The sequence below is a fragment of the Anopheles merus genome, chromosome 3R (assembly GCF_017562075.2).
Source record: "Anopheles merus strain MAF chromosome 3R, AmerM5.1, whole genome shotgun sequence".
In the NCBI taxonomy this organism is placed as follows: domain Eukaryota; kingdom Metazoa; phylum Arthropoda; class Insecta; order Diptera; family Culicidae; genus Anopheles; species Anopheles merus.
This window is the reverse complement of record NC_054084.1, coordinates 20077865-20222043: the sequence shown is the minus strand read 5'-3', so window position 1 is coordinate 20222043 and position 144179 is coordinate 20077865. Positions and strand designations below refer to the sequence as shown.

Genomic DNA, 144179 nt, shown 5'->3' with positions numbered 1-144179 from the left:
AAAACCGTTTCCGTTACGTTCCGTACCCCGCCATGCGCCTCAACTGTGCGCACTTTACGTTTTCACAATCTCCACACTGCCACCGCGCCGTGGATCGTAAGCCGCCTGCACCAGCTGTTCCGCTGCATCCTGCACAATGCCGGTCGCCGCCGCAAACCCAGCGTCCGGCGTTTTCTCCTTCACCCGGTGCCCCTTCGCTACCAGCCCATCCAGCACGGTCTGGGGAAAGCCAGCCTCATAGTCGACCCACATCGGGGCCAGCTGATGGTGCAGCCGCTTCTCGTTCATGATCGTGGCGAGATCATCACCAAACACCAGATGCCGATAGATCATGACGGCCGTTGCGCTGGTAATGCGCGAACCACCCGCACCACCCAGCACCATCCGGACCGCACCGTTCCGATCGGTCACGATCGAGGGTGTCATCGAGGAGAGTGGGATTTTGCGCGGCGCAATAAAGTTGGCGGGCGATGCCGGCAGCCCGTACGTGTTGACCGTGCCCGGTGTGGAAAAGTCGTCCATTTCATCGTTCAGTATGATGCCGGTCGACTGGGAGCGTATTTTAGCACCAAGTCTGGAAGGAAACGATGATGATGATGATGACTTCCTTTTTGTAAGATAATGGCTTTCGCCCCCATTTACACTTACAGATAGTTAATGGTGCTTGTGGCCGACACGGCATCACCGTTCGGCGCCAGCACACAGATGTGGGCCGTTCCCTTGTCCTCCACGTCGGCAAACTCTGCCCCATAGTACGCAAAGTCGTCGTGCGTACGCTCGTCATTGATCAGCTGCTCGCGCACGTACGCCGCAAACTGCGGATCGGTCAGGTTGCGTATGACCGCCACCGCTTCCGGCGTGAAGGCCGGATCGCCGATGCGCGTACGCAGCCCGTACGCAAACTTCATGCTCTCGACGATGCGATGCCAGCTGAGCGGATCGGTCGCGCTCATGTTCGCGTACCCGTCCAGCACGCGCAGCATAAAGTTCTGCACCGTGCCGCTGCCCGGCACGACGATCGAGTGGACGCGTTCGCCGGCAGCCAGCGTTACCGTGTCCGGTGCCTCCCAGCGTGGTCTGCAAAAAGGGGTGATGATTATTTAATAATATTTTCTTGTTTTTTTTTTCCAGCTCTCACCTGTAGCTTAAAAAGTCCTCCTTCTCTATAATACTGCCGAACGATTTCAGATCCTTCAGGACCATGCGCAGCAGCGTCCCGTTTGCGCTGTACAAACTGTCCACTCCTTCCGCCGCTACGATGCGCAACGTTTGTGCCAGCTGCAGCCGCCTGATCGTGTCCCCTTCCTGCCACGTGCGGTTCGTTGCCGGATTGATAAACACTTCCCGCATCGAGGGCTCTGCGTACAGTTGTCGCTCAACGCGCGCCAGTATTCGGCTCAGATAGGGCGTCACCAGGTGGCCCCGTTCGCACAGCTCGATCGTTGGCTGTACCAGTGCTGCCCACTCCAGCCGACCGTACCGTTGATGTAGCTCCCAGTATCCCTTCAACTCGCCCGGCACGGCCACGGTAAGGCCACGCGTATCCTGTCCGCGTTCCTTCGCTACGCGCAGCATACTGCGCTCCGCAGCGGCCGGTGCCGATTCGCGTGCATTTAGCGTTTCCACCGTACCGTTCTGGCGGTCGTAGATGGTAAGCAGGAAGCCGCCGCCCAGGCCCATACTTTGCGGGCAGGTCACGCCTTCGCAGAACAGCGTTGCGATGGCGGCGTCGGCGGCGGTACCATTCTGGCGCAGGATTTGTGCCCCGATCGCGGCACACTCGGCACCGTTCGCAACGACCGCCCCGGACCGGTGATGATGGGCGATTGGGGCATCACCCGGTGGAGGGGGGAGTGTTATGTTGCCCTGGGTGGCTAGCACAAACACGACGATCAGAATTGTGAGTATGATCGCTGCGATCAGCAGCGAGAGAATGGTTCTGCGCTTCATGATGATGGATACGGGCGGTTGTGTCTTCTAGCAAAACGCGTTGCTTAATTTGTTTTTTAAGCAAAAAAATGTATTTAATAAGACATTGATATGTTTTTTCTTGTTTATGGGGGTTAAAAAACCGAAAACACTGTTAGAACATGCTGGTGGAAAGTGTGTTAATCTACTACTCTTCTACCGAACCGATGCACAGTCGAAGCAACACTAAGCTAAATGTTACATGCATTCCTGTATAGACCCCATACATTCCATCATTTTTGGAGGCTTGCGAACGTGTGTTAGTTAAGCTGTTTTGCCGGTCAATTTCGTGCCGCTGATAACAGGATCGATGGTGCGTAACCCGCCAGATGCCCTCTGCTCATGCTTTGACGCCACTTTGGGCATCGTCCATTAATAACGTAACGCTAAAACTGCTTTTTTTATTTCGGGCCTGGCCTGTGCTATTGCCACAAAATGTAGCGCTGGAAGAAACCTCCTTCAATAAATCTTCTGCTCTTTAGTGGTGGGAGCTCGGAATCGGACTTATCCGATTCCGATTCTGTGTTCGGAATCAACTTCGAAGCCAATTCCGATGCTGGAATCGATTTTGGAGTTGACTATCTATTCTTATAAAGATGCCAAAACCTACTCCGATTTCGAAGACGAATCTGATTTCGAATCCAATTCCGATTCTGGAGCCGATTTTGATTCCGGAACTGATTCCGATTCCGTAACCGATTTCGATTCCTGAACCAATTTTGATTCCAGAACTGATTCTGGAATCTGGAACCGATTCCTGTTTCGGAACAGATTTCATTCGCAAAGCCGATTCCGGAAACGATTATGATTCTGAAACCATTTCTGTAGCCGATTCCAATTAAGGAGCCGATTTCGGAACCCATTCCGGAGCCGATTCCGCAATCGATTCCGGAAACTCATTCCGGACATACTTCCGGAATCAATTCCAGAAAACTTCGAAGCTAGTGCGGAAGCGATTCCGACGGAAATTTCCCATCACTACGCGGAAATTATTTTATTTAACGAAATCGAGATTTTAATTATTTCAAATATTTTTAGGCCGTCCACAAGGACAGAGGAGGCGTGGTATGCCCAAACTGAGGTGGCAAGATGGCGTGGAGGCGTCCGCCATTAAGGCCGGGATAACGGATTGGCAGAAGAAGGTGCGAGACCGTGATGGGGGTTCGGACACTTCTGAGGCAGACCAAGACCGCAAAGCGGTTATAGCACAGACAAACCGACGTGACACTGGCGTTACAAAAGTGCCCCACACGAAAATACTGTCATTTACCAGTGAGGCGAACACTTTTGTCAAAGTAAGCTCTGTTCACTGCTGCTTCGATGTAAACAACTTTTCTAAATACAGTTATTATCCGATATACGCTATCGTACGGGACCGAGCGCAATAGCGTATCTCGAGTTTTCGCGTATAGCGGATTCCTATGGAAAAATAGTTTACACTACCGGTTCGAGGATTGAAATATATCGCTACAGAGTTTTGCATTAAAGATTTTTGTTATAAAACAGGTATATTTTGCACAAATTTAATGCAAAATGCATTAAGAACATTAAGGAAATTCAAAAAGAACATAAAATATTTCAAATAATTAAAATATTTGCAAAAAACACATGGAGTTGTCAAATTTAGAGGAATCGCGTAATGCGAATTCGCGTATATCGAGTATCGCGTACTGCAGATAATTGCTGTACAAATTACGAAGGAAGTGTGAGGCAAGATTTTGTGAGAATTATTGGAAAAAACATCCAGGAAAATCATTTTATAAGTTTCTAAATCAATGCAAAAGATGTGAGAAGTACATAAAACAATACGCATTGGAATTTGCGTAGAAAAACATAAAGGGGATTTAGCAGTTTCTTCTCTGTGTCAGTGTAGTAAGCGATTATAGAGATGGCGCTAGTGTTTAACGTATTTTCATTTGAAATAAGGAGACAACTTTTGAAGCTCATTTTGTTCGAAGTGTCACGTCGGTTTGTCGGTGGTTATAGTGCCGGATAAGTAAGTAAGTAATACCTGTAATAATATTCCCAGTCTTATGGAAAAGCATTGTGTTTCGCCAACCGTCTATTTTAAGTGCATAATTGGGTTTCTCCACAGTTTGTTATTGCTTTTTTAATCAAGCGTTTACTGTTTTCCGTCTAAAGGAAGATTGAGATTGTAGATCGTTTAGACCCCCCGTCGAGGAATTGTTTAAGCAATTTAACTATTAAGTATTAAGCATTAAGACCCTTTTGAGTTATTAAACAAGCAAAGCCTTTCAAACATGTTTTTTGTAGCTCTTTACATATACATTGAAAGGGCTGTTTGGCAATGTTTATCCAATTTAGTGCAAAATAAGACTCAAAATCGTTTGAAATCGTCCGGGTTCGAGAGGCATTGGATAGTAATTATATGTTAAAAATCAAGATTATAAGCGTTACGTAATTGATGGATGATACCGCGCTTGGATGCTTTGGGTTAGTAGTACACGAAGATTAGTCATGGTGTTACGTGCGGAAAGGAAGCGGTGCGATTTGCTGTTAGGATAGGATGCTGTCCCCATCATTGCTGTTGTTGTTGTGCATCACACGCACGCACACGTGGTGTTTGCTCTTAAAATCTCATTTTATTATACAAAATCTGGTAACTAGGTAACGATTGTACTGACGTATACTGGTGTCGACATACATGAATTGTAATATCACTAGCAACAATACTAACAGAAAAAGGCAAGCTATCGCTACAGGAACCCCACACGCAGCTCCAGCCTCCCTCTCTTCCCTCTATCTATCTTTCTAATGGTATGTATCTGGCATGGATACATACACACGCAGCACAAATTAACAACTAGTGCTAGTGCAATCCTGCAAAATCTCGATACTGCCCGATCGTCGCGGATCGTACGTCGCTTCGATGAGGGTGGACATGGGTGTGCCGCGTGCGTGGCGTACGATTGCGGTCAGCGCCGCAAACCCACCGTCCGACGCAGCCTGCACGCAAACGTGCCCGCGCGCTTCCAGCCCGGCGATCACGACCGGATCGAATCCCTTCTCGTACTCGATCGACATCGGCGCGAGCTGATGGTGCATCCGGGGCGCCCTAATGATAGTGCCGAGCGTTTCGCCAAACAGCAGGTGCCGCACGATCAGCTGCATCGTGGCGGTGGTAATGCGCGAGCCGCCCGCACTGCCCGCCACGATGCGCACGTCCCCCGTGTCGTCGGTAATGATTGTCGGTGTCATCGAGGAGAGCGGCCGTTTGCCGGGCACGATAAAGTTGGCCGGCGATGCAGGCAGCCCGTACGAGTTGATCAGCCCGGGCGTGGAGAAATCGTCCATCTCGTCGTTCAGCACGATGCCGGTCGAGGGGGAGCGTATCATTGCGCCCAAGCTGTCGATAGGCGATAAAGAGCAACGGAGGGGGGAGAGAGGGTTTGAGGAACGGTGCCGGAACACAGCACACAACAGACGCAGCACAAAACACAGAAACGCGCACACTTACATATTGTTGATGGTGCTGGTGACCGCGACGGCATCACCGTTCGGCGCAAGGACGGACACGTGGGCCGTGCCCTGGTCGCGCTCGTTGGAAAACTCCGCCCCGTAGTGTGCGTACTCGGCGTGCGTCCGATCGTCCTGGATCGTTTCCGAGATGTAGCGGGCGTACGTTTTGCTCGCCAGCTTGTCCAGATGGTCCTCGATGCCGGGCACGAAGGCCGGGTCGCCGAGGCGCGTGCGCATGCCGTAGCCGTGCTTGAAGCTTTCCACGATCCGGTGCCAGGACAGTGGGTCGTCCGGTCGCAGCTCGTCGTAGTTGTCCAGGATGTTAAGCATGTAGTTCAGTACGGGACCGCTGCCGGGCAGCGGGAACGAGTACACGTGACTAGACTTTCTAATACTGGTTCGTGCCGGAGCAACCCACCGTGGTCTGCGAATGGCAAATTGGGCCGAAAACGTTAGACGATCATACCTGACCCTGGACGCAACCGACACAGCCTGGAAGGATAACCTACTCGTAGTTGTAAAAGTCGTCCTCGGTGATGATGCTGCCGAACAGTTTGAGATCGCGCATCAGCTTCGGCAGCAGCGTCCCGTTGCGGCTGTACAGTGCGCCTGCGCCTTCGCGCGCAATCACCTCGAGCGTGTCGGCCAGCGTTGGGCGCTTCAGTCGATCGCCCTCCTGCCAAGTTTGATCGGTGGCCGGGTTGATGAACACATCGCGCAGCGTTGGTATGTTGCGGATGCGCTGCTCGCGGCCTTTTAGGATGCGCTCCAGGTAGCCCGTTACCAGGTGGCCTTCGCGGCACAGTCGTACCGTCGGTTCGACCAGCTCCTTCCACTCCAGCCGTCCGTAGCGCTGGTGCAGCTCCCAGTAACCCTTCACCTCACCGGGCACAGCGACCGCCAGTCCGCCCTGTACCGACGATTGGTTCAGGTACATGTCCTTGGTGGCGGCGGCCGGTGCCACTTCGCGTGCGTCCAGCGCCAGGGCCGTGTTGGTGTCGCGCATGTAGATCGTGGCCAGGAAGCCACCGCCGAGACCCATGCTCTGGGGGCAGGTTACACCTTCGCAGAACAGCGTTGCAATGGCGGCATCCACTGCCGAACCGTTGCGCCGCAGGATGTCTGCACCGATGCCGGCACACTCGATGCCGTTGGAGGTGACGGCGGCTCCGGTAAGACGGGCATGCTGATTGTCTGAACTGTCACGCGAGCGAAGCCCGACGGTAAGGCCGACGGCAAGGGCGACGATCACTATCGCTGCTAGGACGGATAGCAGCAGAAGCTTTTTCTTATTGACATTCAATCTGCAACGTGACCGGAGTGCAGAGTTGTAAGAGCGGTCGGAGAGGGTATGGGGTAGATCACGGCAGCAAAGTGGAACAAACACATGGTTTTGTGAAATATGATTTGAAGACAGCACACAATGAGAGGATCAAATTCGGTCTTGAATTTCAAGATTAAGGATACCAGTTACAATGATCTCTTCACACAGTTCTTCTTGATGGGCACCACAGTTGGAAACAGTTTAGGAATGCTTCCGCTGTTTTGATCGCATCTAAGGATGTTCGTTTTAAGACAGTGTGGCTTAAAGATTGTAGGGCTTGCGCGATACAATTTATTTTGTTTAACGTGACAATTGCGACGAGTGAATTACACGTGAACTGTATTGGTCGGCGGTCGAAAGATAAGAGAGCGACAATCGGCGCATCCGATCGCTCGCAAGCTCGAGGACCACGATCGGCGCATCCGATCGCTCCTATTCGTGTCCTATCCTTCGTGTCCTATCCTTCGTATCCTATACTTCGTGTCCTATACTTCGTATTACATCGCTACCTACCTACACTAACTTAATCTTACCACAGTGTGACGCTCGAAAGTGGTGAATTCGGAAAAGCAGCCAGGAGCGCAACACCACCAGTGGTGCCGAACACCACACGATCCCCCTCCAGTGACGTAGTCACGCTTTTATATCTGCCGTCAAACGCTTATTGCGGACTCGGCGGTCTTATTCTTAGCGAAAATGAACATGTTTTTTCGTTACGGGGGACTTTTCCAGCGGCTTGGTTGCCTTAGTATGAGCTTCACACTCAAAAGCGGGTTTGAGTCGATCAATAGAAATTGATTCATTCCTATCCTTCATTTGAATGACAAAAAATTTTCTGAATCTTCGAACAACGGTATATGGACCGTCATAGGGAGCTTGAAGTCCTGTTTTGACCTTATCAACCCTGACAAATACTTGTCTACAATTTTCTAGGGCTTTAGGTATGTAGTTGTTCGTATTATTGTTATCTTTAGGGCTCGATGGCTCTACGGATTTGAATGCTTTCTTTAAATCAACGATTAAGTCAGATGTATCATCATCGATTTCGTCTCTAGATGGTACAAAAACTTCTGCAGGTAATCGGAGACTTTGACCGTAGACCATTTCTGCTGGGCAACCTCTGATTTCATCTTTATAAGAAAGACGAATGCCGAGAAGTATTAATGGTAACCGAACTGTCCATCGTGGTGAGTTCCCACTAGCTTTTAAGGCTTCCTTTAGCCGACGGTGGAAACGTTCCACCATACCGTTGGCTTGTGGATGATAGGCAGTGGTTGCAATATGGTGTGTGCCCAATAGTTTGGTCAACTCCTCGAATAATCTTGAAGTGAATTGTCTTCCTCTATCTGTCGTAATTCTTAACGGACAACCAAACCTAGACACATACTGTTCCACGAAAGTTTTGGCAACAGTAGCCGCAGAGATGTTAGTTAGAGGATAACACTCTGGCCATCTGGTGAAACGATCTACTACTGTTAATAAATATATTTTGTCCTCAGATGGAGGTAAGGGTCCAACAATGTCCATATGAATATGGTCAAACCTTCCCTTTGGAAGTGAAAAAGATTCCAAAGGTGATTTTGTGTGCCTAACTACTTTAGCTCTTTGGCAAGCAGAACATGCGCGAGTCCAATTAGCTACATCTTTATTTATGGCTGGCCAAAAATATCGATCAGTCATCATTTTCCTAGATGCTTTTATGCCAGGATGGGAGGCATTGTGCACACCATCGTATGTTTCCTTACGTAAGGATTTCGGGACGTACAGTCTATTTTTCCCCGTAGAGACCTCAAAATACAATTCTGTGTTGTTTCGCAAAAGCTTATCAAGTTTATAAGCAGAGTTTTTATTTTTTTTATTCTCCAATAATGTTTTCAATTGTTCATCAGTACGTGGACATTCAGAGAAAATTTTGTAATCCAAGTTACTAATTGAATCCGTTTCTGCCACACGCGAGAGAGTATCTGCAACTATGTTGCTGTCTCCTTTGATGTATCGAATGTCGCTTGAGAACTGAGAAATGAAATCTAAATGACGATTTTGTCGAGGTGATTTCTCGGTTTTTGACGTCAGCGCTGTGGTGAGCGGTTTATGGTCAGTATATATAATAAATGACCTGCCTTCTAAAAAATGTCTAAAATGCTTGATGCTCAGCACGATTGCCAATAATTCTCTATCGAACGTAGAGTATCTTTGTTCGGTTGGGGTGATTACTCTAGAGAAGAATGCTAGTGGTTGGCAACTTCCTTCAAAATGCTGTTCCAGCACCGCTCCCACGGCGAAATTAGATGCGTCCGTGGTTAAAGAATAAACTGCATCGGACCTTGGGTGTGACAGTATCGTAGCTTTTGCTAGGTCTGACTTGACCTGAAGGGCCGCTTTGTCGCACTCCTCCGACCAGTCGAATGTCTTTAATTTCTGCTTGGTGTGCTGTGCTATCAACTTGTACAAGGGTCTCAACGTATTTGAAACGCTCGGTAAGAAACGGTGATAATAGTTGACCATTCCCACAAATCGCTGTAGTTGTTTAACCGATTTTGGCGTTGGGAATGTTTTTATCGCTTCTACCTTATCCGCGCATGGGATAATTCCATTAGCTGAAATTGTGTGGCTTAAGAAATTAATGGTAGATACACCTAGCACACACTTGGACGGTTTAATTTTTAAATCGTATTCTGCCAGCCGATTGAACACTATGCGCAAGTGCTCAAGGTGCGTTTCCTTCGTCGAACTGGCAATTAGAATATCGTCAATGTAGACGAATACGAAACTGAGGTCATTGAATAAACTGTTCATGAACCTCTGAAATGTTTGACCGGCATTTTTTAAACCAAAAGGCATTCGTAAAAATTCGAACATGCCGAAAGGGGTAGTAATGGCCGTCTTATGTATGTCCTCTTCTGCTACTGGGATCATATGATATGCTCGTACTATGTCAAGCTTTGAAAAAAAATTGCAACCCTGCAGTTGCATGGTAAAGTCCTGGATGTGAGGGATCGGATACCGATCTGGTGTCGTAATGGCATTAAGCCTTCGATAATCCCCACATGGTCTCCAGTCATTGTCACCCTTCGGCACCATATGCAAGGGTGATGACCCTGGTGATGATGATGGGCGACAAATTCCTAAGTCTACCATTTGCTGAAATTCCACATGCGCGATTTTTCGCTTTTGCGGGTCAAGGCGACGTGGCTTCGCAAAAGGCAAAGGGCCTTTGGTTTCAATATAATGAAACACATTATGACATACTGGCTTTCTGTAGTCCGGTGGTTCTACCAAAGATGGAAACTGGTGTAGAACTCGTCCGAAGTCTCCTGCTTCAAGTACAAAATGTTTAGGGGAAGGAGTATCCACAAGTGCCAATGATCCTATGATCGCTAAATTAGTGGTCGAATCAATTAGCTTACGCCCTTTGATATCCACTAGTATTCCGGTTTTGTATAAAAAATCCGCTCCTATTATAGGACGATTTACGGATGCTATGATAAAAATATGGGTAAAAACTCTTTTGAAACCTAAACTTACTTGAATCAGCTTTGTGCCATACGTCACTATGGTACTTCCGTTGGCTGCTTGCAAAACTAAGTCTGTAGGTTTATGAGCTTTACCAGCTAAATGAAATGGAATGACGGATACATCAGCCCCTGTGTCCACTAAAAAGGTAAATGATGTCATCATATCATTTACGAACAAACGAGGAGAAGTACTATATGCTCTAGGGAGATCCGCCAACTCCCGTGAGCTTCTTAGTTTTTTTCTTCCTCTGAGTGTTTGACTCGTGTTGTGGAAAAATTACAGGGCTTAACACACTTGGTTGCTCCGTTACCGTATCTGTAATGATACCAACAAAATGGTTTCCTATCACGAGATGGACTTTGGAAATTTCTTCGTTCTCTAGAGAAGCTGCGTCTATGATCACGATGTTGTCGTTGGGAAAGATTTGACATCTTCTTGATCATGTCGCGTAGTTCGCTTATTTCACGCCGGATTTCATCAGACGCTGAATCGCATGTAACTCTAGCACGAGTATTCACTTCGGATAGTCCACTAGATTGTGTGCATTCCCATAACCTGTCTGCTATCCGCAATTGCTCAGCGTGATCTTTTGTATCAACTGCAACTAAGGCTACCTCAATCGATTTAGGCAGTCTTGACTTCCACAATTTCCTCACAAGAGTTACGGAAAGATCGGTAGAATCCCCAGCTATCTGTAGCATGTATCGATAGAAATCTGATGGAGTTCTATCTCCTATCTCAACATGATATAACAATTTTGACAATCGTGTTTCCTCACTACTTGTCAACCGTTTTAAAATTTCTCCCTTTAAGTGAGAGTATGGTTTTACCGGGTCAGGACTTTTCACAATGTCCAGCACCTTAGCTAATACTTCCTTGGACATTGCAGCGATCAAATATGTGTATTGCGTGCGCTCCCGTGAAATTTTTGAAAGCTCAAATTCCGCTTCTGCTTGAGCGAACCAAACCTCTGGAACGTCCTCCCAAAAAGTTGGTAACTTCGTAGATATACGCTCTACCCCCAGGGGAGGATCGCCCGGTGCCGACACCTTTGTCGTTCCTGCCGAACTTGAACTCTCCTCACCCTTTCCTTCGGCACCAGCTTTCAAAGACATCACTCTGTGGTTTACAAAACCAATACAAAGAAATCTAACCTGTTTTCTAATTCACTACACGCACTTAAATTTTTAAACGTACCAAGGATAAAAATGACCTATAATACTGATCGCAAAATTCAGTTCAATAAATACAAGGTTTTTATAAAATGCAAGGAAAAATTCAAAACGCGTAGTATTTCAGTATAATTTATAACGAAGAAAATGTGAAAAAAAATACTGCGCTAAATTGTATACGATAAAAATGTACTAATGAAATTGCACGTAAGAAATTGCACGTATTTTCTCGTAAAACTCGTAAAACAACGTTGCACTTAATGAAATATTTACTTATAAACGCACCGAAAAAGAAAAAAAAAAACACGCGTCGTATAAAACGCATAAAAATACACTGAGTTTCTGGCACAAGTATCACCGAATGAAAAATAATAATAATAATAATAATAATAAGGAACGGGCTCACCGGTTGTCGATCGATGAAAACTGGATACAAGGCCGCTTTCAACACCGCGTGGCTCCGAAAACGCGATGGCGCTACTACTTCCAAAACGCGATGGCGCTACTGCTTCCAAAATGCGATGGCGCTACTGCTTCCAACACCGCGTGGCTCCAAAAACGCGATGGCGTTACTGCTTCCAAAACCGCGTGGCTCCAAAAACGCGATGGCGTTACTACTTCCAAAACCGCGTGGCTCCAAATACACGATGGCACTACTGATTCCACGGTGGTGTTTCTGGTCACAAACAGCGACAGTGATGCTCCTTACGGGAAATCGGGTGGCTTCCTCTCTACCCCTTGGTCGTGTGGTTTCCGTGCTTACACGGACACGTTGTCGAACTTGTAGCTCTTGCAGATGAAAAACACGATGACAATGGGCTCTCCGTGATCACAGTATCAAACGTGATATATGTGATCGTTCTGCTTATCTCGTGACCACAACGCACGGTGGTGGCACTTTGTATCTACTGATGTCAAATGCTGTACGGCTCCGGGAACTATGATGCTGGCCGAAAACCCCAGGGTACTCCTTCAACACAGCGATGACGTGGGCCCGAGAAAAAAATACTCTTACGGGACGTCGTTGGCTCCGAAAACGGAGGGCTTCAGCAGGGCACTCACGGTGAATAGTAGTCGATCGACCGAACAATCGTGGTTGTGTAATATTATCCTACTGGATACGGCGAAACCACAAATCGCGTCGGTGATAGATTTCTCCTTCACTCCAAAATGCGCTTCAAGCACACGGGATAGCGATGTACCGGGACAATGGATTACGTCGGCGGCAAATACTTAACCGATGACGGCGACGGAGAATGTTCTCCTGGGCGATTGATCACGACAGCAATTTTTCACGTTCCGCGATTTTGATCACGTCGGGGTCACCAATGTAGGGCTTGCGCGATACAATTTATTTTGTTTAACGTGACAATTGCGACGAGTGAATTACACGTGAACTGTATTGGTCGGCGGTCGAAAGATAAGAGAGCGACAATCGGCGCATCCGATCGCTCGCAAGCTCGAGGACCACGATCGGCGCATCCGATCGCTCCTATTCGTGTCCTATCCTTCGTGTCCTATCCTTCGTATCCTATACTTCGTGTCCTATACTTCGTATTACATCGCTACCTACCTACACTAACTTAATCTTACCACAGTGTGACGCTCGAAAGTGGTGAATTCGGAAAAGCAGCCAGGAGCGCAACACCACCAGTGGTGCCGAACACCACAAGATGAGTTCAATGTTTTGACAACGATCGGCGATTTACAATTGCTAATCGTCGTATTAAAGTACAGCAACTATATGACTAGACCAGACAATAAGTCACAAATTTCGTAAAAACGTTGCTTGATCTTTGGTGCAATTGACCACGAAAACTTTTGTTTCGTAAATGAATATCCCGCTTCATTCACTTGAGCCCAACTGTCTTTTCTCTCCATTGGACTACTGAGTAACTCGAGAAGAGCTGTGAGCTGACTACGGACTACGCAAACATAAATGATCTTTTTTCCTTCTGTGCGGTTGTTATTGCAGAATTCCTCATTATTCTGACCAGTGCGATCTAGTGCTTTAGTTTATGCTCTATGTTTATTTTTACTATAATGGCAACCCATATCAACAAGCAAGGCGTTCCCACGAGTTGTAGCCTCGGGTATTCAGCTGTAGCTCCACGTGCGGTGTCACATATCATCCCAGGATAACCCGACACAAACGCAGCTCCCATACGAAGCAGCCTCGGAATCGGGTATCCAGCGATCCCCGTGCAGTTTAGCAGATGATCGCACCACATTGAAAACAATTCGAAGGAAGGTTTATCTTACATGGACTGCATAAGAAGCAACTCGATGTTTGTTTTAATTTGTATTACCAGCATCAGAAACATAATAAAATATGCTAAGAAAGGGAGTAAGTCGGGTCCACATGAGCTATTAACCTAAGTTTAGCTAAGCGAACATTGTTATTGCTTTAAGGGTAACTAGAATGATCGAAAGATGAACTTGTTTGGTTTCCATTTTATAATTTCACACACAAAAAAACAACCCAGATTATTAACCCAAACGATCTGATATTCTTCGTGAATATACCAAAGAGGAGAATGAGATATCCAAATCTATCTTGGCAAAAATTATCAACATTCGCTAATTATAACCTGTGTAACCTAAGAACGCAGAGTTCGTCGCCTGAAGTCTAAAGTCTAGAATGGACCGTACCTCCGTAGCAAGGATTGATTATCCGGCTGCGTGGTAATGCATTAAGTCTCGAAAGCCTGTATAGGCCGGCATGTCCGCGTAGGACGTTACGCCAAATAGAAGAATATTCTTGCCAAATAATAGAATACAAGGATAATAAAAAAGCTTGCACGAGCCACTGCGTAGAATGCAGTGCGCAGTACCATAAAAGCTCTCCATCCCTAACTAGATGCTGTTGTGATGGCACCTGCATGTTGTGAGTTTGCCAGATAAATGAGCCCAACGAGAAGATCTAGAGCAGCTAACGTCGTATTTAGCTTGGAAGAGGTATTTTATTGAAGACTGTACTGGAAGAGAAGATCGTGTGCCAAGAGTTGAAATACTAATTACAAAGATCACTCTCGTCCTCACTTTTATCTTCTGGTTCTTAGCTCTTAACAACAACCATCATAAGTGTAAGTCTTTGCCATAAAGCTCACAGCAAGATGGGGGACACCCCAATCTTAAAACAATAATTCCCAATCTTAAATGCTCCTCATGGGAACCATTCAGGTATGTAGCTTGTAACCGGCGCGGAAGTGCCGTGACGTCCGAATTCACTCCGATCTTCGATGCTCTGATAAGCACCTTCAGAAAATGGGTAGACCAACCCACCGGAGCTCACACCCTGTGACGATGACCACCGCCAAGAACCGCCTCGACGGAATCTCTTACGTTTATCAACCGGCGGAACAATAAAAGTGATCGTAACTGATAACTCGGTATGGAGCTACGGCAAACGATAGCATGCTTTGGCACAGAAGACATTTACGACCTTAGCTCAGGCATGGCGCAGCAGTTATCTACGGCCACAGTTTTGGAATGATTCTACGCTTTATCTAACCTAGAACAACAACTAATTGCCCATCTAAAGAAATTGCCCGCTGGGGGGTGAACTTACGGACACACATGCACACACACACACTGGAGGAAATACTTCAAACTTAACAACCGCCAGCAAAAGTGCCAGCACGCGTCGGAATAAGCTCAACAGCTTTACAGGAGAGCGCCAACAAGCCAACCACACACGGTAGCTAACGGGTTCACCTGAACGAGAGTGTTTAGAGTGGACAGTGCACAACATTGCAACCGACCACGTGCAATCCCGCTCTCTTCTCCAAAAGCCGTGGACACAGACGTGAGGCACTTGTATAACAATAAAACTGTATACCCCTCACTGTTGCTAATTGTTGTTGTATGTGGGGGGAGACCCAGAACCGTAACAACGGCATGACGATGGGTGAGGATAATTAGTACCTCTGCTTTACCAACTGTCCCCATTTCCCGGCGGCGTCTACCTTCGTGACGGGTGCTTTTACCACTCAAAAGGGCACAATTTGCCACCCAATTTGTCTGTTTATGTTTGCCCGGCCGCCCGGTTCAAGGTGATCGGGCACCGAATTGGAGCATAGGCATCATCGATCGGGAGCGGCAATTAAGTGTGCAAGCGATCGTTCCACACCACCCTATTAACATGGAAAAGGGGCAAAGAAGAAAAGCGAATAGCTTGAAGGGTTCCCGTTACCTCGACACACCTTGCAGGATGTTGTCACACGACCTTGTGCGCAAGAAAATTGGGGAACATTTAAGCGGTTTTTTTTGGGGGGCGATGTACAACCCGCCTCACAAACGACATTCATCACGAACATGAACGCTTGTAAACGAGATCGCAGATAGCGTGTAGTGGGAAGTGAGAATTGTGCCGCCATTGAAGGTGATTGATAAAGTAATGGGTTGTTAAACAGTAGTCCATACAGACAGATTGACACAAGGACACACTTTCCCGGTGGTGGGGGAAAAAGTTTGATTTCCGATTGAACCACCGCAATTGGGTAGGGGGGAAAGACGAAATTCGCAAAACACTATTTATTGCCCATCCGCGGGGAAGCCTGTCCCCAACAAATGTAGGCCAATTGTACATCACAATTGGGCGATGATTGATTGAACTAGTCCTAGTTTCTTAAGTGATCTTCGGGAAGTGTACCAGGGTTTTGTTCTATTTTATTCTTCAATTAATAAAACGCCAGGCAAAAAGAGAGCGAGAGAGAGAGAGAGAGCGTGGATGCAATGGGAAAGGCACCCCACCACAAGGGTGTCAAATTTATTGGCATGATCGACGATTTTGGCACATTCCTATTACCATTCAAACTGTTCCGAACATCCGCAATCCGAAAGGCACATACACACACACACATTGGATGTTAAATGGATTGTTGGCTATTTTTGGTCGACGCTTTGTGTCAGTCACAGCCTTACTGTATGACGATCGCTCGTTTGCCATCGATCCAGCATGCAAGGGAGCGCGAGCAAATGGAAAGGTACTACTATCAAACCTTTTGTGCAGTGCGCTGGCAGGTTCCCTCTGTGGTTGTTTTTCAATTATCTCCTATTTTGTCAATTCATCGTCAAGTCAAATAGAGAAAAGGATCTCCCCGCCTGTAGCTCCCTTTGCCGAGCCGTCCGGAGGCCAGCAAACGAACCAACTAGCGGACCGCCGTATCAATCAGTCATGGGCATCATGCTGAGTGTCACATAGTGAGGCAACAAAATGCGAATGAAAAGAAGTTTCTTAACCGAGTAGATTGCATAAGCGGACGGTGGCACTTGGTAAAGATCACTGTTCCTCCTCCAGTGGCACTGAATTGGGTTTGTGCTTTCTCCCCCTGCAAGATCGCGCGTGCTCTGTATCTGATTTGGCTTCACATTGGAATCGGGGTTATGCGAGATATTGTCCATGGTGGTGGTGGGCACGTATCAAATGCTGCCCTGCTCTCCCATGCCTAGAGCTCATCCACCGTACGTCCAAGGCCAAATGGTACAGCTGCATCAAATAATAAGGGTGGTCTCCCATCATCCCCCCCCCCCCCGACAAGCCCTACATGCACGATACGAACAATAATGTGTGTTTGTGTGTGTGTGTGGAGGGCTTTTTTTTGCAACAATTCTATTATTCTCATTCAGAAACAACCCTGATACAGAGGACGGACGGGTTGTTGCTGCTGATCGTCGTCTCGCCATTGGCGTCGCGGCCATCATTAACTCTATCTCTTTAATGTATTCATCCATAGATTCCATAGATATACGATCATGTTTGGAAAAAAAAATCAGCCCTCAAAAAAAAAAACCCGTTTAGCACATTTTGTAAAACGAGTTCCACAATGAACGCTCTGCTTTGCGCCTGGAAAATCCCCTTCGCCAAACCCAAACCGGAAATAGACTGGACCGTGCATTTGAGTGAAGGCCCGAAAAACTAGCTCGTCTAAAAATAAAAAAAAACCCATTTGTCACAGGCATAACCACGTGTGATATGCTGGACCCGGGCGAACAGGCGAAACTGTCCAGTCATTGATCCCCAATTTACCGTGTACGCTAGCAATCGGGATTAAAAATCCGTCATCATAATTGGTCCTTTCTAGATAACGCCAAACAATTGAGTGCGCGTACGAGGCTTTATCTATCGTAGTGGAATGCTTCAGCACGCCGCCTTCATTTACCGGATGAGCACATTTTTTGCTACGCGCAGTTCTTGAATGTGGCTATCGCGGGCAGCGTTGTAAAATCGCCCCACAAAACCCCGTTTCACTCCCGTACACTACACCCCCCCCCCCCCCCACTTGTTTCAAGATAATGTCAAATACTTGTTCGATACATGACAGAATGTTTGCACGCGGCCTGTCCATTCTTGTTCCACAGCTTGTGCTAGGCGCTCTGTTTGCAGTCGAGTACCGGGTTGACGCGAGGTGGAGAAGTAGTACCGCTTACCGGACGGCTTTTCCGATCGGTACACGCACGCATCGAGGGGTATCCCCCCGCATGTACAAAGGGTGTCCATTGATCACCATAAGCATACAACCCTTAATTCACATCTTCGGAGACGCATCGCATGGTTAGAATGATCCCCATTATCTGATCGGTTTCTGTGTCGATCGCGATCAGAGTTTCGACTTATTTGCTAGTGTGTATAACCTATGGTAGGAATCCCGCAATAAGCAACGTGCACGTAAATAGAAGGGTGTTTGTAGGGGTGCGCTCGAGATAACTGTTGTGCCAGAGAAATGGGAAAGACTCAAGACCCCAAGAAATGATCCACTGTATGATGTAAGGGAAATAATAGATGCAGAACAATACAACACACAGACAGACACACACAGAGAGAATTGCATAGCTAGATTAATGCGATCGGTTCAAATCGATCTTCGGCAGGCAGTGAGTGATACAACCGCAAGCTTTGCGCAGGTGCTTGACGTGGCTCACAGCGAGGTGCGTTGTTAATGTTTTTTTTGCGTTTGTAGTTGTCAACTTACATCATTTTCTAACCCTCCGGGTTTGAAGTTAAAAAAACACACACACACGGGCGGGATCGTTGATACCGAATGTCTAAAGTAACGCAATTTTTAAATAACCACTACACTTTCCGCAAACGCTAATTGAATTATAATCACAACTCCTGTATGTATCACCCCAGTTTCGTTGTTTGATCACACACGCACACAAATTTCACTATTAGTTAATAGTAAGTATCGCAAACGTTACAGTCGGTTCTTTAGCAGAGATCTCACTGGGGGGGAAGGTTTACGCGCAGCAACACGTAAGAAAATCGATCACTCCGTAATAAAACCACATCTCTAGGGCACCACTGCCGAACCGCGACTGAGGCGACTGATAGCAGAGGCCAAGCGATATGAACCGCCTAATATACTCCGCGTACCGACTACGAGAGGTGAGGGGGGGGGGGAATGTACCGGCGTCCACAACGACTGCACGCGGTCTGCCCGCAGCACAATAGACCCTTTCCACTGCGTCGTCGTGGGACGCTGGCCCTATGGCATATAATGCCCGCGCTCTGCCCTGCTGGCAAATAATCACTCAATATCTCTCCATGTTCCAGCAGTGCATTGGATCGCTGCCGCCCGGTAGAAACGATTTTTGAGTGGCACTCACTAACACAAAGCTTGGTTAGTTCAGGTTGCAAGATTCGTTTTAAGGCAGATAGTAACAAAATAGCAAACAGTAGTGTTTCGCGTGTGATTGGAGTATTAATGCTTGTGATGTTGATGTAATGCGAAATAACGTTAGAAGGTGTTTAGAAAGTGTGCTGAAATTATCAAAAGTACTGCAGCCGTTCATTGGTTTTGATAAAATTGCTGAAAAAAGATGGAAATACATCATGCCAGTAGTGTTGTACTCCGTGCTCTCAACACGAATGATCGTTCCCTTTATTGATCTCTTCACGCTCGTCTTATATTCTGCTTACCGTAGACCTGTTATCTGCAATAGTTTACGCTCCGCTGGTGGTTGATCTACGCTCTCTAACCTTACCGTGCAACCAGACATTGCGAATCAATTTCACGTAGTGAAGCGATTGTTTTTGTACGGACGTCTCATCGAATATCATCGTATGCCATAGATTTAGACTACACGCCTCACAGTGCGACGCTATTTGGATGGTATATCTACTTGCACGGCTAGGACTTATTTTCGATACTACATTTTCTTCTAATAAAAGATCAGGTATCATTTATTACCCGCTTAAAGTTGGTTTAAATCCCCTCATTCCGTTATATCTTTGTTTGATGACCAATAGAGACAGAAATTTGGCCGGTCTGGTGGTACAGTCGTCAACTCGTACGACTTAACAACATGCCCGTCATGGGTTCAAGTCCCGAATAGACCGTGCCCCCATACGTAGGACTGACTATCCTGCTATGGTAATAAAAAGTCACTGAAAGCCAAGCTCACTTCACTAGTGGGTACAGGCAGGCCTTGACCGACAGCGGTTGTTGTGCCAAAGAAGAAGAAGAAGAAGAAGAAGAAGAAGAGACAGAAATTTATATTTTAACTACAGGCGGTCCCCGAGATACACGGAACCTCTTATACGCGGATTCGGAGATACGCGGTTTCCTAAATTTGACAGTTATTTGGGACAATTGTACTAATTTGACACATAAATTGGCAAATCAAAATAATTTCTGTTTAGAATTTCTCGAATGTGAATAACCATTTCAAAAGGTTTGAAACTGTTGTATTCAGTCAGTATCGTACCAAATAATTAATAAAGTAGCTAAACCCCCTACTTGCAAAATTATACGAAAATTAGTGACATTTTGACTGGAAATCACGAGATTCGACTTACGCGGAAATTCGAGATACGCGGTTTTTGGCGCCCGTTTTCGGTTCCCAGTAACCGTGTATCTCGGGGACCGCCTGTATAAGACATGCTCATGGGCAAAAGTAGCTCATTCTATGCGACAGCATGAGTTCCGTCACTCAGAAGCACCACTGAGTTTTGCCAACAGGGTAGCCACCAAGTGGATGCTGCCGGAGGATCGTTGAAGATGCTCGTAAACATTGGCAAGCGTGTGTACTAGCGTTCTGCACTAGCGTGTGCCCAAATACTAGGTTAAACCGTGCGATCTCTCGCGACACAATCAAAGATAATTGTTTCGGAGACAGCATATTAATTATCTCATTGACGCGTAAGCGAACGCGCGAACGCTTGATCGATTGGCAGAATTTGATAAGGTTTACGAGGCGTTTATTTATTTCGCGATTGCACATTGATTGGTGCAAAAAGTTTTGGGAATAAATTTGTTTTGATGCAGGTTTTTGGTACGTATGGGGCCGGCATGATGTATTGTAATAAGGTTTGCGCCTGATGATGACAATTGATGGCAAATATCCCCACCCACAGTATGTTAGGTTCAATGGATTACGTAAGCAGATACTCCCAGATACAAGATATTTTAAATTATAATTCTATATCGAAAGGAAGTCGCTCTTCCTACTTCCGAGATGGAACATGATGTGTCCGGAATCACGTGATCTAAATGTGTTAGCCTAAATTTCTTTCGCACAATACACTTCAACAGATCGACAATCTAACAATTAATTATGCGAGTTAATTATGCTGAGTTATAAGTATTAAGATGTAAAAGAACGACATGAATTATTAATTTTAGTCACAATGATGTTATCATTACCATACATTTTCTATGCACGAAAGACACGAATGAAATGCAATATAAGATCAATCGATCGGCACTCACCAGGTAAGATTTTTCCACGTTGAACGACCGATATTCACGAAACTACCATATTCACATTTAGTATGAAATTTTTTATTTTTTATGTAACTTGCAAATGCTTCTTCGTGCTTGATCACAAAATAACTCACAAAACTCTCTGTTTTTATAGGCGTCGGCTTTTCACCTTTGCCTTGTTTACCTTTCCGTCGCAACCGCCAGCGAAGATCATCAATACACGATCAGCTGTAAATTAGCCTGTCAATCGGAATATTTGGCCCATTGCACACTGGGCTGAGTGAAATTGCAATCAGAAGCACGAATATTTAAATTGAGGCATTTTTTATTGGTTCCCGGAAAGTTTTGTTTTAAATTAACGGTATTATGCTGTACATTTGAATGTGTCTTCAACTAAAAATCCGGATTAATTTAAAAATAAAAACAGGAATTTCCAGGAGCTAATACAAAGTATTAAATTTACAAGTTAAAATTGATAAAATATTAAAATGAATAAAATTTCTGTGCCAATATTTTATTGTAGTTTATATGAAGAGGCAAAGGTATCAATAATCAAGTAATAATTAAATAAAAACATTCAAAATAATGTTCAACGTACCAACGTGCCAACGCATCAAAATTGACACGTGTGTACAATATGGCGGTTCGCAAAGCGCCATGATCTCACCTTCTTTTCTACACACCGTACCGTGGTTTACACGCGACGATTGGAGTTCAGTTTCCCAAATGCAGCCACCAAGAACGAACGTACTGAAATTTTGTGTTGTGCTCATAAAAAGGTGAAAAATGGATTAATCGCCAGCTGCAAAGCAAGCGCACTACGGTGCCCAAAGTACACCCAACAAAATGCTATTTAACACGTTGTAAGTAATCGATAAATCGCTCCATATACCCACGGAACAGTGAAAAGCAATAGGGTGATTAGGGTGGCGAACGGGTGTGAAAGGAAGGGGAATAGGGGCATAGGGGTGCGAAATATTTGCTACGCAACATACACATGCCCATTGGCCCCGGGGGCCATACGCGTCATGGAGGAAAGGGGTTGGCTGGAACTGTGCGTACCGGTGGAGGTGGAGGGGTGTGTGTAAACTGCAATCAAAAATGCAGCAATTTTACCCGCTTAGCGTTATCGCACCGTCACCAAACGGGTGTCAAACGGAAGGAAAGCAAAGCGCCCATCGAACGATGCCGGAAATTTGGGAAAAGCGAGGGAAATTTATTTCGGTCGAGAATGATGTAATGCCCTATGCGTGTGCTTGCAATTCATGTTGGACGCTTTCACCCCCCTCCTGTGGTGATGTTAGTGGCCCGTTGGATCCAACACACCAGGTGTGTGGCGTAAAAATCAGGGCCTACTCGGCCTATCGGGGAAAAGAAAAACTGGTTTGTGGTGGACACTTTAACGGGTTAAATATATTGATGGGTGGGGGTGTGTTGCACTTGCTAGTTCAACGCTGTGCAGTTTTTCTTTTTCTGCAGCGTTGAGCATTATGCTGACCTACTTTTACCACGGCTTGTTTGGAGCATGGTTTGGAGTTATTTTTTGTAGAGAGTAAAAACATATGCTCCCTTTAAGCAATACGGCAAAGCCGTCCCTACTGAATAAAAAAAACATATGCTCCATGTGTTGGAGTAGCGAATTTCACAACGTTTTGACCATTGCTCGATCGGCCCGGCATCCGTGTATTGAAGCGGGTGACGTGATGCTGCTATTAGCGTCACATATTAATGCTATTGCGAATGACGAAGCAATTTTGCCGTGATGCTCTTATACCCTCATACACACACACCCCTACAGACACATACAAATATGTTGCACAAACACGCACAGCACATTTCCTGATCTCTAGCGGCGAGAGCATGAGTCATCGTCATCGCATTAGAAAAGACCCGCGCGCTACGTTGCCAGGTAACCCACCAGGTTGGGTGAAATCAATTTTCTTAACGTCGAACCCTTGTACGTGGTCGGTGCGGAATGCGAAATCTTATCGAAAACGAAACGCTGTTTATTTACTGTCGAGTGCGATGATACCGCGATAAGAGATATGCCAGATGCAATAGTATTTGTTTTGTTACTTTACGCTGCCCCTCGATCGTATAGTTTGATTGTGAGGTAATTGGTTACGGGGGATTTTTGCGCTTCTGTCGTTGAACATGGGCTGAGCAAGTGTTGCACCTCGAAATGAAACCCTTCGATGTCTACGCTAGCACAAACGCTGATATTCTCTGCTTTTCTCCAACTTCCAGCGCCGTCATGGCATCCCAAACCAGCAAAATGATGTCCCCAGCGACGGAGGCCACCGATTTCGAACAAGAACAATTTTTACCATCATCCACCATCATTGCCCAGGAGCAATTTAGCGGAACATTAACATCATCATCAACAAGACCAACATCCAACTTCCGCACCAATGCAGTCCGCCTCTATAATGGATATGCTGACGACGCCGACCGCCTTTCCCTTGAAGATCGATTGGGAGGGCAAGATGGAGCCGGCGTCTCCATCCGACTTCTCCTTTGCTAAGGAGGAGTCCATTTTCGACGATACCTACGATTACTGCAAAGGTTTGTGTTTTCATGCACTGGCAAATTAGAAGCTTCAAGCAAACCAAACAAAACTCACTACAATTTGTTTTTTATTTTTTCTCTCTCTAATTTGTTTCGTTTTAGAAGACCTGTTCAATAATGCTCTCATCGATTTAGAAACTGAATTTAAGCCGGAACCATCGATACTAGTGGATGGTAGTTTTCTGGAGATTCCTCTTGAAAAACTGCCTGAAGGTAGGGCAGGTTTTTTTGTTCCTTTCTGGGGATAATGGGTACAAAATTGTACCATTGTACACTGTATAGCAGCGAAGGTTTATCAACAATCGCTCCGCGTTGTTATGTTTACACATTATGGTCACGTTTTGGACTACGTTTGTTTTAAAAAAAAAAGATGTTTTCTTTTGTATAACGAGATAACCTTGTACTGAGGGAGCTAAAGAATCAAAGTTCAACTACTTTTTGTTTTCGTTGCCAAGAATGGCCATTCCGTTTTTCTTACCTTAGACTTGCGGCAATACGGAGGTTTTCTACGACCCAAAAGGGATAGCTTATCCTCTTGAAGAGACAAGAAATGCTTGTCTTCCGTAACAAAAGAAGCGATAAGAAAAGCATCGCGAAACTTTTGAAATTTTATGACAAACTAGAAACACAGAAAGAAATGGTTATTTTCCTATTAAGTCAGTAAAGTCAGTAATTATTTACAGCAAATACGATTATCAATCGTTATGCCTGTTACCTACTGTTATGAAGGCCAGTTATTAAACGAAAAATAATCCTTAACTTGGTTCTTTTAACCTTAAACAATGTCCATTCTGGACGATCTATGGCTTGTACGTAACTATTATAGGGGGCCTTCACGATTCTAGTCAGTTTTTTGTATGGAGTTTGACAGTTGAAGGCTGAAATCATGTAAACACTCCATACAAAACCACACAAAAAACTAGCCTGCAATTTTCAGTGTAGATTATTCTAGCCACAAAGCTAGAATTAGATTCTAGTACCTGCTCGAAAACACGGTATTGTTTACATTTATCCCAAGGTGGATTAAAGAGATCAGGTGGTGGAATCTAGAATCAAAGTGTATGTAGTCCAGGTGGTCTCATAGCATTTTTTATAACCAATTGTGAACATCACTTTTTGACAGAACGAGTGAAAACGTTTGCTCCAAAGAGCTTTCTGGAGGCTTGACGAATACTCAAAACACTCTTACAATCTTCATTCAGAAGCAGAAGCGATAAAAATCAGCCTTCTAAATTAAATTCATACACCTTGGGATAAGCCCACCTGTATATTATACTCACTTAGACAGCTGCTCGAAAACTGCTATACAATGCAAACAGATGACAGGCTGAAATTTCAACCTACGAACTTCAAACGGAAAGAGTCCCATAATCAGTTATAGATCTAAAATAATGCCTTTTATAGATTAAATACTCAACTTTGGACTGGACTCTCTACATGACATATACATTTTGTGCAATAAGTTCTTCTGAAACAAGAAATTTACGTTGCTCTCCAAACTCCCTGGTTATCTGAGCATTCGCGATGTATTTATTTATATTTCATGTAAACCTTATCAATTACAAATACAATGAATATTGCTGTATCGATTTTCAAACAATTAAATCCACATTAATGCTGATCAGCTATGATCGTTTAAATCAGTGGTTTTCAACCTTTTTGCCGCTTTTCCCCCCAAGTAGGGTGCATGTAGGATTTCATTCCCCGCTCACAAGATCATAAGCATGAGGAGAGCGTGGTAACTCAAGATATTAGGCGAAAATTTGATTAAAAATTCCCTACTTTGAGGGGAATTCCCCATCGGTTGAAAACCGCTGCTTTAAATAATCGACTATCAGCTAAGGCTGAAAGGTTTATGCTATCGTTTTGTATAATCAATATCTGATATCTGATGCTATTGCCGTCGAAAATGAAATAACCATGTAAGCACAATAATGCGGATTTTTGATTATATTTCTTCCGTAATGCTAATTGTGTTTATCGCTGCAACATAATCGTAATGCATTTGATTTACCATTTGCTATCTCACACGTTGGTTGTGTGATGGGCGTTATGAGCTGACTGACTTGATAAGATGAAGAGAAAATCACGATTATTTCATTTTAATCTTCGATTTCCATGAGGGGCTCAGTAGTGAACTGCAACATATAAAATTGACTTTCGAATTAATTTATGTTTGGTTTTAAATTCGCATAGATGTGTGAAATGTTGATCGACATTAGTAGTTCCGATCTAGAAGTCAAGATAAGATACTAATGTACTCAATTTTTAATTTATTTTAATGACATAACAAAAACATGGATTAACCTGATAACCTTAACCATTAGACCTAATAACGGTTTGGAAGAAAAAAAAACGTTACGATTAACTCCAATTGAAACATTTTTTTAAATTTGGTTTAGGAAAATCGTGTAATTAGTAAACTATATGCCCTCTATTCCTTCAAAGACTCGAGAGGTTTGAAGTAAAAAAAAGACAGACACGCACACAAAAAATGGAACAAACTCTTCCATGAAGCAAAAACCTGCTCCATCACGCACCATTATTAAAAGGCTGTGGTTTTGTGGTGGGGATCAGTGTGCCACCCCGAGAGAGGATGATTCGTTTCGCTCGCTTTGTGTTAGTTGGTATTTTTTTGAGTTATGCTTTTTTTTCCTTTCGTTTTGGGTCGTTTTTGTTTTGCTTTTAGTTTTTGACCCAAGCGGACCCCAAATGCAGCCCCAATGTGCTTTGGAGCTATCAACTTTGGCAATGTTACTGCGAGCGTTCGATGGCTGTATTGGTTGGGTGTTTGTGTGTGTGCGTGTGGGCTCGAATCAGCTAGAGTGCGGCTACTGGTTAGCAATATCACGTGACTGCTGCATGATCCACCTAGAAAGGAAGTTGGTTGTGTTCGATTCGATCGGGCCGGGGGATTTTAAGTTTATTATTTATGCTTTCGTTATTCCTTTGTTGAGCTGAAGGCGTTATCATTGGAGCGTTAAAATAATGTAACAAGTTTATTAACTTCACTAGTAAATAATGAAGGTACAGCAGGAGCAGTAATGCTTTTGAAAAATCCATTAGCTGCGAGCAAATTTGAAACTGTATAATTTTGAAAATGGAATGATACGTATTGCTGGATCGATTGGGAATTACCGCATTGTATTGATAGTCTCGATTACTTTAGCGGTTTCGTTATGATAGCTACAATATGTAAATTTATTAGCACTTGATCAATCATGATTGCAGGCATGTATTGCTAGTTTACTGCAACCGGTTCTTTCAGTGATCGGTTGCGAATTAAACAAAATGATCGTTTATCTAACAACCAGTGCAACCTACGACTGGTTTGAACTGGTTCGTTGCGTTCTAAATAGTTTCTACGATTCGCTCCAATGGCTTGTTGAATTGCTTTTGTTTAAAAAAAGCCCTTGATGATCCATTGAGACACCCGGAAAGCATAACCTAGTCCAAAGAATTAAATATTGTGCTGACAAGGTATGTTTTAATCAGAAGACTTTAACCGCACTACTTACAGACACATGTAACCGTATCTAACCTTGACGGGTTAGCTTCCTGTATTCGACGTATACTGCGCCTGTGTCCTGTCCGGCTGTGTCTGAAACGCGTTCTGCCCTAGCCCGAGGCACGTTTGGGTGGATGCTGATAGCGCGAGCGACCCTTACACACCCTTACCCATTGACACTAAGCCGAGCTCGCTCAAAATGCCTTTTCTAAGGGAGCGACAGCAAAGGGGTAGTGGATTGTTGTTTTGAAAGAAAGCAATACCCTCTCCAAAACCCGTTCCTCGGAACAAACAAAAAAAAGGGCTTCTTCTGTTCTGTCACGTTCGATGCCCGGTTGGCGATGAGGTACGGAAAACCCTCGCTTCACGGCCATACAACCGACCGGCAATTTCCGATCGTCTGGAAATCCCTTTGATTGATTTGAAACGGTCAACAGGAACCTACAGGTTGACGGGTTGGCTGGTGTGAGCAATACCCCGTGGCCGTCAATCTGGACAGTCGATAGTGCGATAAACAATCCAATCTCTTTTTGTGTGTTTGATTTTCTTGCCTGTATGTGTAGTACGCTGTCCTGCTACTAGTGATTTGTCTCAATATCACAGTCACAGGCAATAATATGTCGCATGTTGTCGCAATTTGCATACAACCCTGGTAGGAGCTCCGCCAGCCCGCCAGCCCGCCAGCCAGCCTGCCACCCTTTTACGGTAGTCGCTGCTGATGTACGTTTTACAACGCGCGGTAAATGATAAATAATTTAAACGATTTAATTGAAGCATGTGATTGGGGATTTGCGTCGTTGTCACTGTCAGTTGGTGTGTGTGTGCGTGTATGCAAGGGAATGTCTGTAGAGCAAGAATGCCTGGGAGGGGACAAACTGGACACACCACACCGATGGACAACCAGAGCAGACGACGCTGCGTGTTTGTTGATGCAAACAATTTGTTTTGGTGTCATGTTTTTAAGCGTGTGAAATTACTTTTTGCTATAAATGGTCACTCGGTTCAAACAATCTGCTGCTCTTTCCTTCCGGGAGCGTCCTCACCGAGAGCTTTGTGCGCTCTTTCTTGCCTCGGGTGTGATAAGATAGAGGGAAGGTTAGGGTTTAATGTCTGTGTGTTGTGCCCACACCCGAGATGACCTGGTGGAGGATGTTTTCTCGCATAGACGCGCGGAAAGTAGACTGCAACACACAGACCGTGATCTCACCAACGCATAATGCAGTCGGAGACAGGGATGATGCACTGAAAAACGAAGTGTTATCGGCATTGGTGGCGATTCGTTGTGGCAGTCAGTGCTAATCTCAGAAAATGGAAGTGATGTGGAGGCTGCATTGAGTGGTACGATGTGTACTACAAGAAGTACTTTATTGGGTTTTCCAGGGATCGTCATAGTTGTGGGACACTTCCTCGATTCTATCCTTTTGGGAATTAACTTTATTTGAAGGGAATTGGGCTATATGGCACCCTTTTTGGACAGGCTGCCTTGCAAATTCCTATTTGTCCAACAAGGATGCTATGGGGTCCAATTCACATGACATAGATTCCTTTGCCCGGTAGAAAGAGTCAATTAAGTGTTCCACAACTATTAGAATCGCTCGAATCCAAGCTTGTATAAACCAATATGATATTGGGGAACATAATTGTTCACTCGTTTAAGCCGATCTCCAAAATCATCTGCTTGAAGTCGGGTCATTCCACACAAACACTCGTTGCATAAGATTCAAATGAAAATGTCAAAGATTTCCTCCCTAGTTAGGAATCTCAAGCCCCCTCATCATCCACCCTCCCGATGTCTTACGCGGTTTGTCTCCCACCATCGGAAACCCATTAATTCGCGGTAGCCTCGAATATTTTTACCGATTCCACACGAAAATCCATGGCAAACAGGTGTGTTGTGTTGTCGCCCGCTTTTATTCGGATGACTTTCACTGGATCTTGCGTGCAGTATGTGTGCGCCCTGGTTAAGTTATTCCGGCCGCTTGTTGTTGTCCTCAGCCGTACGATATGGCGCGTTGTGATAGGCTTTATTGTCTCTCTCTCTCCCTTTTTCTTTCTGATCCGTTGGACCCGCTGGACCCGCGGACCGCTTATCGCAGGTCAGCAAAGACGACAAGGGGTTGGCTGGGGCGGCGCTTACCTCTTAAAATTGGATGGCCATCGTCACCGTCATTAGCCTTCAGCCGGGCGTGAAGAGGAGGGCAGCAGGAAAGTGGCTACTCCTCCCCGGTAAAGAAGGGTGGTTCGGAGTCTTGAACAACACCCGGGAAGTGGTGAAACAGGTTCAACTGCTGCTGCTGCTGCTGTCGTCGTATGTCGTCGATGGCGTTTGCAGACAGGTACACCGTTTCGGAAGACCCTTCACTGGCCACAAGTGGGGTTTGGTGTTTTTGGGGTGTAATAACGTGTCATCTACCCAAACGAAGATGCGTAAGATGCTTGTGCACGGAAACAAAGGCACGAAGGAGGATTGCACGGAATGTTGAAAACAGGCCCGTCGCTGGATGTCTGGTGCAGGTTGAGACGAACGCTACAAGGTGGTGCAATTCCATCCCCCCTCTAGTACACGCTTTCAGAGCCCATAGCTCGTCCATTAATATTACGAATCGCGAGATTGTCGACACACAATGGGCGAGCAACTTGTGCCTCTCATTATATTTTGACCCGTCTTGGCGCTCGGCAGTGGCATTGGTGTGCGTCAAAACATGCGTGCTTGGCTGGGTGCTGCTGGGTGTATTGGTGTGGGATTAGCGGGGGTTGTGTGGTCGTCTTGGTCGTCGATTCCCTCACCCCCTCAAAACACGGGGGTTGCGCGATGATAGTATTCGGGGTGTTGATCACTCTCACTGACCACGATGTGTACGGTTCGCCCGCTCTCCGTTTAGGCTCTCCTGGCCTGGATTGATTGCGCGGGGGTAATACACTAGCACACTTAACGCCCTTATGTGTGTGTGTGTGTGTGTGGTGGAGCCATTTTGACGGTGGTGTTGATACGCACACACCGCGATGCGGAATGCGTTTGTGTTTGTTTCACGGTTTTCAGCAAAATGCGCCATCACTCACCCTTCCCTGCTTCGGGGGATGAGAAATCGAATCGAAATCACCTTTAGAACCACCACCAATACCAATAGCTGGTGCTGCTGCTGCTGCTGCTGCTGAGGGTGTCCGGCGGCGGCGCCATCACAAAACAGGCTCAATCAGTTACACTCAGTCGATCGTTTGAGTCGCGTGTCCGCGTGGTTGCGCTAGCGCTTGCGTAAAGCTTTGCTTGCGTTGCTTATTCTTCTGATTGGTGCCGTTTGGTTTGGTGCGGAAGCTGCTGTGCTTTGTTTTTACTTCGACAGGCGATTATTTAAACAAATACGACAAGTGTTCTAATTGAATTACACAGCTTACGCGCACACGACATTTTTTAGAAAGGAAAAGTGCGCGTGAAACTTACCACACCAGAGTGTGTGCGTGTCCCGTGTCCGTGTGGCTTCGGTGAGCGGAGGTGTATGAAGCAAAAGAAGGTCGTCCGCTGTCGTCTGGTGTTTGCCGGTGGAGCGATACCAGGACCCGGAAGTTTAATGTAATAAGTGTGTTTGTGTGTGTGTGCCGTGTGCGGGATCCTAACCCCTTTTTCGCGCCCTGTAGCAACGGGGCTGGCAAGATTGGGCATACAGTGCTACCGCTACCACCCGTGAGCATGAGCGTCGTGGCCGTCGTTGCGGTGGCCTATCGATACACTTGGAATCGCGAGATCGTGTTCAACTCCCAGAAGCTGGTGAAGAGACGACCGGTGGCGTTGGTGCGTACCGTGCTTGCTGCTGCCGTCTGAGTCCTTCCGAGCCGAGAGAGAGAGAGAGAGAGAGGAAGAGAAGAAGAGGGCAACAAACATAGCACAGTCCAGGGACCTTTAGCACGAGTCGAAACCCCATTACGCTTGTACAACGGCCAATGCTTTTTTGAGTAGGAAAACGCCACGTAAAACGTGCAAAATAAAACGAACACTTTTGTGAATTGAGAAGGAGACGTATGTAGGGACAATCATTAAAGAAAGCTCTCTCTTTTTTGCAGTTTTAGTACGGTTTTAAAGTTATTAAACCATTCTCCGTAGGCAAAGAGGCATTACGAAAAACAACAACAACAACAACAAACCCCTCCCAAAAGGAAGAGAGCTAAGGATACACGAAAATAGACAAAACTGCAAACCGAGGGATCTTGCCAATACTCAAAACCACTAATACCCACACCCTCCCTGTGCGTGTGTGTGTGTGTGTTTAATATTGAAATATTTTATTTCTCATTTGGTGTACGCATACAATATCTGTGATTGAAAATTGCTGTGTGTTTTTTATAAATACTTTTATACAATAATTTGTTTGCTTGTTTTGTTGTTAACGATCATTAGTCGATTTGCTTAAATTTTAGTACGATTTTGTAGTGCGGTAAAGTCTCTCTCAGCGCCGGCGTACACAAACACACAGGCACACACCGGTTGACTCACATTCTCGGGGGCTTGTGGGTGAGTGAGTGTGTGTGTGAGTTTTTGGTGTGGCCGCCACGGTTTTGCCGTTTTCGTTATCCTTTCTTTATAAGCTTTTGTTGGTACCTTTTTGGGGCAGCATTAATATTTCCAATTTGCCACTCGATTCTTGCCCGGAGGAGAAAGAAATAGCATTAGCATTGTCGAAAAACCAATTGTGAAATTCTTTTGTGCCCATATTTTCGAATCCCTGGTGGATATTGCTTATAAGCAGCAGCGTTTAGTCATAGGAAGCATATATACATTTTTAAACTTTAGTGTGATTGCACTGTGCGAGATTAATTTTTAGATAGTAGAAGTAGTCATTAGTAGCACTTGAACCGCGTAAATTAGATTGTCTGTCATTGTTCTAACTCGGACGACGGTACGAGCGAAGCGAGAGAGAGAGAGAGAGCAGCAGCACAGGAAGCAATAAAGCAGTAAACACGTACGATTCGAGCGGTCTCAAGGAGCCTCTCGAGCAGAAGGGTCTTTAGATATAGACATCGGAAGACGTTCAATTCACTTCGTAACAGGTGAAAGGAAGTAACATTAGCCATCAGAGTAGGGGGTAGACAACAGAGAACGGCTTGGGTGGGAATTGGCGGCAGCAGCAAAGCTTCGACAAATCAACCCACACGGTTTACACAAACCCCTTCGAGCGGGGTGATCCCTACGAGATGATGAATGTCTACGGTTAGTATAGAACGCATTCAACAAGTTCATTTGCATTTGCCCCCCTCCCATCTGTATGGGTTCAAAGGGCTCCCCCGGTAAACGATATGTAAACACCCGTGTGTTTACCCGTGGCATAAAATGAAGATGGCTCTCCTCTTGGATCGTGCGGCAACGAAACGAAGATTGAACCTGAAGCCATTGCTCCAGTTTGACTCCAGTCCGGTGCGACGAGATGCGTCGCCCTTTCTTCTTCTGCAAATGCAAAACAGCTCCACTATCTTCGGTCGGTTATCAGCAAACCGCGGCAGTTTCTTGTGACTTTTGCCTTTTCGCGCATAGCAGAAGAGGCCACAGATGAGATGAAGCGGCGGATGCGTTAAGGCGCGATCGGTTTTTATTTTTTCGAAGGTTCGTCGTCACACTCGTCGGCGGCGCGTGCGAGTCTGATAAGTGTGTGTGTGTGTGTGTTGAGCGAACCGGGCGGTACACTTCGGGATGCTGTTAGGACACACACACACTGGTTGGGAGCGTTATGGTCGCAAGAATGAAAACAACACGGCTTTTGTTTCTTTGGGCAGATGGGCCGTAAGGCTGCGAAAAGGCTGATAAGTTGGCTCGCAATCACACACTTCGAAAGAGGTCCGATGCATTTTGTGGGGCTTTGTGGTGGGGGTTTTGAAGAATGATCCGGTATGATGATGCACATCTTACTAAACAATACGTCTATCAGGATCAGATTGCACAATGGTGTGGTGTGTGGTTTTGTGGCCTTATTTTAAGTGATTGACATTAGCATTGAGCGCATGAATCTAGAGAGATGGTGCCGCTACAGAACTGCGCAAATCGTTGAGAGAGGAGGGCCCATCTTTGATCTTCGGTGTACGGTGCGCGCGGTAGTTGGTAGATTAGATTCCGTCCAAAATTAGGTTACCGATAGAGGGCGCACCTCAAAGTGTGTGTGTTTGGACATTGATCCAGCACGCCGTCGGTGAGTCCCCCCCTCCCCACCGCCGTGGATGAGTGTGCGGACTGTGACTTATCGTTTTATTTGCTGGTAGTATAGCATTGTGATAACTGTGCCGGGTTGTCTCCAGTGCATATTGGAGGAGTTGGAATGCGTTTTGAACATGATGAAGAATTAGTTCCTTTAGATGATTGATCTTGATCTTAAACCAATTTTTAATTATTGTTAATTACATTGATTCTTGGTACCTTGTCCTTTAGATGTTTGATAGTTCAACAATTTATGACGTTTTTTTTTGTTTTCTTGGACATTTTGGAATTTATTCAATGTTAATTCTTTAAAATTATGCATCAATTAGGGAAATTTTTATTATGACTGCAAATTCTTGTTTGATTATTTCTTTGTCATTATACGTTATCGATTTATTTTATTTTATTTTAACACAATCTTGGATTGGGTTTTTACATACACGAGGTTTTAAAATGTGCATTAAACCCGGAAGTTATTATTGTTAGTCCGCGCGTTTCCCATACTTATAGGCCTAGGTAGATCACAGTTCTAGGTCTCACAGATGAGATGGGAATTCAAGAAACACACCTAAACAATATCTGTACAGCTCTGTGCGTCAGACTGTTTACTTAACTGCCTATGGAATGGCGCCTGTGTTGCGTAAACTCTATGCGTCAGTGTAAATAATGCATTCAACCTGCGTTAACAGGTTCCTCTCTGCCCATATACACACATCTGTTAAACACCTTTAACTCATCGCTGAACAGTTGCTCATGAATGGAGTGTAACGTTTTCCTTACGTTACACTCTAAAGCACGCATAAAGAACGCTGTTTTACTGTTTTACCTGCCCATTGTAATGGGCTTTAATTTTCTCATGCAAAATTATCATGATCATTGAACGATCGATTAGCGGGAGCACACTCACTCTTTCCCCATTATCGCGGTTAGGGAGTACCAGTACCTTTGATCGCTTTTTCAATTGAGAATCGTTTTACAACAAGTACCTACACACACCCCGGAAGGCGGAGGGAGAGAGCGGCTGGCTTTAGAGTGGTTATTCCCCACCGGTGTGGAAGAAAAAGGAAGCTCCTCCTCTCCCCCTCGTTTAGCGTAACATTATTAACCATGCAAATGTGGTGTGGTTAAGTTGCGTGTGTGGGCGTCCATTTAAAACTGCGCGGCTTAGTACACAGACGGGCAGCGGGCCGATATAAGCGGCAAAGCTGGTGGTCTATTTATTAATCAAACGCCCGTCACAGGTTTCAATTTTCTGTCGGTCGATATTCGGTCACATTGTGGCGGGAGTTGGGGACATTTTTTTAGCTCACGGACTGCACACACACTCGTCAACAGTGACGACAATTGTTCTAACTGCGCGACTTCAGAGAGCTTGCACAAACTGCTTTTAACCAGTTTTACCATTCCCTCCCAAGGGGGTGGTGGTCCCAGGTCCTGTGTGTGCGTGTGTGTGGCACCATCTGCGTAAGAAAGCGAATGTTGGATTGTGTGGGATCTGAACCCATAAAAGCGGAATTCATGAATATACACGACACCACCAGGCAAGGCACCACCACCACCAACCTGTGTGTCGAAGAGGAAGGAAGGTCTGGATGGATGGAATGGAAGGCTCAAATGGGGAAACCGGTGTTCCCGTGCGACAATGAGGAATTGTTTGCCAAGGAAGGAACAGGTTTCGCATCGTGTTAGTAGTGGGATGGATGCACCTTCCCCTCGGAAGGGTTGTGGTTGTGGATCGCCCCGAGGGAGGCCAAACTTTGCCAGCCTTAGAGCGCTTTCCATTCTCCACGGTCAATGAATATTTATATTTTTGTATCGGGTTATATCTGCGCCAAGCAAGCAGGTACGCCAAGCAGCAGTCGTTGGGTGTATTCGTTGTGCTACTGCACAACACACTCCGGCTTTTGTAATGGAGAGTGTCTAGCCCGGGCGCGCAAAGGGAGTTGTGTGCACGATGGTGTGTGATAAATGTTATGGGTTTGTTTTTCTTGCATCTGTTCACTTTGCAATGTTATGTTTGCGTGGAAAGATTCGATTCTATTAATTCTAACAAATTAGCAATGCCAGGAAGTTGACCCCTGCCACCCCGCCAATGAAGTAACCTTGAAACTTGAAATACCTTCGCAAAATAACAACAAAAAACGCACAAGCCAATGACCCTTTCTGATCACGCAGTGCTGCTTTTGAAGCTTAAAGCAAAGCTAAGCCCGCCAAATTTAAAGCTGAAGAAGGCGGAGTGGAGGAGCTCTGCTGGTGGTGGTGTAGAAGTTATCAATGAATTGACCCGCTGGCCTTGCCTTTCTATTCCTTCGGTGTTTTGGTTCGGCTGCGTGCGAATTGAGGACTTCTGGTGTGTGTGTGTGTTTGTGCCAAAAGTAGGTCAGCTCGAGCGTGTATGTGCGCGTAATGTTTTAATGAGTTCAAGAGAAAGAACAAGTGCGAAGGAGCTAGAGAATGCAAATGATGGCCATAGAGTAGTTTGGAGTGAGTGAGCCAGATATTGTAATGATCGCTATGATGAAATTGTGATTTAGAGTGACACAACAAATCATAGAGAGTCCTTGCCTTGCGAGACAAGTGCATGCTCATTAAAGAAAGATCACATAATCGGTAGGGATATATTGCATTTAAATCCCTCCTCTCTGTGTACCCCAATATCTCCCTGACCCACCATCGAGAGGAGAGTGGTAGTATCGCACGATGTTGTTTTGCAAAACGTGACACTGATATCAAACGGTCTCGCACAATGCCGCCAATCGACCGGTGGCGTGGCGTGATCCGAACCGACCAACACCAATGTTTTGTCACATTGATCTAATATAGGTTTGATTGATCGATCGAAGGCGAGAAACGGAGAGAAGAAGACTGCAACGCATCGTGTTTTGCACGGCTACTGTGCGTTGTTATTGTTGCATTATTGGTTTGTTTGTTTGAGCAAGCAAAATTGAATAAAAAAACCACACAATTCACGTGTGTTGTTCGTGGTAGACAAATGAGACCGTGAAAATAGAAGTAGAACGAACGATTGGTTCTTTGTTGGCTTGCTTATGGCCCCAAAAGAAGACCTTGCACCGTACGGAGCGCAGTGATCCGGAAATTCGTACCACGAGCTTCCTTGAACTCGGTCAATGCCTTGCTCCTCATGTGTGTATAGCACGATCATCGCGGAAAGATCATATGCATTAGAGTTAAAGTTCTGGAATTTCTGTCTGGCTTAGCTAGCTCTCACAATAAAGCTCTGCTTTTGGCCTGGTATTAGATAACGACGGGGCTAACGTGGTAGCAGTAGCAGCATCAGCAAGCAAACGTTGTTGTCTGTGAAAGCCTACCATGAACCCTGAACACCAACACCAGAGAAAAGGGGATGGGGGTTGGATGCGAAAGAGTGCACAATCGGCGAGTCGGGGAGACCATTGTCCCCGAAATAGATGCCCCCTGCCTGATAGAAGTCCGCGCGTGTCCTTCAGTTTCGTCGTTAGAAGCGACGAACCCTCCCGCGCGATCGTATCAAAGCTCCATCAAGGAAGAAAGTGTTTCTTTTGCTCTCTACTTGTATTTGTATTTGTTTTTCTCTTTTTTTTGTATTTGTGATGTGTGGTATGTGTCCACTGGGTTTCATTGGCGAATTTCCTATTTATTGTCTTACCCCTGGAGTTCCTCGGAGGAGCTGGTTCAAGATCGTGCACCGTAGGCATCATCATCCCAGGCTCATCTGGTGGGGGGTGCCACCTATCCCGCGACTACTACCACTGCCCTTGCCTTATCACCTATTGGGTTGGGGTGGGAAGGTTCATGGTACCGATAAGAGCGCAACCCGCCGCCGCCGATGATGATGATGTTGATGGCAACTTGCGCTGACGGTGGCGACCAATCGCGGAGGAGAGGACTCGGGCGTCCGTTTCGTGGGGCCCAGGAGTCAGTTTAGTTTGCAGCCGACCGTTAGTGTGTGCGCTGGGTTGTTGTAGTGTGCGGCAACGGAAAGAGACTTCGAATGGGCGCAAGAAGGCTTACCTAAAGGTCCAAATTTAGTAGCTTCATTCGGTTGAGCTTTAAATAGAGATTTGAAATAAGAGATCAAGTTGGTGGTGGTGGTGATCAGCATTGCATCCACTACTGCTGGGAAGGATATACGGACGGAGAAAGGAAGTAGACACTGTACTGCTCTGTCCCTCTCAAAAAGCGCAAGGAGAATCCCCCACGGTCCACAGAGACAACCTCCTCCGCCGCCTGTGTCAATGAAGATAAACGCTTACGCACCGCTGCTGCACGGTTGTTTGCCGGGTGTTGGAACGCCGTTGTCATCGTTTGCTGTTTCTGCGTCGGTTGCCGCCTGTGGTGGTGGTGCCGCACCGTTCCCTTCGTCGCGCCCAATCTGCGAGGGTTCGGTACACTGCTGCTGCTGCACCGTGTCCCGGGATTGTCGCTGCTGCTGCTGCTGCTACTGTGCCGGTGGGGCGACCGGAGGCCTGCTGCACCGGATCCCGCGAGCCGAATCGCGCGAGCAACGCAAAAGCCTGACGCTGCACATCACGAGCGGAAATGTTTAACTATCACTTTCCCCGCGCAGGTAGGCAGCGCGATAAGAAAGGAGTGGGGGAAAAACTACCCTTTATTTTCGGACGATGTGTATTTCGAACTTCTGAATATTATAAGAGAGGGGGATTTGTTGTTGCTTCTCGCAGTTTGATGCAGAGAAAGTTGGGCGGGCGCTTCTCTACGTAAAGCAGGTCCGTTTTCGAACGTTTGAGTCATAAAATGTAATCTACAACGTGTCCTCCTCCCCGGGGTAACAGTAGGGCACAGAAAAACGCCAACACTCACCGACATGTCAGCAATATCAGCCTTATCTTACCTTATGTTGCTATGCGCAACATATTTGCAGCATAAAAGCGCTGTTTGTTGCTAAGGAAAGAAAGGTGCAGCACACCCTACCGTACGTACAGTACAGGTCTGTTCCATCATATCGCAAAAAAATCAAACTCGGTCTGTGTGCGTGGAGGGGTAAAAAGAGTATCTTATCGGAGCGTTATCGTTTGTGCTCAGAGCGCGGTTGGAAATTGGCCTTAGCGCGATGAAGCGAGGTGTGGCGTGACATCATAGTTTGAGAGTGTAAAATGCTCAGCATTATGCTATGTTCTCTTGCCTTGTAAACGGTGGATAGTGTTGTGAATCATACCGTCTGCAGCATATGGTGTGGTACACCCTTAAGCACTTTGTTCGACGTTCGTCCCTTAACATTACAGACGGTTGCGTTCAAATCCTCATTCATGGTTTTCGCCAGTCTTAAATATTCCCCCAAATAATTCAACATGTTGACTCTATAGCTTCAATCTCGCACAATCGCAAGCCTAGTTAATCATCGTCTAGTGATAAAAAAAGATGCCCAAAAGGTGAGCGGAGGGAGCAACGGTTGTAAATTAGACGGCTGCCGAGGCACAAAAACAACGGTCAAAGGTGGGGGACCGACGATGCGACGATAGAAACAATAGCCGGTTTTGTAAACGATCCACTTTTCGGGACGGTCCGGTTTGAGCCGGATCTCGTGCAACGGTTATCTCTCTTGGCTGGAGTCGATTTGTTCTTACGGTCAACCATATCTGCAAGGTCCGTCCCCGCCGTGTTGTGATGCCTTTTATTTATAATGCATTGAATTTTGCTGTCGTTGAATGGAGACTTTTATCACCATCCAATGGAATCGTGATCGCGGTCCAGCTGTTGCTGTCCCGCGGGGAAGAAATTCGAGTCTAGAACGCTCTTTTGACGATTAATGCACTTGAAAGATAATATTAATAAATTCTTCTTTTTTTGGTCATTTCTCTCGCCAGATCTATGTTACGATGACAAGGTGAAGATATCGTCCAGCGAGTCCGAGCTGCTTGCCGCCAGCTATGGCGCGGTGCCGACCGTTGTGGAGGATGAATTCTACCCGTTCACGCTGCAGCCGGAGGCGAAGGGCAGCAATGGGGCCGGACCGGAGCTGATGATGGAGTTTGACTGTCCCGGGGCCGGCAGCTTGGAGCTGATGAGCCAGCTGACACCGCCGCAAACGCCGCCCCAAACGACGGCCTTCGGTGGTGTTGTCGGTACCGTCTTACCCATGCAGGCCCAGCTACAGTCCGTCCCGTTGCCGCAACAGCAGCTAGCGCAGCAGTTCCAACCCCTGTACGCTCCACTGTCGAATCCGGAACTGTTGTTGCCGCAGCAGCAGCAGCAGCAGCAGCAGGTTCCGTTCGTCCAGGGCACTAACGTGCTCTCGACCGGCTACTACATCGTGGACGAGTATGCCACCATGACGCAGATCGGTGCTGGTGGCATGCAGCAGCCGCCGCAGCAGCAGCAGCAAACCGTCACGATGGAACCGTTGCAGCAAGTACCGGCCGACATCGGGTCCGCTCCGTTCCACTTTAGCGAAACCTACACGCCCCAGCAGCTGAGCGAGATGGCCAACATCGTGCGCAGTCTGCAGATGGACGATGATTCGTTCCAGGGCGGCGATGACGATGACGATTCGTGTGCCGGATTTTCCGAGGCCGGATCGGTCGAGAACGGTGGCGATTCGCTGTCGTCATCTTCGTCGGCTTCCTCGCTGGTCGCCCACTCGCCCGTGTACAGCGATTCGGCCGAATCGTCCGGATACTACGGCAGCCGGCACGATGAGGCTGCCGCCGCCGACGACGACGACGATGACTGGAGCCCGTCGAAGACGAAGAAGCTGTGCGTCCGGAACGGCGGTGCCGTCACGAAAAAGCGTACCGGCGGCAGCACCACCCGCACGTACGGTGGCCGCGCGCCGGAGGAGAAAAAGTCCCGCAAGAAGGAGCAAAACAAGAACGCGGCCACGCGCTACCGGCAGAAGAAGAAGGCCGAAATCGAGGAGATTCTTATTGAGGAGAGCAAGCTGCGCGAAAGGAATGACGAGCTGAAGCGCAAGTCGCAGGATCTGGGGCGCGAGATCAGCTGCATCAAGAAGCTGATGCGCGAGTTTTGCCGTAGCAAGGGTTTGATCTAACAGAAGCAAATGCTAAAAAAGCGATTCAAAACATTTTCCGTTTGTAAAACAGTAAAGTAAAAAAAAGCATTAAAAGATAGTTATTGTTTGTATCTCTCATACCCCAGTAATAGTTTACACGTAAAAGTAGTTTGCCAGCAAAATTAAGCAATATCAAAATCAGGAGCTCAATCAATAATCGCTACTGAGTTGCAGCTAACGGCAAACTTGGAGAGAGCAGCGCTTCAAAGCGCCACCAGAACAACCATTAAAATACTTACTTCGCGTACCTTCTTCGTGTAGAGAGACAGTCCTAGCGATCGTCGTAATTTTAAACATGCATCCATGCATCCATGCTATATGTCCAAGCCGAAGCTACCCTTTCTTGGGTGTGGTATGAGGAGGACCACAAGGACACCTTTACAACGCACCTAAGCAGGGGCAGAAAAGGAGGGATCATTGTGGATGCATTTTAGACTTTAGAACAACAACAAAACTTCATATCTTCATTCCTTTCGCGTCAGCTTAGAGTAAGCAGCGCAAACGAATGCGCCGGTCTGATCCCGAGCTCGACACTCAGTTTTAGAGGAACACGGTCGTGAGAAGTCGAAGAATCTTAGTAGAGGGAGAGAGAGAGAGAGCGAGTAGAGGGGTTTGTAGTCCCATAGAGGAGGTGGCGTTGGTAGTTGGGGGTGAAAGGCAATCGTTATACCCAAGTGTGCCGGACACTTTGTCCCGCTAATGCCGCCACCGGGGTTCGTCGTCTAGTTCTATCGATCTTACCCATCATCGACCATTTGCAGTTAATCGTAGAAGAATGTCGGTGGAAATTGCGGTTTTCACGTTGAGATCGGATTACGCATACGTCGCTAGTTGACGCCATTTATTGTACGGCCGTTTCTTTGTTTTGTATTTTTGTGAACTCCGCTCCCCGCCGGTGTGGGTGGACAGGCGTTTTCTGTGTATGGCGTGCAGTGTGATGCTGTGCCGAAGCTCTGCAGAACCGTTTGTCTACCACCACTCCTGCGGGGGAAGGTTTTCTTTCATTTCGTGGCGCAAGGGGATCGTATTGAATTCGGGGTGGAAAATATATGTACAACGTTTTGTTTTTTTTTTTGTCAAAGACAGAGAGGAACGGAGAGACAGGATCGAAATTTCACTCAAACTGTGTTATAGATTAGGGTCAGGGAACGCAATTAAATTAAAAAAAGAAACACACACTCTCTTAATACATTTTAAATGCACTGTATTTCATGTTCAAATACGTTCATTCTAAACAACCATAAGGCACAAATCGGGCAGCGAACGAATTCAATACGATAGTGATGGCGTAATACACATAAATACATCCAGAAAGGAATATGAAGATTTTGATCACAGAAAATAAACCCCCACGTTTGTTTATTCAAATATATATATTTTTTATCGGTAAACCCTATACCGAACGGGGAAAGAAAACTGGTTGCGTTATTATTTGTCTATGTGTTTGAAAGATATTTGTAAGAAAGAAAAAAAAACCGGCTCGGAAATCCAACGTCTAGTCTACGATCATCTCGTCTGTATGGAACATGGGGGGTGATTTTTTTCTTCACGTTTCAAATGACTTGATCGATGAGATCATCGATCGTGATTGTATGTGCACTAGGGAGTGGCAGGCTAGGATTGTAGAATGCAACTATCATGATAGGTTGCTGCAAAAAGGCCTTAACAATGCAATAATTGAATTAATACTCTACCTAAAACATTCACAAACCTTTTTTTTATAACTAATAATAATAAATTGATTGCTTTTCGAGGCTATGCCAGTTTTAGAATATCGTTTTGAACTAGGTCTTTCAGAATCGATTATTTGTACCATCACCTTTGTGTAGTAGGCGTAGGATCTACTATGCCTGTGTAGCCGGCCAGAGGGAGATTGTCGCATTAGAGTAGGCTCTGCCACACAAGAATGGCCAATATAGTATAGTTAACAACCAACTAAGCAGGACGGCTTTTAATCTCGCTCCTCTGGGTAGGCCTTTTGAAAACGCTTTGGAAGGAATTGTTTCGTTGATTTGCAAGGTAAGATAAATTTCCCTGTACCTACAACTCGTTAGCCCGCCTTGTAATACTCCAGCACCGGCAGGCTCGTGCCCAGCATTATCGACCGACCGTCCTTCTGGAAGATGTCCTTGTTCCGCTCCAACCAGAGGCTCTTGGTAACGTCAACCGCTTGCAAGCACTTGGCGGTGTTTAAAAACTCATCCATTTCTTGCACATTCAGTGAAAAGCAGCAGCTCAAATCGAGCTGTTCCAGCTCGCGGGCCGTGGTCCAATCGTTGAAAAACTTGCCCAACAAATTCGGATTGCCCGGTATGGCAAGCGTACGAAGATGCAGCGGGCGGGACCGTAGAAACTCACCCAAACTTTCGTCGGTCAAATCACACCGACCCAGATCCAGGTGGTGCAGCGTGGCGAGTAGGACGGCCAGCGGACGGAGATGCTGCTCGGTAAGGATCGTATAGTTGATGGTAAGGGACCGTAGGTTGCTGCAGTGCGCCGCAAGATTGTCCACTATGTGCTGCTTGAGCGTTTCGTCCATAATGTAGCCGCCGGAAAAGCGGAACGCTTCCATCGTCGGTCCAAGGCTGGTGAATACGTTGCGCAGATACTCGGGATAGTTGTCCCGCCCGGCCACGCTTCGATAGTCCAGCTCGAAGTTGCGTATTTTACGCAAATGGCGCTGGCTGATGTACAGGAAGCGTTTGCAGACGGACGACAGCACCAGCAGCTCGTTGAAGCAGAAGTAGGAAAAGATTTCCATCAGCGAATCTTCGTCCAGCTCGAGCAGATCCATCTTGGCATCGCTGGGCGGGACGGAAATACACACGCACACACACACGCTCACGGGGAACGGAAACGAATGGCCCAAGGTCACGGTACGGTTTGCGGAATAACGAATGTGTTTATGTTTACGTTGACAATCATATGATCTGCTGGCTACTTCAGGCTACCCCATCGCGCTGCGGTGACGTTACGCACGTAACGCCTGTGGGTTCGCAAGACCCAAGCAGCATTTCGAACGGCACAAATGTCACACTTGTCGTTACTAGGCGAACCAAGCTCTTAAAAATTTTGGGTTTTCGGTATCCATTTTGAGCATATATCGTTTACGAAAAAAAAAACAACTCGAAAAAATTTACAATGTTCCGGTCATTCACGGGGCATAAAGGTGAACATGCTAAAAGGCGGGTGAATACTTATCAGCTATTTCGTTCATCGAACAAAAATCGTAACTCATCAGTGAATAGTTTTTTTTTATATGAAGACTTTGTGGAACGAAAAGTGGTGTAGTGATGTCCCAAGTGACGCAAATGCCTTCAACAGCTCCTACACGAGGTCTAAACGACTCAAGCTTTCAGTCTGATTGCAATATCCCAAGCGCAACAAATCCACTAAACGACTCCTAAACGTGGTCTAATCGACTCAAGCGTTTAGCAAACGGTAAGCGACCGGTGCATTTCAAAAATAACAAGAGGGTGCCGCAATTTGTTGTGAAATTTGGTATCAAGTGGAGCTTCCATAGTTTCGAAAGCATTCGAGTTCCTGCTTTACTGTGAATGATGATCGCATTATAGCAATACATCGCTAGAACTAAAACGGTGATACAATTGACTTTGAGCGAAAGTCTCACTAAGATCGAGCGACGTACAACTTGCCGATTTTTTACTGTATATTAGGATTGGAAGAAGGCGGCCGAGCGATTAGCCATCTGACCATGGTAGCAAGACGTTCTCAACAATGAGTAGACCGGCAAATAAGATCATAGCTATCTTGGTAAACAAAATTGACCTACGGGCTAACTGTATACCTGAAGCATATCGAAGCAACCGGCAGGCAACTGAGAATTTCGGCAGAATTTAAATAGATTTTCATTCTAAACTTACACCAATATTGGGCGGGAAGTCAACATCTTAACAACACAAGTAAGCAAAACGCTCATTGGAACCTTGGAAAACTATATAACTCTAATTAATTGTCAATCTAATTTCCTTTTTCTGATTGGTATAATGACCTGTGTGATCGTATCTGTCTACACAGGCTTTCGAGACTTATAAAGTAACAGGTAGTGGAATAGCCATATGAGGTTTGAACCCACGAAGGCCATGTTGTTAAGTCGTGCAGCTTGACGACTGTCTTCTTTTTCTCCTTCTTCTTTGGCACTACAACCGTTGTTGGTCAAGACCTGCCTATACCACTAGTGGAGCTTGGCTTTCAGTGACTTATTGATTACCCTTAGCAGAATAGTCCCGTCCTACGTACGGGAGCACGGTCTATTAGGGGCTTGAGCCGGACGGCTGTACCACGTCCCAAAATGATTATTGTGTTGATACAGGAAAGAGAAAAAAAGAAGAGGAAAATATTTTCATATATTTTTTCATCTTCTGAAGTTTTTTTTCTTTATTTTGAAATAGCGCCTCCAAATAAATTACTCGCTATGAATCAGATACGAGCAATCGAGGTGATATTCGGGTTGGCATTCAAATTAGCCGCAATTTGAGCCTTAAATGGTGTGCCGGGATTCTTGCCTTCTCGTTACTAGTAAGAGTTAACTGATAATCGATTATACGGTCGACCCGATGCTAATGCTACGGTTAGAGAAACGAATGCAACCATCAACCCTCACCGGACTACTATACCCACTGTATTAAATCCACTGGTCCCCCAAATCGATGGACCTTCCGCGATTGCGTTAAACCCGCCACTAAAACCGTCCTTCAAAATGTTCCATACGTTTCTATTAGCACAGCAGATTTAACATGTATTTCCCAAATATGTGGGGTACGTAAGCTGGTACTTTTGCTTGCATAGATGGTTTTACAACGACAGACAGCCACACTGCCAGAGATTTGTGTAGAAATCCTACTAAACACTGAATACTTCCGCCTCTTTGCTTGCTACACAATCGCCAATGGCGGTTGAATGACACAATTGAAGATGTACCGCATCGAACGTTGCCACGTTGTAAAGTAAATAAAAAAGCGGTTGTAAAAGAATCAGGAAATATACCTGTTACAGCATAAACTAATGGTTTTGAGCCAGGAGAAGTGTAGCAAAGGGCAATGGACGAAATATGCGTTAGAATCGATCTACTGTTTTACAAACTTAAAGGCCAATATACAAACTGTTATATGTTTCAAAATATTTGCATTTTGTAGAATTGTTGTTCTTTAATATAAGTCTTACTGTGCTTTATTAACTCCAATGGGATGGAGTTTATTTTTTCTTTAAAAAAAATCCTAATTTTCGGTGACTTATTTATCAGCTCCGGAACGTTTCAATTTTTATTTTTCTAAACCAATACCATTTTGCATTAATAAAATTCTAACTACTAAAACCCAATCCAAAAGAATGTTTGTGAGAATAAGACAGTATATGCAAAGAGCTGTTTTTCAAGTGGAGTGGTTTTTGTGTTTGTTTATCTTGTATGGTGTCCAAATGCTTATCTAAAATAAATAAACAGATCTTGTTGCTACCTCGCTTTCTACATTGACGCGGGTCGTTCGGCCGACATATGTTAGGCCAGTGTAAAAAAACATCGATACGGAAATCTTTCTGGACACTTTACACAAACACACGGAAGCTAAATTCTGTACTTCCCATATCATCTGAGCAAACTCTACTTAGCCGAAAAGCTGTTAAACTTACACAAAAAAAAACGCGTTGAAGGACATCGTCACTTGCTGGTTGTAGTATAAAAGCATAGACACGGACCTTTCGAACGATCATCAGTTGACTAGTACCCAACGCTCACCATACAACCGTCACCATGAAGTTCGCTCTTGTTCTGCTTGCCCTGTTCGCGGTGGTGTGCATCTGCCAGGCTTACCCACAGCCTGCCGAGGATGCGAACGCTCAGGGAGCACAGGCATCTCAGGGAGCTCAAGCATCTCAGGGAGCTCAGGGACAGGAGCAGGCTGATAGTGCCAAGACCGAGGCCGAGATCATCGCTGAGCTGAAGGCCAACCCGAAGGGACGCTTTTGGGGAGCGCTTGCTGGTATCGTCGGTAACCTCGTTGTAAACTGGATTAACCGTGGATAAGGAATTAAAGCAACGATAGAAACTTACATTTCAGTCTTCACTCTCTGAACGATAGTGCGATATCACTTTATTTAACATACAAAAAATCGTCTATTGACTGTTCCTGCATAGTTTTCAATTTGTCTTACCATGATTTTACATCGGACAAACATTATTGAAGCAAATACTGATCAAACTCATTGAATTGATTCTCCATAACGTGTCAACTTTTGAGTTGGTGTCCATTAGTTGGCTCGTTTCTTTCCTTACAAACTGAAATCGGATTTATTTTTCTCATCTTCTTCTTCTTCTATTTAGCGTAACGACCTACGCGGACATGCCCGACCTATACAGGCTTTCGAGACTTAATTCATTACCACGTAGCTGGATAGTCAGTCCAACGTATGGGGGCACAGGCTTGAACCTATGACGGGCATGTTATTGAGTCGTTTGAGTTGACGACTGTTCCACGGGACCGCCCCAATTTTCTCATCATACCATTTGATTTTAGTTACAAATTCTCATACAAATGCCATACAAAATGGGACATATTGAACGCATATGTGCTATCGTGTAGACACAACCCAAACTAGTAAAATAAATAAACAGATCTTGTTCCAAGTTCTCTACTTTACATTGACGCAGGTCGTTCGGTCAACATATGTTGCGTCCGTGCAATAAAAATCGATACAGAAATCTTTCGGAACACGTTATACAAATCCACGAATGCAAAATTCGGTGCTTCTCATACCATCTGAGCAAACTCTTCTTCGTCGCTAAGCTGTTGAGCGCTTTGGAGGACATCTTCACTTGCTGGATGTAGTATAAAAGCAAAGGCACGGACTTTTCGAACGATCATCAGTTGACTAGTACCCAACGCTCTATCTACAACCGCCATCATGAAGTTCGTTCTTGTGCTGCTGGCTCTGTTTGCGGTGGTGTGCATCTGCCAGGCCTACCCACAGTCTGCCGAGGAAGCGAACACTCAGGCACAGGCATCTCAGGGAACTCAGGGACAGCAGACTGCTAGTTCCAAATCCGAGGCTGAGATTGAGGCTGAGCTGAAGGCCAACCCGCAGGGACGCGTGTCAATTTTGACTAGATTTATTTTTGACCTCATTGCAGGCTGGATCAGCCGTGGTTAAGGAATAAAAGCATATGGAAAATCAACACGTTTTCTATTTATTCAATATCGTTCAGTGAAATATTCGTTGCAGCTTTAATACTTTGAGCGATAGTGTGATATCACTTCACCTCTTAAAAGGGCTTTATAAAGTATATCTTAGAAATGGTCCTAGGATTGATTGACTGAGTCTCAAATATGTTTCAATCAGGCGTATTCTATTCTTATAATCTGGTCGTCTCGACGTCGATCCGGTCTGGTCGTACGACTTCACAACATGCTACACGTAGGACTGACTATCCTGCTAAGGGTCATCAATAAGTCACTGAAAGCCAAGTCCCACTAGTGTTACAGGCAGGCCTTGACCGACAACGGTTGTTGTGCCAAATAAGAAGCAGAAGAAGGATAAGAAGATGTTTCAAGTCAATAAATTGTGAGACCGGCTATCACAGTTTTGGGGAATGGTTGCTCAATCGTGGAATGATTCAAGCACATGTGAGAAAGTGTCAATCATTCGTAAGACGTACTCAAAATCATTTGGGAACTCAAAAAATATTGAAAAACCCAATAATAGAATGTTGGTAGCGGTAGATTATTGACTGATCGTTAGCTTTGCGAACATTTTTTATGACACAACAATTCTTCAGAAAGAGAGAAAAAATAATGGCTGGTATTATTGAATCCGTTCGTAGGGGCGGCGTACGCCCCGACACTCATTTTCCTAACGTACTAGATGGTTGCTACAGTTATTCGCAGCGGTGTTGTAGGAGCGGTCTCAAGAAATGTGTTGCCATCCCTAGAATTTCAGGTGAGCGCCGTACGTTCCCGCTACGAACGGATTCAATAATACCAGCCACTGTATCAGATTTGACCCCACATCTTCTACTTGGCGTAACAACTTACGAGGACAAACCTATACAGAATTTCGAGATTTATACAGTACCACACAGCCGGTTAGCTTAGTCAGTCAAAGACCTACGGAGGGACGAGTTCATTCTAGACTTGAACTCATGACGGGCATGTTATTAAGTCATTCGAGTCGACTACTGTACTGCCCTCACATGCTCCCGCATCTGAAGAGGTTGAATAAGATAGGATTCGAACAAAATTTAGAGCACACTCAGTAGTAATTCAGTCTCTTTCCAGCAAAATCAATTCAAATCTACAACTGGAGTCGTTCAAACGTTAAAATCCAGCGATCCACTCCAGACATAATGCAACGCTCTCTATTTTAAAGTAAAACATTTCCGTTGAAGAAAGCTTTGCTAAACACCATAAATGCAACATTTGTGGAAAAATGAAATATTAAATTGCCACTGGCACTTCCAAAGCTGTTTTGACAGAATTCTCGCTCCGTTCCTCTGCTTTTTCCATTGAACGAGTGAGCGAGTAGTCGGACAGCAACAAAAGAATGCTGCTGCAGCACGGCATGCTTCGATTCGTTAGCTCGTCAGCATTTCGATACAACCCACCACCAACCAACACCACCATAACATATTTCACGCCAGCGATGCATCCCGATGCTCCCCGGGATGCATTCGAAGCATCAGGTGGTGAATGTAAAATTCAATATTGTATCCATCCCGGCCGCTGGGGTTTCGCCTGTGATGATGGAGTAGTGAAATTGAAAAACTAACGCAATTAAAAGATGCAACCGGAGCACCGTAAGTGTACGGGCGAGGGTAATAGAGTTAAACCATTTCACCACCGTGATCACCGTAGCTTACCAGCTACCAGCACCGGCTAGTGCCGGCACGTTCAGCGGTCGAGCCATAATGCTAGACGAACATAAAATTGACCAAAACTGCTCGCACAAAGCGATTAGTACGGTCGGTAGTCAAAGTGGTAAATGAGTCTTTTATTTAGAGTCGACAATGGTTTCGCGTTGAGGGTTTGCCCTCGGTACGGCAGTTATTAGGAGCGTGTGACATCGTTTTCCCATTTGTTGTGAGCAAAATAGTGATTACATGCTATTGTTTATCGATTGATTGTAGCTTTTTCATGACCGATAAAATGAACATCTTTAGCGGGCGCCTTGAAAGATGTGTGGGATGAAGTGAGACGATTTGTTTTAATTCGATACAGGGTTTCTCATGATTAACAGAATAGTTCCACTAATGTTTTGGGTTCGGCTCACATTACATGCACCGTACCGCATAGATTTTTGGATTGATTCTATGGATTTAAAAAAATCTTCCCATTCCAAATCAATAAAAATGATCCAAAAATTCTGGCAATCGCTCCATGAATCGTTGGTAAGCCTTAGGAAAGCCTTTTAGATGTCAAAATACTAACTAGTAATGAAAAGGTACAAAAATCACCAATCATAAGTTAGCCTACATTTCATGTTGTACTTGCCTTAATTTAACGGTCAGATTATAAGCTCCTGAAGTTATGCAAACATGACGCTGTTGTCCTAATAAACATGATACTTAATATTAAAATTATCTCATTTATGTATGTAATATCAGAACTATCATCACGTTAGTGAGTAAAATCAGTTGAACAAAAACAAACAATACAAACATTCGGGTACTATTAGAAGCTATAATTAAAGCCTCCCACTTAAACATGCAAGCAAACGAAGCCATAAAAAGGAATCGATTATCCTAGCGTACTGGTTTGTCTTACAAATGTTTGTCTCACTGTGAGCCTCGGAAGCTGTTTTGTTGAACAAAAACTACTAAGTACAAGTTAACAAATGAATCGATGTGATTGCTTTACTAGGGCTTCGTTGTTATAACAGGAACTATACAACAATAATGAAAGGAAATTGGTTTAGGTAGGGGTAAAAGATTGCAACACAGAGAAGAATAAACCTTAAAGACAGACAATCAAACAGTAAAGACGTCATACAAGTTCTGATTAAATTCTGAGCAAAATATAGTGTCATATCAAACCAACTAAATTCGTGAGCACATAGTGTTTGTATCAGTATTATGTTTTATAACACAAAAAGTACCGAAAGCTTCCATCAAAACAGTGTTAAATGGTTTGTTAACAAGAAATCTGTTACCCTTACCAGCGCTGGTTTAATAATCGGTCACCTAGAGAGGCTGCAGCGAATCCTTACACTACGGTGACACCCTGCTACCCTTTTTCGAGCCGTCTGTTTACTTGCCTGTGATTCATTAATTCCCCAAATTCCATCACCACCATGGCACCAAAGGACATTATCAATCGTGACGTTGTTTGGCTAAATCTTAGTATGCTTCTCGCCCTCAGTTTCGGGTTGGTTAAAAGGGGTTAGTTATGTTTGAATGTAGCTACGCCATGGAGGAATAGGAGGGGGAAGAACCAAAACGGGCGAAAGGGGAGCGGTATTGTGAGGTCGAGAAATTGAATCCCTGCTAAGTCGATTATTGTGAAATTGAAACTTCATTGTTCGATGCTAATTAGCGATCCAGTGTCCGTTTTGGTGCGGTTTGCCCATGGTGCCCAGTGCTAATTGATTGCGGCAGTGCTAGCAGTGCTGTTGGTTTGGATGTTGGTTGTGATCGGACGGCACGGCCGGGACGCATGATTGATGACAATCGTAGGAAAATTATCCACCTCGCTTCACCATTCCATGACTACTGTGGCGCATGCTGAACAAGAATGGCCACCGAGGAGAAGAAAGGCTGTACACGATAACTATTTGATGTTGGCCGCTTTGGTGACTGGGAAGTGCAGATAGAACAGGGCCGGGTGGGAAGCTCCTTGTGGAATAATAATAATCAAAACCCGAATTCGTTTGGCTAGGGATTGTTTTGAATGGGTTTTGTTGTAAACCGATTGCCTTTGATTGCGGTAGGGGGACATTTCGTAGTTAGCATGCTGCTAGTGGAGGGTAATGAGCAGTGTGTAATTTTAGTCACAAATAGTGAGGTTTTCAATTGAGCGCAAGCTTTTCAAAATTCTGAAATGAAATTAAGAAACTTTTTTCAAACCAGAATTAAGCCAAAAGCAACAATTATACTGGTGGGCAAATTAAAAGTGCTTTCTTGACAGTCGTTCTTGAGTCGTTTTATTTTATTACCCATTTCACTCCATTTTTATTAAATAAACCGTTTTTTTACTGCGTACTATCTACAATTTTCATGATTTTGAGGCATAACTATTTGCCTTCCTTTAGCTTGTCTTGTTACACGCCTGAAGGTATGCAATGCAATCTGCAAACATTGTATCTAGCTAAGAGCTAAGAGGCAAGGATACAACCACTCAGCACTTTTAGGCGCTTTCAATGCATTTATGCTCTATTTTTTGGCCTTAACACAGCTACACGATTTAGTAGCATTATATAATTTTCCTTTTCAAGTTAATTAATTGCAATAAATTTTAAACAATCTAAATAACAAATCAACTCTTTAATGCGTTCTACTACCCAAAAAAAGGACTTATTCACTATTTAAAACAATTTATTCATATATTTGTTAAAGTGGAAGTTGCTCTGTTTAGTGTTGCTAAATCAAACGCTTAATACGAACTAGCAGAGAAAGCAGTCTCTCCTTTCAGTAGCACTTGGGTGCGCTACTTCAATTACCACGGTCCCGCTCGGTCCAACGAACCGATAATTGAGTGTCGAATTTTCATAACTTAATACATTCGATCAAAGCCATAAACGACTCAGGCCGACCCGACCTCGTCGGTTCAGTATTTGACTCACGCAAGCTAATCTCATAAGACATCAATTCAACTTCACCGTCGTTGCACTAACACTCACGTCACCGGAGCCGAACTATAAGGGAGTGACTGCAGCAGTGGCTGCAGCGAGGATACGAGCGACGGAAACTCCCTTGCGCTAAACCGAAAGGAGCAACTTTTTTCACAACGCACACAGAACGGAAAGTCTCACTTTTCATGTGCAGATTTATGAAGTTTCTAATTTCTTTCCCCCTCGCACCAGCCAGTGCCGGGCTGGTTAGTTATTTTTTATACGTTTCTTTGATTTTTATTCACCTCCCATCGTGACGCGACTCGACCCGAAGGCGGGGTGCATCATGCCACTAACCGCACACTTCATAACCGTCGCTGTGTTGATGAAGAAAGCCCGTTTCAGCTCGGATAATCGGAGTATCGGGTGGGCCAGGGAGATGGGCCGCTTTCCCGTCGGTTCGTTTTACCAGCGCGAAAGGATATTCCCATGCCGTGCCGGTGGGTCGAACAATAATAACGCATCAACGAGAAAAGCTGCGCCAGAGCTCGCGTCACGGGCACGGGGTGCTGGCGTGATAAGAAAAATACTATGAATAGAAAGCGGCAAAACTTGATCCGGGTTTTCCCCCGTTCCCTTCTTTGGTGGAGGAAGAGGTCGTATTGTACGGTCGCTTTTATCATTTGCGCCCAATCGAGAGGAGTTGGGTTGAAGTAGGAGTAGATGTAAAGGCGAAACATTTTCATCGATTTAAAATGGATGGAAATCTAGCAGAGAGAAAGGGAGAGAAAGAATACAAAATAAAACAAAATAAAATCACCCAACAGCGATGGCGATCATATTGAAAGGGGCAACAGAAATTGTATTGAAAAGTTCATAATGAGATTTGAAGCGTGCCAAGCAATGCCGCATGCTTATACGCGCACACATACACCTGCTCTCATAAGGCGTGTGTGAGCGAAAGTGATGCTCGCTCCCGAATTGCTTCCCACCCTCCATTCTAAGGAGCCCATGGAAAATAAGAATACCGTCATCGTGCGAGTCTGTGTGTTGTGCTGTGAGCCAAAAAGGTAGACAAACGCTTGCGCCCGCTGTTCGTGTAGGCCCGGCTGTACGGGGCTTAGGCCAGGGCCGTTACCCGCCATCGCCACGATGTAAGTAGCGTGACGCGCGAGTGGGTGTCTTACGAGTTGAGCTTTCGAATGACGTCAAACAATGGACGATTTACTGTTTTGTGCAACGGTGCTCCGGGGGTTTTGCTGCGCCGTCTGACTGTACTGGGTGGGTGAACTTATAGTGGTAAGAGCTAAAATATCTTGAGAATTGTTTTAGAAACTTGGCTATTCAGTGGAAATTAACGGTAGTGAAATAAATGGTTTAAAAATGACTTCGTTCTGTGTTCAAATTAACCCCCATTAGCGTCTAATGCATCGGAAGCTATCGTGATGCAAATCAGTATATTTAGATCAATATTGATGTTTAGGTCATAGGGAATATTTTTATATTTAGTTTGTGTTACTGTAATCAAGCAGATAAAATCTTAAAATGAATTGGAAATACGCTCAAACTCATCGTTTATCCCTTTTTTGAGGAATTTGAACATTTCCTGCTTAACGATCTTGCTAAACACCTGAAGGTATGCAATTGGCATTCCAAAAAGATCAATGTTGTTTACAGGGTTCCCCACGATTTATTGGTAAGATTTCATCATTTTTTGGGCTCGTCTCACGATTTATTCATCGTATCCCATAGAGTTTTGGTTCGTTCCCATAATTTATTGGTATCGTACGATTAAATATCAATACAATTGAACCAAAAAATTCTGGGAAACGGCCAAAAAATCGTGGGAACACACCAAAAAACATAGAAACCAACCAAAAAATCGTGGAAACCCTGTGAAACTAGTTCAGATGTATACACAATAGATTACAACAATTAAATAGAATAAAAATAGAACAAAATACGACCAAACAATCAATGATTAAATTCAAAATACTGTGTACATGAAATACAGCTGTAATATTCATATTCATTTAAAATTGTCATATGAAACTTGAACTCGCTCCAAACGTCTGAAAACTTACTGAAAAATGTTTCGAATCTCCAACACCAATCTTACGAGAGGGTTTTCTTTCAACACTTTTCGTTTCCCTTTTAATCCGACAAAATCCTATCGAAGGCAGTGAGAAAAAAGCAGAAATTTGGTTTGAAATTAGTCGTACGGTTTAATCGAATAGGGCTTGTACATTAGTGCACACCTTCCAAATGTTTGTTAATTTCATTAGGGACTGGAAATGTCTGTGCGCTTGTAAGTAAACGCTGCCGCTTGTTCCCTAACTGAAAATGGCCGTGCCAACGTCCTCGTTAGTAGGTGATTAATTCATTAATTTTAAATATCTGACCCCTATTTGAAATTCGTTAATCGTGTCGTTTTGTCACGGCCGTCCTGTCGCTTCTCGTTGATTGAGATCGCTGGGTCGGTCGGTTGGTTGGCAAATTGTGGACGAAAAAGCGTATCACTTACCCCAAAAATGCTGACAACTGCTGCGGGGGTTCACATTTCACGCCTGTCCGCCGAAGTAAATTAGCTCCCTCGGCACTAATCTCGTGTCTCGAGGGCATCTATTACTCTCTTTCTTTCGTTACATGCGAAAGGTCGGCATAATTTCACTCGTCTTTAGTAAATTCAACTTTACTTGGTTCAAATTATTTTATCTTAAAGGAAATTAAAAATAGTAACATGATATAAACAAATTCAAACTGAAAAACACGTGCAACGAGCAACAGTTATGGTCAGGTACTGTATAGAAAATAACACCATTGTTCTTGTAATATCGCACTGGATGGGGTGTGTTACGCTACTGCAGCAAATTAATTACTTTCCACTTAATTGGATCTGCAGAATGACTTGTTTTTTCTCTCAAACCGTTGCACCTACAGTGGTGATAATCAACGTGTGTCAACAGGCAATGTCGGACGCGGGCTCAAATGTCAGTTGATTAAAAGAAATGGAAAACAAAGCAGCGACAATCGGTTGAGTGTCGGTGGAATTAAGTTTCTAACTAGCGTTTCATCAACAGACACAATCGATAATTTAATCAATTGCCTGATCAACCTGCAACCTGCGGTGCTCAAGAAAGTGCACGGCACCATCGAGCTTAACGCTCGATCCGCTTTCGTTACATTGTAGGAAAAGGCAAGTGAGAAAATAACAGTAAATTACATAATAACGCTTTCCACACGCCTGCAAATGGGCTGCCGGCCGAAGGACAGTCGTTTGTGTGTAGGAATGCACTTTTGTTCGAAGTAAAAGAATGAGGTATGTACCGTACGATGAGAAGATTATTACTAAAGGATGAAATACTTAGCAGATTATTGTTAAAAGCGAATTAAATAGATTGTACATTTGTGAGAAAGGGCACATTGAATATGGTCTTCTGTATGGCTTAGCTGTGTTTTTTTTCGCAACAGTGTGATAAGTGTATAAAAAATGCTATATTCCTCAAGAAAACTGTAATACAAATGTATAAAAATGTGTAAAATTTTTTAAAACATAATTGATGAACTTCAAACTTGTTTTTGAATGTGAGTTATCGAAGAATTTCATAGTAGATAGCAAGAATCAATCAAGAATTCAATCGAACTCTGGTTATTTCCGATAAATGAATAAAAAATATTGCTTAAATTCTCCGAAGAAAATGTGCTATGAACGCTTTGTTTTTATAAATTTTTTTTCTATATTTCAAACAATTTTGATTTGTTTTGAAAACCATATTACATATCAAAAAATGATTTGTTGAGACAAATAGTACACTGTTCTAGAACAATGTTTAATTGCATACTTTAAGGCGGCAAATCACCTTCAATTGTTATTGTTAAGTGAAATTATTGTATTTTTGGTACTTCTTCGTCATATTTCAAGTAAAAACCCTAGTCAAACCTAGCCTGGCTAGGATTTAATCACTGTATTACGGGACTAGTCCAACGTTTTGGTTAAAATATTCAATAATCAATAATATTCAGTACATTACCAAACATTGTATTGCATACCTTTAGGCGCTCATGCTTAACTGCGCATAGTTCAGTTTGAAATAACACACGAGTCGTTAATATTTGCATCAAACAACGTCAAAAACACTACTGCCAGCTTCCTGCCTCACTACACCTTACAGCCCACGCACATTTACAACAAAACACTTAGGTGTTACACCCTACACATACCCAATCTTCACACCCCTTTGAACCCTAAGAGGTGGTTTATTAGTGTAAAAAAAGGGACGAGGAGTAGAGTTGTCTCCAGTTTGGCGGCAACGGTCCACGCACATACACATGCATACATCCTCACCACTCGGGAAGGAGGATGTCATCATGATCTCGAAAGGATTTTCTAGGTTTTCTCCGTTCTGTTTTCCTCCCCCCAAACCAATAGGAAACACTGTAGTAACACATCAGCTTCGCCATCGAAGCCTCTCGAACGCTCCGGGTGCAGCGTTCTTTGTATTGTTGCTTGTTGCTGTAGTGTTTGCCTTTATCGGCCACAAAACCGGCACACTTTCACTAGGTGCATTCATGCGAGTCGCATCAACCACAAACTGGTTGGTGCCAACCGCCCCCTTTGAAAGGGTTTCGAAAGGGGTTCGGGTACGCGCACACTCATGTGTGTATCTAACGTTCTGGACGCGCGCGGTACACGCACACACGGTGTAATGGGGAGGCAGTGACGAAGGGGGGGGGGGTGGTATGCTGCCTCGAAAGTACAGACGGCGAGGGGTGGCCGAAGGATGTAACAGTGAGAAAGCGAAAGGCACAACACTTTCCACCACGCTATTTTTATAGGCGAGGAAAATGGTTACAAATTATAATTCAGCATCATCGGAGATAATGAATCGCCAGTCAGGCGCCAACCGGAGGGTGCCAACACATGCACACAGCCACAGCTTGCAGGAACCGGCGTTCACAGCTTTCCACTGACATGGATATCGACAATTGTGGGGTGTGTGTAAAGTGTTCCGGTTCGCACAGCTTCCCGGTAGTGTGTACAGCACAAAGAGAGTGAGAGAAAGAGAGATAAAAGGGGAGAGATAGAGTTAGAAAAAGAGAGAAAGAGAGAAACACTTGGTCCCGTTTTGTGTGCGCTTCTAAACAGTCAACGCTGGCTGGCGTCGTACTTCGGGCGTAGTACACACCGATTTGGTCCGGCTGGTGATGGTGATGTTCCATCGTTCGGTTCGTTAAATTTGGAAATTATTTTAGTTTAGCATTTTGATGCCGTCCTCCGGTTGTGTCGATTATCACTGTCGAGTAGGTAGTAGGGGGCATTCTGGTTAAGGGGATGGTGATAACTGTTGCGTTCCGACTATGTCATAAACCCTCGAGGCGGCGACGGAATGCAATATTGTTGGCCCATTTCGGCAGGCGGGAATCATTTGACGGAGTGAAGCGCTTTCCATAATTTACTTGAGACTGTGAAGTTTTTATCAGGATATATCAGGGGCTTGAATCAAACCTTAAAATGATAATAGATCATCCATCAGTTAAGCAATTTCATTTTTCTTGTTTATATGTTTGTTAAATACATATGATAGTTTTTTTTAATGAAGATTTTGTAAAAAAACACTCGTTTTCGGTCACTTATATTAAGCATTACCTTTTACTAAGCATTTTTGTTTTCATCAAGCAATGTATCCAAGCTCATTTGACAAATTTATTTTATAATACAATTGTCATTTGTGTAGTTTTATTAGTGAAATATTTCACTGCATATATTTATCAAGAGTAAAATACCCTTAAAAATATGTACAAATATGAATACGAAAATAGGGAGACGAATTATTATTCATTAAACTTTGCAAAAGTAAATTAATAAGAATTAAATTAATATTACCTTTAATCTAACTAGATTTTTTTTATTCAGGAGGAACGGTCAAAAAAAATATATAAATTAATAAATAATAAAATAAATTGATAAATAGATATAACAATAATAAATTGAATTAATGAATAAATCAATAAATAAATAAATATGTAAACTAATACATAAATAAATAAATAAACAAATAAATAAACAAATAAACAAACAAATAAATATATAAATAAAAAAATCAATAAACAAACAACTATATAAATAAATAAATAAATAATTAAATGAATAAATCGATAAATTCATATAAAATAAATAAATAAACAAATAAATAAATAAACAAATAAATAAAAAAATAAAAAAAAAAAAAAAAATAAATAAATAAATAAATAAATAAATAAATAAATAAATAAATAAATAAATAAATAAACGAATAAATTTTTTAAAATTAAAATTAAAATAAATAAATAAAATAAATAATTTGACAAATAAAAATTAAGCAATAAATAAAAAAATAAAACTTAATAAATAAAAATGAAAAGAAATCTCCCTAAAGATAAAAATGAAAGACACTCCTGAACTTAGCATGATTCTGAATATTATCTAAATTATCCTAGCGAATCTGAGTGAATCTAAATGAATCGGGTTCTGAATTTGAGATGATTTAAATGATTCAATTTGCAAATAAATTGTTAATGAATGAGTGCATTTGCACACTGCTTTTAATATGTAGCCTTTTTAATTGATTTTGTATACCTGCTAGTGCTATGCAAACGTTAATGTTCTCGTTACTATTTAATTAAATGCTATTGAAAAATTTTCAAAGCTGTGAAACCATGTCCAAAAAATGGAACAAATACGTACAGTAAAAGACTGATTTGTAATAATATTACAATGTAAATGTTAAAACATTATTTGATGTAAATGAATGAATGCAGCATTATTGGGAAGCTTGCACTTACAGCGCAACAGTATTTGAAACTACAACTAGCTAGTCAATTTGATCCTATTCCACCATCCGGCGTCGCGATTGCTTTCGTTTGTATTCACAATTTTTGTCGATCAATTTCGTGCGCGTAAACAATCGGAAATTGCACACCGTTCACACCGCTGTGGAATTTCCCCTTTTCCCCAAAATCCAACTAGAATGCGTTTGCTGACGCCATTACATTCTGGTTGCGGTTAAAGCTTTATCCTTTCGCCGCATCCACGCAGCGCACAGAACGGAAGTGTACTCGCCTGCGACAAATTGGCGGTGAACTTTTGCTGCTTCCTCCACATGAATATCCACTGCCACTGGTCCCTAGCCACACGGCAACACAGTTGCATCGTTGCCGTGTGGTCCGCCTTTGCAGACGGGAACTTTGCCGGGTTTCCTTTATCGAGCGGCACTCGATTGCTGCCGGCAATATTGCAACATCCCAAAGTCAACAGACGCGTGCAGAACGCGAGCCAACTGCCAAGATGTGCAACCCGGTGGATCGGTGCACCGGAAAGCAAAGGAATGGTGGTGAAGCAGGCGAAAAACAACAAGACATCATTTCCACTCCACTCGCACTGTCTCCGCACAAAAGCAAGACAAGCGTGACAAAACGAGTAGAGAATGTACGTGCGACGGATGTTCTTGGAGCACTTTGGAGCAGATCATCGCGTGGGTCGTGAAGTTGTCCGACGCGAAGGCACCTGCAGGGCAGGAACAATATTGGCACAAGCTTATGGAAGAAAATATCGTTTTCGCTGTAGTGGTTAAGCGGTTTCCAATCGATCAAGCATGGTGTCGAGGAGTAGATTAAGGAGGATGTTGGAGGTGAAAGCTAAGGGTGTTTTTCTTGTTAGACGGCGAAACTAAAAATTAGATTGCGAAACGATAACTCAAAGTGGTTCTGATGATATGGCAAAAATGGAGTGGCTGGGAATCTTAAAACTAGATAAAAGAAGTACACGTAAGACAATTCACTGAATTAGAAAGTAAGGTGAGCTTTCTAGAAGGAATAGCTCTGATAGACCTGCAAAAGAATCATTCAGTTTCATTCTTGTTTTCCTCAGAATATGGTGCTGGATCGTAGTGAATACTTTATAGGTTCATGCACCGAGACAGAGACAGATACAGGTACAGTTGTTAGAGTAGAACACAAAATGGAACAATTCCAGTACCAGTAGTATTGGTTGCAGGATCAATTCCAAAAGCACTGCTGCGGGACTGGGAAAATAATTATAATGGGTTCTAGATTAGTTGCAGATTTGGTTTGAATTCAGGATCAATTCCAGGCCGGTTAGGTGGTTTAGTACCAGTTCCAGGACCGGTAAGAGATCGAAATCATTATCAGTACTGGTATAAATTTAAAATCAATTCCGGAAGGTCCGGTGCGGGTATAAATTCCAGGATTGAATCATGTGTAATGACCACTGATTTTTCAAACAATTAAATGACGGAAGACTAAGGAACTGAAGGTGGAAGAACTGAAGACGTAAGAGCTGAAGGCTGAAGACTTAAGGTGAAACGCTGAAGATGTTGCCTAAGCAACGATCCAAAGCAGAATGGTTCTTTATTGTGACACTTCATACCATCGCACAGTTGACATTATTATGGTCATAATCCGTTCGAATAATTTGACACTATGGTCATGTCAGAGGTCAAATTTGCCGGATTTTACACATATTAGCTCCCGCAACGGTATAAATTTAGGATTAAGTACAGATGCACTAAGTTTTGAATTATTTTATTTAACGTAAACATCGCAGGTGAGAAATTAGTTTGAACTGCAATGCGATGCTCTGTAACAGGTATTTCTTCTTGTTGGCGTCACGATCTACGTGGTCATGCTGGTCTATACAGGGATTCGAGACTTATTGAGAACCACACAGTCGAATAGTCAGTCCTTGATAGGAGTACGAGGTCCATATGAGGTTTGAGCCCATGACGGGCATGATATTAAGTCGTACGAGTTGACTACTGTACCACGGGACCGCCCCAAAGCAGGGCATATTTATTAAAGATTATCATTTATTGGTTTATTTTATTGTATAGTTTTTGATTGTTTTAGTGTTATTATCGTTTTGTCTGCTTTTTTCTTGCTATTTTTTGGTAGTTTTGTAGCATCTTCTGTATTTTAGTGATTATTTATATTGTTTTTTTTAAGGCAATGTTTATTTAGGGTAAATGTACGAATAGTGGTACAATTTGAAGTGGTGCAGATGTGTGGTAATGGATTTAAAGTGTCCGGAAGGAAAATTTATGAGTATTTTAATACATAGCAATTGGAATATGTTTTATCTTCCCAACCACAACCATTTTTACCATAAAACACATCAAATTTACGAATAAATACATATTTTTGTGACTGCTTCGTTGTACCTATCATGGTGATATGATTCCTACAGTCGTCGTATTGTGTTCCTATAGTGGTGGTAAACAAAGATACCTAAAAAACAGTGTATAATAGCAATGGAACTTAGTTTTGAAGCTGTTTTCATGTGAATAGCAAGGACTACTGTCATAATATTGATTTGTTGCGTAATTTGATCGTAAAAAATGTATAAATTTGATTTATGAAAATATTGATTAATGTGCTGTAGTCAACCCACACCCAGAAGAATGTGCTTGATTTGAAGTCGATTTTTCACTCAGACAGATAAGCAAAATTTGGCCTTCCGTTGGTAAATTACTCACAGAAAACTCATTTTTGGTACTTATTTTTATGAAAACAGACATGACATGTCAAAAATATTCTTAAAAAAAAAATCTAAAACTGCCATATTTCGTGGAACCTTGCTCAATTGTTTCTTTGATATTGAACTACATTTAGAAGAGCATTATTGTGTTAATAACAAAAGCGAATATTTTAAACCGCTAGTAACCATTCATGATTACGAAGCAATTGAATGTTTGAATAAACCTTTTATATTTGATACTAATCGATGAGCAGTTCATATCGAACAGACGACAACCTCCTAATCTAACTTATTATCATATCAATTTGTGTTTATGTATCTTCTAGCGAACTTTGCTAGTATTATTTTGTTTCATGTTTCACTGTAAACCAACATACACCTTCTCTACAGTCCCTTTCCATCGAAGCTATAGCTAATCCGTGGTGCATTAAAGCGAACGACCAGACTCATCTCCAAATCACGAATGGCCTTGATTGTTGGTGCTTAAAACATACCGAACCGTCCTAAAACAACCTTAAAATCTCACAGCTCATGGGCAGTTCCAATCCAAACACACACACACGTAAAACACTCTGGAGGTGATGCTGGATGGCAATGAGGTTGCAGAAAAACAACCCCCCCCCCCCTCCCCCGCCACCGAAAAAGGTCAATCGTTTTCCGTTGCGTTTAGGTGCGTATAGGACGGAACAGAGTGCTTGAAGACTCTTACCTACCTACGCCACGCCGAAGGATTACAAGCCATCAACCTTCCAACCGAATGTCCTCTGGACTCCCCATAAATCGTGCTCCACGAGCATTTCCCTTTTCCGTTTATTACCGGACGAGGACTTTATGTGCTCGCACTAAGCGTTTACGCTTGCGCCTTAATTGGATTAATTTTTTGTACGTTGTGATGTACGACAACAACGCCGACGGGGGCGCCTCCGATGCGTCGTGAATGCTCCCCTTCCCCCTGGAGGTGTCTTTCGATCCGGTGTATCCCGGTTTTAGGCTATAATTATTGTTAGGCCCCGGGCAGCTGGCAGCTTTTGGGGCAGCAGTTGGCAAGAGACAGCAGAACGGTTTCGGGCCTTTTGGGGCCGATGAGTTGACAGTTGGTTCCACATTCTGAATGCCATTAGTATAAATCAATTAAACCGAAATGGCTTTGTTAATGATTAGGAGAGGAAAAGGTTGATAGAGACACGTTGATAGTGTGAAGATAACAACAACCGTTAGAAGCTTACCTTCTGTAATGGGTTCTGGTCTGGGCAGCGGTTGACTTTCACTGTCTCGTGCTCATTTCCGTATTTATTTAACACAATTTCCACGTTTGTCAGTGGTAGTGGCTAGTTCATGGCATCCTTATCCTTCCTATTAAAGCCAAAACAACAACACATTAAACTATCTCACTTTGTTGTTTCGACATTAATTCACAACTTTCCATCGCTATGCCATCGCATTCGTTTGATTGTTTCCCATTTATTTGCCATCAACATCATTCTCACCCATCATTCTTACCGCCTGGTGCTGGTTTGGGTGCTTTCTTGTTTGTTGCGTTTGCACAATCGACTGCCGCTGCGTTTCCGATGCGCGTGCAAGACGCTACCACTCTGCTGCAGGAAACAATAATAATACTTTATAACGATAATAATGAAAACGTCAATAGCACTCTCAGTTCATTTAATGCCTCAATTATATAATGATGTCAGCACGGTACAATGCAAGATGAAGATGATACCCTTTTTTTGCGCTCCTCTCGGATGGAAGAAGCAGTTCCTTCTTCCGCACCGAACGGGTGGTATGCGCTCTGAGCAAAACCAAAATAGCAAAAAAAAAAATAAAGAGGACCACACTGTGTCAGCACACCGTGGACGCACTTTCGAGTGCTGTACAAGCATTGTGATGCGGGCATTAAGCCTTCAAGATGGCTTGCAATGATGTTCGACAAGGAGACATTGTGCGGGCCCTGGGTCGGGAGCGTCTTGGGCCTGAGCCTGAGTTGTGAAGACGCAAGCCCATGGTACCATGCTGTGTGAATGCGGTGTAATGAACAGGTTGTTGTTAAGGAAAAGTGGAATCTTTGCTCCAGCTGCACCGGCCGGATTGGTAGAAAGTCTGAGTTAGACAAGCAATTTTTGTGCTTTTTTTATCCTCCTCGTTTTCTTTTTGGCTATATTGTCAAAGACAGTGGTGTCGATGTCAGATGCACCTGTGGAAGGATTTTGATGCGATAGGAAATGGGTTTTCTGTTACTAAAACTACCAACGATGTGATTAAAATTTTTATTCGAAAATGGGATTATTTTGTTCAGACATGTCAACCAATAAATTGAAAATGTAAATTTTATCCACTTTATCTATCATATTTTACCTATTAAAGGCAACTGTCGATGGGCAACTAGGTTTTTACTTGAATACTTTGGTAAGCATCGAATTAGTCTTTGCATAAAGTAAAACAAATCCCGATTTACGTAAGAATAACGTGTGGATTCATGGTTATCGTGCTTTTGAAGTCGTCCAAAATTTTCCCTACCTTCGGTTAAAGGTCAGCACCAAAAAACAGCAATGGAGTCTGAGTTGCAAACTATAGCCATTCTAAATCTTGAGCAAGCAGTTCGCCTGGAATAACCTGTCGGAACGGTTTAAGTTGGGACAAAATCGCAACTTTATAGCACCAATACTCACTGGTACGCCTCTGAGATATGGACTGACGAAACCCTCTTAGCTGCAATCGAGATGAAGATGCTCAGAAGGAACTTTGACCCCATATGTCCTTGCACTCAACGGATGCCGGTACAATGCCGAGATCTTACCTTTGCCGGAAAAATGCTGTACATTGTATTAGACCAAATTTTCCATACAAATATGTTCATGTGGCAATATGAAGTATAATAAACAATCAGTGATCACATACCAAATATTCATTTTTTGTAGTATCAAAGTATAAGTACTACTACCAACCTGCAGGTGAAGAATGAATTCATTATGCAGTTCCAACGGATAAATTTAACTTCGGTTTGCTGGATCAATTGATCGTTCATACTTGACATATTTATTGATCTCAAAATAATATCACTGCCACAGCCTCTCTCAATGGCAGCACAAAAACGTGTCAAATTGTAAAAACCTGTCTAGTTACGGATGATTGAAAATTAAAATTAATGAATTCACCGAGACGCTCCGGTTTTTTTTCTCTACTTTTGTTGAACGATTTTGAAACAAAACACACCAACGCGTGTTTTCGAACAAAGAGTGAATCTTTATCTTCATTATTTTTGACTTCATTTGACACACACACACACATACCCAAGATTGACAGAAAAGGTTCGGCAAAGGTTCGACAAATTCGATTTGCATCTCAATCATGCTGTCGTGCAGCAGTTCGAACGACCCACACGACGCACACCTACGGCCGAACGCATATTATCAATTTTTATTTCCATTTTAACAAAGTAAACCAGGCGAACCTCAGAGCAATGTGTCCACGTGTGATTTGACAAGATTAGAGCGTGTGCCGTTTTATGCACACCCGGTTGACTGAACACTGTCACACTCACACGCACACACACGCGCACACCTATTTGTCATCACCGGGTGAAACACACAGGAGCTGAGCATGAATTTTCCTACCACCGAACGAGCAACTAACCGCGCTGGCTGGCCTACTTGGATGTTGCTAAGAAGAGGGAAACTCCTACCCAAACGGGGCAAAGGTTCGTACGCAGGGGATCTAGTAAAATTGTTTTGTTCAGAAATCTTTCCACCCTCGCGGGTGGACGCCACGCCAAACAGCGGTGAAATGCTGTCTTACGGGAAAAACGTGACCGGAATGGTACCGAATGGTGTAAACAGGCCGACATGCGGGTAAGTAGCAAAGCAAAGTCGCTATACATAGATCGACCCATGATGGCTAACCTGTTGCATGTCCGTTTCGTAGGCTTTGGTGTTTGAACGATTGCGCGTCCGGTGGGGTCTTTACTCAACTGTCAATTGGTAAGAAATTCTTGTACTGCAATTTAATGTCCGTAAAGATTGTTAAGCCAACGAACTGTGACATAAACATAAAAGCTGGACCGTTGATGGTGCAATGGGAAGATGGAAGACACAGTTACAGGCCCTCTATTCCAGAGTACAGTGCTACATATCTCAGCCTCCCTTCATTATCATACGAATGAGGACAAAAATATACACATTTCAAAGAATGTACCCACCGCTCGGTAACGTCCCCCTCCCCCCCAACCCTGCCCTGGGGGCTATTATTATTTGCCGCCACTGTGTTGAACTCACACCAAAGCGACAAGAACGTGTCGGAGTGATGATGTCGGGTCCGGCCCGTGATTGGTACGGCTCCGCACCGGACCGGGCAAGTAAGATTAATTTGAAACATTCAAACTGTAATCATAATAAATTATAGCTTGGTGATAAAAATGTACACAGAAAACCTCACCCCTGGACGCCCGGACGGACCTTCGGACGGCGTGACAATGATCGCGTGGGTATTGTGTGGACTCACACAAACACACACACACACACATGCATTTGTAAGGCAGTGGGAGTGTGGTAGGTCCCCTACGCCACCCTGTCCGGGGTGACAGTTCGAAAATTGAACGGGAAATAGATGACGCTGGGGCAAGTTTTCGTCCAATGTAGACAAAAAGAGAGGGAGATCGGGAGCTATTTCACGGCTTGTCAACGTTTCCACTTGGCGTCCACCTCGCCCGGAGTACTTCGGGCACGGCGGTTTTGCGGTAGGGGCAAAACGATACAGCGATACGCCAGTCGCATTTGTGTTTTGGGCAAATAAGGATAATTTGTCAACGAAACCACGTACCTTTGGGGATGACTTCATTGAAGGTGCGTTATTAGGTGGATGTCGTATGTCGTGCAGTTGAAATTGCACTGCGTCTGTGGCATGCCATTGGCAAGACATGATGCTACGAGGCACAATACGGACCACGATGCAGAATATCTCCTGTAATGGTGGGGAGATATTTTTGAATTACTAAATCCAGCGACGTCCAGGGAACTGTCCAGCACACTTGACCGATCGGTGTGAGGTACATTTAGCCGGAAATAGATTTTTATTGTAATGGCACAACGCAACGGCTAACCCCCCCCCCCCCCCCCGGTGCCCATTGAATGTCCTAGATCTTTTATCAGTGCGTGTTCGCATGCAGCATGCAGTAGGACAGCGTCGTTAAAATATAATCCATGAAATGATGGAAATGATGCTCCACTACGCTCCACGGCAACAAACGCACTGTGTGCACAGAATAAATGGCAATCGTAAGTAGTCTATATCGGCGGTTTTATCGAGCGTATTAAATGTCGCCGGAAAATCGGTCACCACGGTAAACCCTGGGCAGCGATGAAGGTGTAGACAGAAACGGGAACAAACGCGAAAAAAGGAACACCGACGACCGTCAATATTTACTGCACGATTTGATGCACAAGTTTTTAATATCATCTTTACTACCTGTACCTGTGGGTGGTTGCTGATGGCATCGTCGCGCCGCCAGGCGTGATGTTTGATTCGTTCTTGCTCCAGTTTAATTCCTTTCCAGTGGTGGGAGGTGGCGCAAACGGACCCAGGTGAAGCAATACAAAAAAGTCCCCCCCTTCCCCTCCCCCTCTGATCGAACGGGTATTGTCTACGGATGGATGGCAGGTATTAAGGTAGCGCCGTGTACGAAGTACTTAATCAGTCCCCTTTTTTCTCGTCTTCGTGGTTCGTGACCGTTGTCCGGTACTTGTTGATCCTTTCGGTACACATGTAAGGCCGGAAGGAGGGAGATTCTCCGAAGGGTAGTAATAGCGAGTTGCTGGAATGATTTGTGCTGATGAAAAAAATCGTTGACACTGAGCCAATGACAACAGAGTTGCACCGCTTTTTTGCTAGGATTTTTTTTTGCTTCCATGTGAAGTATGGAATTGCATTAATTTAAACTTCGAAATTATTACACTTTACTTTTAATACCTATTTTACTGCACAGTACGTTTCTTCTAGTCAACTTTTTTATATGGAGTTTGACAGTTGGAGGCTGATCTCATCTCAACACTCCATATAAAACCACACACAAAACCTGTGTGGCCTGTGATTTTCAGTCTAGATTATTTCAGTCTCTAAACTAGAATTAGATTCGAGTACCTGTTCGAAAACATGGCCAAACAAGGTAGTGTTAAAGGTACAATAAAAAGATCAGGTGATGGAATCTAGAATCAAAGTGTATGTAGTTCAGGTGGTCTCATAGCATGTTTTTTTTTATCAAAGTCCATATAGGATACAGGTCGATGCAAGCCTAAGGAATTGACAAATGAAAGTATGCAGAAGATGCCTCGGTTTGACTGTTGCTCGTTCAGTTTGTTTGTTTACATTTTGTATCGGATGCTGACTCCGATTGATTAATTTTAGATGTGTTTCCTAAATTCTCTTTAAAACGATAATTTTTTATGATATTTCAAGTAATTATTTATGAGTGCCGCACACCCAAAAAACACCCAAATTGTTGTGATATTGTGAAGAAATTGGCGCAACGAAAACAGTTAATTTTCAGTAAAACCCTTGTATTTTGTGCGAATGCGCGCTGGGAGAACACATTTGAACATATTCTTAATTCAGTTCAATTACGAAAAACGAAAAAAGCACTGACATTAGTATAAATAGTCGCCATATTAATATCCCGCACACTTTGAGCTTGTGTACGTGCGTGTAGAAACGAACGAGGCAACTCCATGATCTTTTTTATTAGTGCAAAAAAAGAGCTATCCCAAGTGACATTTTCGAGCAGATTGTTAGCGTTTTTCGAGTTGCTGGATGCTTAAAGTGCAGGATTAAAACTGGCTTAAAGAGCAAGCGATATTGCAGAGTTTAAGCTTATTATAACAGTTGAAACGTCCGAGTGAAGCGTTTTTTCTGGTGCCTTTTTGAGAATTGTCATCACGTTGTGCACAAGCTACCGGAACAAAACAAAACATGCGTAATCTTCAATCCGTCAAACAAAAAGTTTATTATAAAATACTCTTTCACGATGTTTTGTTACTTTCCCTGCGTTTCTCCACTATTCTGATACTCCTGGATAGATCGTTTTCTTCTTACTCAGTGTTTTGGTTGTTGAACACCGGAGACGAAACTGCAAGCTTCTTGTTTATCCGGCTTCTACCGAAGTTCTGACATAAACATCAACGCTTCAACACATCGTTGTTCACTCACACATCCATGTTTTCAAGCGTTTGTATGAGGCAATGGGTTAAATCGAGCTGTTCACAAGGAGTTTACCCAGGTGACAACTGTTCTACATTTTTAGCTTAAACTACTTGTGAACAGCTCGATTTAACCCATTGCCTCATATAAACGTTTGAAAACATGGGTGTGTGAGTGAACAACACACGAAGTTTATGTCAAAACTTCGGTAGAAGCCGGGCAAACAGGAAGCTTGCAGTTTCGTCCTCGGTGTACAACAATCAAAACACTGAGTAAGAAGAAATAAACGATCTATCCAGGAGTATCAGAATAGCAGGGAAGCGCATTGACCAACAAAAAAAGTGAAAGAGTGTTTTACAATATACTTTTTGTTTCATACGGATTGAAAAGTACACATGTTTTTTTTGGGCCGGTAGCTTTTGCACAACGTGATGACAATTCTCAAAATGGCACCAGCAAAAACGCTTCACTCTGACGTTTCAACTGTTATAATAAGCTTAAAGTCGTTGATATCGCCAGCTCTTTAAGCTAACTTTAAGCCTGCTCTTTAAGCTTCCAGCAGCTCGAAAAACGAAAAAATCTACTCGAAAATGTAACTTGGGTAAGCTAAAAATGTAGAACAGTTGTCACCTGGGATGCCTCGACCTGTATCCTGTATAGACTTTGTTTTTTTTTATAGTCAATTTTGAACGTCACATTTTGACAGTACGAGTGAAAGCTTTTCTGCAAACAGGCTTTCTAGTAGCTTGACGAATACACAAAACATTCTTAAAATCTTCATTCAGAGGCGATAGAGGCGGAAGCAGAGGCGATAAAAATCAGCTTTCTAAATACATGCACCTTGGGATAAGCCCACCTGTATACTATACCCACTTTGATAGCTGCTTCGAAAACTGCTATACAAGCAGTAGACAGGCTGAAATTTCAGTCTACGATCTAAAAACGGAAAGGGGCCCAATGTTTGATTTTCCAAAACCCAAACAGTGGACATCAAAAATTTGAAATTGAAAAATCCCTGCTGTCAGACCATATGTCCCTGGGAGGTGATAATGTGCTCGAAAAAGTGTGCCGCAGTCTTGCGATACAAATCCGCTGATCCCGGTATCGTCAACGTTTTCACGTATCGTTCCGCAGTCTTGCGATTAACTGCCGCCGATTCATCAAAGTGTCCCGTGATCTTGAGTTCTATCGGAAAACCCTGTTAAATTTAAGGCAGGAGCTTTATGTGTGATGCATGGTTTTTCAGAGGCTCTCATAATTGTGTGGCTACACAGACACTTTATTTTATCTTTCTTTCGCGAATTGGACTCTACGGTACCCTGTTCAGGCAGGCTGAATTGAAATCCAGTAGGAATTTTCAATGTGCCTGTCCAAAGAGGGTGTGTTAGCCTAATTTGATAAACATAACGTTCACTTCTAGGAAAAACAAGAGTCAAGAAAGTGTCTCAAAGTTATGAGAGCTCATTGTAAAACCTGTATGGGTAATGCAAATACCTCTTTTTGATTGAGATTTGTCCATACTGCTAGCGTAAGATAAATATCTAGTTTAAATATGATTAAAATGATTGTTACATTATTATTGTACCTTTTTGAAGTGTGTTGCATCAAGCAATCAGTATTCTCAAAAAAGTAAGTAGCTTTCCAAACACTTAAATCAAACCTTAAAAGCGCCTGTCCTTAGTATTTACCAACATAGAGTGGTTTTGGACATACTAAATGTCATTAATTGACTCAAATACATTTAGCAGATTTTATAAACGCCAATTTCTTCACTAATTGCCACAATTAGATGAGTAATTTGTGTAACGAATCTATTTTAGTCTCCATTTAAAATGTATATCAAATAAAACTGATTCCATTCTGCGCGTGTGTTCGACATAAAACACCTTCACGCCTTTGCAAACTTGTTCCCAGAATCCAAGCCAACCTCGAGGACCGATGCCTTGATGGTAAACATATTATCGCACGAATAAATACGCACATGCACAAACCCCCATATTAAGATGCTAGCACATTCTCTGGACACTGTCATGGCGACACTCGACGGCGTGGTTCCAAGTTTTCCCCGGTTTCGATCTGCGTGGGTGCTTATCCGGTGCTGTACTCGATACCGATACAGAACCCTTCACGGATGTGTCACCGGTTAAGGGGAGAGGGGGGGGGGGGGAGGTGGGCGAAACAGACCCTTCTACCCCTTCGCACCTCCTTCTTTGCCCCGATGCCCGATCCGAGGGTTTTGCATTGAGCACGCTTGAATGTAAGCGGTGTATGTCCTTCAATCCTTTTCCGAGCTTTGTACTCCTTCCAGCAGGAAGCAAGCAGTTTTCCCCATTGCCCATTCCCGCTGCCGCTGAGGTGCAAACGTTTCGTCATCGCTCGTCAACGTTCGTGAGGTGTTTATTGATGTAATCAATATCTTTATTTGTTTATCTTATTCATTCTCGTGGTTTTCCCGCACCCAACGGCACGGCAGCTGTTGGGTAAACCGTCGATACTCCGCACCGATGCGACACACATGATGCAAAGATGATCCAGAAATACCTTGTGTACACCTTGAAGCGATACCGTCGAAACGGGTAGGGGGGGGGAGTAACGTTCGTGACCTTACGCCCGGTTTCGGTGTGGAGTGGATATCTCTTCATTTCGTGTAGCTCTACCTACAACATGTCGCATGCGGAGGTGTTTTATGTTTGCGCTAGCGATGAGGATGAGCGAGAGATTTAAGAGATTTCGTTTGATCTAAAGGGATGGTAAAAATTATACCATCAATAAATCGCTACAATGTTGATTAAGAATGTAGATGATTATGTAAACGAAGCGAAAGGAACCAAATGGCAGCCAAACGCATTATTTCTTGACCACTTCGTCAGGCGCAGGGGTTTATGATGTTATTGCACGGTTGATTGTGGTACTGCTCACTGGATTTATACACATTTTTATAACCTTTTATGAACTGTTCATTTTGTTTGAATTGGAGAGGCATAATAAAGTGCATTCAGAAGTCTCGCAGAAAGATTTGCATGGAAAGCACCACAATCTTCGTTAACAGTACGCTATAAAAGTAATGTGATACGGTGGTCATCAAGTGTTTTATTACATCAACTAAGGGAGAAGTCTACAGTTTACAACTCAGTGTATTTTACTTATGGAATTCTCAGCTTTTTAGCTCAGATTTTTACTATGCTAAGCAAAATTTAAATATGAAATTGTTATAATAATAATTATTTCTACAAAAATCTTACATTTTCCTTCTTAGCCCAATGTGGCTTTGGTTCAGTACCTGAGTCGTCCTAACCAGGAAATTTCACGATACTATCTAAATGTTTCTATTGTTGTATTCTTTAAGAATCTGTTATATATTACTGAACGATGTCGTATTGATTTGTCTTCTTTTGGCTAATGAAAGTAGTCCACGTCATGGCAAGATATTAGGTGTTGTGAAGCGCCTCATCAGCGTCGAGCGAGTAATGGCATAACGCATAGCTGTAATTTTCACCGGCTCACAGGATTATCGAGAATATTTCTCTCTTGTTTCAATGCTTTTTCCATTGGCTGGATGGTTCAAGGTTTTAAGTAAATAAATAAATAAATAAAATAGTGTATATCTTTCCCTACGACACAGTGTCCGTCTTTCCCTCTTTGGTGTCCTGGATGCTAAAACCACCAGAAAACAGGAACTTTTATTGTTTTCATTACCAGTTTTTCACCATGCTTGTGCTTAATAATCAAGACCACTCACCCATTTAGTAAAACTACAGAAAATACAACGTAAATTGTAGAGCTTAAGATCTAAAGAAATCAAATTAGGTTTACAAGAATGCGCCTAAGAAGGATTTTTTGTTTGTTTTGTTCATGAATTTAATGAATTTATTAGATATACTTGCCTAAAATGTTCTCAAATATATGTATGAGAAGTTTCTATCATTCCTTCATTGTCTTTACTTACCTTCCGCTATATATTGGTCCAAATTATGAATCCATTGTCCCATCATACACCATCTCCCCATCGAAAAGCTCAATATAACACCTCATTTCCACATCAAACTTTCCTCTTCAACCCACACCAATGACAGGACACGGAGGCGGAGGTTTTGCATTCTGCTTGCAGTGCTAAAACTTTCCCGTAAATCGGTAAGTGTGTTCACTTTTTCTCCCCACATTCCCCATCTAATGATTGACACATGATGGGGTGTACGACGGTCTTTGCTAAAGTGTGCACGCAATTACCGGAAGCCTTGCTGGGAATGGGAAAAGTTTTCCATCGCTTACCACCACTGGCCGCCCTGGGAAGCAGAAGGGAAAAGCCGAAGGAAGCCAGCCGGATAAGCCACCTATCAGAACAGGAAACACGAACGGGGACACACGAGCGCGTGAGCGGCCCTGGGTCGAGAGCACGGTAAAGTTTTCGAATAAAAATCGTTCGGTAAATAATGACGATTATTAGCTTTGCGTGACATGGGCGCGCCCTTTCGTAACATTCAGATCAAGGATGGTGGGTTGTATTACTATTTCCACCTTGCTCTTTCTCTCTCTCGCTCTCTGTTTTACTTTGTTTTAAAAGTTCCCCTTTTCAAAGGCTCATAAAACAATGACCAAAAAAAGATACCCACACTTCAACGGAATGATATTGAGATTAGTGGTTTTGCTGGGCACATAGTTTGCACACATCGTACGGCATGCAGGTCCGCAGGCTTCACTTGTTCAACGGGATCTGTGAACAATTTTTAAGCTGATTTATTATAGTTGTTCCGCATTGGATGGAGCTGAAAAATGGGAAGCATTTTAGTCTTCACTCTAGGTCGGTTTACGCGGTGCTTTGTACACTCTTTGTACCCGACAGGAGCGGGGGGGGGGGGGGTGTTAATGTCGGTCACTATTGGTACGCTCACCGTTAAAGGGTGCCGCCCGAGCTGAGAGCTAAAAGGGAACAGGAGATGAGGAGATGAATTAAATCACTTGTTGTCCGGTGTCTGGCTCGTTGGCGCCGGACCGATCGTTGCTCTAATTTTCCGCCAACACTTTCCGCTGTGGATGGCGCTTTGGCCGAGGGATGACTGTGCACGTGGATGGTTTCGTCGGGTTTGGTGTCGTGTTAAAGAAAGTTAGTTACGTTGCAACGGTATCACTGTTTTAAATAACTTTTTTTGTTCCTGTTTTTTCATTTATATCTCGTCGAGTCGTAGTAGAACATTATTAACAAAATAACAACATTATTTAATCGATCCAAATGTGGAGGATAAATTGACGTTATTTTCATATTGTAATTAACTTCGTTGAAATTATACACATTAATGAAAAGGGTACTAATGTACTTTCTCATGGAAAACTCCTGAATATAATTTTATTTGAATTATTTCTTTGATTTCAGCCTGTAAAAGTTACACTGTTAACTCCATTTCTTATATTCCTGAATGAAGTTAATACACACACCGTGTGAACATTCAGCAAAACCTCCCCAAACCGTCTCTCCGTGCGAAACACTTGACATGACGAACCTTCATAAAACCTCCAATTCAATATTCGTTGACTTGAAGCGCTTAAATCCCACCGTACAAAAAACCAAAACTCTCCCTTCATTTACACCTTTGCTGCATACTTTTCCAGCAAGGTACGGAATGAAAAGCCTCCCCGCATGGAAGGGAAATTGTGCAATTGGATGTACATTTTATTAAGTGATTTGTGCTTTTAATCTACGTCTTCCGATTTACCCGCGCCATGTGCGGGTTCTCTTACTTCCATCCCCGGGGGAAAACGCACGCCATGTGGGGCATTGTTGCGCGTGCATGCGTTTTCCACATTTGCAACAGCTCCGGGTATTGCGACTGGTTACACTATTGACGCTGTCGCTTCGCACCTCACACAGCCGAAGGGCCGTGGTTGATCCGATGATTCGTCACGATTCGTCGGGACGGTTGTGCTGGGGGAGGGGTGAAATTTACATATTCACCTGCATCATCCTGCATTGCAGCAGGGACGTATTCAGCGTGAGAAGGGACCACCGCCGCATCACGCTGTACGTGCCGAGCGTGTACGCGGTGTGTTACAGAACTATTGTTTACTGCTGCCACGGTTGCTACGTTAAAACGGGGTTGGAAATTAGTCCATCGCTCATCCCCTGTGTGCAAGCTGGCAGGTGGAATGTTTCACCTGTTCTCTTCACCATCACCGTTTGAAGTTACATTTGATTAGAAGCGAGAAGCGTTTAACACCTGCCGGAGGAGGGACGGGGACGTTTAGGTGTGTGCGTGTGTGTGCTAGCATAACAGGAAGCAATTTTATGCAACGCCATGCGAACGGAAGCTTGGCACGGAGAACGGATAACATCTTGGATTATCCACACCTTGCAGGGTGCAAGCGATGCGGGTGTGGTAGATTTGTCGCTTGTTAAATCGACGCAATAATTGTGGAAGCAATCGATACCTAAAAACAATCGGTCGGGCGGTTGTAATAGAGTGGTAAGATTTTTTGATTTATGTATTTAGTATAGAAGTGCATAAAGTTAAATTGAGTTATTTGTTGTAAAGAAAGATGTAAATGAAACATAGGTTAATAATTAAAATTCGTAAAAACATGTTATATCCTTTGTTTAATCGAATATTCCATACTTTACTGCAAGTTTTGTTTAAGTTATGAAAAAAAAAATTAAAGAATCAAAAATAAAAATCATGAATAAGAAGTCTTTGCTTCCCTGCTTCTCAAAATGATATGCTTTAAAAATTAGTAAATATGCAAACAGCTTATTCTTTAAATTGATTATTTCTATATAATTAACCTTTTCCAGTTACTGATGGTTAAGGAATAAATTAGTGATGGGCAAAATGGGCTGTAGTATAAGTATTTTGCTCCGCGAATTGTGCACTGCAGTATAACGAATTCAATAGGAACCAATTGGATTCGATCGGAGTAATCCAGATTCAATTGGAGCTAATTAGATCTAGATTCGATCGGAGCAGCCGGATTCGAAGCCACATTTATTTTGAATTCAGATCCAAACTAAGAATGTCGGAGTCGAAGTGGATTCAGAAATCCAATCCGGAGCTCCCACCACTAGAATAAATAGGCCGAAACAAACAACTACCAAACTGAAAACTAAATTATGCATTAATGACAAACTTTTCATTGCTTTCGCGAACAAGCTCGTTACCGTATCAGTCCTGTAACTGAACGCGGAGCTGGATACTAGTTCTATGACTAATACTAAATTCGTACTGTAAAGGCCCTGATACTGATATTGAGCTAGTACTGGTTTTGGAATTTATATTGAGTGTATACCAGTCCTGGAACTGATCAAGACCCCATTATGCTCCTAGAACCAACCACGAACCTGAAATCGGTCCTGTAATTGATGCTGAAGTCATTTCGCGCCTGGTACTGATATAGAGTCCATAATGGTCTTGGAATTGACAATAAATCCATAATGGTCCTGGAACCGATCTCAAACTTATACCAGTCTTGGAATTGATACAGATACCGGTCCTAGAACCCATACAGTACCTGTTCGGATCCACAACCGAAAAAAGCGCAACGTAAAAAGTCAGCGTAGGAATTAAGCTTAATTTATATAGTAATTTTGTATGATTTTTTCGATTATTATTCTCAAGGAATCGTATAAAAACATTGAATCAAAACCCTTCTACTCACTAGCATTAGATTAGCGTAGTAATTTAGTAAATTTGACTAGGTGCGAAATGAAATCGATACTGTGTCCTAATTTGGTTGAAAGCATATCCACCATCAGTTGAAGCATATTCGGATTGTTTATTGGAGTGCTCTATGGGAATACCTAAAAGACACACACACACACACATTTGCCCAAAACAGCATCGATTGTTACCTTTCGTTGTTCGTTGTTACTTGTAGCACTTCTTGTATCACGAACGGTGGCCACTTTGGCAAACTATGTCACTTTATCTGCTCAACCCAATTTCACCCGTACCCCAAATCCCCCGAAGCTACACGCAAAGAGAAGGACATCACTAGCACACCAGAAACCAGAACTGTCGCTTTGGTGGAGATTTTCGAAGTAAGTTTCCACTTTTGGTTCAATTTAATTTCCTTCCCTCCCTCCGCATTGCATCCCACGGTACGGGTTTTGTTTTCTCTTCGAACGGTTTACTTTGCTATCCGTTACTTTCGAAGGGTTGATTTTATTTTGCTCCCCTCGGATAAGTTTCCCAACGCTTCAAAAGATGCAAATCAGCTACGCAAAGTAAGTGGCCACTGTTTCGTTTTTGGGGGTGAAGACTGGGTAGTAGTGATATTACTGGGCAAACGTTCGACCATCGGGAGGAGCGACTATTTGAATACATATGGCGTGGGATTGAAAGTTTTACGCTCTTAAAATGATAGCAACTGCAGGAGCTTCACATCGGTGTCGGTGGATTAGCAAAAGTCGTGCTAGAGATGTAGTTCGAGGGAAACGGTGTCCGGCGGGTAGGATAGTTTTACGAGCGAGTGGGAAGTAAACAGACACACTGATCATCGCGATCGGCGGTGGTAATCGTTAGGCATATGGTTGTATAGGTTTTGTATACGAATTTTATTTAAATGTTCAATGTACTTTATTGTGTAAGCTAACCATTCATGCTTTAATTAAATTTTTCATACGTGTTTTAGACTACAAACATAGTGCTAGCATTACTAAATTGATGATTTTACATGAGTTTATTGGCAGTACCGAATAAGCCTGTATAGACCGGCAGGTAGGACGTTACGCCAAATCGACCTGAGGTTATTATTTCTATTTGCTATGTATCTATTCCTATAATTAAACTCTTTGAAAGTAAAAGCAAAATTACAAAATCAATTAAAAAAACCCTTAATTCATGCTCGCTTTTCCTTCGCGTTCACGTGTTTCGCGTTCTTACCAGCGAGCGATCGATCGTTATTGGCTACCTTTCGACACATCCCCGCCAATACATCACACACATTCTAGCAGCAGGCTTATCATCACATGACGTAAACGCGTTTGATAAGCAACAACTCACCCCATCCTCCTCCCCCCCTCCCCCTCTACATCGCGATAGGTATTTACATTCGCGCTAGCGATTGCACCTGCAATAACCGTCGCCGTGGCGCAATGTTCGCAAACTCCGCGTGGAAAAGCATGAGAACGTCCCGGGAAATAAGTGTGTGTGTGCTCCATCGTAAGTCATCCGGCAGTGGGGGAAGGTATAGCAGTGTGTAGTTTATCGTTTGAAGAGGAAGGGAGGGAAAAAGGAGCGATCATATCTATCATTTCTTCCCTATCGCGCAATCATCGACCACTAGCGCGCGGACGGTTGTCGCTTGGGCTGCGCACAGTTAGCATCAATTTATTGCTATCGATATATCGCGCCCGCAAAGAGGAAGTTCGTATGTATGTGCTTTATCTTCCTTTTTTTTTGTACCACACTCAGATAAGGATTGCATGATTTGCAGTCGAGCGTGAAAGCCAGTGGTAGCAATTAATATGCGCCCCGATTCAGAATTATCACAAATTGCGTTCGATCAAACAGGCGGGGGGAATGTGGTTTGAGTGCTTCTATTTCCTTGATTTAAACCAACGAAGGAGTTTCTATTTTTTACTTTTGCTTGCTGTGGAAGACTAATGCATGGTTTTCTGTTTTTGTTTTTCTATTTAAACTGTTTTCATTAAACGTTTCTTAGCAAAGGCAAACATCTCATTTCCACGACCACTTTCATCATACGCAAGCTTATGCTGTTTACAAAATTCATGCCAAACTCATGGTGTAAAATGTGAGGCGAATTGGCATTTTCCACCTGTCCAGGGAAACCTGTTGCCAAAGGTCAATGAACGTACACACCCAGAACGTAGTTAGACGTGTGAGTTTCCTTTTTTTTCTGTCGCTTGCAGCAACGAAAACCATCCTACCCTCATAATTGCCATCGTCTTCGACCGTCGAACCGTGTGTGTGGGGTGGCTTATTTGCATTTGTACTGCATTTCCTATTCAACAGGTTTTCCACTGGTAACTATTTAAATAATGGCAGATCTGGTTCCCTTCGCTCCTTACACAGACCAGCAGCAGCAGCAGCTGTAAGGGGAAAGTTTAATCATCGCCGTTCGTTCCGATGCTGTCGATGGTGGTCTGTTTACCATCGGTTTCGGTAATGCTGTTGTCAGTGCAATCATTCGGTGCTGAATGTTTTTCAAGCTGTACGAATAGTGAATGGGTCTCGTAGTGAGAGATGTTATACTAAGGAAAAGGAACGTTTCTCATCATCTATTTTTATTTAAAAAAAAAAACATCCTTCAATATTAGTGTTGACGCAGTTTTCTCTTAAGCTTTCAATGCCCAGAAAATGTGTCTATACTTAAGGTTGCCATCTATGGAGCTCAAGAAGCTGTCGAATATTTAATATGAGAATCTGTTAGGAGACATACATTAACATATAGATATATATTTTTTTGTAAAACAAGCGCTTAGAAAGCTTGAATAATTCATTTTGAGATACAATTATTACAAGTTTAAAGCGAAAAACTAGTTATTTTGAACTTGAACCCAAAACGGCCATGTTGTTAAGTCGTAGAGTTGACGACTGTACCACTAGACCGGCCCTCCTTTAACTCTTATTATGTCCAATAATAATATTTCCAATCCAATCCAACAGGTCCAACAATCTTCTTCTTCTTCTTTTTGGCACAACAACCGCGCTGCCGGTCAAGGCCTGCCTTGCCTGTACCCACTAGTGAATTGGGCTTGGCTTTCAGTGACGTATTGTTACCATAGCAGGATAGGTAGTCCTACGTATGGGGGCACGGTCTATTCGGGACTTGAACCCATGACGGGCATGTTGTTACGTCGTACGAGTTGACAACTGTATCACCAGACCGGACAAAATCCAACAATCACCTGGTCACTAATCCAACAGGTACCGCTAATGTCATGTCTTTTTCTGCAAAATGTCCTCATTATAATTAGATTAGAATGTGCAACCGATAGGGGAAAGCGGGGCAAAATGGGCATGTTGAGCAGTTTACTGAATATTCCTTTGAATATGCCACAAAACTCCTTTTTCCATTATTGTATGCCTCCACCCTTTATCTATGGATTAAAATTGCCAAATAGAATAAAAACAACTTTAAATCATGAAAAGAGTGTAAAATATAAGTTGATGTTTTACGAGAAGCTATTTTGACGCGCGGGGTAAAATGGGCATAGCCCTGGGGCAAAATGGGCATATGTAAACAAACTGTGAAACGTCAAAACAATGGGACAATATGGGCCACAACAACTGCGCTTAGGTAATGGTCTATGGTTTTGCGCACGTTTCGTGAAATGTATTTTCGTTATATCTTTTGTTTTGCTGGTCAGAAAAGCCCTTAAAATTCTTACAAAACTATGTTATCAAAATTAAAACAGTTTTTACACGTTTAAATCTACGAAATCGAATCTTTTGAAGCTGTGCCTATTATCATTATTGAGGCGACAAACACAACACCATAGCCTCACCAAGCGCCAGATGTCAAAAGCATCTGCCCATTTTGCCCCATGTGAAGGATTTTTGTATTTTTGTTATATTAGTAAAAATACGCGTTCAATCGCCTTGCTTTCTTGAGACAAATTGTATACAAATATCATATCTTTAGAAAATAAAACTATGTAAAACTTCAACGAATACCTGTGACACTGGTTTAAGCTTATTTTGGAAGTGGCAAAAATTACATCAATATGCTACTAAACCTTTTTTTTGCATTTTCTTGGTTATTCGTTATGTAAGGGTTATGAAACTTACATGGTGTTCATAGAACACTCTATTGAATACATTTTGACCATTGAAAAGTAACTTTGTAGTCAAATAATGCTTAAATAGAGGTTGCGCATTTTGCCCAGCTTTCCCCTATGTCTAGTTATGTATTTAAATATTAAGCAAACGAAGAATTATCCTAAAAGCAGTCTTTTCGTTAGTGACTAGAGGTATTTAACTAGACTAGACTAGAGATAAAATTGATAAAAAATATTTGTAAAATTAAGCATAAACTATTCATTACTTTGATTACTATTTGATTACTACTTGTATGAAACCTTTCTATTCTGAATATATTTACCCAAAAAAAAAACATAATTGAAAGAATAAACAATTTGCAACTGAATTGAAACAATAATATCCATTGTAATGCCAATAACAAATGTTTACTAATTTCGAATATATTTCTAAGACAGTAAGCTTTGACACCCATCTTCAGCCATCTAACACTCAATTCAACTCAACTTCACTGCCAATGATCTTCTACTGCGACAGTATATCGATCAACCGTTGCGTCCATTGACCTTTCCTCAACCGTTCCCAACTTCACTCACCAAGAACCGTTCGAACCCCCGACCCCCACAAGGCGTCACACAATCGAACACTTTAAACGAGCGACACACTGACTGACCCAGTCTGACGTATTTGCCGTCCCACCTAACGGTCCATATGCCCGTCCCGGCAGCTATTTCAATACAAGCTACTCCGCCACCAGCACCACAGCAGCTCGTAAATAGTGGTGAGTGGCCGTGTTATGCGTGTACCTCGCCGTCCAATATATCCCAAAACGAATCCATTGGTTTTGTTTTTTTCTTCTTTGCTGTTCCAATGCACGGCGACATTGCAGTGAGATGCACGCGGTGAAGAACCTTCGTCATTCCCATGATGAAACGCGCACGGCATGACTTCCCGTCCACCGGTCAGCACGGTCTGCACGGACGAAGCAGCCCGAGCATGCGGAAGGCAAAAAGGACACCCGCTGAGTAAACGTGTCTAATTTTAATGTTGTTTCTCTGTTCTGGGCAGCTTCCGTGGTGGGTTTTGAACGGGGGAAGCGGTAGCGAACGGCGTCGTCCGGTGGAAGAATCCCACGGCCACCCCTATTGTGTGTGTGTGTGCTGGCACTTTCGCTCTACAGAACGGGTGCTAGTTGAAGCATACTTTTTTCCCCATTTCGTACAGTCCCACAGCCGAAAGGGAAAGAAAAACATGGACGGCGACAATCGATGAACGGTGATGAAGTGTTTTATTTTGGAGTTTGAATGGCAAGAAGAGCAAAGGCGGAAAAAGAACCCTCGTCATCGGGAAAGGCATCCGTGAACTGGGCAGGACGATTTGTCTTGTCGTGTGCTAATTTTCCTCCAACTTTTGTTATTGAGAAGTTGAAGCGCTTATTGGTTCTGTTAGCTTTTTTTAAATATATTTTTGGTTATTGAAGCCAGAAAATTTATGCTAAATTCTACCATTTCTGCCTTCCAATAATTGTTCTGCGTATTCACTCAAACAAAACCAAACACGCAGGACCGAAAACAAACCCTCCATAACTTCTATCCCACTATCTGCCCACACATTTTCCATATTCTCCACACTGTTTGGGGTAGATAAGATTATTCCACTACAACACAACCCAACGCAAAACACCCTTATCAAAACAGTATCGAGTGGGAAAGAGGCAGTGAAAGTCGAAGAAGAGGAAAAACGAAAATAGAACCACAGCGTGGCATGTGAAAATACGCAAAAACAAGTTCGATAAGATTTTATTACATTCTCGTGTCACATTATCATTATTACGCCACGTCCCAGACACGTCCCATGCCATTCCCGTTCTCGCCAAAGAAGCAGCCAAAAGAATGGAAAAGAAAACATTCCACAATTTGCAAAGAATGTCCGCTGCGCGTTGTTCTACGCTACTTGTTGCAGCGCTGGTTGCCTACATTGCGGCGCTTTCCGGTATGCATCGTGTTGCGTAAAGCGTTTGCTTTGCCAGAAGCAGCAACGCGCTACCACACCGTACGGCGTTCGACGAGCGAATGCTTTCACAGCTTGTGACAGCTTCACTGCGAACCATTCGTTCGTGTGCTTTCGGTTCGGTTGCGCTTCGTGTGGAGGGGAAAAAATCCAACCCGAACCATCCTTTCCACGCGCTGTTTTGTGGTTCGTGTTGCGTGCCTGCTAGAGAACGGTTGGCGCGCCTGTTGCGTTGGCGTTAGCGCGCCCGGAACCAAGGCGGTCCTCGTACGCGGTCGAAGGCTTGTAGACACTAAAGAAGGAGGGCAACGGGGAAATAGGGAAGGTGATAGAAGGCAGGCAGACACCCTTCAGAACATTCAGAAGGAGGCGCTTGGTGGCTTACGGTGGTTCGATGCCGTTCGATGCGACTTCGATCATCGGAACAACAGGCAGGCGTAGGCGCCGTAAGACGATAGGCTGGAAATTCGATTGCCAAGCGAGGGAGGTCGTACAGTCGTTGGGTAAGAATTCAATTTCAGCATAAGAACGTATGCGAAAATTGAATGCCGGTTCGAGTGTCATGCGACTCGTGTGGAGGGTGGACTACATTTTGAATGGGATGGAAGTTTATTGCCTTTTTATGCTATTTATATTCATACGGCATTTGTCATTTCTTCTTTTTTTCTCAGCGCTACAAAAAATAAACCATAAACAAACCAAGGCGTCATATGACTTCAATGTTAATGGTTTGCTTAATATCCGGGAATGTGTAAAACAAAATTAATCGAAATTCAACCTGATCTATTCCTTTAAAAAAAGCTGATTTTAATGATGAATCTATAAGTTTTAATAGTAGCTATACATTTTTAAAGAAACACAAAAAAAATTTGAAGATTTTATAGCTAAATATTGTTGAAATTTTAACAATAGAAATGTTGAAATATTGGTCTTTAGAAATGATTTTTATGTCTGCATATATTACCATTAGCATAAAAGAATCATAGGAATTATTTGCTGCTGCTAAAACGGCATAAATCAACCAGATAGCGGAAAGAGTAATCCCATTAATCCTTTATCTCAGCGCGTGAATGGTACAAAACACACAAAAAACCCGACACATCCAAACCATCCCAAGAGCCATCCTAGAACTCAAACCGCACCAAAACAACTCTAGCCGCTAGTCTGCAACCGATCGGTGGCTTTGCGTGTGTGTCGAAAAAACAACCCCATTTCCCTACGCACCACGATACCCGATGGAGTCGCCTGGTCGCTCACACAAAGAAAAAACAACCAACATACCGCCGCGCTAAATCCACCGAACGCGCGCGACAAACTGTCCCATGCAGGCCGCCAAAAATACCGCAGTTATTCCCACGCGTTATCCAACCTAACCGGCAGCGGCAGAAGCGCGTTTTGCGGTGACCGCAGCACACACTGACCGTGGTGGGTAGCGTTGAAGCGTTGTAGCCTTAGCCATCTCAGCAGCAGATTTAAAACGTTCAGCAACAGCGGCAGAAGGAGCAAGTATTCTGCCTACCTCAAGTAGGCTACGCACGCTGCAAAACGAGAGTGCAAGTGTACTCTTTCACGCCGCACCAAGTCACCGGGCATCCAAAAGGAATGGAACCACACCACAACTAGCATATCCATCGCGTCTCACATCCCTTCGGTACAGTGTGGTGCAGGACAATCGCACTGCAGCCAAAACTGCCACCAGCATCGCAAATGGGCCGCACTCGCTCTGTCCAACGGTATTTGCGCGACTGACAAGAGCGGGTCACGAAGCGGACACGAAGTTTTGCGAGCCGCCGAAACAGCGAACCCGAACGAACCACTTGTTGGCAAAAAGCAACAAGTTCGGTTACAGTTGGTGACCGCGCGCACCCCATCCCTGTGGCCGTTCGGTCTCCTGTTCGTGGTTTTTCATTGACGCGCACTGTATCTTGAGGGACGAGAAGGGTGGATGGAAAGGAAGTACAGTGATACAAACTCTCCAAAGCAGAGAATGGCTTGCGTGTGGGGGAAGGAAAACGGTACCGAAGCGGCACCGACAACAGTCGAGAACCTGTTGCGACCGAAACATAGAATCTCCTCTGCACCTCCCGAAGCCTTCGTTCGGGTTTTGTTGTTGGCGTGTTTTTCCATTTCCCGCTTGGTGCTGCCTGATAAGAAGTGTTGGTGAGCGGGGTGGAAAATAGAACCAGAAAGGGAGGTGCGGGAGGGAAAAAACAAGCGACACACGGGACGGCTACGTGTTGCTTCTGTGTTGCGGCCCGCGTTCGGTTCAGTACGCGTCCAACAGTGGCCTGTTGCACATCGCCAATCAATAGTCCAGGTTGAACGTCCCCCGTGGATGTGGGTGCCAGAGGTGATTTGTGTGTGCGTTAGTGGCGCATCGGACCAATGATCTGTCGATGATCGAATTGGGTGATTGAAGTGGACATTGTGAGTAGAAACGAAGAAGAATAATACAATGTGCGAAGCGTGCAGTTGTTAGTCACAGCAGGCGAACATCCTACCTGTTGCTTGTAAGCTACTCTGCCAAGAAACGTCCCAAAAGATTAATCAGCACAGTCGGTGTCGTGTAGTGCCAGAGTACCAACAATTACCCAGTGACAACTAGATCGAGGAGGGAGCAAAAGTTTCCCAGTGCTCTTGCGGAAAGACTTTTAGAAGTGATTCTTTGCAGGAACCTTACCCAGAGAGTGTTGTGCTTACCTTCTGTGGCATACTACACGCCCAATTAGAGGACTGTATAGAACTTTGACACTGCTGCCGTGTGATTCGATGCCAATTAGAACGTGCTCCAAGTAGTGTGTGTGTGTGTGTGCTTGTACGCATCTTGGCACCATTCTTGGCAGCATACTTCCAACTTCCTGCTACCGTGATTGTGTACCCGTGCTCTAGTGTCAAAGGTGATATTCACTTTACCCAAGCCCTGAGCACTCACCAACTATTCCGACAAGTCTCGGTGCAGGTGCAGGTGTGTGTATGTGTGAAGGTGCGTGCGTTTAGTGAAGTGGCAGCGAGAGTTTTCCATTAATAAATTAAACTGCTAATTAGATAATTCTCTCCGGCTTGAGACGGCAGTGACAGGGCGGCAGTGGTAGCACCGCTTGTGCTACGATCCCGCTGAAACGGAGACATCCTGGCCAACTAGTAGCAGCAGTAGGAGCAGTAGCAGCACCACGGAAGATGCTACCCTTGTACCACTAAAGTCCAGACCTTGCGGTGAAGTGAAAAGGTAGGAAAATGGGAATTTATCTTGGCCCTATTTTGCTGTGCGTTTTGCTTTTTTCTTCTTCCCCTATTTTTGTCTCCTTTTCCGCTGCAGTAGTGCAGCTGGTGTCGCGACCAAATAATGGGTGGCATTATAGTTTATAGTGTACCACTTTCGGTCGTTCCCGTTCGGAGCGAGGGCTGCCAAGCCCTTACTACCAGCGGAGCGAGCAAATATCTTAACACCAGGTGACATAAGAACCTCTTATTCGCTTAACCTACCGGTACGCCGGTTCGCACGGTACAGCTTAGTTTATGGTTCACCTTCACGTTTGCTCTTGCAGTCCGGGAGGGCAAGGTATCTTTATATTCGGGACGATCGCAAGATGCACCCGATGTATCGAGGGGGGGCGAGTGAGAACGGAGCATGGGCTGAGGAGAATGCAATTTCCCTGAAAGCAATTTACTTTGACCAGAACTTTCCGATAAACGACCCCTCGGGAGCAGCCTCCCGTTGTTTGTTTGCACGGGGAAGAAAGCTCACGACCCGCACGATCCAACCTATCCAACAGGTCCAGGGTGGCTGCCTTATCGCGAGATTTCGAACCAATCTGCTTCATCGTCGCTCGCTCAAGACGCTAAACCGGATAGGGCAGGTGGGTTGCTGCGATGGTTTTAATTCGGTTTTTTTTGCTGCACGCGTTTTTGCTACGTGCTGCTGCAAGTATAGGGGCAAGAAAATTCAACTCCATTCCTGCAAAGCAGCACCCCTTGTTTGGCGGCTGCTGCACGTGATGTCTTGTGCTTCAGAACTTGCCCTTGCCCCTTGTCTCCCTTCCGTTCGCCGTCAAAGGCAAAGGTGTCTGCGTATAAATAATAATTAATTCGCCACATTATGCAACGCTCAAGTCGGCGCGAGTTTCGCTGCTTTTGTTCGGTTTTGAGCGGTGCACTGTCGGATTCTGAAGTTTCGGCATCCGGTGGAGATGAATTGTATTTCATGGCGAACGGAGAACGGGGAGTAGATTTCATTCTCAATCGGTAGATTGCGAAATTTATCCATCCATCAGAAATGGGCTACGTGCTTCGGGTCGGAATGCTGCACGCCAACTGCTGGCATAAAGAAAGTGAGCGGTTTGCATTGGTGTTTTTGCTTAAAGATTACTATGCGGATCGATGCGGACAGTATAAATTGAATTGACTAATTGAGAACGTGCTGAAAAGGGTGAGCATAAGGAGATGAGTTCGGCTGATGTTTAATTTTATATCGAATACAGGAAATGTTCAACATTTTTAATTTACGTTTTATAATGTGTCGTTGTTTGTATTTTTTTTTTAAATCATTCTTCCATGATTGAACTGAATATAGACACTCGAAGTAGATTTTTTTCGTAATGGTTAGAGTCCGCGGGAAATTAAAATAACCTTACATAATTTAGATTTTTTAAACGCCTAAAAATATGCAATGATGTATGTTTTTATTCATATTTACCTTTTTTGGGGGTTCTTTAATGAAAAAAATATACACATTTATGTATTTGAAAATGTACTAATACATACACTTATACATACATTCAACAACTACATGAAACAATATAATTTAACAAAATGTAGAGGAGTAAAAATATCAGTTGAAAAGTACAAAAAAAAACTCTAAAACTATCCAGTTTTGCCTTAATTCTACCTTTTTTGTGCCATTAATCAATTATCATTTTTGTATGCATATTTCACAGTATTTTAAAAATGTAGTCATGCGTTGAATCTGTGGAACTGAAATTGTAATATTTTCTAGATATATTTCATTATCGGTAATTTCAATATATTTATGGGCGAAATAGTAGTGTTTAATATTATCAAATATTTTGTAAATGAAATTATAAAACGTTCGATTTACAATTATTTTAAAGCGTTTGAGACACATAACCGTAAACGTAAAAACCTCAAAAACCATTCAATAATTATATGGAAAACATTACAATAACGAAACATTTACCACATCACGCATCCAATTTTCAGTTATTTCCATTTCAATTCGACTAAAACTCAACTCTGCTCTCTACTGATTAAGACATATCTTGGCAGAATGATAAATATCGTCGCCTTTCCAAGCGTCGTCAAGTGTGTTTCTGAAATTAATTTTCTTCCCATTAGCTGAGAACGCCAAATAATTGCATACGGTCGGCACCCCCGCGGAAAGGGTGGGTCGAGTTTTGCGACGATTGTGACCCATCATTAGCATCATCCTATAATTAGTATTCTTAGGCATCGCCAACCCATCCACCCACTCCTGACTATGGTGGTGGTCTTGCTTTTTTTCGTGTGCAAAACCGTGGATCATCGTCAGTTTACCGAGCTTCGGTCCACCGTTCTTCAAGTCATCGTCTTTCCCAATTTAGCTATTTTTTGTCTTTCACTTCCAGCCTTGCCGGCTTTTTCCCAGCGTGGCGTAGAATATCCATTCCGATGTGTGTTTCGGGTTCGAAGTGTTCTCAAACGGTAGAGCACTGTTCAAACGACTACCAAGCCACACGCACGCACACACAGACTCCTGCCAGGTGGCAAAGGACATGAAACAGTATCTGCGGTTTGGCCGAACCTTTGCCGAGCGACGCAACCATTCATTTGTTATTCTGTCAGAACGGGAAAAGTTAATTAAGTGCGGGCTGTGCCGGGCTGAGCTTTACGGGCAAAAAGACAGTGTCCCACGGTGTCTCGTGTTTATCGTACCTCTTGGCTGCTGGTTTATCGTTTCGCTTCGTTCTCGTGCCGCGTGTTCTCATTAGCATTTTTGGCGACTGGCGAGTAAATGAGCGGCAAAAGCAGCAAACATAAAAGAGTACGATGAGAAGTGTGTATTGTTACACCCGCAAAAAGACAGTGGTAAAATAATTCATTAAGATCGAATTAAACATTTACGAGGCGTCGATCGAAATAACACACTTCGGGCAGCAAACCTTTAGCAGCTTACAACCGAACAGAAAAGCAAACGTCATCCATCACATTCCTTCTGGAGATGCGTCATGCTTTGTGTGTGTGTGTGTGTGTGTGTGTGTGTGGATCATATGAGATCTATTTAAGATGTGACACTAACGTAATTGAGAGCAAAATTGGGATCAATTTGTTATTCATAAGATTATTAGCTGACTAAGCACATTTAGATACAAACAATTTTTAAATGTTGTGTTTTTTGTGTTTTGTGTTGTGTTTTGTGTGAATACATGTTTATTATTACAATTAGACTATTATATTGTGAAATATTGGAATTTTAACTGAACAATTAATGCCACTAATGAGCAAGATGTGGGATAATGAGCAGAAATAAATAATTTTTTAATTGAAACATGAATAAACAAAAATTAAGTAGTTTACTGAATCGTAAAATGGAAGACATTTAGCACAGGTACATCAAATATCAAATTACTGCAACAGAATGCCTATTTGAATTTCTTTATAGAGACCTTGGGCCAGTACGTTTTTTTTTTAAATATGAAGTACGGCTTACGGCCTCCTGTTTTTTTGTTTTATAGAGATAGTTTTGTTTTTATAGAGACCTTGAGCCAACATGTTTTTTTTTATTAAAAATTATTCAGTACGGCTTACGGTCTCCTGATTTAAAAAAAAAATAAAAGGAATACGCCTAAATATAGATTATTTTTTCGAAAGTAAACGCCCGAAAGTATACAATGAGATCCTTTTCTAGCGCAGATAAGCATTGTTTGCTTTAAAATACATTCCTTTAAGAATGTATAAAATGAACAAAAATATTAAATTTTACATTTTTCTTACAAGTGTGTTGCATAAAACCTTGTACGTACGTTTCTCTTTTCTAACCCTTTTTTCTAATTGCTTTGACAATGGCAACTGTGTACAACTTAATGTGGGAGTTAAATGTGTTACTTATATATAATGATATGTTGAGCTTTTGTGATCTGCTCTTGCATTTTCTTGATCCAAAAATAATTTCTTGGAAAAAAATCAAATCCAATGCAAATATCAGTTTTCCTTTAACAATCTACGATACTAACATCGTTTCTACCTTCCTGTTTTATATTTTCCAAAAGCAAACAGTCAGACAGTCCGACTGCACTGAACACAAATGTTGTGTTTGTCGTTTTTTTTTTTATTCATTCTAGTTTTATATTTCCTCCTATTTTTGTCCTCCCTCAATCACACACTCCACTTCGGTAAAACACTCCCGCTCGACCGAAAAGTGTAAAATAAAGCAGCACAAATGGGTGGAAATAAAATAGAGCTAGAGCGAAAAACTTTTGCCCATCAGGAAAACCTCTCAAACGCAGACCGGGCTCGCGAACGAGCGAGCTGGCCGCAACGATGGAAATGGTTCTTCAAGTGAAACTTTTTGCCCAAGTAGTAAAAAATGATGCGAACCTGCAGAAGTCGTAAGGCATGGGGAGAGACAGCAAGGCGCAAGAATAACATAATGTACAGGAGTAGCTACACTTTTGTGATCTTCCGTCGATGGACAGGAGACATACTACGCGCGATGCGAGGTTTTGTTTTTCGAGAGGGATAAAGTGAAGAAACGGCCTCAAGTTGACAGAAAAGACACCACGGCCACCTATATGAAACTGGTACATCCGCTGCCTTAGTCCGATGCGCCGGAGCTTGTGGAGCCCCCTATTCCGTCCCTTCCAGCCCAGTGACCTATGGTGTAGACATTTGCTCTAGCGTCTTCATTGCTCTACATACAATCAAAGCGAAATCCGGTGGCCATTCTAAACCACCGGAGACGAAAGCACAAGAAGCGGTGATAAAGCTAGAAGCGGTGCCCGGTGCCCAGAAGAAAGAGGAATAAGATAAATTGAGTCATATTTTCAAATTTGTATCATTACTCCATCAACGGTACGGCACGAGCACGGAAGGCATTCTGTGCATGTAGCCAGAAGGTTCAAAAGTGTACAAGACGACGACCTCCTTCCTCTGCTTTCGGAAGGTCATAGTACGCCCGCTATGTTGCGCATACGTTCACATTTGCGTTAAAGTCTGGCCCTCGTTTCCACACCCAACCACGACGAGCCACACGCATTTTCTCACTTGCCTCGGACACGGCGACTGTGAGACAGTGCGGGGAGTAGGGTGCGCCTGATTGAGTGAGACCATTGTGAGCGTCCTTCCGCGTGTGACGCCTGCAAGGGACACATTCAGCAGAACACGCTAAGGAGACATTCTGACAAAAGATACGCGCGCAGATGATTATGGTGATGGCGATGATGATGATGATGATGATGGTGCAGTATCAGAAGCTATGTACTGATGGAGTTAACACGTTTAGCAAGCTGATATCCGTGCTGGCACTTTGAAACGGCTAGACTGCAGGGTAGGGTGTGTGGGTTTGTGTTAAGAATTTTTCCTTCCGTGCCAGGACTGCAAGTAGAGGACTGCAAGGTTGGGTCCAATGTAAGCCGACCGGGGGGTGCGGATGTTTTTGGAATTTACGTTATCCCGTTGATAGGTTATCATTTTGTCGCTTTTCAACAGTCGACAAAAGGAGCCGATGAATATAGGAAGGATGTTCTAACGAAATGCTATATGATTTATCGAGCACACTTCTGGGATGCGAAATTCTTGTAGGAAGGCTAGCCGGAATTTACTTACAAGCTCATATGCTTGATGTCTAGACGGATGGACATTTTTGAATATTTTTCAACGGTATGTTTTTATATATTATTTACCAAGAAAACATATTATTGCATAGCTTCTGACAAGTTGCAGTTGATTGTATCTCAGAGAACTATAGCAGTTATTTTGGATAAGTTTTAACGTCTTTCGAAAATGTGCCTTTCAGTTAAATCAGTTTTAATTAAATCCTAAATCTTTGTTTCGTCTATTATTAGACAATAAAGCTTTCCCTTTTTATTGCATACTTTTAGGCGTTTTCCATAGCTCGACATGTAATGATAAAATCAGTAAAAGTTGTCCCTTTGTTTGAATTACAGTGGTTTTTACATATTTTAATTTTTCCTAACTGTGCCTAAATCCAATCAGAAAAAAAACATCTATAAAAGTTTATATTTTATTGTTAAGTACATTTTTAAAAACCAGCAGAGTACGATGAAAAAAATCAAAGACGAAATTACATGCGAATGCCGAGCAAGTTTCGAAGAATTTGTGAACTTCACGACAGTTAAATGCGGCTGCTTCTGCTATTTATATACTCGATTAGTCTCTTGTTCCGTTTCAAATAACACTTCCCACTCCGGCCAGAGATTACGAATGTCAACAAATTCCACCCCCTCCTGTCTTCTACTGTCTTCCTCCGAGCGCATACGGCGGCATCGATCATCGAAATTCCTCTGTACCCCAAACTACGCAGGAAATATCAAATCATGTTGATACAATTTTCATAAAGCATACATCACATATACACAGCACGCTTGCTTCCATGCCATCCGAGGGCACTCTCGGCTAGGATACGTCAGCGCGGCGGACGAACTGTCGATTTCGGGCATGTAGCAAGCAGCGATGCAGAAAAGATGACGAGGAAATGTTGTCGTTGACATTTTTGCGTGCCGTTCCTAGAATCTCGGTCGCTATCTGTCGGTGACCCTTCCTCGGGCGTGGAGAAATCTCTTTACGTATGAGTTTTTGGGAGTGGTGGGATACTGATGAACTCATAGAACGGGTGAGACTTTCATCGCGCATCGTTCGCCTTGCTGGCTGGCTTGACTGTAGCCACACTGTCAGTCAGTCAGCCGACCTGACAGGCCTTACACGGCAAATATTTAGCGTCTGACGAGTGCGTGTAAGACGAATTGATTTGTCGCCCCCATAACATGACGATACAGGGCGAAGAAATTGCCTCCAGCGTGCAATTGCAAACGTATATGAAACGATGTATCGACAGGTGGTTGCGTGTTACAGAGGTTAAGGCACTCTCACCGCTTTCTTGTGTGCTACACACTCAGAATGCGTTCAGCCACTTGCCTTCACTGTTTCCATACACACATGTGAACCATATTTGGTTGTTTTCTTCCTATCTCGAGCAAAACGGATCGATACAACCGGTCGATTAAGGGATATTCATCTCATCCAACACCACTTTGGGGCGGTATCTTTGGTCGGCCGGTTTCGTTCTTTTTCTTCAAGACACTTCGTTCGATACACACACACACGCACACGTTTTACGATGTCTTAGCACCACCGCAAGTGACGCCTCATGATGCGGTAATTGATTTATGCCGAATCAGGGCACGTTACGTTCTCGACTGTGGGCTGTGATGTGACTGCTTTTCTTGAAAAGCAAAAAAAAAAAGTTCGACGATCGAAGAACGCAGAAAGAAATGGAGAGAAGTGTTTCCAATGTGGTGGTGAGGGGGAGGTTATTTTCCTCGGCAGGGATTTTCGTATCGATGCGTGCGGAAATGTGTCGAGTCATGAGCTCCGGGCGCTGGGTGCTGGTGCGTACCATGATATGTTTCATGCTCGTCAAACGTTGGCACTTTATACGTCTTTGGGGGAAGGATGTTGGCCCTTCTTCCCTTTAGATTATTTTTTTTGTTCTTGTTAACCCGTAAGTGGATAACCACAAATGGCAAGACAGAAACATGAGATGGCCTTCTGATCTGTGTGCTACGTTTACTTGAAGGTGGGGATCTTTTGGGGAAGATTTAAAGGATGAGTTTGGTGAACAACCTTTAAAGTTTTTTTTTTCTTTTTTTTTTTTAAAGATATAGTAGATCAATTCCATGAAAAATAATAAAACATCAACTCGCTGGCTTTTCTCGATGCTGGTTGTTAAAAAAAGCGTGACCATACTGCCCAATTGCTTTAAACGGCCCTCGCTTTTCTTACTTGCCATAATCAATAATGCTAGCAGCAGATAAAATTTGTTTGCTTATTTTTCGTTTCTTTTATTCTTTTTAAATGTTATCGATTTAACATCCAGGGCAATCTTCAAAGGAGCTTAACGTGCAATTTAAAAACAGAATTTGCAATGCCTGCTTCGATTACAATACTAAAAACTGTCCAAAGGACTTTTAAAAGCTTTCTTTTAAACCAAAAAAGCTTTTAAATGTTTATTTTAAATTAGTGCATCAAACATGCATTCTTCAATTCATACTTATACTTCTTCTTTCACAGATAGTTATTTCCAACTCCTAGCACACAAATATATCATGTATAGCCCGATGGTAAACATATTTCGTCCATATGCAGATGCATCCTGATTAATCTACCCTGAACCACTCGTCAGCAATCGAACCGTTCAATCGGCAATAGTATTTTTGGAATCAATCTCAACCACACAAAAGAAAGGTCCAAGGTTCGTTAGCTCACCCACCCAATCCACCCAATATAGTTGCATATTGCACCGGCAACCGGCTGATTCGCTGAGCACTCAAAACCTGTTGCATGCACGACGATTGCTTCCTCAAAAAAACCTTTTCAACCACACGGCATGATTCAGTCGGAACTTGTTGCATCGTTCTCGGATCCTTCATTTGAGCTTGAGCCCACCCAACCCTTCCGAACCAACAGTTCTCTTTAGAAAGCGTGCACACGCGTGTGTCTGTGCCAGAGTTATGAAATCTTTACCGAACCATGAACTACCGCACCGAGGTTGAGAACAGGTTGTTGTAGCACGATGCTTCTACCGCCGTGCAAAGGATGGAAACAATTTTATTCCAAGCCCCGAAATGTTCACCTTCTCCCTGACACGTGGCACCGCTGGTACCTTAGTCCTGTGCGATTGTTATCCTCCCGCCGTTCAAGAACCCTAATTTGGGCCAACGGTTCAGTTGGCGTGAAATGATTTATTCTTTCGGCCAGAATGAAGTGAAACCGGGGCCAATTCTTTTGCTACGTCCCGGTCGCCTAGCCAAGCTGGATGAGTGTGTGTGTGTGTGTGTGTGTGTGTGTGTGTGTGTGTGTGTGTGTGTGTGTGTGTGTGTGTGTGTGTGTGTGTGTGTGTGTGTGTGTGTGTGTGTGTGTGTGTGTGTGTGTGTGTGTGTGTGTGTGGTGTGTGTGTGTGTGTGTGTGTGTGTGTGTGTGTGTGTGTGTGTGTGTGTGTGTGGTGTGTGTGTGTGTGTGTGTGTGTGTGTGTGTGTGTGTGTGTGTGTGTGTGTGTGTGTGTTTGTTTTGCTTCCATCTGTGGTTCTCGAGCCATCGATGAACAAGGGTGCAGGAGGACGAGTGGCTGCCAAAAGGATCCCATTTCATTATCCACCGGTCTTCTCTTTTTTTACGAGGAAAAGCTAAGGATTTGGGATTGTTTTCCAAACCATCCTTCCAGTCCCTGGGAAAGGAAAAGGTTACGACCTGCGTTACGTGAAAAGCGGTGCACCCTCTACCTCCAAGCGTGAGCGATGAGCGGGTTGAATTTCGTTCCGTTTCTTCTCTTCCACACGGCGAAAGATTGCCCTTTTTGCGGGGCGAGAAGGTAACATAGCTTCATCAGAATCTCCTTCAGCATCGTTTTGCTAGCAACCGACCGTTTTCGGCTGGTAGACTAGATGGTAGACAGGGCTGCCCCTGCGTACGAGGCTGTGGTGCAGGTTTGACAGGTGTATAATTAACACCTTTTCGAGTGCGTTTGGCTCTCGAGCTCTATATTTATGTTTCTCGCCCTTTGTGTAAGTGTATCTTCACCCTGTGGAGGGGCCATTCAAGTTCCAGTGCGTACGTGTGGGTGAGTGCGTGGGTGAATGAGGGATTTATGCAAACTTACAAACCTATTGCCAACAATGGTTGTTGACTTTGCCTCAATGTACCATTTTACCGTTCCTCACATACACACACATTCCAACGGCGGAATAGGAGCAGAGCATTGCGTTTAGCAATGAGTTTGAGCGCTGTGCCGGTAATTGCAGTCGTGCTTTGAAGTCACACCGGAAGCAATGATTGTCCGCACGTTGTAATCGAGCTGGTAGCCCGGTTTGTAGTGGAAGTAAATTTTACTGGGAAATGGGCACTGTGTCTTGCTCTTGTACGTTGGTTTTGCAATATCAATTACCTTCAAGAAATGTTGAATAGAAAACATTTTCTTTTATTAAGCAAGTTTCAAGTTATGGTTAAAGTATAGGAAAAAAAGATGAATGATATTTTGGTATGTCTGTGATCATACTCTCCTTCCTTTCTTATGGATCTAATGATCTCTGTGATGGTATATAGTCTTATTGGGTTAAACAATGCCATTGGACGATTTTACGTGAAGACGGTAGATCGGATAAAAATCGACCCACGTCTGATCTTTATAGCAGCCCATACCTCACTGTATGCTTCATTATGTTCTTGGTGTATAAAATATAATGTAATATTTTTTTAAAGAATGAATCCCATAAATTTAATAGACTAGGAAGGTGGTCGAAGCTGCTTGGTTAGTTCGTTTAATGTAGACGTACGCTAGTGGCCTTGTAGGGGCCAAATAACAAGTTTGCGGAAAAAGCTTGACAAGGAATCGGGGGTAAACACGTTCACAGAGCTCACTAGTTTCATCTTCTTCTTCTTTTTTGGCACAACAACCACTGTCGGTCACAAGGTCTGTCTGTAACCACTAGTGATGTGAGCTTGGCTTTCAGTGACTTATTGTTACCATAGCAGGATAGTTAGTCCTACGTATGGGGGCACGGTCTATTCGGGACTTCAATCCATGACGGGCATGTTGTTATGTCGTACGAGTTGACGACTGTACCACCAGACCGACCCAACTAGTTTCATCTAAAACTTAAAAACACTCGTTTGCGTGTTTGCCAGTGTTTGCAAAATACTTCCAAGCTCGATATGTAGGATAAACATACCTATAGTGGTGGTGCGTACCGTACGACGAATTAAAAATAATTAAGTTATTTATGTAAGTGTGAAATGTTATCCGGTCTTTCAGGAATGGTTTAAAAGTGAAAGTGGGCCATTCCGTTACCTACAGACCAAAATATCTATTATTTTGTGAAAGTTATCAACATTTTTTTCCAAAATCCTTAGGATTTTATAAAATAAAACTCATATTTTTGTTAACGTTCTAAATGACCACATAACTACGTAATCGTTTGTTTTTTACATAACTGTTATGAAATGTTATTGTTTTACTAAAATTCATTGCCTTTTGACCATATTTACATACATTGTTAAGTGTTTTTTACCATAGTGCCATTATAGGTATACAAAATAGGCATGTTACTGGTTATGGTTATGGTTATAACTGGGTATGGTTATGAAATCAATAAAAACAGGTCATTTTACAACAACAGAAATAAGTTTTCTGTTATTAATTTACTAAACAAAGTCCAAAATATAGCTTATCAGAATGAGTAAAAATTCGACTTAAAATCAAGTACTTTTAGTCAATATTTTCATAAATCAAATTTATACATTTTTTTACGATCAAATTCCACAATAAATTCATATTATGGCAGTAATCCTTGCTTTTCAAACGATAACAGCTTCAAACTTCCATTGATATGATACACAGTTATTGAGGTAACTTTGTTTACCACCACCAAAGGAACACAATACGACGACTATAGGAACCATACCACCATTATAGGTCCAACGAAGCAGTTACAAAAATATGTATTTTTTTCGTAAAATTTGATGTGTTTCAGCTTAAAAATGGTTGTAATTGCGAAGATAAAACAATTGCTTTAATTCCAATTGCTATGTGTTAAAATATTTATAAATTTTCCTTTCGGACACTTTAAATCCATTACCACACATCTGAACCACTTCAAATTGCACCAGTATTGGTTCATTTACCCTGCAACATGTTGACGCTGTACTTTAGAATCAATGCCAAGCTTAAGTTTTAACTACGATTTAAGTGCCGATGGTACACTATTCAAAGCAGAATTGAGCTGGAGGTGCGCATGTTGTCAATCCAGGCTGCATGGAAATTAAGTCGATCTTGTAAAGATCTAACCATCTTATCTTATCATCATTATCTTAAGAGTTGATTATAATCGTTGCTGATATTTTCTAACAGAATAGCTATAGCCCAGGTGTGCGCATACTTGCATAGAGTCTGCATTTTCTAATAGGTAATTATCATACCAGCCTGTCAGGCCATTTTTCTTATAAATTAGGCTAAAATAAGGTTGGCTCATCCTTTGCCCTAGCCGTTGGCAACTCGTATAAAATCAACATAATGAGTTACGCCGAAACTCATTCATGTTAACACAAATACACTAAATTAACTATTCAGGACGCATGAAAGCATTTCAAGAGTATCTGAAGATAACCTAGCCAAAACAAAATACTACAATGAGTTACCATTTAAGTAGTCGTCTAGTGCAACACCAAAACAGTTTCAAAGTTTGTCTATAAAATAATGCTAGGAATGATTCCCATCATCATTAGCTCTCCATTATCAATGTTTTTTTTTTCTATCGACAAGTCTTTTGATCAAGAAAACCAGTCACCACAGATCACCTCCAGCCGTGCCAGCCATTCCCAGCAAAACGGTTCGCAGAATATGAACCAGCTTCTAGCGCAGCGCGTATGATTTCAACCCATTTTTCACTCTCCCTCGCCCATCATAACCAACACGGGCCACTAATGTGCCCGGCTGAAGTGAAGTGAAGTGTTTCATCCTTCCACGCCACGGGGACGTTCTGCTTCCGTTCTCGGTGTCTTGGCCCGGAGCTGGATGTCTTGACAATATGTCTTTTCCCTTTTCCCCGCTCTTCCATTATTGTACGATGTCAGTCAGTCTTTCAAGAATTACCCGGCGTGTGACAATGGACGCCCCCCCCCCCCGTCAGTGCGCTCCCATTGCGTCCTTACGCGTCCTACGTGCCTACGACTCCCACAAGCGTCCCAGGTCGCTGATGCCTGCAACTGAAACGATAATCAAATAATAATAAAAATAATAACATATTTTCCAATCCATTTACAGCTCATTCGCTGTCGGGTTCTCCTCTCTCTCCCTCTCTCTGGGGGCCACCCCTCCCTTCGGTGCCCGTATCGGTTCTCATCTTGAGCCCGTCCTACTCTAAACTGTCAATACCGCTCTCGGCAAGATTCTTCTCGTCCCGGGGGCGGGTGGTTTTCTTGCTGGTTGGTTGTTTTTCTTCGTTCCGCACTGAAACCAAGGGAGCTAAGGCGTGCGTGGGCAGCCCACGATATGCTTCCTTTTATGGCGTGTCCTTAGAGCAATGTGTGTGTGTGTGTTTTTTTTTTCCTCCTTCTTACTCTTCTTCCTTCCACGTGCCGTTTCCGTTCTACGATCTTGGTCGAAGGCATTTTTCCGACGCGTTCATTCTTCCACACGTTCAATTCGAAATCTTCGACCACCGGAACGAAGCCGATTTTTCCAGCATCCCGCATCCCGATGCCGATAATCTGCGCTCGCGATGGGAAAGAATATCATCGCATTTCGTGCTGCGCCACCCGCTGATTCGGAAGGAACCGGGCACGACGGCTTAAAAGGCGGCTGTAACGGATACACGTACACACACACTCAGTGACATTTTACCGTGAAGTGTAATGGATTTTGTCACCAGCTGAATTCCTTGGCCAATCAACAGCCTCGTTTAGCTTCATAGCAACAACAGAAAAAGAAGAAAAAAACTGAGAAGAAAGAAAAGCTACCAACCGGAGTAAAAAGAAAAGAAGGTTGCTTATTATCGGGTGGCACACGAGTGGCCTGAAAATAGCGGAAAAGGCGCACAAGAAGTCAAGATCATACTGGTGGTGGTGGGAAAGTATCGAGATAATGTCCGCCTTCACTTCCCTTTCTCATGCCACCAAATGTGTTGAGGATTATATCAGGGGGAACTGGTGTGGAGGGTGACGAAAAGATTCTTTGGAATTGGGTGGCTTTCCACCGAAACGGCTACAAATTGGCTGAAAATCATTTTAAATTACGTTTTATCAGTAGCGCAGCTAAAGTGGTACTAGATTTATTTGAGCACCTTAGAGGCAGCACTCTCTTTCTCTCTCTCTCTCCTTCTCTCTGCTCTATTGTGGGTTATTGGACAAAGATTTCCAGGTTTTGCGAGGGACAAAATTAAACGTTAAATTTAGTGTTTCTTTTGATGCGGAAAGTCACTTACTTTGGTCCTCGTGAGAGGCATTTCATTAGGTGCTTTGTACTTTGTTCCTATTGCTTTTTGATTGATAGAAATGAGTTCATTATATTTTTTTCTATATTAAACTCATTTGTTGTATAAGTTCATTTTTACGTTCGAAGATTTTCATTTTTTCTGATTTTATGTTATATTGTTTTTTTTTTATGTTTCGTGATAATACAGTTTAAATCATGATATTTATTTGTAGAAGTTATTTTACTTGGTTTCGCAAGCGTAGCAAAGTTGAACGCAACTGCAGCATTTGACAGGACAAGTGCAGCAGTTGTTGTCGGAACGTCATCACGCCTAACACAACCTTCGCACTTGATATCGCAAGCGCGGTACACAATATCACAAAGGGTTTTGCGACTGGAAGTAATCAGTTAACGATCCCCTATAAACGTTTGCAAAGTAATGCACACACTCACACGAACATTGAAAACACAGAGTTATGTAAAGTGTTTGTCCCTTATAATTGTGAATTTACGTGAAAAAGTACTTTGGAATTTTGCTCTTTTGCAAGATTTCCAAAAAACTTTAACCATATTTTCAAGCTGACATTTGGCCTGAATACGTTTAAACACAAGTAGCTGAATACTTGCTTGAATCCACAATACTGAAATTGTGATCTTGTGTACCGCGTTTGTGATATCAAGTGCAAAGGTTGACTTAAACATAATGACGATCTGAATACAACTGATGCGATTGTCCTGTCAAATGCATACCCTTCCCACAACTTCTACAGTTCTCTTTATTTGCATTTGCATTAGTATTGTTATTGCATTATTTACCCTCTCCCAACTTCAACAGTTTGTAAAGTTTTATTAAGAAATTTGCTTGCTCAACAATTCTACTTTTAAAGCGATTTTACTAAACTACTTTCACTTACCCACTCTTCCTCTTTTTTCGCTTTACAAATCCATCTCAAAAGATCCCACATGCAGTTGGTTTTTATTTTGCCACAAAGCCGGGTACCGTGTACGTCCCACACAATCGGATTGCGCTTCGTTGTGGCATCCTAAGTATTCTTAATTCGCCCATTATGTTCTAGCAGGATTCCTTACAAGCTTGCGACCACGCTCGTGCTGTGCCTGTGCTGTTGTTGTGAGTGGCGTCAAACACACGTAAACACACACAGTGGAAACGCAGGCTAGACACAGGACATACACACACATTCTTTGACGTGATTGCGATTTTGCCTTGAGAGTTGCCTTCTACATACACCGGATCTTTACTCATACTTTGAATAGCATCCATTTTTGTCCCTTATGCTACGGGAGGATAAAAGCTATAATAACCCTTGAATTGGTAGTGCCTAGAAAGGTACATTTGTTTTATAATTCGTTAGAATATATTTGTGAGAAATTTAAGTTTTTTTTTTCTTGTAGCAATATCAACAGACAAAACAATGAAGCTTTAATTCTCACAACATATTCGATTTTGCTAGTCACTCAAGGGTTAAATATTTTTCCTTCAGATGAAGTGAAAAACGATTACGATTCGTCCTTGCACAAAGCATCCCTTGGAACAATTATGGGGGATTTTCGTTCCACTTTCGATCGTTCTTCTTTTGCCATCGCAATTGGCAGACAAGCACAGAAAGGGCAGATCGATGCCAGAACTTCATCATCATTGGCCACCTGTTGCATGCGTCTGCCGGGACTGGGGTGGCAGATCCAATCGTCGACCCTCGCCGTTTGGGGAGCGTGTATTAAGCACTCGGTTCAGGTTCGCGGGGGTTGCCGTCTAGCAGCTGAGCTTACATCGCGTGGCAATTGGAGAAGAAGAAAAAAAACTCAACAAGTAGTTGTCCGCTACCAGTTTTTGTTTGTGTCTGGGTTTTTATTTTCTTTTTTTTTTCGTTAGAAGCTTGACTAGAACAAGAGGTAGAGGAACGAAATCCACAGTCAATGTAAGTGGATCAGCTGCACCAATGCGCTTTAGATGGTGATTGGTTGCTGCTATGCGAGGAAAAATTGAAAACAAAGTGCTTTGGCTGAAGGTTTGTGTGGATTTGTTGATCTTCATTCGTTTTTGAAACGAAGAAAATTGTTGTGGCTGCGAGAAATTGAATGCAAGTAGAATGAAATTTAAAATTTCAACTGAGCTGGCGTCGTGTGTATTTTTCAATTCATGGCATTAATAGCTACAATCGGTAAAAATTTGCATAAATCTGACAAATACACAGATTCAATAATGAATTATTATTTCAGCCAAACTTTTCAGCCCATTATTAGTCTGAGCTTGTGTTGATGATTTTGATTTTGTCGTCAATTTCATTTCAAAGTGTCACAGTTAATTTATTATTATTTTGGTTATTATTTGGATTTTATTATTTGGTCTTAAATCAAAAATAAAAAACAAAGAATTTACTACTTCCTTCATATAAAAAATCACAAACTTCAAACACAAATCGTAATATGTAATTTTATTATAAAATAATCGAAAATGAAATGGCTCATGGAGTAAATCAAAAGTGAAATTTAGGAACATCAATTGAGTTTATTTATTCTAGCAAAACAGTTTACATTTTTCCTACAATCTACCATTCTTCTCTGCTTGTAGCTCTTTTAATCGGTACTACTGGGACTGTGATTGATTTAGCCTATCAACACCACAGTACAGAAATGACCAATTCTTAAAAAGCTCTACCCAATTACCGTCTGCTTCTGGTTGCGCTGAAATCGAGCTTCATTTCATAATTTGCTCCAACGACACACCTTAGCGACCGCAGCCTTATATTCGAAGGAAAAACAAACACACACACACACACTTAGACAATTAGAAGAAGAAAAAACCAAAATGATAAATGGTATCGATTATGGGCCTGGCTAGCCACAGTTTTGTTTTTTTTTTATTCGTCGCATTTTCCGCCAGAACGACCGAAGCGCGCCGTCCAAAATGTCTTGCGACATCCAGCGGCCACACCGCTGAATACGTTGCACGAGACTCACTCGAGTGGGTGGGCAGTGTGGGTGGATTTTGTTATTTGACAGATTTGGTGCTGCTATTATTATTATTATTATTATTCGTTTTGTTTCTTCGCTCCATCGTCTCCAGACGGATGGCTGGCGATTGGCACTGATGAAAAGATGGGTGACCGTCAATGTTAAACAGGGGAGCAAAAATGTCGCAAACAGCTCAGCCAACCGTCCCGAAACGTTTCTGCCGGATTCTGTCCGCACGTGTGTGTTTGTGTGTGTCGGTGATATTCATCCCCCAAGCAAAAAAAAATGGATCCCCTCCAGCTGGGTGAATGCATTACACACTTCTACTTCTACTTCTGCTTCGTTTCGATAAGCAGCCCAAGAAAGCAGCCCACCCCCCATCGTCTTTGCCGGCTTCATGAGGGTATGGGTGTATAGTATGGTGAGTGGTACGAAGTGTGACCCCAAGAACACTGGCCTGTGAATGCTTCTGATTGAAGCGACGCCGGGAAGGGAAAATGATACTTCCGGCAGGCGCCAGTGGATTAGTGGCGAAGGCAGCGAAAGCAACGAACCGCTTCTATTTGCATTGGGGACTGATTGGGGGGGGGGGGGGGGGAGGGGGGTTGGGCCGTTTGCAGGCAGGCCATCGGCCTCGTTGTTGTTGTTTTTTTGCAACCGCTCGCAGCATGATTAATGGTAAAACACAATCTAATCCACTGCCGATGCGGACGGCACACCGCGCACACCAATCAATGGGCGAATGTAGGCGCGTCGAGAATTCATTTCTTAAAGATGCTACGTCCGGTGACGTTCAGAAAGTGTGACTTTGGTTTTTGCTACCGAAACCAAAAACTGTCATAAGAATTAATTTGTTTTAATTAGATTTCATTTGATTGATATTTCATTCTGTCCTTTTTTTACACAACTAAATCGAGGGTAAAAGATAAACTTATTCACCTCCACCACACCAACGTGTCGCTCAAATTATACACCCAAATGCACGCGCAACTCTTAGCATAAAACAGTGTCAGCAGAGTTCCGTTTGCATAAAAGTCAATTATGAAATCGGTTGAAAAAATGGTGACTTTCTTTCACACTTTTGACCAACATTCAACGGGCTCTAACTTTGTGTTTCTATTTCTTCCTCCGGTTTTTGTAGCATTTTTTCACGGTCCCCTCTTTCATCAGCAGATGCATGTGTTCGTTTCATTAATGGGAAATCAACACCAAAAATCCGAAATGAATGCTTGACAAAACACAGAAACAGAAAGGTGTGTATGAAGACGTAGAAATTAAAATTAACTTTGGCGAATGTTTTCTTCTTGCCTTATTTTTTCTCCTTTTTCATTTCTAAAAAGTCTCGAGCTTTCCCCGACAAGCCATTGCACTCTTTTCAGCGAAAACGAGGCGCTAAATGAAACCACGTTGGTGTGGTAATAAGGAAGTCTAGAAGTTTATTAGCGACAAAGCATAAAATCAATCCATAAAGTAGAAAGCGAGAAAGCGAAAAATTCGTCTACATTCCTTTTGAGGTTTTTCCTTTTGTGCCGTTTTTTCCCCCAAGGGCCATGAGCCCATTGGTATTAATTATGCATTAAATGAATTTGCTTTCCTATTGCTAGGGCTTTTTTCTGGGGGTTGACATTCTGTTCAATAACTGATTGGGGTGTGCGAGTGTAGAAGGTTTTTCTGTCGTTTCTTGCTGTTCGCCGACGGGGACTTTTGTTTTACTTTTAAATTAACAGATTTTATCGATAGGATACGATAGGGTTAGAAGCAAGTGGGAGGGGGGGGGGGGCGAGATCGAACCATTCTGGTGGCTTCTGGTCTATTCCAAAGAAATTTAATTAGAAAACTGGCATAATCAAATTTAGGCTTTGCAATGGGAAAGAGAAAAAAACGGAAAATACATATTTTACATTTAAATGGACATATTGTGGCCTTATCACTAGGGGTGGTTAATTACGCCATTTTTCTTCAAACAGCATTTGTGCTGGGTATATAAGAAAAATATTGATAATTACTTTTGACAATATTTAAACGAATGCAAGCATTTTTTTTTTTAATTAAATTGTAAACCCCTATGAGCAAAGAGATGCAAATACACTCTTCCTTTGCATTATCGAGGCATGCTTTTTTGTATTTATTTTTTATTTCATGTTTGTCATTGATTTCAATCCAAAAACAATCATGTTTGTGCTTAATTTAAAAACAATCATTATCTTGCATATCTTTTAGCCAGGGCAAGACTAACAAAAAACACTGCTGCGTTCGTTTTTTTTTCCTTTAAAGAAAATGCACCTGCACTAGGCATGGGCAAAACGATTCTTTTCACCGAACGCGAACAAACTAGTTCGCTCACCAAAAAGAACCGAACGTGGACGACGATTCTTTCGTTCTTTTTTTCATGGGTTTTTTATTCACAAAGAACGCTCGTAATCTTTTTCATTTACCCAGCATAGACGTATATTGTAGCCAAAGAAGTACTCATTCTGCGGTTGACAATAATAATTTAAAAACATTAAACACTCGGCCCATCTGCTGTCTGGTCAACACAAGCTATCGCAAAACCGACCAAAACTAGCATTTAAAAAACTAATACGAGCAAATATGTCTCCAGCATATATTGTACCCTATGCCTTATACACACTCAAGGATTCTATAAAAAAAAATCTACTTAAATATGTATCAACATGATGAGCGCAATCAATTCAGTTCAGTTCATTCGCGAACAATGACTAATCCGTTTGAACGGGCTCGATATATTGAATTGTATAGGTATAATTTCCACACCAACAGAACACAGATCGAACACAAATGAGCCAGTTCGAACGCGTTCGATGAATTCAGTTGTGTAGGTACGATGTACACACCAACAGAACACAGATCGGACGCTAACGGATCAGTTCGAACGCGTTCGATGAATTCAGTTGTGTAGGTACGATTTACATACCAACAGAACACAGATCGAACACAAATGAGCCAGTTCGAACTAGTGTTGGCCGTTCCGGTCCGAACCTAGTAAAAAAGTTCCGTTCTTTATGTAGGCCGTTCCGTTCCGATCCTTAATACAAAATCGTTCCGTTCCGTTCATTCCGTTCTTTCCATTCTTTCCGTTCTTTCCGTTCTTTCCGTTCATTCCGTTCATTCCGTTCATTCCGTTCCGTTCCGTTCATTTCGTTCTTTCCGTTCATTCCGTTCCGTTCAATTCGTTCTTTCCGTTCACTCCGTTCCGGTCTTTGCCGGTTCAATATTGTCAGCAAGGTGCTATCGTTCGTGCGTTCCGTTCTTTAAAAAAACCGGCTTTGTCCGGTTGTTGCTTGCTGCATGCAAGATAACTGTTCACTCTTTCTCGCACACAGTATGTGTTGCCTGTGCACTCTCTCATGCTCACAGGAATATTCATCGCACTTCGTCGCGTATCGTTTATAAAAATCGTGATAAGCGAGACCAAAAATGTTATTTGGTGTTATGGTGCAATTTGTAACATCTATTATACTTTTTGTTATAACTTAGCTTATCCTAACCAGACAAATAATTATTATAAAATTTAAATCTGTACTCATATGGCAGAACGGGTTGGAAGAGATGTATTATAATATGCGATTATGAACAACGAAAAATAAAATGTATTTATTTTTTATGCCACGATATCCGCTTGATCTTGGCACTCGGCATGATTCCAATATTTAGCCATTCGATTCGAAGCATTCGGTTCCATTCGACAACCATTTGAGAGCCGTGATGTTGTAAACGATTTATGTGAAGAAAAAAAACTATTTGTTTTAAATAGTAAGTGAAATTCAAATAATTAGTCAATCTCGTGATACTATCGTCAACTCGTACCACTCAATAATATCGGCATGGGTAAAAGCCTCGAATGGATCGTGCCCCCATACGCTGGGATGATTATCCTGCTATGGGCATTTAAGTTACTGATAGCCAAGCCTATTAGTGGTACAGGAAGGCTTTGACCGAAAATGGTCGTCGCATCTAAAAAGTTAAAAAAAAAAGCTAGATAATTAATGCATGCTTTATATTAGCACAGCTGGTACAGCTTCCTGGACATCAGGTTGAAACCATCTGGATTTGGTGATTTCAGAATGATGATTTAAGAAACGCCTTTTCATATCCTGTCTCAAGGACCACCCCCCCCCCCCCCGGATGACAGTTTTGCTTCTAAGCCTTGAGTCGGTTCCTTTGCACCCCAGGTTCACGTTCCGTTCTTTTTGAAAAATGAACTAGTTCCGTTCCGTTCCTTTTTTTTAACGAAATTCCCAACACTAGTTCGAACGCGTTCGATGAATTCAGTCGTATAGATACGATTTCCACACCAACAGCACACGTATCGAACACTGCTGGACAAATTCGACGGCGTTCGAGGAATTGAGTTGAATGGGTACGATTTCAACACCAACAGGGTACATTTTGAACTCTGACGACCCGTTCGCATGGTGCGAGAAAGAGCGAGAAAGCAATATGATTTTGCACGTTTCATTACGACATTTATGTGTGCCGTCGAACACTGAACGCGTTCGGTGTAGTCAGTTTCTTCCAAAAGTCCTGGTCGTTCTTTTTGTTAAGAATCTCGTTCGTTCGTGCACTTTACCGAACTGTTTGAACGGTGCGATTCTCGTTCATTTTACACATGCCTAATCTGCATCATGCATCGAAAATGATAAGAACGATGAACATTTAACCTTTCTATTCATGCACAATTTCACAATCATTCCACTTCAGCTCATTAAATCCCACCCAGCCGCTTATTTTTGTACAACAAATCACATTAAAATTGTAAAAATAAACTCCCTCTACACTGTGAGCTTAAAATAAGCAACAAATACACTGGCAGAGCTTTCACCCTCGCGCGCCTTCTGATAATTATCAAGCGTGCAGCGATGCTGCGTGACGAAAGCGCACGCTGTCCGACGCGCGCGCGTTTAAATCAACGCCTGCCGCGTTGATTGGATTGTCGCCATGAGTGAGAAAACAATTTGCATACATTAGCCGCCGGCTCTAGACTGGCACTCGGGCGCAGTCGTCTGTCTCCAGCCGGTGGGTAGATAGATAGATAGATAGATAGATAGAAAGATTAGAAAATGCAACATCGCTCTCCTCACCATCGCCGCTACCAACTGTAGCGTCTACGTCAACGTCAACGTCATCTTCGCGCCCGGTTCGCGGTGTTTCGGTTCCTCGGGGCCGATTCTCGCACACACAAGATTCTTGCTTTTGGACGGAATCGATCGGAATAGCATTTGGGTGATAATTTTTCGATCGATGCGGCCGATGCCGGAAAGGAAAAAATGGTTGGGATGGAGGGAAAGGAGGGATCGATTTAACCTGATGAACGAAAATAAATCTCAGCAAGCCGGCAAAGTGTCGCCACCATGGCAACAAGCATCAGAACGTCAGCGGAAAGTGTTCATTTATTTCGTCGTCGTCGTCGTCGTCGTCGTTGGTGTCGTGGTGTGTGTTCCCCCATTTTGGCTGTCGTTGTTGTTGTTGTAGTAATCTTTCCCTCTTTCGCATACACACCGCTGTCGCTGGCTCTGTTCGGGTGGCTCCAGCATATGCTTCTTTCACCCGGTCGCTACGCCCGCTTAATGGACGGACGCCCCCGTTTTCGCTTCGCCGACCGGCTAGTTAGTACGAAAGTCGCATGTATAAACAACAGATTGCTGTTGACTTTATCAATATTCTGTCAACCGACCGGTAAGGGGAAGCAGGAGCGCCGGAAAAGCATGGCGAGTCAAGCCTGTTGCTGCCCGTTCTTTGCTTGCGAGCGGGGCGGCAAACCGAGTCTACCAGCTCGAACAGCAGCAGCAGCAGGATCCAATGCGTGAATTATGTTTCATTAAGACATTTCTCGGCTTTGGCTTCCGCTCACATCCCTCCGCCATTCTATCGATTCCGACCTGCCACGGGGATGGATTCTATTGCTTTCCTCCTCCCCCCATACTGGTGACCTTCCTCCGGTGACGACGGTGTGTTACTAACGGTGATCGTCAAAATATTGACGACGTTCGACGACGACGACGATGCGAGATTATGGCGATAATTTTCGCATCCCACCCGCGCCTCCGCACCGATACCGATAGGGTTGATGACGTCGGTAGCCGGAAACTCCACCGGTCGGAGGTGGTGCGTTACACAATTATGTGTTTCGGCAGCAGAAAGGGTATGGGGACGCCTGTTCTAGGTACGACCATACCCCCCGGAAGCGGAATCGTGCAGGAAGAAGTTGTAATTGTGATTGAAGCGTATGTGGCCGGGCCGGGCCGTTTGGTGTTTGTTTAATCTTGTCCAAAATGTGTGACTCTCTGTGTTTGCTTCCGACATGAGAAAACACTAACCGCGTTCCCGGCACAGCTCTACTAAACTTCCAGCAACAAGATCACTAAGGGGGAAAAGCAGGCACGCAAACGAGTTGATTTTTATTTAATCGTCCATTCCGCTTTCTTTTGAACTGTGTTTGGCATTTCTTAGCAGCGTAGTCAATTCTCTACCAACAGCAACCACACAAAAAAAAGAAAGTTTCCAAAGTATAGCACAGCATCCGTGAAAGAGTGAAAGGAAAAGAGTATTTAATCTGCCGTTTTTCGCTTGGCGTTCATTGCTGGAAGGAGCGAAAAAAGTTTTTCCTCTCCTGTCACAAGAATGTTAGCGCCAGCCTTTCCCTTTCGGGTTTGCTGTATGCCGGAGCTGCGGGGCAGGCAACCGGTGACGGTGTTTGTGGCTCGTTTCTGGGGACAACGGTCACGATGGGTTCATTAACGAAAACGCCATGACGCCGTACGCCCTTGGATAGAAACGGGGACGGAAGGGAGACGGAGCGCAATGCTAAGAACGTTGCACGGAACATTCTCTCTCTCTCTCTGTGATTGAAGCGTTAATCGCAAGAGTTAATTAAATCGCTAAACGGACGCGCGGGGCCTTTTTTGACATCTTCATTTTGTTTGATTAAATTCCGGTCAGATCGAAGCGCCAAAGTGCGTGCGAAAAGGATAAGGTGAATGGTTCGCGGTATGGACAATTTCATTTCGAAGTATTTGCGTATTGAATTTGTTGCGAGCGCAATACGAACTCGATGGAGCAGCCTGGTGCTTTGTGCTTTTTTGGAATTATTATCTAATAGAAGAAATTGTTGTGCATCACTGCTTAATTGTAGCTAAAGCATGTGCTATAATAAACTGTTTATTTTATTTTGCACCACTACTTCATATTTATAATGAATATAGTATAATGAGAGGTGTGCAGTACAGATTGTTTTCGACTTCGACTCAAAGCGCCTAAAGATATGCAAAATTGATGCTAATAGCTTCGCAAAGCAAGTATCAATATAAAACCTTTTGATGTTAGATATTACAATTAGTTGTTAGTTTCTAATTAAAAGAGGCAAATCAGACCTTGTTAATTGTTAAGTTTTTATTTAAACTTTTCATTCTTGTAGGACGTTTATGATGTGAAGCTGCACATATTTTTATATGCTGGATTTTAACACCGGACCGGTTGTTTTGCCTAAATGAATTGAATGTATTCTTTCGCAAAATAACTCTTTTATATACTTGTATATTTTACAATAAAATTGTGCTCAGTGAACATTTTTGCTACATTATTTGGATGCTGTTTTAACAAATTACATCGCTTTACACCTTCAAGGGCATGCGAAAGCGAGTTTCTCTCGGGTTTCTTATCAATTTCTCCATTCAAAATAATCCACGAAAACTCATTTTCAAAACAAAGAATTAGAAACCAACAGATGACCATCCTTAAAACGAGCAAGCGACCGAGGAACAGCTATCACAATTGCTCTGCTTACAGTCTCTGGTTCCCGGAGCAACACAGTTCTACCCTTCGCCTTTTTGTAATTAGCAACCAATGCTCGTACCCCGAGCTGAAGATGCTTTGGTAATCCACACCCACCCTGATCCCTGCAACAGTATTAAACACAGTCCGTTGCTCCGGAACCGTTGTATATTTAGTCTATTCGCCACCATAATGAATCATTGTGTGGTAGCCATTTCAGTTCTACCTCTAGAGGTTAAACCAGCGCGATTTCATACACTTTCCTTCTTGATGCTTCATCTCAACGCAGGCAGGTTCTTGGGTGCGTTGTTTGTAAGTGTTTTGCAGCTTTCCTGCTTCCCGCAACCTCCTTCCTTTGTGCAGTCTCGGCACTGTGTAAGCCACCCGGACTCGGTGTTAGGTAAATAAAACTTTAAGTTTATTTAAATATTCCCTCCCACTTCCTGTCAACGGTGGCGCAGTCTGACAGGCTGACCACGATTTCGCACCCAATGCAGGAGAGCAAAGTGCCACGCTGGCAGTAAACATTACAGCACAGTACAGCTCGAAACCTTTTGCGAAGGACATTTGCTCCTCCGAAACGCAGCGAGACATTGGTCGCTTTGGTGTCCGCCCGGATGATAATTCTCTTTGCGGGGATCGTTAAACGGTCGTGCTTTGTAGAAAGGTTGTGTGTGTGTGTGTGTGTGTGTGTGTGTGTGTGTGTGTGTGTGTGTGTGTGTGTGTGTGCTTTTTTTGTGACAATCCGAAACGGTTGCGAAGGACAGTCATAAAGCAAAACCGTTGAAAGAAGCTAGCAAAGAAACGGTGCAGGATATACGTTAGGCAAGTGGTTAAACGAACTTGAACTTGGGAAGGATTTAAATCTTAAACATTGTGAAAAGTTAAATTTAAAGTTATTGAATTCATTTTAAAAAAATATTCAAGATGAGCATATTAACATTTGGTTGGCTTTCAGCTCATTTGAGCTTTAAGTTGGAAGAGCCTGAAGGTATGCAATTTGATGTAACATTGCTTTTCTCCCATGAGCTCAAACGAATACGAATGTATAATAACAGTTCATATTTGTTGATAAATTATCACATGACATTGTTTTGGGTAAATGGAGCTGCGCAGCTCCGCCCCAGCTAGGCCATCAAGTGCCTTAAGGTATGCAATGCGTGTGACATAGTGAACATTTCATAGTATCTTTAAAAGATTATCAAGCTGTGTACGTAACTATATAACTCCACACAACTTGTGTTGTCACTAATGGATTTAATGGACAAACACTTGTTTTGACTTCAATCACTTTTTAGGCTCAGTCAACAAACCACCCTTTAAACGAATTAATTCACATTAAAGCGTCCACATCTACCGAACGGTCAAACGCACAACAGCTCTCCACTAGCCTGTAACCACACCTGTACTGTCACGCAAATCAAACAGACCGTCTTTAAACACTTGCAACGTAATAAGCCAACCCGAATTCGTTCGTTCGTTCAGGTTCACCCGTGCAAGAGTTAATCATAGCAACTGCCACCGATCCACCCCGGGGGCAGTTTACCAACTACTGGAGAATTGTAAAATTATATCATCCTGTAACAGCCCAAGGGGAAGGAGGGTTTACGAAAACTGCGAGAAGAAATACAACTCCGGTGTAATAAACACGAACGTTTTCATCATCTCACACCACCACCGCCGCCGTCGGGGATCATCGCACACACCAGCCAGCCAGCCAGCCAGCCAGCCAGCCAGAATACGTCTTTCGCATTCCACCGAAAAGTCTGACCCCCGGCCCCTTGGAGGTGGAGGTCAGGGCTCAGGTCGGCAAGTAAGACAAATTAAAATATTTGCCAAATAGCTTTGGGAATTCTCGACTCGGCCCCAACGATTTATCCTTCTGACACTGTCACTTCACTCCGACCATCGATGGTGATTTTCCCGATTCCGCTGTAATGTCAATATTTACAGGCATCAGTTTGGCTGCCGGAGCTGCCTTGAATTTACCATGACAGAGAGCTGTAGCCATCTCCCTGTCGTGTTCCATTTCCCTGCTGTACGAACGTTTCAGAACCTTTCGAGGAAATCCGATTTGCCACAAAACTGGTCCAAAGTGCTCGGCCGGGGCAAGAAAAGAAGCACAGTAAAGAAACTCGCCCCTCCATCGAAGATGGGGCTCGATTTCTCGATTTGTTTGTCCTTAAGGACACTTTTGGGAAACACGACCACGGTTTCGCTATGAAGAAGAGATGCTTGCACTCGCAGTAGACCGAGACAGAGACAGGGCGAGTGAGAATGAGCGTTAAATGTTTTAAGATTTACGGCTCTAATTACACACCGCACGGGGCCATCCGATAGCTGGTCCTTCCCGCCGCCTTAAGGTGATACGTCACCCCTGTTACTGCACCGGAGGCCCCAGACACCGGAGACCCGAGGGTTTCCGGGACCATCTTAGCATCGGGAGCTTCTGCCGGGTGTGCTGCCTCGATCGACTTAATTACTTCTGGCAAGCTTCCGGGGCATGGCGACCGGCTAGTGCAGTGTATTGCTGCGTCGCTCGGTAAGTTTATTGCTAATCTCAAATGTAATCAAAAGTTTACAATGCATTCAACCGGATACATGCACATACATGTGGGTGTGTGTGTGTGTGTGTATGTGTACACCGGAAGCTGTCCTTCTGTTGTGTGCTGGGGGAGTAGAGGGTAAAACGAGGTGAAGACATAGAAGAAGTCGTGATCATAAACGTTTCAGGACGAATATTTACCACCTGCATTTTGGTGGTGGGGAGGTCCTGCTGTAAGATTGAAAGGAAACGATCGGTCGTAGGTTTTTAGTGCAATTATCAGATTTAAAGAGGTTCGTTGCTTGGGTTTTTGTTTGTGGCACTCTTAAAGCTACTCTTTTCATACTTTATTTGACTTTCTTTTTCTTTTTTGTTAAATTTAATATTATATTGTTTGTACTTCTAATCTTATGACACTAATTGTGCTTTCGTTATTCTTTAAGGTACTTTTTCAGTACTTTTATTAATTTTTTGCACATCCATACAAGCTTCAGTTAAACTTTGCTGGGTTTGTTCGCTTGTTTGCTCAAGTTTTTTTTTTCTTAGCCCCACTCTGTCTCGCACTCTCCCGTTCCACTTCAAAACAGTTCATCAAAATACTTTGAAAATTGAAAATGAGTTCCTAAGCGCCACCGCACCCACCCACTTTGCTCCCGCTTATTCCCTCTATTCAAAAAAGTGTCATAGCCAAATCGAATGTGCACACGCACACAGAGAAACAAAAAAGGAAATCACTGGAGAGAGCAAAAAAAGCCCCCGAAACCGAAGAAGAGTTTTGTATAGAACTTTCACACTTTTTCTTTGCGCATCCGGTTCTTTATTCGTTCGGTGCTCGGCCGGGCCCTGGCACTCCCGGCACGTGCCCACCCCGGGTGGAAGTGGTGGTCTGTTCTTGCTGTGCTGTGCCTTCAAGCTCTGCCAGCGAGACGAATTGAAACCTCCGAAATTTGCCAACTGGCTGTAAAACTTTCAAACAGGCTGGCAATAAGCAAAAGTCAAACGATGCAAGGGGACAGGAGAAGAAGAAATTGAACGATACCATCGAACGTGACGGCATGCAAGGCGTGTGGCAGGGAGGGTCTCATTTTCCGGTTTTGTGTCCCTGTGTTTTGGTGTTGGCTTCTCCGCTTTCTAAACTGTTTTTCCGCTCCCGGTTTTTTTGGGGTATTTTTGTACCCTTGTTTGGCAGGGTTTTGTTTTTCGCTGCGCGTGGTGTGATTTTGTGTTCTTACATTATTTTTTTCTTTTTTCAATGTCTTTACCATTCCCACGCGGACAAGAAAATTTACTCCACTGCTCAAACCGCTGTGAAAATGTGCTTTGCGTGAAAAATCCTATCCGTTGCTTAGCAATCGTCCATAACCCTTGGTGCGTGAAAATGTTCAAGAAGCATCGTGTACCGTGCGTTGCTTAGCAAAAGCACATGGCAACAAGATGTATCACGGCACGCAGAAGGGTTAGTTTCTGATATTTTGGATAGAACTCCTGCGATTAAAACCCTGTTACGTGTATTAAATTAAAGAACATTATTATGAAAATTGAATTATTGTGAATGAAAATTTCGTAGGAATTGTTACTTTTCGTTGAAATTATTCTAAACCTTTTGACATTTTTGCTATTGTGTAATCAATAATGTTTGCGATTCAATCCTATGGGCTAGTAATTATTACCAAGATGAAAAGCAATTAATTTTCACCGTCTTGTCTACTCATTGCTTTTCGATTGATGAAAATTTGAGGAAAATTAGAATTAAAAGACCGCTATATTTAAATTTTCGTGAATTTTTCCAACTTCAAATACTCATTAAGCTTCAATAACATTACACATTTCATCGAACAACACTTTTTTAACTTCGTTTAGTCAACGAATGCCAATTTGCCATGAAAATGAACAAGTAAAATCATATGATTTGTCATATTTTTATCTATTTGGTTGGCATCAGGCATCACAAGCGAACCGAAAAGAAATGGCTTCCCATTGGGTTGGAATTTCAATGGCCTGCCAGCCGCCCCCCCTCCCCCCATTGTTTCATACCACTAGATTGGCTCAATCTAGGCAGTGTAGAAATGTTAGAATGCGGCCCAGTATATTGCTCCGTATGCCGCTCAGAAGCCGAAGACAACGCCAATCATTCTCCGACAATGCCCCGTGCGGTGGAATACATTCCGAGCTGTTGTGCTGGATGAGCCGCTGCGGTGTACGGTGAGTTGCAAAGTGAGTGAAGAAATGAAAAATGTTTATGAGATTTTTTTTTGCGTTATGCGATGAAACGGAAAAACAAACCCCCCTTAGTCAGGGAATTAGGAATATAGGAGGGGGGAGAGGGGATGGAAATGGATGTGACTGTGGGGGTGATTCCGGTGTCGTGTAGGATTTATCGAGAATTTCACGTGCCACACGGTTCAACAATGAAATCATGTTTTATTGTTCTTGTGCGCATACCGTACTGGCAAACGTGACTTTTACTAAGAAAAGGGAACACAACGGGGAGGAAATGAGAAATTGGGAAATGGTAGCATTACGCATGTAGGTGTTTTCTACGGAAGCGCTTAGCGTTTTTGGGTTAACGGTATAAAATTAAATCGTTCGTTGAAACGCTGAGCAATGCTCTTCTGCAAAGGAAAGCAATTTGTCTGTGATTGGTGTTTCGTTTAGATGGAAATGTTATGCAATGGTAAAGCATAATTTTACCGTTGAGTACAGTATAGTAAGGATTTCACCGTGAAGTCAAATTTGAGTAAAAGAAGCACTCTAACGAAAACATAGAACTTTTATGAGGCTTGAAGCATTGATGATAAAGAGATTTGAAGTTGAAGAGATCCCATTTTTGTAGGAGTATTATGGGGCTTAAATGAAACAAGCAGAACGGATGCATAAAACATGCGTAACGATTGATATCTCATTACATTACATTACGCCTAAAAGTATGCAAATACAAGATTTTCTTTATTTCCCACTAATATCACGCATATCGGATGGTTTATCACGGAGCACCATTTAACATGAGCATTATTATGTAGTAAAATAATTTTAAATTCATGCATTTAGCACACAGAATTGAATAAAAAACATATTGCATACATTCAGGCGTAAAAGAAAAACTGACGAAGATGTAAAAGTATTCTGAAAACGATTGTTTGTAAAATGTTAAAGATTCTTTAGCATTGATTACATGAAGTCCAAAATATATTTATAGTAAATTGAACATTCCGAAGAACAAAATCTAAGAGATTAATTTCACGCCTTCAACGCCTGTTCCTTAAATGTAGGACAACTACTTCGGCTGCACTTTACTCCGTTCGGCTTCAAACTTCAGTTCAAACCGTTTTAAACACTGTGAAATGGAGCAGTTCTATATAAAACGGTAAAGCTTGCGTGCAGCAGACACACTTTTTCGCTCTCCCAGCGCGCTGACCTTGGCAAATTCACCCGGTTTAGTTGATGCACTACTTGGCTTGCAAACCGAGCGGAAGCAGGTCACCAACGCCAACAGAAGCACGAAAGAGAAGAAAAGAAAATGATAACAAAAAAGAAATAGTCAAACAAAAAAAAACATACAACAAATTCCCATCATGCAATGCAACATAAGTTTGATGCTTTCATTTTTATTTTTTTCGTCCGCGACCGTTTCGTTGCATTGCATGCGCCGCAGGCCACAGCGCCCGGGCGGTGTAGACACCAACCACGCAAATAAGGATGGAGAGTGTGAAAAATTCATTCAAATTAATTCATTTTATGCGCGCCTCCGTCTGACACTCGGGCTTTTTGTGTTTGTGCTTTGCCGTGTGCTCGTTGGGGCACACCCCGGTCGAGTGGGTGTCGTCGCAAGAAGGGATCTCCCTCGTCGGCTGACTGCGGTGACTTTCGGTGACTTGTTTTTCGTCCTTGAGCTGAGAGTTTGAGCACTCTACACAGAGAGACAGAGAGCGCGCACGTGGAAGTAAGGAAAGAAAGTTTCCCTTTTTCCCCGCAACGCAACGAGAAGCGGTGGTTGATCATGGGCGAAAGCAATGTTTTCTTAAGGCTTATGCTTATCCCGGTGTTTCGCAGGCGTCCCTCAAAAGAAAACAACGCAATCCCCTCACACAATCCCCGATAACTTGTTGTCAATAGGACGAGAGCAGGGAATAGAAATCTTATTCAAAAGCCCGTTTGAATCACAGCCAAGGTAAGGCTTGATGGCTGGATGGCAACACCATCGGCATAATGATGGCGCTTAGCTCCACCAGCCGAGGAGGACGACGACGATGATGATGTTGTAGCAATCAAGCGACAGCAAATTGGTTTGTTGTACAGGCAAACCTGTGCGCAGTAAGGCAGTGCTGTCCAGCCGCAGTACAGGTGTCGGTGGTCGCATCTAAATTGTTCATCTGGTTTTATTTCCTGCCTCTCGGTATTGTTAGCAACAGGACACAAAAAAGGGTTGCCCTCTGGCGTGGTGATGGTACTAAAGAAAACGTGTAGAATTTCTTAAAAACAATCTAAAGCACAACTGCTGCTGAACAGCCGAATGAATATGCAATGAGCGCAAACTGGTCGTGCTCGTGACGGACCAGCAACCAGCCCAGAAGTAGCAGCTGCATGCAAGCGCCAGCGATTGCGATTATGATAAACTCCAACACTAACAAGGCCGCTTTACTATCTCCTCCCCCATCATGCCCCATGCCCCCTCCACCACTGGCGTGCTCTCTTATTAAAGGAACAAACTCATCCAAACTTGCCCCCTCTCACGGCTTTCGTGGCTTGTTTTTGGGATAATTTTGTCGAACTGCAAGCCCCTCTCTCACCCCACAGTCCCTCAAAAACCGAACCGGAACTGGGTAAAAATATTAGGAAGCACATTAACACACCCGTCGAGCGCTCCGTGCTCGCCGTCGGAACGGTGGGCCGACCTGGGCGAGGGCGAACAGCCAAGCTAATCACTGCGAAGGGTCGTACCATTATCTTCATTACCATCCGAAAAGGCAATTATTTGATACTGAAGTAATGCACCCGACCGGGTTGAACCGTACCGTGGTAGGGAAAGTTTTATGGGAAATAATTTACCATGCACTTCCCGGTAAATGATCACAATGCTGCCGATCTCGCGTGCTCGTGGTTTGGCGGTTCACGGCTGCACCAGTAGACGACGCGGGGTAACCTTAATCCGTGCAACACGCTGCTCTTCAAACGCCCAAACCCTTTTGGCTGCCGAAGCGCAGACGTGTCGAACGTCGGAATGTGCACGACCCCCCCTCCCCTAGTCTTCCATCCCAGCCCCAGACAATCCATGGCGGTGGAAAAGCCACGATCTCTGTTGACCTTTAGCATGGCTCACGTTTATGCGCCCAGTGTCATGATTTATGCGTCCGGATCCGGTGCGCCCGGGCCAGCTCACAAACACGGTATATGTGTGTGTGTGAGTGTCTGTGTGTGTGTGTGTGTGAGAGAGAGAGCGAGTCCTCGCGTGGGTTTGAAACGACATTGGTACGGTGTCCGGTTCCGAGCGAAAGTGCACCGGATGCAGAAGGTGCAGAACGCAATGTTGGCTAACGCTGGGATCCGAAAGGAATGGGTTGCCGGAACCATGCCGGATTCGTCTTTTCCCACGCTTCGCGTGTAGGAGACGTGCAGTGTGCTGCGAGCTGGACGAACCGGGTACGGAACGACAAAGCGAGGGTCGTGACAAACGAGAACGAGAATGAGAACAATGCTGCTGCATACGCAGTGGTACGCTTGTGCCGTCTGTCGAGCACTATGCAACAATTGTATTCAAGGAGTTGAGGGATATTTGGACAAAATTGAATTGGTTTTATGGTACAAGCATTTCAATATGCTTGTTCATGTTTAAATGAATGCCTTTAAGAGTGGACTATTTAAGCAAGGTCAATAAAGCACAAAATAACATATCCTTAAGAGAGGATGTTTCAAATGATTATAATGTACAAATATATTGCAAAGTCGTTGCAGATGCAGTGTAAAATTTTAACAAATATAGTTGAAACTTGTTTTCTCTCAATTCTCAATCCACAGATACACGAATATAATGGACGCCTAAAAGTATGCAAAGTTTATTATATTTTTTGGTTGCTAAATTATTGTTCTCCAGGTTTAAATAAAGACAATTAAATCAATTTTAAACATTATTAAAATATTGCGCAGTCTTGTAAATGTTTTTATTTATTCAGAAAGAACAATAACAATAATCAAAATATAAAAAATACGAATAATTATTTATATGATATTTTGCCTACTTTAGGGCGTTGCACGGCTTTTGTGGAGCAAATGGTGTATTCGCTTAAAAAAATTCTTTTGCATAAATTTAGGCGTTTTGCAGACTACTATAAGAGTAATAGGCAGCGATCCATAAACTAAGATTCAAAACGGGTTAATTTGTACCACTATGCAGATAATGCCGGCGTTCTATTAAACATCATCCACTGTTGCAGTAAGCTCCTCATCCCATGACGCTTATTAAGGCACAAAGGCACAATTGCCGGTCCAAATTACACAAAGTAGATAATGGTGGTGGTACCATCGTAGATCCGTTGTACGGTTTAAAGGAGCAAGCAACGAGTGGGTGGGTGTGTTGTGTTCGTGGTGCTCTTTTTGTTTTCAATAATCTTGTAACACTATGTAGCTTTGCATTGCCAGGCGGGACGTTTGAACGTTAATGGCTGTGAGGAAATGTTTATAAAATCTGTACTGATTAATGGAGTTTTTTTAACTAATTTGTCGTATTGTGAGCTACTTGTCATGGTACATACTTTGACTAGTTATGTTTCAAATGGCACAGAATAGCTGTAATGGCGACAGGTATAAAGGTATATGATCTCATCTATTCGATTTGCTCTCTTTTTAGGACAATAAAATAGCAAAAATATGTTATTGTACCTAGCTATATGTCTTGTTATGTTTAGACCTGTTGGGAGGTAAAATTTGAGTTAGGTAAAAATAATATTTTTCCCAGATTCATTCAAAAAATACAACTCGTTGCCGGACTCGTTTGCCAGGTTTGTCCCATCTAGCAGGTCAGCTAGAATCAAGGTAAATCCACCACAACAAAACCGACTCAACAGCCAGCTACATTAAAGCCTGCACCCGTGCACACGGGCCTATTAAAATGCATTCCCAGCAGTGTCTCGTGCCGTACGGCCGTACTACCTGAGCCATGGCGTAGCCGTGGACACTGCCGAGGCTGTATTTATGTCAAGGTTCAACGAAACAGGGTAACGATTTGCACTCTCTTTATACACCCGTGGCCCTGTAATCGCTGGTTCAATCTGGCGCCGTCGTTTCGGAAGCTGCAACTTTGCATCAAACACGCGTCTGGATGGCACAAAACGGGAGAAGGGGAAAACTTTTAACAGCTTTTAACTTTGACCCGTTCAAGGTTGGTGATTTTTTTTTTAGCTTTTAAAATGGGGATTCAATTGAGAAAAAAGCTGTTTAATGGTACATTGGGGGCAATGTTTTTGACCCTTGTCGAGGTTTTTACTGAAGGTTTTAAAGCATCATGAATAGGAGAGACATGCTAGTAAAGATTCAATTTTGCCAGAGATGTCAATTGATATTCGTGTAGTACAGAAATTGTAGCTGAACAATAGCAATGCAATCAATATTTTTACGAACATGTTTAAGTTGGAAAGAGGGTTTTAACCATTTCCTTCTCCAGCATGAAACAAATTTCTTCTTTGGTGGAATATAAATTCTGTTTTTGTGTTCAGAAGGAACGGCTTCGACTTTATTGCCTGATATCAAATCTTTTTTTTAAAAGATTCGCGTTTTTCGACATTCCATTTAAGAAGGGTCAGATCATGTGTCATTTAAATGTAAGGGTTATCTTTAAAATCACACAAAAATAACCCTCACAGTCATGGACCCTATGTGCAATTTCAACAGTTTTATCTCTCCAAACACCTTGTAAAGCACCTGGGTGGCACAGAAGCATTCAATCGGGATGAGATTGAGCCCCATATCCTCCAATGCTAAGTGCCTAATCAAATCAAACACATCAAACGCGCACGAATAGCGTCGTTGCATCGTTTTTCGTTTTTTATTCTGCGAACCTTTTTCTAAGCCATAAAAATTGGTCAAATTCACGTTTTATTGGATGCTGTAAATAGTAAAGACAACTTGAAGCTTTTAAGAACCATTGGTTTGATCTAAATAATGCAAGGCATCTAAAACCAAAACATATTATGACACGCGCACAAAAATACTGTCGGATTAAAAGAAACCAACAAAAAAATGCGTAAAACAAATTTTGCTCCAGTCTAGGTTTTTTTAAAAGGCCACCAAGCGTGTCTGTTTGCGTGAACCTTCTTCTTTCGCAATTCATCAAAACAGAACAAACGAACAAATAGCTCGTTTGTTACTTTCTTCGCGCTAAAGTGTCTCCAAGTGCCAAGTTCTGGGTGAAAAATAAGAATCATTTTTTGCCCACCCATTTTTGCCCGCCAGCCGCCGCCGGATGGTCAACCAGAACCCCGATGTCGCCCTCGAGCCAACGAAGAGAGCTGGTGGAACTTTTACCTCTCAAAAATAAATATTTTCCTGCCCTAGCCGGCAAGCAAAGGTAATAGCGATAAAGCTGACCACGAAGATGACGATCATGATGATGATGATGGGATTCTTGGGGGACCATCGTGACCAATCTCGCTGCTAGGCACGTTTCTTGCGGTACGATTAATTGTGCCTAATGAAGCCAACTGTCGCCGTGACGGATGAGGAACGCTTACTGGCAAGCAGTGCAGTGTAAGAGCAGAATATAATTATGCTATTAATTTCTTCTCCCTATCCGGCCGGACATGGCCAAACATTGCTCGAACAATTTCCTCCCCTGTAGACTTCACACCGTCGTCGGGGCGTTTGTGTTGAGATATGACTCTTTTTATGCAAAGAAATGTACCGCAAACATATTTGTAGAGTCTTTTTTTAACCCTCTTTACTCACAGCTCACACTTTTCCTTTTCAAACGCTTTACAACTTCGTTGGAACATTCTAAAACTATGAGCGAGAGTATGTGAGGTTCTATGCAGAAAAAAGAGCGAACCACACTCCTTCCCTTCTACTCAACTCGTGCCAGAGCTCGTTTAAAAGCGTTCGATCGTAAAACTATCCACACTTCCTTTCAACCCCCTGTTTGGATTGGGTTTCACGGTACTACGTGTATTTTTTTTACGACCTACCATCATTGGATAAGTGCTTTACGGGCTTTTGTCGATGTTTTACGACGTGTCGATGATAGTAGTTTTTCATCTCTCTATCTCTCTCTCTCTCTCACTCTCTCGCGAGAACTTTCACTTGCAACAACAGGCCCAACCCTTCACGGGGAAGTGCATTTTCCTGGGCAAATGTTGTTGCTGTTGCACCGCGTATATGTGTTAATTCTTGCTGTGTGTGGGATAACCAAGTACACCGCAATAATGCTCTTTGAGAACTAACAAGCTACGACAGGCCCTTAGTGTTCGAGTGGAACCGCAACGTGGGCATGGCTTAATGGTTACAATATAATAGAAGAGGGAGTTTTAAAGCTTTTCGTCAGCTTACGAACAGGTTTAACGTTATTATCATTAGATAAAAATCTTATAATTAGATTTATTTTCCAACAAATTTGCTTATAGCCTTAAAATAACAAAAATATTCTGGTTCTATTCGCTTTCAGATACAGTGTTTTGAGAAACGAATCTAACTGACATTGATTAAAATTCAAATTTAACGGTTTATAAATGGTTTTTAACCAAACAAAAGGTATTTTGAGTTTATTCTTTTAAAAATTGAATAACACCGATAAAAATGTATAAAATAAACGATAAACATAAGAACAGAAGACTTTCAACTGTTTAATTTGCAAAAACATTTGAAAATAATTCAAAAACAACGTTCACGATACGAGGGGTAGGACACCACCGCAACGCGATCAATCGCAGCCGCCTGCTCCGGCGTTGACAGCTGATCGGCCCGTTTGACAGCTACACCAACCGTCAACACGGCTCCGTAACGGTCGGCGGCGGCGGCTAAATATTCGAAACGAGCGGCCGCTTCCGTGCCATTGTGTGTGCTGTCCGTCCCGTCAGGAGGACGCGTTCCCCGTGAGTTTTGTATTCATAACGGAAAATCACCCACCGAATGGTGGTGCACCGATGGTTGTAGTGATGGAGTTGTCTCTGGTGGCTCAATTCGATGAGCTTCGGCGTTCGTGCGATGTGCTGCTGGACGGGACGGCCGAGGTGGAGTTTCTGCGCTTCGTCCAGCTGCAGGACGAGTGCCGGATGCAGTGGCTGAAGTCGATCGAGGAAGCCAAGCGCCTGCAGCGCGAGTTGGACAATGCGCTGCGCAGCATCACCAACCTCGAATCGAAGCTGTTCCACGCCCGCAAGCTGCTCGAGACGGAAACGAAGGCCCGCCGGCACGCGGAACACGAGCGCGACACGATGGAGCGCAAGATGATGGCCGTGTGCGAGATCGTGCGGAACGAGCAGACGCTGCGGGACGAGACGCGCGAACAGTTGGCCGTGTTTGCGACGGAACCGAGGCGCCGATCGCGCCACGCCGGGCACGATGACCGTGAAATGACAGTCGGCGGAGGAGGAGGAGGCGGGGGCGTGGACAACGATATCAACTCCACCGGGTCGTTCCTGGTGGACTTGTCGCTGACGCAATCGGAGGACGACTTCCTGGAACCGCTGAAACTGCAGGCGAAGCGCAAATCGTGGAAGAAGCACCGTCCGTCGTACAACAACAACGCCAGCTTTAAGATGCCACAGGAGCCAACAAAGCGCGTGATGGAAATCAGCACGACAGCGAACACGATGGAACCGCGCACGGAGGGTGAGATTATCGCACACGCCAAGGTAACGGTACCGACCGGACCGGACGGTGGACCGATACAGGCCGAATCGACCTTCCGCACGATGGCACCGCAAAGACAGCCCGCGGTCGTGACGAGCTGCGCGTCGTCCAACTCGACCGCCGCAACGGTCGTGAACGTACCGACGGCTGCAACACCAACGGCGCCGGAAAAGCACCACGAGCCCATGAGGACGGTCATTCAGCGCCAGCACGACCTCGTCAGCCGTACCCTCATCAGCTCGGTTACGTGCAACCAGTGCCAGCAGCGGATTCGCTTCGGCAACAGCAGTCTGCGGTGTCGCGAATGTAAGGCCATGTTCCACGGGTACTGTCGCGAAAAGATATCGTTCCCGTGCGTACCGCAGTCGCAAACGAAGAACGGACGTCGCGGCACAGCCAGCACAGCCACGCCCAACGGTGGCCCGCAGACACCGCAAGCTGCCGGTGCCATCAGCTGTCTCGACGATTACTGTCCCTCGTCCAGCCCGCGCATCCCGGCACTGATCGTGCACTGTGTGAGCGAGATCGAAAACCGCGGCCTGACCGAGGTCGGTCTGTACCGGCTGTCCGGCTCGGAGCGGGAAGTGCGTGCGCTGAAGGAAAAGTTCCTGCACGGCAAAACCATCCCGACGCTCGGCCAGATCGACGTGAACGTGCTGTGCAGCTGCATCAAGGACTTTTTGCGCACGCTGCGCGAACCGCTCATCCCGAACGCGCTGCTGGGCGAGTTTAGCAGCGCCGTGTCCGGTGCCACCAGCCCGAACGGTGGCCAGCGCATGCGGCAACAGCTCTGTCAGCTGATCGAGCGTCTGCCGGCGCCGAACCGCGACACGCTTGCCTTCCTGATGCTTCACTTCCAGCGCGTCGCCCAATCGGAGGCGGCCAAGATGCCGATCGACAATCTGGCGCGCGTGTTCGCCCCAACGATCGTCGGCTACACCCGGGCCGATCTGGACATGAACGAGATGTGTGCGGAAACGTACGTCCAGTTTAGCATCGTGCAGGCGATGCTGCACATCTCCACCGACTACTGGAGCCAGTTCATCATGCTGCAGCCGGTCGACCAGGGTGGTGACGGGGGCAACATGGGCGCACCGACGCCGAGGCGCGGTGGTGCGGGCGATCTGATGATGCAGTCACTGTCGAAGGATCGGCGCATGGAGACGCCGATATTGCGCCGACCGCGCAAGGACAGGAAGTATTATGCGACACCACCGTATAAGACGTCGAAAGATTAATCAAAGCGAGAGACCGCGCCGCACGGGCTTAGTTATATAGTTACTTAAATTAACCTTTATTATATAGTTAAAGATGAACCATTTTTCTCTGTACTTTCCTCTTATCCCCGATCGAGGGTGTATAAACTTGTTGTTCCATCCACATTTTTGATTAATAAAAAAGAAAGCAATTCACTAACCACACAAACCGAATGTAATGGGATGTAATCGAATGAGCAATGTAGCAATGTCCAATATATCACTACACATTTACAATTATCACCAGCTAGAAGAGATAAGCGAATTTTAAATAGAAAAACATTGAATAATCTATACATTGGATCGCCTGATTGACCTCGTTTTTAGGATTTAGGTAATTCGCCGTAGTACATAGAACCGTATGTACATGAAATGCGATATGTTGTGAGCAAACAGAACAGTTTCTAAACGGCATTCTTATTGAAAATGAAGCAAACGTGTGAAAGTTAACAAAACATTTCTAATTTCAACGTCTCTCAAGGTCGCAATCAAGCTACAAATTGCAGTTTTGTTAGTTAGTATCATATTTTATTCTTTTCTTTATTTTTGTGTATACTGATTAACACAATTTTTCTACCAAAAATTATACTAAAACCCTTAAAAGCCTTTTCGAGACCTATATGACTTATGATAGAAGCAATTTATCAAGTTGAATGAAATGTACTTTCTACGTTTAACATTGTATGCATAAAAATACATATTTTTTATGAAATGCTTTGAATAATTCGCAATATTACAGAAAATGTCCAACAAATAGTTAAAACAAAATAGCCTGAAACCCTTATACATGAGATCTGCCATCTCTATAGAATAATATATTATAGAAACTCAGAAGAACTCACTTACCTTCAACTTGAAAGATTAATCTTCATTTAACCACTTACACTTGTTCTGCCATCCCCACCCATCAACTTGCCCTTGATAACCCTCAAAAGCCAAACAGCGATCACTCGTGTGTCGTAAAAGAGTTTGATTAATTTCCTCGATGCGTTTCGAATTATTACTCCTTTTTCCTTCAGCAGCACTTCGAGTTCGTTTTATCATCATTCGTCGAAGGACACACGACGAACAATCGCCAACATTCCATGGCGATGACCACCGGCCGTTCGGTCGTTCGTTCGTTTTTTTTTTAATTCCTACGTGGTATTTGATCCTTGGAACGTTCCAATTTGATATCCTGTCGACACAAGCTTCCCAAGCGTCCGGCAGAAAAGAGAAGAAGAAAAAACTACAATTGATCGACCAATAGCAAGCAGCGAACCTTTCCCAGCGCTCTGTTGTCCCCCGGAGCAAAAGAGAAGATTGGCTAAATTAGAAGAATATAATCTCAGCGGGATATGATTCAATTTGTTTTCATCAACAACTTCCACGGTTCAATAGACACACAGCACCACACACGGTTTGCCGGTCAAAGAATCATTTTCCTTTCCCCACAGACGGAACAAAGTTCCTAAACAGTGTGTGTGTGTGTGCCATGGTCTCGATGTCACCCTCCCCATCCACAACCGGTATAGATTGTGGGCCGAAGAATTACTTACACAGCGGAGTCGTCCCACAAGTGATAAATTTTTGATGAAATTGGAAATAGAACGGTTTTTGCTCCGGGGTTTCTCTGTACCGTTTGCGAGCGGAGCACGGCGAGACACGGTGCGAGTCCGGTTTGCCCAAACACATGCATAGGCATTGGCATTGGTGGCACGTGGACGATGCGGAAGGATTGGGAAAGGATACTTGGTCTAATTTAATTACGTATGTCCTTAATTAGCGGCAACCGGAGGAATGCTGCAAAGCTAATTCGTCACTTTGGCACTAACTTTGGGATTCGTGCGACACATAGCAGTGGCCGGTCCCAATTTGGATATGTGTTGGGTGTGTAGATGTATGTTTTTTTTCTCTCTCTCTCATTGCGCCATCCGATAACTTTCGTCCACTGAATGAAGTCCTTATTTACGATTCATCAATGGTTAAATTAGACGTGGGAGGGTTTATACGGCAGCAGCAGCAATGGGACTTCAACGGGGCAATCGACACGTTTGATAAATTAATTATCCCTTCATCCCAAACCGAGGCACACGAAAATGCGATATTCGGGGAAAAAGTGCAGATAACATCCCCTTCAAGGGCGTAGATCGGATTGTTATCCTTTCGGTGTGTGCCACTGGTGTGTCAGGTGAATGAATCTCTGACACCATCCACCTCGGTCAGGTTATCACATCTTGATGGAAATTTTCACACATTTGAGGGTACTAGAATTAGTGATGGATCTTGTAATTATTGAAATTAATTTAAATATTTTATCACTTGTACTTGTTTGTCAAATGATTCCATATTAACAGGGTATCAGGGTGTGAGACGGTCTTGGATGACTTTGGAGTACAGTTTTGTCTAGGAAACTCGTATATTGTTTGAATAGATTAACGGCTTTTTGGACTTGAGGAAGAGTCGATGGTCTATGGATCCTACGGAGCATGACTACGTGAAGTGTTTTGGATTCCAGGTCACAAACAAGACTGACTATCATTCACTAGATTCATCAAAATTTCTCAGTTCCTCCAAAAAAGGTTACTCCGGTCCGGTGACGGATGAATGACATGACCAGTTGCACTTAACTCTAGCAAGCCTTTGAGTGCAGTCTAGGGCACTATTATTTAGGCAAGTGTTGCGGACGACAGATCTTTGAACTCAATTTCATCTCCAAACAATTGCCAGTGGGCTAGTATGATGACCTAAGTTAGCTTAAGAAGATCTAGAATTTCTACCTTTAACGTCCTTTGTTATTGTAATTGTAATTGGTCCTATTCTGTTTAATATGCAACTCGTGATTCTTAAACATCAGTATGAGCACTATAATCAGTATGAGCACTATTAACCAGCCTTCTAATGGGACCGGGACTCTAAACAGAGCCTGTGTCGGTGTATTGTTTTCCTCTTTGATGCCATGAAAAGATAAAAGCGCTTTCTTCGGTTGCTGTTATGTCCTCTTCTCCAACATTTGGACTATGATGAGGATCTTGTGGGCAGTGAACTTCCTGTGGAAATCTTCTTAAGTCTTTTATAATTCCAAACTAGTTTGCGGGATAAGTTACTCGTAACCAAAGAACAAAGATGCCTTGATGTTGCGAATGTCCTTTCTGTTCTAAATGCACAGGGCAATGTTTGCAATATTATTTTGAACTCTCAATAAACTAGTAAATAAATATTATAAAATGTTAAAAAAGGAAACACACACACACAGTACTTTAAACCCTTACAAACCCTTCCCATGCAGGACAGGCAAGACAAATTCCTATACCACCTTCTGCGAAGGTCACGATGTTGCGATGAGAACGATTTGTTCTACAGCGCGATACGTTTCAGTGGCGCGCTAATCAGAATCTGCCATCCGTTCCGCTTTTTTTCTTCGTACACTTTCAGCTGTAAACTTTCAACATTAATCTTACCACAGCCGGATATGGTGGTGCTGGCGGGAGAAGATTTGATTTTACCGTGACGAGCTTTCCCCAACTTCCGGCTGGGTCAGAAAGGAAAACATCAGCGTTATTCTTCTCCCATTTACCCCGTTTAAACGGCCTCATCGCCATCATCTACGGTGCAGAAAATGTGTTCTTGTATATTTTTCTTCTTCTTCTTTGCTGCTGCATCCGAGGACTGACCCGACTCCCGGGAACGACTTGCTAATCCATCCCCGTCATCTAACGTTTCACCCCTGGTGATAATCTCGGAGCCATCGCAGCGCGCCACAGTAGCCCACGGTTATTACTAGCCGGTCGGTCGGTCGGTCGGGTGGTCGTAGAACAATATCCTCCCTGACAGAACCTGCCAGCCGACGAAAGCCCTAGCGAAAGCGTTCTGTGTCACTAAAGCAAGCGAAAAGGGGAAGAAAAAAAAACATACACACAGTAAAAGGTAGCCCAAGTCCTTCGTGGAACAAGGCCAACCCTCGGCTGAAGAATGTTGGACGCGGGAATTTCCTTTCCCTGTAACGACCCTGCCCGCTCGGTCGGCATGACAGCGAGAGCCGCATAGAATATCACCCCCAGCCGTCACGAAAGGTTCTGCGGCGCGGCCACCGTTGCGGCATGTCTTCAAATTAATCTTGAAATAAAAATAGATTGCAGACTAAATTGGTCCGGAAGTGTTTTATAATCTGCGGTCTGCCTGCGTGCACACGCCAATCGGGCGGTGTTTCCTCCGACGGCAATTCATAGTTGGGACGATTACCCAGCCCGCCCAACCGTGGCCCATTTTTCTTCGGTCCATCGTTACACGCTTGGGTTGAAATGGGGGTTTGAAAGGGGCTTGCCACTTGGTAAAGAATTTTATCCCGTTTTTCAACCCACCCCGTACGTGGCTGGCTAACGAGGATTGGCAACATTGTTATCACGCCGTGTTCTTTTCCAGAGTTCCTTTTTCACGTTGCGTGATACCATTTTTTCTCCCACTCTCACTCTGTAGAACTGCAATATTTTAATATTTATGTTATTTCATCTCGTTTTTAGTACCTTTTTTAACGTTTTCTTACTTCGTTTCTTCCAGGTAGACGTCACATTAGTTGATCATTATTGCCGATGAGAAAAAATGATGACCGTTTTTACCTAATAACGCTTCAAACGACGACGTAGCAGTTCCTTACAAAAAAGGGATAAGAACCTTTCACATTGAAATTCCACGCAAAATACGCACCAACCTCTCCACGCCGGTAGAGCAAACGCATTCGACAATCGCGATGCGTTCCGATCTGTCCGACGACAAGCACAGCGTGCAGTTAGCTGCAGCAGAAATAGCCGAATCGTCCGACACCAGCGGATTCTACGAGCTGGCCTCGAACGGTTCCACCAACGGTATCATCAGCGGCACTGGACACCATTCCCATCATCATCATTCGCAGCAGCAGCAGCAGCAACAGCAACATCATTCGCCGCACCAACCACATCACCATCATCACCATCACAGTGGCCATGCCCAACAGCATCATCACCAACCTCATCATCACCAGCATGAGCTGCAGCAGGACAAGAACGCTAACCTGCTATCAGTCGACTCCCTTACGACACATTCGACCGGCGGTGCAACGCTAAGGGCAACATCACGACCGAAAAGAGCCACCAGACGGATGCAAATGGTAAGCGTTGTGGGCAACCGAGTAACTTGTATCCTTATGCCGGTTTTTAGACAGAGCCCTTTAAGGTGGATTGTGTTGTGCAGGGTTTCTTCATGCGTTGTTTTCAAACGTATGAACGCGCTACCTTACCAACCATGGCATACTTTGCACACCGTTTAATCTACTTTCTTCGTAAAACAACTCGTCCTCCTCCTACTACTCGGTCTCTTTCTCTCTTGCTCTATGCTCCCCAAGCACCCAGAAATTTCGCCCTTGCATGATGGGGATTTTATTTTGCGATAAAAATAAGCTGATAGTCCACACTTTTTACGACTCTAATTACTGAAATCGATATCGCAACCCACAAACGTACCGGGACACTACACCGCACCGAAACGTAACGGGGCGCTAGATCAGGCCACCATAACAGATGCCAGGTGCCACACTTGCGGGGGGTTATTGTGGGCGCATCGACGAATGCGAAAATTCAATCAACCTAGTGGCGGAAAAGGCTGTACCTGGAGAACTGCCGAAAAGAAGCGACAAATGCTCCAAAGCCCTCCCAAGTGCCACCGTTGAATCCGGTCGGTATCGTGTGTCCGACGTGGCGGATATTAAACGCTTTTGTTTACTCTGTCATAATGATAATCGTGCCTTGAATCCGGTTCACGAATATTGGCAAACGGTGGGTACGCTCTCCCATTGAACCATGGTTTCGTGGAACAGCAGAAAACGAATGCACCACTCCAACCGGGGCTTTAGTTATGTTTGGACTCACCTGCATCTATTTTTGCTGTAGAGTACTGGACTTGCGTTTTTGTGGGCTATAATATTTTCTCCGTTTTACTTTTTCTAATTCCACATTCTTCCGAACCAACCAAGGCCTGTTGAACGCGCAACGAAAGTGAAAGTCATAAACAGCTAGAAGTAAAAGGAAAGCGAAAGTGAAATGAGTTTTCTATCGTGGGATTGTAATCTTGTTCAATTTATGGCGCTATTAGAGCCTCGAGGACGGTTTGCAATGGATGATCCATCCGTATAGAGGTATCGTTTGAAGGGAAAAGGGATAAAACATCCAGGAAAGTTAAATGGAAAAGTGGAGAGCAGAATTAAAATGAATTAGATAGGCTATTACTAATCGATGCAATAACTTTCGCGTACATCGGTGAGTAATGAAGAATAAAACAAACACATTTCGATAAAACAAATTAACAGCGTTGAAAGGGCATTAGTTAGTTCACAAGACCTTGGTTTTGGACTTCAGAGCAGTTGCTCCCAATCATAGACTAGGAATTAGTCTAATAGTGGCTAGTAATTAAGAATTGAGTCGCATATCCTCTCCAGCTCTTGCTCTGATAAAAAGAATTCGACTCCAAATCAAATCCGGATTCAACTCCGAAATTCCAAAAGACTCTGCAAGCCTCTGGAAGATGAACTCAGCCGAGTCCAGACGATCAGATTGGTCCAGAATCGTCCTGATTTAATCGGATTCTGGATATCTAGGATTGGACATCCAGAAATACCCTAACACCAAGTTTCTGTCACTGTTCTGATCTAATTCTAGATCTGCGAGAGTGTATCTGTTCCTGTGTTTCAGGAACTGTATCTGCTAATGTTCCCGATATTGTCCCATTGCACTTCCGCTGTACCAAGCCTAAGTCACCAGCTCTGCTAGACTTTTACTGGTCCTGTTTACGTACTGACCATATTTTCTTGAACAGGAATCGTAGATTTGTTGAAAGTTACTACAGATGCACAGGGATCTAGTATATCCAGGTATTGCACCTTCAAAATAGTCAGAATTTGTTAACAGATCTCAAGGAAACGACCATCGTCATTTGTAGAATTTAAGATCATTGTAAAAATACCTGAACTTAAGTACAACTTTGAACTTTTTCATTTATCCTATCACATTCTATTGATTCTATTCCGAATAAAGAAAGCACGGATCGAACTACCAACTCCCATCCATGTGCAAACTTTTCATACGTCCTAAAAACCCGCTTTTCCTCATTCACACAGGAAGCTACCATCGATCCGGACATGACGGATTCCAGCTCGCAGAGTGACGACACGAGCTGCGGTAGCAGCCGCACGGGCAGCCGGGGCAGTAACGGTGGCCGTTCGGGCCAGGGCGCCGCCGGCAATGGTAACAGCAGCAGCAGTAGTGCGGCCCGCCGTCGCAAGGGCGCCATGAACGCGAAGGAACGCAACCTGCGACGGCTCGAGTCGAACGAACGCGAGCGAATGCGAATGCACAGCTTAAACGATGCGTTTCAGGTGAGATTTCCCAGCACGCGTGGTATTGTTGGTACGCGAAATTGTTTAGTTCTTTCTTTAGTTCCGGCTCAAATATCCCACACGCCCTTGAGAAGTTGTGTGCTGCTGCTGCTGCTCTTCAACTTGCCTTAATACGTTCTTCCGTTTGTTTGTTTTTTCTTTTTAATGTCCAACTTGACTTGACGGCCGGCATTTGGATCGATCGGGAATTTGATATGGTGCGAATTCTAACGCCGGGTTTTCATCAATCGTGGAATTTACTATCTATCCTACCTAACCTACCTACCCCAGTCCCTGCGGGAAGTCATACCGCATGTGAAAAAGGAGCGCCGGCTGTCGAAGATCGAGACGCTTACGCTGGCGAAGAACTACATCACCGCGCTAACCGACGTCATTATCGTGATGCGGGGCGAAGGTGAAGCGGCCGCGGCCGCCAATGCTGGCCTTCCGCTGGCAGGTAGCAGCAGTAGCAGCACGTTACCGCTAGCCGATGCTGGCGCACTAGCCCTGCAGAACAACTGTCTTGCAGCAATCCCGACCAAAGCGCAGCAACCGGAAGTCGTGGGTCCGTGTCATGCAGCCGATGTGGATCCGATTACCACCTCGCTCGACCTTATCTCTGCGTCCGTCGGTACGGCGCTCGACTGCCACGAGCGCGTCCTGCAGCATCATCACCTGTCGCTAGTGCCGCACCATCCTCATCACCATCATCATCAGCAGGTGCAGGACGGTGCAGGCAGTGGCGGTGGTGGTGGTAGCAATAGTAGCAGCAACAGCAGCACCAGCACGACAAGCAATGGCAGTCGCAGTAACGCGAGTGTAACGCCAAATCCACCAACCAACTCCACCGGCAGCATCGTGGATGTGTCCGCCGTGACAGGAACGAATGGGCACCATCCGCACCATCACCATCACCACCAGCAGCAGCAGCAGCAGCAACAGCAACACGGTAGCATAAACAACAATCACCTTAATACCCACCATTTCAATAACAATAGCGCTAGCAGTATAGATATCGAAAACAGCTTCTACGAGGATCCATTTCAGATGATGTAATCCCCCATTCTTGACTCGAACTGTACACCGCTCCCAAGAGGGGAGCATCCCATATAACCATGTTGATACACACATACACTGATAAATTCTACCTGAATGCAAAGGAAAACAACGAATCAGCGTGAAGGACATTACCCACCTATCCGATAGTCCGCCATATTGGTGAATTGTTTTGTGTCAGCTGATTTCTTTTTTTTCAAAACTTTCGGAGTTTCTGGACCGAACCGCCGATGTGGAAAGAGTGTTGCTTTAAGGTGATTGCTTTCTGCCGCGAGTTTTGTACCCCCTGAAAATTGGAGAAGCCATATTGAGTTAGTTTTCGTAAACTTCCCAGTTAATTCAGTCCTTACCCCAGTACTGTTTGCTAGAATTGCGTGTAGGTCACTGTTACTTGACAGCAACATCCAACAAAAAGCCATGGCTTACTTTGGTACCTTCATTCAACCTCCCAACTTCAGCATCTCTTGCTTCTTGTGTTGTGGTCTTGTGCTCCAACAATTCTACAGTGTATTTTAAAAATTAGAACAACACAAAAGGGTGAGTTTGAGTCTACAGTGAACATATTTGTGTTGTGTTTTCCCTTTACTTTGTAACTCCAGCTCCCACTCTGTACTACATTTTAATTTGATTTTATACGTTTCCGTACCCAAGCCCGGGTTCGGGATTGGCTCTTAAAATCTCTCGGCTTATATCTGATGCACGTTTCCACTTTCCAAGGGATCCGCGCTCGTCGTCCACGAACCTTCGTTCTTCCGACAAACGTTCCTCCGCAACCTACGCGCACGCAGGTGACCGCGAACCCACTGTTGGTTTCAATGTAGGCCACCGTGTCTTAGGCAATTTTAAGCGCGCCAGCCTTCTACGATGTCTACGTGTGTCTGTGTTTCGTTTGCAGAACGTGGACACATTCAAGTGTAACCCGCACCGGGCGAATACAGTTTGTCCAATCGGTGTGCGCGGTGTTTTCTTCTTCTGCTGGAGGGGAAAGTTGGATTTTTTTCCTCTTTCTTTTTTCACCTCAGTTTTGTCCGTTGTTGGTGATTTATTATTATTCCACGTGCGGGCTGAAATTCTACTCTACTGGCAGCGCCTTCCCTGCCACAGCCAGCCAGCCAGCCAGCCCGTGGGTCAGCAACCAGTGGGTGGTCGTCCTTGAGTTCTGTTACAACGGCCTGGAACTGCTGGAAAATGGGACAAGGGGATGTTGTGTGGCGAAGGGAAGGTTCTTTTCATTTTCCCTCATATAAAGAAAGTCCTGTGTGTGGGATGATGATGGTATGGAAAATGGAATCGGATGAGGCAAATAATGCACGTGTTATGTTTCAACGGATAGAGAGAGAGGGGGAAGGTAGGGCATTTTAGTGTTCCAGATTGCTTCTAATCTTTGCATGCATATTCGGGGAAAAACTGTGCTGCCCATTCTTATTGTTTGCTTATGTGGAATGTGGAGAAAAATACATCACTAGCAGCAGTTGTAGGATAAAGACAGTTATTATATTGTTTTCTTTGCAATGGATTTTGGGGGTATAGTATTGTTCCCGTGTTTTCAATGATGATGTGCTAGATTTTGGAACATCACTATCACAAAGGGGCTATTTTTTGGGGGACAAGGTTTTAAAAACAGCATATGAGGAATGTTGAAAGAAGAAGCAATATATGTATCAATCTTCTTTTGGCTCAACAACCGTTGCCGGTCAAGGCCTGCCTGCACCCACTTGTGGGTTTGGCTTTCAGTGACTTATTGATCCCCCCATAGTAGGATAGTCAGTCCTACGTATGGCGGCACGGTCCATTTGGGGCTTGAACCCATGACGGGCATGTTGTTAAGTCGTACGAGTTGACGACTGTACTACGAGACCGGCTTATATGTATCAATATATGGGATAAACTACGCGGGCGCACAATGTCGGATTAACACCAGTGTAGGCCTTAAGCGGTGTACACGAATGTAGGCCTTTCCGAAATGCCGGGTGCCAGTAGTATGAGAAATTCTAAGCTAGAGAAGGATTAGAAAGCAAATTGTCTTGGGAACTCGAGACCTCGGGATTCGGCCTTTATACGATTTTTGTATGACTTCGGTTCTACTTCGTGAATTTTGAACAGGCCGTGGACGCTAGAGTGTCTGCTGCCTAATCCGGCTATTAGCGCGCAGGCGAGTAGAGCAGCATAGCACATAGTAATATCCGATGGCATGGCTCATATGCGCGTGTTGATTACCGCTGATAAAAGATGCAAATACGAGGAGAGCAAATGACGCGTCAGGGTTGCTGAATGCCGTACCGTATGAAGTACCGCTGCCGTACCGTATGGAATTTACGTCCTATTGGACATGCTGTATCATGCTCGTGTGCCGTATTGAAGCCGAATCATCACCATCATCAACCAAACTAAACGTTTTTTACAATTGGGGTAAAAATATATATAGAAGAAGATAAGAGATGAGAAGAAGGTGATTACAAAAAAAAGAATTTTTATTCCATACGTTCGAACGTGGTTGTGCGTCTTATGATAACAAAGTATATTTACTTATCGCTGAATATAAGCTTCTCTCGTAGATCGAAAGGAAGCGCTGGCCGTTGCTCCATAGTGTCCAATATCCAATCCAGATAGGCATCTGTGTTGATGTAAACATCGGGATAGTAACTTTTTGCATGTATAGCTTTAAACACCGCAAAACCGCGCAGATACTCTCTTTCACTCAATGCTATACTTTGTCGTGAGTGAAGCGCGAATCCAATACGTATATCGATTAGTGCATCTTCTTCTATCGTTCGTTTGCGAGTCACGCAATGATTCGTCCTGTCTACGGTGAGTTGAACCTTCAATCCTTCCCACCGTTGTTGGCAATCTGTATGATCGATGTACCTATCACCAGCATTGACTACGCTGTAGCCCCACAACGAAGAATCATAATAGTCCATTGATAGGCTTGATAGATCATAGCTGCGAGTTGTGTTGCCGATCGGCAAACAGATGGGCTGCACGTTCGGTAAAGAGGTATCCACAGCGGCGACAAGCCGAGCTAATGCAATGTCGTTAGCATGGTTGGCTGCATCGTACCGTGGATGAACAAAGACCTTGTCGATTGCAATGAATGGCTCAGGAAGGCCATCGAATCTTACAAAGAGAGTACAACTGGAAAACAAGATTTTAAAGCAACATTTCTAATACATATTCAAACTACGCAACCGTATACTTACACTGCACTAGAATCACCATCACAACCGTATACTGGACCAACAACGAACCGGTCACTTATGAGGGTCACATATCCGAGTGGGAAACTGAAAGATGGTTTGTTTACTAATGCTACGATCCAAGGCGTTGGATATCTGTTCGTTGATACGCCGCAACTTTCATTAACCTTAAGCAGAGCGCGCCTGGATGCATTGCGCTGAACTGGGTTAAAATTCACCCTTTCATTGCGTACCTTGCTGGGAAACGAAGATTGACGTTCATTGTTTCGTACGTTCTCCATTATCCATGCAACATCTGCCTGCTCGATCTTGTGAAATAGGTATGGGCCGTGGTGCAGGGTTGAGAAAATGGATGACTCATTGACATGCATACCGTACAGAAAGTAGCGCGGCCGTTCTTCGTACCATACCGCGGCCTGGAACGGACTACCCGTTTCGGAAGCCAATGACGGTTGGTAAAAATTTTCTAAATCCTCTACCGCACACGAAGGCTCGGTGTCGAAGGTGATCGGCTGATCGATGTACAGCAGTCGTCGCAGGCAACGTTGGTAGTCGGTCAGCTTTAGCTTTTTGAATGAGTTTATCAACCTTGTCGACAAAATCACCTCCGCGGGTTTGTTGCGATGCAGTCCGCTCAAGAAGGGCAAACAGATCGGTTTGATGTGCGGAATCGTCAGATCAGCTGGCTCGAGCAGCTCGATCAGTGCAAACAGCTGCCTAGGATGATCGGGCGGCGGAAGGATTATGTTCTTGATATCCGCGAAGAACGTGTCGAAATGTGAGCCTACTCCCAGGATGAGATATCGCCTGCAACGAGAAGTAAGAGGAGGGAAAGAATGATAAGTATGGAGTAGTGGTGGGAGCTCGGAATCGGACCTACCCGATTCGGAGTCCGTGTTCGGAATCAATTCCGGAACCGATTCCGGAGCCGATTCCGGAGTTGACTTCGGAGCCGATTTCGAAGTTGATTCCGGAGCCGATTTCGAAGTTGATTCCGGAGCCGATTTCGAAGTTGATTCCGGAGCCGATTCCAGAGATGACTCCGGAGCCGATTACAGAGTTGACTCCGGAGCCGATTCCCAAGTCGGCACTGGAATCGATTCCGCGATCAGAATCGGGTCCGGAATCGGAATTGTCCTGGAAATCGCTATTTGTCCCGATAACGAAACCATAATGGACTCCAGAATTAGTATTAGCTCCGGAATGTGAATTAGTTCTTGAATAAAAAAAAAGAAGTTTTAGAAGCGAAATCAGTCCGGGAATCTCCATGAGAATGGATCTTTTATAAGTACATTTTGATTTTTCGTGGTTATCAATACCCAAACGCCAAATGAATGGACCCAAACGCCAATCCAGTGGCGATTCCGAAACTGACTCCGTTTGGAAGCCGTTTCTATTATAGGAGCCAATTCCGATTCCAGAGCCGATTTCGATTCCGGAACCGATTCCAGAATCGATTCCGATTCCGAAACTTATTCCGATTCCGGAGCCGATTCCGATTCCGGAGCCGATTCCAGAATCGATTTCGGAAACTGAAAAACATCATTTTTCCCATCACTAGTATGGGAAAACAAGAGACATAGAGAGAAAGAAAGAGAGTGAGAGAGAGAGAGAGAAAGAGAGAGAGAGAGAGAGAGAGAGAAAGAGAGAAAGAGAGAGCTTGAGACAGTCATACTCCGTACAAAGATACTCACGAAACAACATTTTTCTGCACACTGGTTTTGGCCGCCAAGGCGTACCATTCACTGATAAGCACGGCCGTGCTGCTGATTATTTCATTAACGTTAGCTGTTCTTTTGTGTACCTTCTCAAAGGATACGATCCACGGTGCGAAAGTTGCCTCTTTGCCTGTCTGGCTGTTGCTTTCGAGGCTGAATAGGCCACATGTATCCAAATTGAACAGCTGCAAATTATCACTTACCGGCTGTTGCTGCAACTTGTTCCACTCCGACTCGAGTGTCGGTGGAGTTATCTCAGCATCTGGTACATCCGTCTCTTCTACCACGTTGTACCTCATCATGTTGTACAGTATCCAGTCCAGGTATGGTTCGATACTGTGGAAAATTGCTGGCGCAGATGAACGGCAAGCCAGCCCAGCCAGCTCAAATCCACGCAGAAAGTATTGCTCCTTACCACCGAACAGCTTCGTTTCTTGGAGCGGTGCACCTGCCACCAGTGGCTTGCAAGCTTCTTCGTCCTCCCAGCTCTCTACTACGGCACACAGTCGCTTGTGCAGGTCCAGATTCAGCACAATTTGCTTTTCCGCGTACACTTTCGTGCACTCGTCGGGCTCCAGATACCGGACGGGAACGTTTTTTGCTACAGCACCGTGCATTTCGGCGGCTGCCACGCGTAAATTGGTCTTTGCTTGCGTTCTTAGCTCGGGCATTACGGGCATGCAGATAGGCAGCACGTTCGGGTGGCTAGTGTGTGCTGGGCTCAGCAGCTCGATCAGCGCAATATTGTCTGTCGAATTGTTTTTGCCGAAGTTTGGATGTACAATAACCCTCTGAATTTTCCGCCTTTGTTTAAAAGCGGTACACGTTGAGGACGCACTACCATTGGAATAGCATTCCAAATAGTCATTAAGCACGACACCGTCTAGCGAAATGTAAGGTCTTTGGTGGGGGGGGGAGTGTACAATGGAAAACCACAATTAAGTTTGTTGTTGTATGTACCTTTCGCAGGACCATTACCACAAAATACTTACGTCCTACCGACGAGGCAATGGGCCGGCCCGACAGCGTACCGATCGCTGATCAGTGTAACTATACACCTAGCACTGTCTTCGTTCGGTGGAACCATGACTTCCCCCAACCAGGGCAGAGTTAAATTATGTCGACCATACAAAGCGACGGATGATTTTAAACCGCAACTGTCAAAGTTGAACAGCCGACGGAGCTGCTCCTCGTAGTCCATCCCCAGCACCTCATTCTCGACCGGTAGTACACGCCGATCGACGTATCGCTTAATCCATTCCACGTACTTGGCCACGTCGGTGTAGACGGTGTACTGGAGCGGATCGCACAGACCGTCACTTCCCCGCACTGGTTTGAGCCGCGCCACCAAGCCGCGCACGAACCATCGGCCGCTGACCTCAAAGAACATGCCATCGCCGCTATCACCATTGCAAGCGCCCGCACCGTTCTGTAGTCCTTTGCCACAGAACGTCTCCACCGGGAGATGGGTGCCGAAAGCGGCCGGATCACTTGCAATGCACGTTTGCGCATCCACCACACCAATCGCGGCTTGTTGCAGCTGCTCCTTTGACACAACATCGCGCCGTTCGGTCAGCCCAAATCCAACAACCGTTCCATTTCTGCCCACGATCAACTCCAGCGCACTGTCCATCGTCCACAGACAGACGGGCAGCACGTACTCGGTAGTCATGGTGATACTGGCGGTTAGCTTGATCAGCGCAATGTCGTTGCCGGTGCTGGCTTCGCTAAACCCAGGGTGTACTACTATCTCGCGCACACCGTACGTCTGCGCATATGCGCTGGCCTGCTTCGGGTGGATTTGTCCCACGTGTACTGTCACGAGCGCTGCCGAGATCACACCGCTTGGAGTGTACACGCAATTAGATGCTTGAATGTGAAAAGGGGAGGGGGGGGGGAATCAATAATATCGTTTTCCGTCTCGCGCATCACTTCTTACCCGTGAGAAAGGTCGTTTCATCGAGGATGGATCCACCGCACGCGTATTCTTACTTCTCGCCTTTTCGGTGGTAGATAGCCGCATACCACGGCCAGTGACCAGCAATGGCATCACCGTTGTTGTTCGTGGAATTTGTTTGCACTTTGCGTCTGCCGCACAATAATTGATCCTCGTCCTGTCCACGTGTTTGGGTCACCAAATACAAACATCCCATTAGTAGAAGATACCGTTTAAGCGAACAATACATAATGGCACTGTAAAACACACAGAAATGCGACACAAGGGAGCTCGAGTATAGCTTGCGACCGCACTGAACCGAAGCTGGGCTGGAAGTGATCTCCGCGACCGGTCGATATGGTACGAGAATAAACGATCAACCCTAATGCTGTGTGTGGTGGTCGCTAGAATTTTGGGAAATCCCCAGAACTGGTTCCAAATCGAAACATAATCATAACCAGCTGGTTTGGGAATCTTCATCGAGCAAGGTCAAATTGATTGCTCGATTTTCCAGTTATGCAAATCAAGAATCTTCGCGCGTGAAGAAGAGACAACCGAACTAGTGTTTGGTCGCGTATGGTTTACAGCGCACGAACGCATCTGAAACCCGCAGTCGGTAAAACGTGTTTCTATCAGCAAGAAGACGATTGCACTTGGCAGCAACGAAGGTCGTGTACGCTTGTGGTCGTACAATATATTTTTTTTTAATTATTTTTAATTAAAGGGATGTTTTATGGGTTGATAAACTATCGTATTATGTTATGCTATTTTTGATATCCCATTTTAAGAACAGTAAACTCTGTTTTAGTTCCTGTTTTCGGCAGACTGTAATTATTGTAAAAAGGTAGAAAATATGTTTATAATAGTTGATTGGACCTTTAATAATTCAAGTCAAAAGATTTTAACACCATATTGGCCAATAATGGCAAATTACGTGATCGTTTTTGCTATGAAATTAAGACTATCCGACTTTCTGTGAACCACATTAATTTCATTCCTTTTATCACATTTATGCGTTCCGAGATTTTAAAAGATGACGGTCTACAGCGACATACAGTGGCGGCCATCTAAAGCCAGACACCTTATATTTTCACCTCATATTTTCAGGCTAGTAAGTAAAAGTTAAGGGGATGCAAGAGCGCTTATGGCAAGTCTTAATCATTACGTCATTCTATCTAAATGAATACATTGAGGCAATTAGGTATTTAATGGCAAGTAGGACAGTATATTTCCATTACTCCTTCATTTCTGATACTTATAAAAGTTTAAGTAACTGCTACTTTTGTTGGAGCCTTCCACCAAAGGTAATTGGCCTAGGTTTTTTAATACGCAGATTATCACCCAAAATAGTCGATGGACCTTTGATAACTGATATCAAATCATTTTAGCACCATATGGGCTAATATTGGCAAACTACGTGGTCATTGTTAAGTGTCTTTATCAATGAGTGAAAAAAGTTTTCCGATAAGTCGACTAGGGAACTGTCCAGAGTGCCGCAAAGTCAGATAATAGGTGAAAATATGAGGTGTCCGACTTTAGGTGGTCGTCACTGTACCTACTTCCGGTACTATTTAAAGTGAAAAAATATTTGTTTATCGTGATTTTAAAATTCAGAACAGTTCTAACCTGCAATCAAATAATCTTTACTAAAAATCACACTTTCATTGCTTTTCTGCTCTGGTTCTATTAATATCGGAATCTGTCAAACTATTGGCTGACAGCAAATCTGCCGAAAAATGATGAACTCTGCAGTTTTTGTATGATATTTCGGAAAATACGCAAGGAAAAGATGAAAAACTTCGTATATGAATGACAAATGTTTTTGCATCATTTCAGGTTTTTGCTACCCTGACAATAATAGGTATATTCCACTGTATTCGATATAGACCAGTCGTAAATCTTCCCTTAAAGGCTTATATTTGTTCTTCCCTTCCCTTGCCTTCTGTAACAGATTTGTTCTTCCCTTTAACATGTGTATGAACAAGCTCCATCGAATTGCGATCTGAGCCTACTATGGGAATGATTTTAGGTGCTGTGGTATGATGACTATACTTCTGCGGCTGAGCTAGTCGTATTTCATTGCAAAACAATGCTTGTAATTATTTTCAATTAAGATAAAAAGCATACTTTTTTCATAAATTATTAGATTGCTTCCATATCGATCACTTTAGTTTCAAATAATGGAAAGCATTTCTGTAAATTTTGCCTCATATCAGGTTTATTGAACAGCCAATACGAATATCATTCAAGTTTAATTCAATCATACTTTAGTAATGCCCTATACTTTGAAGTACAAATTTTTTACCCCTCCTTTCCTTTTCAAACTTGCTCTACACGCACACAGCACTATCCCTGTCTAAATATATATAGATCTCAAATCTTTCAGTAACGAAAAACACCAACTTTCTCCTAAGCCCTTCAAATTCAATTACAACCCACCCCGATACGCTTGTGTGCGAAATGGACTAGCTCTGGAGACTGCCTGGCTGGATGGAAGCGAGCCTAAAGATCTAAAATGGATTGAGGATATTTTTGCCCAAATACCTTCATGTGCATCTTCCTGCCTTGTCTACGCAAAACGTACTAAAAACAAAACAACAACAAAAAACGCTAAACGAATCAACGAGTTCCCTCTATTGGGCACTACTGCAAGCCTTCAAGGATGTCCTTTACGTCCTTCGATGATGAAGTATACAATACCTAGGCCGGTAAAGAAGTTAGCGGATTGAAATTAGGTAAAAGCGTGTCACACTTCGGGAACGCAAGGGACGTAAATACGCAAAACGTGTCCTTGCTTTGCCTACTAGGACTGTCGTCACCTTAAAGCAGAGCAATTGGGCAGCAGGTACGGTGACACTGTAGCCCAGCCAGGCGTTCGTTCTCGTTATCGCCGGCGACGTAACGTATCTTCGTCAAAAGGCGACAGATAATAAATTTATCGAAAATATTTCTCCCCACCCTGCCAAGGAGGCCATTCCTCAGCACTAACGCTTTTTCCTGCATCATAAAGAGCCCCACCGTGCGCCTTCGTTCTTACCATTCGTTCTTTGCATATCTCCGCACCTTTAGAAGGAGATAGATTTGTGTACGTTTCACCTTTCTGCAAGCTCAACTTTTGCGCAGTGCCCTCCAAAATGGGAGACTTTTTCTTGGCTGTTGTCATAATACGCTGCTTCTGCTCTAAAGAGCTTCCTTTTTGTTAGAGTTAGATACCCTCGTCAACTCGGGTCGAACCCGGGGTGAACTTGTTATACGCACCTTTCATTTTTTTTTTTACACGACCTTGGAATTCATTGCTTCTGCTCAAGTTCCGCAATTTTATTCCCACTTTCCACAACCCTCCCCGACACCGTGCACGGCAATGATTCTGTTGCGAAAGAATTCAAAAGCTGTAAAACGATTTAGAACGTGACAGGGAAGTAGCAAACTCCCTGTCACGGCCGGGGGTTTAACCATGGTTCCGTCCCTGTTTGTCATGGCAAATCGATTCCTATTTTTTTTTTGTCGTTTATTTGCCTACTCCGAACCCCCATCCTCCTACCCCTTGCCCATCCAGAGCGTCTTCCAGGGCATCATTCGATGGGGAAGGACGAAGCGGGTTTATCGGGCAATCGTTATCACCAATGACGACCGGGCGTGCG

At 43.8% G+C, this 144179-nt stretch overlaps 5 protein-coding genes and 1 long non-coding RNA gene across 17 annotated transcripts in view; 3 read left to right on the top strand and 3 right to left on the bottom strand.

The window, feature by feature from the left end:
- Window positions 1–18841, bottom strand: part of LOC121595532 — an 18931-nt gene extending 90 nt beyond the window's left edge. Inside the window, exons 1-8 of the mRNA XM_041919569.1 lie at window positions 18435–18841; window positions 5958–6752; window positions 5447–5872; window positions 4794–5335; window positions 4614–4618; window positions 1139–1977; window positions 649–1077; window positions 1–574 (exon numbers count right to left, since the gene is read on the bottom strand). The exon at window positions 1–574 is cut by the window's left edge and continues 90 nt beyond it. Of these exons, the coding sequence (XP_041775503.1) occupies window positions 55–574; window positions 649–1077; window positions 1139–1977; window positions 4614–4618; window positions 4794–5335; window positions 5447–5872; window positions 5958–6752; window positions 18435–18439 (3561 nt within the window). The 5' untranslated portion in view covers window positions 18440–18841 and the 3' untranslated portion in view covers window positions 1–54. The remainder of the gene's footprint in view (window positions 575–648; window positions 1078–1138; window positions 1978–4613; window positions 4619–4793; window positions 5336–5446; window positions 5873–5957; window positions 6753–18434) is intronic.
- A 3036-nt stretch (window positions 18842–21877) lies between these two features.
- On the top strand, window positions 21878–41753 carry LOC121595234 (activating transcription factor of chaperone). 4 transcript variants are annotated; one of them, XM_041919018.1, is made up of 4 exons: window positions 21878–22033; window positions 23418–23735; window positions 23844–23951; window positions 39247–41753. In XM_041919018.1, the coding sequence occupies exons 2-4, from the start codon at window positions 23582–23584 to the stop codon at window positions 40428–40430; spliced, it is 1446 nt and encodes a 481-aa protein (XP_041774952.1). In that variant the 5' UTR covers window positions 21878–22033; window positions 23418–23581; the 3' UTR covers window positions 40431–41753. The 4 variants fall into 4 exon arrangements, with proteins under 4 accessions (XP_041774952.1, XP_041774951.1, XP_041774954.1 ...); XM_041919017.1 differs by having other exon boundaries at window positions 23841–23951; XM_041919020.1 differs by lacking the exons at window positions 21878–22033; window positions 23418–23735; window positions 23844–23951 and adding an exon at window positions 30442–32446.
- Window positions 41754–84139: 42386 nt separating this feature from the next.
- On the top strand, window positions 84140–133834 carry LOC121596877 (protein dimmed-like). 4 transcript variants are annotated; one of them, XM_041922220.1, is made up of 5 exons: window positions 84140–85884; window positions 103967–104078; window positions 129791–130372; window positions 132374–132631; window positions 132923–133834. In XM_041922220.1, exons 3-5 carry the CDS (start codon window positions 129977–129979, stop codon window positions 133685–133687), a joined length of 1419 nt encoding a protein of 472 aa, XP_041778154.1. In that variant the 5' UTR covers window positions 84140–85884; window positions 103967–104078; window positions 129791–129976; the 3' UTR covers window positions 133688–133834. The 4 variants fall into 4 exon arrangements, with proteins under 4 accessions (XP_041778154.1, XP_041778155.1, XP_041778153.1 ...); XM_041922221.1 differs by lacking the exon at window positions 103967–104078; XM_041922219.1 differs by lacking the exon at window positions 103967–104078 and having other exon boundaries at window positions 129787–130372.
- On the top strand, window positions 123145–125419 carry LOC121596876 (rac GTPase-activating protein 1). Its single transcript, XM_041922218.1, has one exon. It carries the CDS (start codon window positions 123286–123288, stop codon window positions 125230–125232), a length of 1947 nt encoding a protein of 648 aa, XP_041778152.1. The 5' UTR covers window positions 123145–123285; the 3' UTR covers window positions 125233–125419.
- Window positions 126384–134879, bottom strand: LOC121596879. 3 transcript variants are annotated; one of them, XR_006005337.1, is made up of 5 exons: window positions 134430–134879; window positions 134038–134187; window positions 133827–133973; window positions 131130–131272; window positions 126384–126440 (listed from the first exon to the last, which is right to left on the bottom strand). It is a non-coding gene; the product is annotated as an uncharacterized LOC121596879 (long non-coding RNA). The 3 variants fall into 3 exon arrangements; XR_006005336.1 differs by lacking the exon at window positions 134430–134879 and adding an exon at window positions 134334–134422; XR_006005335.1 differs by lacking the exon at window positions 134430–134879 and adding an exon at window positions 134274–134365.
- Window positions 134880–135484: 605 nt separating this feature from the next.
- Window positions 135485–140368, bottom strand: LOC121597044 (phenoloxidase-activating factor 3-like). Of its 4 annotated transcripts, none has more exons than XM_041922507.1 (3): window positions 138579–139532; window positions 136888–137691; window positions 135485–136822 (listed from the first exon to the last, which is right to left on the bottom strand). In XM_041922507.1, exons 1-3 carry the CDS (start codon window positions 139280–139282, stop codon window positions 136210–136212), a joined length of 2121 nt encoding a protein of 706 aa, XP_041778441.1. In that variant the 5' UTR covers window positions 139283–139532; the 3' UTR covers window positions 135485–136209. The 4 variants fall into 4 exon arrangements, with proteins under 4 accessions (XP_041778441.1, XP_041778440.1, XP_041778442.1 ...); XM_041922506.1 differs by adding an exon at window positions 139595–140368 and having other exon boundaries at window positions 136734–137691; window positions 138579–139502; XM_041922508.1 differs by lacking the exon at window positions 135485–136822 and adding an exon at window positions 139595–140368 and having other exon boundaries at window positions 137537–137691; window positions 138806–139502.
- Between the last annotated feature and the right edge of the window lie 3811 nt (window positions 140369–144179).

Coding starts and splice junctions, on each gene's coding strand:
- LOC121597044 (XM_041922506.1), bottom strand. CDS start 140,274: ATGACTACCGAGTACGTGCTGCCCGTCTGTCTGTGGACGATGGACAGT. Junction 139,503..139,594: donor CATTGCCTCGTCGGTAGGAC/GTAAGTATTTTG, acceptor CCCCCACCAAAG/ACCTTACATTTCGCTAGACG. Junction 137,692..138,578: donor GTGCAGAAAAATGTTGTTTC/GTGAGTATCTTT, acceptor TTCTCGTTGCAG/GCGATATCTCATCCTGGGAG.
- LOC121596877 (XM_041922221.1), top strand. CDS start 129,977: ATGCGTTCCGATCTGTCCGACGACAAGCACAGCGTGCAGTTAGCTGCA. Junction 130,373..132,373: donor CCACCAGACGGATGCAAATG/GTAAGCGTTGTG, acceptor TCATTCACACAG/GAAGCTACCATCGATCCGGA. Junction 132,632..132,922: donor GCTTAAACGATGCGTTTCAG/GTGAGATTTCCC, acceptor TACCTACCCCAG/TCCCTGCGGGAAGTCATACC.
- LOC121595234 (XM_041919017.1), top strand. CDS start 23,582: ATGCAGTCCGCCTCTATAATGGATATGCTGACGACGCCGACCGCCTTT. Junction 23,736..23,840: donor TACCTACGATTACTGCAAAG/GTTTGTGTTTTC, acceptor GTTTCGTTTTAG/AAGACCTGTTCAATAATGCT. Junction 23,952..39,246: donor TCTTGAAAAACTGCCTGAAG/GTAGGGCAGGTT, acceptor TTCTCTCGCCAG/ATCTATGTTACGATGACAAG.
- LOC121596876 (XM_041922218.1), top strand. CDS start 123,286: ATGGTTGTAGTGATGGAGTTGTCTCTGGTGGCTCAATTCGATGAGCTT.